This window comes from Salminus brasiliensis, chromosome 14 (assembly GCF_030463535.1).
Source record: "Salminus brasiliensis chromosome 14, fSalBra1.hap2, whole genome shotgun sequence".
In the NCBI taxonomy this organism is placed as follows: Eukaryota; Metazoa; Chordata; class Actinopteri; order Characiformes; family Bryconidae; genus Salminus; species Salminus brasiliensis.
The window spans coordinates 13,690,533-13,817,268 of NC_132891.1; the positions used below are offsets into that span (position 1 = coordinate 13,690,533).

Genomic DNA, 126,736 nt, shown 5'->3' on the forward strand with positions numbered 1-126,736 from the left:
TCAGTGAAGTGAGAGGAGTTGCTCAGTGGAACAAAAATCATTACTCTTATTAAACTTCTGGCTCTCTGTCCTTCCTCTTTTCCTTAAGGGACATCAATCTTTATACACCAGGGAGAAGACTCTGAAAGTATGCACATGACAACAGACACAGATGACTTAATTTACACTCAGCACAGTGACATCTACCTACCTACCTAAATTCCTAAATGTTCTACGAGGAATCCTTGAATTGGTATAGAATCTTAACAGTATTCAGTATATGTCATCATGAACCTTTAAATGTACCCTTTAAATAAAGGGTTCATGATCTGAAGCAATACCACATAATCTGTCAAACATGGTGGAGGCACTGCTATTGCATGAGCATGTGCGGCTGACGATGGAGCTGAGTCACTGCTGTTTACTGATGATGTGACCGCTGATTGAAGTAGCAGGATAAATTTGAAGAGGATATAGCTTCACAGTACAGATAGATAATGACCCAAAACATAGAGTGAAAGCAACCCTAAGAGCTTTTTAAAGCAAAGAAATGGAATGTTCCTAAATGGCAGAATCAGTCACCTAACCACATCCCAGTTGAGCAGCTTTTCGGTTAATGAAGACGGAACTGAAGGCAGAAGGATGCACAAACAAGCAGCAACTGAAAGCAGCTGCAGTAAAGGTCTGGCAAGGAATCTCAAGGGAGGAAACTGGTTCTGTGGGTTCCAGACTTCAGGCAGTCACTGACTGCAAATGATTTGTGTTCCAACTATTAAAAATACTCATATTGTTATGATTATATGAATATATTAACATTAATAATGGATATAATTCCATCCAAAAAAAAGTTTTGTTCAAATCTCGATGTGGTTTGTTTGGCAAAATAAAAAAAATAAAAACATTATAGAAATTGTGTCACTATCCAAATACTTAGGCCCCGCCCATGTAAAAATGCTGTTTTGGTCACTGGAAACTAAGCTTTTTTAAAAATGCTCTCCTAGGTGAACATTTTTGAAAATGGAAACTTTATACTCCCTATATAGTGAACTATGTAAGTCAGGAGGCACTACATTTCATTTTAATTTTGACATATAAATAAATGTAATCACTGTTCCATTACAAATATTTAGTGCTCTACTTAGATTTAGGATCTGTACACTAAATAGGGGGTAGTGTGTAATGTGGGATGAAACCGCTGTGTTTTCTTCCTTCTTCTCACTGTTTTGCTATCTCTCTTTATGAGGTACTGTCACCCCACACAGGGCTAGCATGCTAATGCAAGCTTTCTCGCCTCTGTGTGGATGGAAATATTAAAAAAAAAAAAAACAGAGGGAGGGAAATCTCAATTTTGTACAAATAACTAGGGCCTTAAAGACTTGTAAGCCTTGTTGTTTTGGTTTTGGCCTTGGTCTAGGCCTCATCTTTTTTTTTTTTTTACTTGCACCAGCTGTTTTGATTCTGAATGTTGGATTGCCCCACAGAAAGTAACACACAACAGCAGCCTGCCTTATGTTATACTACTGTATAAAGTAAACTTACACAAACAGTATAAGTGGGCCTCAGGGATTAACATAAAAGACAAGAAAATGCAGCATACGGGCCAGACGAAAAGTGGCACAACTCAAATCCACACTCTCTATCCGTCTATCTAGCTACACACCTGTCAGTCCATCTGTCTGTGTTTCAGTTTATCTAAAGTGAGTTCAGTCAAACCAAGGTTAGAAGGTCCAGCAGTTGAACATGTATATAGTACATTAACAACTCATCTTTAGGTCTCTCTCTCGCCCCCTCTCTCTCCTCCTCGCAATTGACACTGCTGTGTTTTTTTTATTTGCCTCCTTGTCAGTTCGAAAGCTTTACTTCTTGCTGTTTGTCTCTCATGGTGAATTTACCTCCGCTGAAGGAACCTTATTTCCTCTGGGTGCTCTAACCGTCTCCTTAGTTCATTATCCCGGCCGCTGCTGGTCGACCTGCGTAAGACTAATGGCTCTGTGCACCTTTTATTGCTCGCCGCAGCGCTATGGCAGAGGGCTCCATTACGCCCGACCAGCCCGAATTTACCTCCTCCGCTCTGCGAAAGCCCGTCGCTGGCTGTAATGAGTGGAGAGCTTCGGTTAGGGCATAAATCGTTTTCGGGCTGGATGACAGAGCTTTCTGGTTGCAAGGAGACAGTTAAAGGCAGACTTTGCGGAGCCCTCTACATGGCTCCTGACCGCACGGCTGGCAATAACTTATTCCGCAGCTCTGTTATGGGCGAGAAGAATAAGAGGGGAGCAGGTGGCGCCTCAGAATGCATCCCAATGTCAATCTGGCCCCGGGATTCGTGGTGCGACACAAGTGGAAGTGAGACAAAGCTTTACTGACTTGGCCTAATTGTGATTTAATCAAAGCGCTCTTAATTGAAATCTCTCTTTGGTGCTACAGTTAAGTGAAATCTGGGTGTAAATATCCTTTGTCTGCACAAATTCTCAATTTGAATACTTACTTGACACCACAAATTACATTTCCCAACACTGCACAATGGATACTTCTTCAAAGGAACACGCCGACGGCCACATCTGTATGGTTCATTACCACAAACAATAATTTGGACATTTTCCTCTATACTTAGAAAAGAACAGAGAGCATGCTGCCAGTGGACAGGCCTGTTTTCCTAGATAACATGCCAATGTGGGGCCTGTATGGTTAGCCCAGCCTAGAAAGTTTCAAAGTATGGATGACCTCAGGGACCCCACAAGGGTCAGTAATGGAACTGGGGGTGGAGGGTGGGGGGGTGGTGTTAAACATAGGGCCTAATTGGGTTGTAGACTGCACATGGGGCCTAGATGGGTCCCATGTGAGATTATGGTGGGATCCCAGTAATGTACAAACCTACTCAGATCCCATGTCCAGCAGGTCCCCACCTAGACCATGTTCCACCCATGTGAGCCCCACATGAACATGTTGGCTGGGTTTGAGTCAATAAGTTTTGTGTTTTTCCTTTACATTAAGAATACAACCGCTAAGTTTGACAAGTGTTTGTTAAATGCAAATGGTTATGTTAAGTTTAGTCTACTAGGTTAGAATTAGGTTTAGGTGTAGTAGGCTAGGTTTAGGTGTAGGTTGAGCTGCAGGTTCAGGTAATAAAATCTTACTGGTTGCTTTGTAACATTCTCTGTCTAAATCATTTGATTTCTGTGTGTCTGGGTTGCGTCAGTAATTCAAGCTAGTCGGGGTGCTCAAAGCATGGTTTGTATTTACTACAGTGGTGTTAAAGTAAATTACACAGTAGCAAAAAATAACAATTCTCGTGTAACTTAACCTTTTATTTCGATGTATTTTCAAACTCTGACTGTATTATTCAGAATTTTGCCTATGCCCCCCATTTTGGTGTCTGAGTTTGTCCTAGATTTTAGTACCACTTTTGACGTTATTGTTGGATAAAAGCTTCGTTTGTCAGCTGAACTTCTCATTAAACTCTGCATTTGCATTCCAGCTCTGTGTCCAAGTGTCATAGACTACTTTGGCGTTAATGGATGCAGCAGAGAATCATTGGAGGTGGTAGCTGAGCAGGGCTGATTATTACAAATGACTCAGCAACAGTTAGCCCACCTTAGCTCTGTACTGGGATTCCAGCCTCTCCGCTCTCTGCTATTTCTCAACCACTGCAGACTGCTCAACCTTTGGAACCATCTCTGCGTGTGCTCCTGCCTGCTCAACCCACTCTTCGTATAGCATTTTTCTGTTAAGTATGATGGAAACCCCGAAGGATGTGAAGGCTTTTTGCTCCAATGTTCAGTTGATTTTTTGTAACGTCCTATCTCTAATCCATCTGATTCATCTAAAGTCATGTGTATTACTTGCTTACTCACTCTGAGGGTATAACAGAAGGTCACTGCCTCGTGGGATCACAAACCTAACATGGCACAGAATTACGATAGAGATAAAGTGGTGCTAGAGATAGATGAACAATTACTGAAGTTACATCAGAAGTGTTCTCACTTTTCACATTCTTTCCGGTCAGAGCTGCTGCAGTGATGCAGTTCTTATGCTGGTTTAAAGGAGGGATCTCAAGGTGAAATACAAACAGAGTTAGCTTGTAGAGATGACTTCCTGTCTCTCAGCAACCTTCTAAAAAGTGGACCATCTTACTAGAACACTGTCTGGGGGTCATGTGTTCCTACTTCCTTCACCCTCCACAATGTCAGCAGCATGAAGGAAGCAGCCCCTACACCTTTTACCTGTGCAACTTTTATTATCCTCTACCCTAATAAATCTCTTTCCTCAACTACTTTCCTTAGCTTGGGAGCAGCTGAGAACTTCCCAGACCAGAACCTAACTGCCCAGAAGAACCTTTCACTCCAACAACTACCAAGGCCCTGTTGGGTCGTGCCATTGATGAAAAGCCTGTAGGAACTGGATCCATAACACTTCTTAGGGGTCAGTATAATTCTGGACTCCTGCAGGAGAGGGAGTTACATTCAATTTTTGGTGGACTGGAGGGGTATGGCTTCCCCAGAATACTGGTCAACCATCCCTCTCATCTTACTTAGCTTTTACTGTTTCTGTTATTATGTAAACATATTTAAAAGCTGGACTGTTTCCTTGCTCTTTCAAAAGAATTGCCACACTGTGTGTTGGTTCAGAGCCTTATTCTAACTAACCCTGTTGTTTATATATTTTGATATATTTGTTTGTTTGTTTGTTTTTTTTTACCTTTGTGGTATTAATTTCATTTTTGCATGTGCCCTAGATTGTGGTGTTGGTGTTTGTCCCTGGCTTATTGTACTGGCCACTCTTAAACCACTCTTTTATTGGCTTTATTTGTCTCCTCATTAAATAAAAGTACAGTTACTGCACTTAAGTTCAAATCAGTTTGTAGAAACGAATGAGTCAATTTACCTTAAATAAGTGATGCAGTTATCCCATCTTTATCCCCATAAACATAAAGGGCTTGTTTCCCAGACAAGGATTAAGCCTAGTCCTAGACTACATTTTACTTTCAAAGAAAAATCACCATTCAGAATCAGCAGAATAAGTCACTATGAACAGATGATCGCTGGTTTGAGTCCCAGTCATGCTTCTAGCCACTGACAGTCAGGGATACGAGAGAGCACACTTGGCCTTGCTCTCTCCAGGGTGTGTAGATGGCACTTTCTCCCCACATCACTCCATTGCAATGCTGGTTGGCACTGGTGTCTGCTGGTTGATGCATCAGAGCTGGGTACACAGCGCTTCCCAGCGAGCGCGTTGGTTGCCCAGTGACGTTTAATTCATGGCAGTTCAGCAAAAAGAGGTGAAGGCTGGCTGCACACATGCTGAAGGAGGCGTGTGTCAGTCATCACTCTCCCAGTGTCAGGTTGGGTGGGTTGGGTAATTGACAATCAAAATTTGGGAGAAAATAAATCAGAGGACACTGAGTTAAAGGGTTCTCTTATATCATATTATACAGAATTCAGTTTGCTTAGAGAAGAGGTCACTAATAGGAGCTCCAGGTCCGGACCTGGAACCATAACTGATAAACCGCTGAAAATATTTAATGTTGACAGAGTGTCTATTTTAGTTACTGAAAGCGGTTGAATAAGAAAGTGAGTCAGAGGAAAGTAAATTCACATGGCAGCTCTAATAAGAGAAAAGTGGAGCACTAAAGCAGCACTGTTAATCAGGAACAAACTGGTACATGATTATTTTCCCATGGGCAGTTCTAAACCAGTATATGTCATATGCTCTGAGCACTACATTATTTTAAGATGCACATATAGTATTTGTGATTTAGAATTGGTCCAGTTCAGTGTGAAAACTGACAATAAATATTGCTGAAATACATACTGAATTGCAACTATATATTTTAATTTGAGATTTAATTGCTGTTTAATTCAATAATAAATTAATTCAAATTTACATGATTTTGTTTTTAGTATTTTTACCTTTCATTTAACTTTTTATATATTTTTATTATTTATTATTATTATGTAAATGTTTGCCTTTTGACTTTTTATCATACATTTTTCATGGTTTATATTTATTATTTTTTATGGTTTGCTTAAACTAGATTATTACAATTTATCTTATTTCATATGTATCTTGTCATACTATATAAATTCCTCGTTTTACATTGTCAGTCTATATTCTATGTATCAACATTATAAATAAGAGTCACCCTTAATGTACACCAAGGTTAAATAAGGGTTGATTGATTGATTGATTGATTGACTACATAAAGTGTTGATATATCTACTAGGCTACTTATATCCTTATAATATACAGGATATTGCACTGAATCATAATGCAAGTAAGAAATGAAGTTCCAGACCTTGGCTTGAGGAAATCTCCAACTGCACCTTATTAAAATTTAATTAAATATCCTTGGCTTAAAGCATGATTCGTAATCACAGTCAGTCCAGTTAAATAGAATTTACTCATCACATTAATGTGATGTTCTTGAATTCATTAAGTAGGCATTGCTCACTCAAGTACTTTAAAAGCTTCTTCACGTAGCTGTGTGGAACAGTGTGACATGACATTTTACAGAAAACTGAACATTTCATTTTTGTAAGGAATCAAAAGAGTTACTTCTATGGCATTGTTCCAGAGATCACTTTTGGCACTGTTATTATTGTGGGCATAGACTTGTTGATGGGGATCAAATGAAAGTCCCTGATATTGTGAGTTCTGAGTCATTTCTTGGCCAAAACTGGTTTAGAATAAAGACTGTGCCTCCATTGTTCCTCGGACAGTTTGATTTTCAATGGGTACAGAATGAGGACTTGTCCTGTGTGTGTGTATGTGTGTCTGGGTCTTGTGTCTTGGTTGGTTGAGTCACATCCCTGTTTATACTTCTCACTTCACACTACTTGTGTCCCTCACTGCCATCTCCCCCCAGTCATCATTTTGTCTCCCTTTATTCACATGGGCATCTCACTTGTCAGGGCCTTGACACCAGACCATTTATTTAACCTGTGATAAATTATTCATCCACTCGTGCGTGATGAAGGAGCATAGTCTCATTCACAAAAAGGGAGCAACAACTGAATATGCATCACAGATAAATATTTCATCCCCCATTTTCAGCAGGCCACTCTCCTTCATGCTCCGCTGTTGGACCTCTAGCTGTTGCCAGCAATGTCTTGGCGTGATTGCTGCAGTGTGAGGCAGAGACCCCCCCTCCAAAAAAAAAAAAAAAACGCACTGCAGAGAATATAGGATCAATGTGGTAATGTGCTGAAACGATAGCACCAAGCATCTCTGCTTCGGTCAATGAGAATCGTCTCAAGGAGAAACCAAACAAACTCACAGTGCTGGAACCCAACTGCAATCCCAGCAGAGATGCTGCTGACTGCCAGGCAGCCTTCAGAAACGGTTACAGCAGTGTGACGCAAGGCACAGAAAGCCGCACTTAAACTATAGTCTGGATGCTTATTATGAAAAGCAACTGTTGTGAATGACCTGGGGCTGAAACGGGAACAGCAGAGTTTACTGGAGTGGAGGACTTTTAGTGGAGCTGGAGGCTCCACAGATTGCCTTGTAAGAAGTTTCAACCCGTTCTGTACAACTGGAGCTACAAGCTCACAAATGAGATCCAAGGCATTACAAGGTTTTACTTACTGGTAATGGTCACCAACTCTGCTTCTGGAGATCTACCTTCAGCCGTAGTCCAAATCTAACACACTTGATCCATCTAACCCCTTTTTCAACTACAAAACCCCCAATTATTCCGAATTCAGACAGCCAAAGGATGTGAGAGCAATGAGGCATGCAAAGGAATGAAGGACTGTTAGGGAGATGTGAGACAGAAGGAGTTATGATGTCTTGTAATAATCACTAATGATCATCACTGCCCTTACCAAGACATACCTACATTCTACATATTCTTAATAATAATATAACAAAAAATAACAAATAATAATATATGAAGTCATATCTGAAGTATTACAATGCAATATATTCTCAAAAGTAAGTGACTTGCCGCTAGCAGCCAAATAAGTCAAATAACAAAAGGGCATACTGTAAAAAAACATAAACCGCCTTAACCTCTTAACCTCTGATGATCCGAAAGCATTATTACAAACATCTGTTACCAAAGAATAGCCTCACCAGTTTGGACAGAAGTCCTAGAAGCTGCCTTCACATTTTACTTAAAACAATTACTATTTAAATGACTTTTTACTTCAACTCATGGCTGGCTGGCTTTGGATTCATCTCAGAATGTTACTTTGACTATAGTGCAAGTGTAAACTCAGCAATGCTAGTTTCAAGTACAGATGACATGAGCTTTAGTCACTTGTTCCAATTATTGGCTTCAACTTATTTGTTAAGGTTAAAGGAAGTGTTGACATTACTTTTCAAGTCAAAATAATGTATTGAATTCATTGTTGGTATCCCAGAAAAGGATTAAGCCAAGTCTCCACTGGAAGGAAAACACAGTCCAGAACTAGGTTTAACCCCTGTTTGGAAAACTGACATTAAGTGTTTTTAAGTATTAATTATATTTAAAACAATAAAGGCTAATTCTAAAGCAATGTCTCCTTTTTTTGGATGACATTATTCATATATTTTTCGATATGAATACACATAATTACACATAATATATTACACATAAGTAAAACGCTACCAAATTCAGCAGTAGAGCTAATGATGACTTGTTTTACACAGCCTTCAACACTGAAGCAAAGCAGTCAAGTTATATGCCTTATATAAAATAGAACTGAATAACTGAACTAAGAAGGTAGCCTGGGGGGAACAACTACATGTTGATGGTGACTCTGGGGGAAATAGACAGTGTGCAAATAGACAGTGCCAGATGTCAATGGGAAAGGTGCTAGTTTAACTCAAAGAGATTGCATTGCAAACTTTCCTGCAACCAACTAAAATCAATTATTATTATCAATTATAATAAACTTCAATAATTAAGTTGGTTCAAGTAAAAGATCTGGAAAATGATCACAAATATTCAGCCGAAATCCAAAATAATAATAATAATAATATTGAGTAATATGTGGTATATATTCAGTTTCACAGACATAGCCATAATCATTTTACTGTTCCAAATGTTTACTTCATTAAACTTAAAAACCAGAGTTGAAAGGCCAGAGCTGACAACTCAAAATCTAGCTAAAAACCCAAAACTTGATTTGATGAGTTAAGTTGAATTAAGAAAAGTATGTTATCAAAACATTTTGCTTAAATATTTGTGCAACTGCAGAGGTCATACAGAGTCCATGTTCCAGGGTTCTGGCTCATCAGTGTATAGAAATACAATATATTTTTAATACAATATGTTGTTTTTCCATATAAACTCCCCTAGCACTTTGTTAGGCACACTTGAACACCTACGTATTCATGCATTTATACAGTAAATAATGCTGATACAAGCCTGCAGCTTCAGATAATGTTCACATCAACCATCAAAATAGGGTGAAAATGGCCTCAGTAATTTTGAGTGTGGCATGATTGGTTTGCATATTTATATGACTGCTAATCTCCTGAGATTTTCAGCACAACAGTCCCTAGAGGTTACTTAGAATGGTAGAATAAAGATAAAGCATCCAGTGAGCAGCAGTTCTGCAGATGGCAACACATTGTTGATTCAAAGGTAAAGGTGCACATATTTGTCACTGTACAGTGTACACTGTATAGCAAAATGTGTCCTCCGCATTTAACCCATCTGGTAGTGAACACACCCACACACACACACACACCTGTGTGGTAGGGGCAGTGAGTACACACACACCCAGAGCAGTGGGCAGCCAACTCCAGCGTCCGGGGAGCAGAGAGGGTAAAGGGCCTTGCTCAAGGACCCAACAGTAGCAGCTTGCCGAGCCCGGGAATCGAACCCACAACCCTGTTATTGATATCCCGGTGCTCTAACCGCTGCAAGAAGTCAACTGAGAATTGCCAGACCTCAGAATGAACAACATGTTCAACCATGAGGTTGATGGGCTACAACAGCTGAAGACCACTTCAGGTATCGCGTTTGTCAGCCAAGAACAGAAAGTTCAGAAACATCTCAAATCCATGGTCCCAATCCACCTTGTGTCTACAGTCCAGACTGGTGGAGGTGGTGCAATGGTGTGGGGAATGATTTCTTGATATACTTTGGGCCTGTTAATACCCATCAAGCAATCATCGCCTGAATATTAAATATTGAATTGTTGCTTACCATGTGCAGCCCTTCATGGCCCTTCATCTCACTTCAGTGACCTTCCCAGTTATTGGATCTGAATCCAGTAAAACACTGTTCGGATGTGGTACAACAGGAGATCTGCAGGATGAAAATTGCCCTTGAAAAATTAGCAGGAACTGTAGGATGCAATATTGGACCAGAATCTTTAAGAAATGGAGTTCATACGATAAAGAACTGAGGCTAAGCAAAAGGAGGCCCCACCTGAAATGAATATGGTCTTCTAAAAGTGATCAGTAAGTGTAGCTGTAGATACCTCTGTAGGTTCTAAGTTTGTTCCTCTAGCATGGTGGATGAAACGCTTCAGACACACAGAATTATCTGATAATCTACAGAACAAAGGCTAAGTAAGATTGGTACGGTGTCCAAATGGACACCAATGTCTTTTAAACCAGTAAAGTCTAAAATGACTGTTGTAAACTGCAAGATGTGGAAGACATACACAGATCTAGTTTAAAATGCAGGATAAAAACTGCATCTGTAGGCCCTGTGGAGACTGCATCCCTGAAACCCAACCTCACCTTCAGTCCAGTGTGGATGTCTGGATAGTGCTCAGTTACGAAGCCTCTCATACAAAACTTCTTTCTTCGCCCTTTATTTTTCTCAGCAAGTTGTGATTGATCTCATATTTCTATAGAGCGGTCAACGTCTTGAGGCAAATTCATTCTCCTGAGAAGGCCTTCACCTGAACGTGTGTGTGTTTGTGTGTGTGTGAGTAAAATGAAATGTTTACTTTTCTAGTAAGGGGTTGGTATGGTCTTTTGTGTTGTTTGTTCACTGTTTGATTGATGTGATGGACAGCTTTTCAGAGGACAAACAATGCCACGATTAATAAACTCTCCAACTTTTCTTTTTCAGCAATGGTGCTCCACTTGTTTGGCACTGGGCTGCTGAAGACAGGCTGATGGCTAAATTGTTTCAAAGATATATATATATATATATATATATATATATATATATATATATGAAGCACTAAGTAATGTTACATTACTTGGGCCTGTTTGTATCTGATTCTGTTTACACATCATTACAATGCGTCCCAGGTGTGACCAGGTGAGATCAGATTTTACTTTCCCACAGAAAAAGCCTACATTATTTTCTTTGTACTTTTTTGTTTCTCATCAAAATTGTCCTGCTTTAGGAGACTGTGAACAGTTTAGAGGAATGATGGGGGTTCTTCAACGGGGTGGAACAATAGATGGTTCTTACATACCTGTAACGGCTCTATCAGAAAAACGTGGCAGGCTATTTAAACCGCAACTCTGTAATACTATAGCATGGTGTTAACGATGGGACGTAGGTTTGTCATGCAAAGTTCTTTAAACTGCTGTAAAACTAACAAATAGATCATATGAACTCACAACCTTGGTTCCGACTTTACATTTACATTTACGGCATTTAGCAGACGCTCTTATCCAGAGCAACTTACAAAAGTGCTTTGCTATTTACTTAAGAAGAACCTCAGCTAGTTTGTCAGGGTGACCAATAGGGTGACCACTCTGGGATGACCACTCTGACCACTTTCAAGAATTAAAACATCCTAAGACTAAGGTTAAGTCCACACTTATATATGATATTTCTAAGGTTTCTGTCAGCTTTTTGACACTCATCCACACAAAAACACTGTTTAAGGTCAGGCTAGATTTTAGATTTTGACATATGAATATATGTAAATACTGTTCTATCACAAATATATAATGCTCTATTCAGATTTGGAATCCATAACTTTGTGGCATATTATACTAAATAGGCAATGCAAGTTTTTTTTGTCTCTGTGTGGACAGAAATATATTCAAAAGCTGAGGGAGGGGATCTCAGTTTTATAAAATATCAGGATACATGTGAACAGGACTAAGACTAATATTTTGTATTTGTCAGGCTCTCAAATTCCAATGAAACTTACTAGTGTAGCATGTTGTTCTTTTTTAAATGATTATTTCTATTTATTTGTTTAAATTATTGATTTAAAAGCCATTTATGGGAGAGAGAAATGTGTTGGACGCAGTAATGTACTATTATAAGGTAATAAGGTATGGTAAGGTAATAGTTTAAACAGAACTGGATGTACCAATACAGTATTTTGTCATTATGAACATTCAAGGCTGGATTGAAACACCAGACGAGACGTTCCTTGATACAGACCAGCCCTCCCCAGCCTGTAACTGGATTTTCTGTTATCTTCAAGCCCATCATTTGTCTGCCTTTGCTCTGTGTTTGCATTAAATAACAGGAACAATGGTACAAGCTAAATTCTGCCTTTTAGAAATAGAAAAATAGATTATGAAGGCAGTGTACTACTACAAAAGGCAGTATATTGTATTGCAGGTTACATACATGCACACTTATAATTGGTGTCCTTGAGCATCTTTTTTTCCAAACCTGTCAACAGAAGGCAAGAAGAAGGACAGCAGCGTTTTTCTGCATGTTTCAAAGCCTATGTAGTTCATTTACCCATCCCCGAAGCCTGTTCCCTAGAGTTAGTCATGCCTTTCAGAACCCCAGTTATAGTAGATAACGGCTGACATCTCCTCATAACATCTTTAGAAGTCCATAAGACAATAACTTTGACCCAAAACACTGGAACCTAGCAACTGAAATCTCATATTTTATTTTCTCTTACAAATAAAAACAGCACAGCAAATCCATGAGGCATTATGGGAACCACTGTGCATACAGACACCACACAATTTCAAAAGAATTTCAAGAAATTGGCACCAATTCAGTCACTTAGTTTGATTCTAAAATGAGTGCAAGCATACCTAGTTAATCATTCAATTAACAGAAATGCCATTACCTAGTTAAAATCTCACCTGAAAACTAATGCTTGCATATTTTCTACAGTGAAATAAGCATACCAGCTAGTAATAAAATGGAGACTAAACCGGAGAAAGCTTCTCACAGTAAATGCTGTCAATAAGTGACAGCTAACTGCATTTTCTCCAAGCTTATCTGATTTTCTTAAGCACTCTGCAGCACGCTGCTCAAGAGCCTTTCCATTCTACAAGCCACCTTTGTTGTTCATCTTTATTTGATACATTTATGAAAGTAGCTACATCTGTAAGCAGTATAAAATTCTGAAAAACCCAGGCCCAGGTTCACACCTCCATGAAGCTCATTAACTGTATATCGTCGATGTCAAATAAAAAACAATTATCTCTAACATGGTGACTTTACAGGAGAAGGCAAAATTACTCTTAACTTTGAATGGAAGTTAATGTAAAATATTAGTTTACTCCAAGTAATTTAGAGTATTACTATTGGTCCACCAATCTAGACATATTTTCACAGTGTACAGAGCTGCTACAGGGTTCAATAGGTGGAGAAATAGATGGTTTTCATTGGACAGCAGCAATATCCACTTTTGAGAAACAGGACTGTCTCTTCTGGTGTCCCCAGACATTAGAATTATGGTGCTCCATCCAGACACACTCTGTATTTTAACTAATGCTTTCGCCTCAATGTTAGATTCTTGTCAAAATCAACCAGGTACGCTAATGTCAGCTCCTCTTGTCTAGACCTCTAATGATTAAGATGCTAGAATGATTATATGTAGATGCCACCAACTTCAGGCACACATAATAGTGATGATATTCACTGGATATTTAGACTGACCCGTCTGGTGTGTGAACCGATTTAACTGAAACTATCAACATTTGGCTTTTTGGAGCGACTTTAAGTGTCCCTGGACATTTGTTTTTGGCAACTATGTGTCCAGTGACCAATATGGTAGATCAGACCATGGATGTATTACTTGAGGACTTGTGGCCAGCAAAATGTTACTGGCTATTAATTCATTCATGTATTAATACATTCATTTATTCATCTCCAGACTTTGTCTCTAAGGACTCCAGGAGGCAGCGTTAACCAAAAGATGTTTCATCTTCTACACATGCTGGCGTCTCAGATGTTCAAACTGAGGTTATAAAGTAGTCAGATCTCTGTCAGTCACACTCCGTACCCTCCCTGTCTGCACTCTGCACACAAAGAGGACGTCCATTTGAAGTACTTACCCAAGGGCTGACACTAAAAGCTTTCTGACAGCAGCACCGAAAGGCCAGATATGATCATCAATAGCCTTTCTCGCTTTGTTTTGCCTCTTGCGTTGTTGGGATGCTAAAATCTCCCAGTGATTTTCTCCCAGCAAACATGCAAATAAGCTCCGCCTGCCCCTTTTATCTTCACTATCTTCATTAAACAGAAGCACTGCAGAAAATCTGCCGTCAAATCTGGCACGCTCTGCACAGATCGGCATCTATGAAACTCGGAGGAAGGTTGTTAGCCTATGGAATCCATAATGCACAAAGGGCTGTTTAATGGTAAGGCAAGATGAGATGTGAAGTTATGTTCACTGTGTGCTTAAGATGCACCGAGTATTCAGGCCCTGTTTGATAATGTGCGTTCGAGCATGTGGGCTGTTGTCAGTGAAGGTCGTTGAAGATGCATCTTGTGTTTACTGCAAAGAGCTATGAGAACCGCGGGGAAGTTGAGCTGTGAAAACTGTGGTAGCTGAATCACATAAGCACAGTGCAACATGCCTTTCACCCCACAGTTGGCCCATTTCAGATCTATTATGTATGTTGAAACCAAGGTATGGTATAGCAAGTGGAGGAACACTAAGGAGAAGGGCAGTTAAAAAAGAAAGGCCTTCTGTTTTGCCGGAAGAAACTCATAGTAGTGCGTGATTAATTTTTTTTACCAGAAAAATCAATGCCTCTTCTTCTGTCATTGCTTTTTTTCCTTCAGTAATAGGTAAAGAATTTCTCAAAGATAAAAGCTTTGTGTGAAGCGGAGGTTTCTGGATCCCCGCAGCCCCCGGCCTGTAATGACATCATGCAGCATCCTGTCTTGTTTCTACTGACACACTTATTTACAGAAGCTATGGGGAAATCAAATTTGACTAAATATGTTCCTCAGGAACAGTGCTAGTCTCTCAGAATCCAGTGTGACAATCTTAGGGCCTGATTGAAGTTCTTGGTGCAAACCTCTTTTTGATTTACTCTGGGTTGGAAAACATATCAGTGGCTAAACCTCTCTGCTGAAAATGAAGGCTGCAAATTTCCGTGCTCCGTAGATGATCATCGGAATATGGTGGGAATATGCAGTTGTCAAACATGTGCAGACAGTCAGTGGTCTAATTGTACCATTTTTTTTAAAGAGGACTGAATACTCAAATGATGGAGGGTGGGATGGGAAGTAATCTATGAAAAACAATAATAAAAAATCCCTTTCTAGATATCTCTTTATAGTTCTCTCATGCTATCTTCTTGTGTATTATTCATTTGTTTACAACAAACCAGTGCCAAACCAGACTATGAATATACAAATCAGGTGTCCATATCCTATCCTGGGACATTTTATGTACCAAGTCCTTATTAATTTTTACCTTACCACTCTGCAACCTTTCCTGATGGCTTAAACAGGCTGTTTTTTGTTACTGTGCCCTAGAATCCTCCCTGGCATAGTTAAAAAATGACTTTACAGTACAGAATTCAGGACATGGAGATAATGTATCGTAAACCTTTAACACTGTTACAGCCTCTTTTAAAAGAAAACCCTGCATAAACAAAACTGGGCTGAAAAACTGGCCAATTTCAAAAACCCCAAACTTTTTGGTAACAGTGTTACCCTAAAATTTACATTACAGTTCATTGACAAATTTACACTTTAGCAAAAGCTAGTGGTGTTACTTGTAGTCAGTTTTCTGCCATGATTGGGCATCAGTAACACCAGTCAACAGCATATCTCTGCCAGACTAACCCTAACCCTTTACCATCTGGCTAACTTTTGCACATTGCAGGACAGGATATTAGCACTATCTGGTAAGAACTGCAGCAAATAAATACCAATAAATAGTTAATCAAATTATTCATAAGCAGCACAGATTATTATCCAGCAGAACAGGAAAGATCAATTTGACCAATACTGAATAAATGCATTTGAGCCCCCTTTAAGACCAATGCATGCCTTTGAGATCTGTTCAGATTGGTTGTCTAATATTCTGCTTCTTTCAACATTCTTCTTTTAATATAAGGATTAGTGTGCAGAGCTAAAAATGTATGTTTTGTGAAAAAACATATAGTTTGAGGACTGTATGGATGTATTCCATTATTAGACTGCAACGAGTGAGGAGTGAACTGTACATTGAGAAACTTTAGCAATATTTACACATTACATTAAACTACATGGAGAAAGGAAAATATGAGAATATGAGAAAATGAGAGTTTCCATGAGAAGGGCCCTTTAAATTAATAAGGTACATAATGGGGACATTTTAACAAGAGCAGTGCTTTTTGGTTTTTATTGACTTGGGCAGTCTGATCTACTGGTGAAAATGTCCATGTTGGTCGCTTGTTATCAGTGCTACCAGTGCTACCAGTGGTCAGGTGAAAAAATGACCAAAATCGGAACCAGCAACCTGTATGGACATTTCTATGTGAGGTCATGTTGGATGGCATCCTCTTACATGCCTCTCAAATCAGGCCCTGCAGACAGGAGTCGACAGCACCAGGTTGCAATATATGTAGCCCTGATATTTGCGAACTTCACAGAAGGTAAATGCCACGTGTCCAGGCTTAGACTCGACAGGCTCTACATTGTTCTGTAGAGGTGTGACAGTGACACTACCATTCTGCAACACTCTCACGTTCCCACGCCTTTCTGTCTTCCATACACTGGAAACAGAGATCTCCACGTGTCATGGCAGACTAGCAATAGCCTTTAGCTTATTTTGAGACAAAGAAATTGATGCTGGCCGTTTAGACGGGGTAGAAGTCTTCAGCTTTAATTATTCAGCTCAATGTATAATGTATCTGCCTTTCACTGGATTCTTCTGGGTTGCAGAGTTTGGTCTGAACCCTAAGGTAACGTAACTTAGTCTAAATTCAGAAGTGCCACAGTGTTTTAATGAGCTGATATAGAGCGTCTGTGTGGAGCTGACCCAAAGGCCCCCACACCCTGTGGCATCCTAGGAAGAGCGCAGCTTACACCTTGGACTACATGGCCATGTGGTCATTATATAAATCTTGTGGATTGGCTAGACTTAGCACAAAGCCCACCTCCTAGTAAACACCTAATTAGGCTTATCAGTAATTAGCAACAGTGTTGGAGGTGGTGCGCTGCTCAGCAGAGGGAAGCAGGGAAGAGGCAGATTAGAGACTTCTCTCCTAGATCTGGCTTTTGTCTCCTTTGCGCGTAATAAGGTTTTGTATCTGATCTTAAAACACGTCAGTGCCTTTCACGAGGAGCTGACACAGGAGCCTGGGCACTCGTCCTGCATCATGTGAATATTCATTTCCTGTATTTGCATTGTTCATGAATAATTAACTCCTAAATCCTTCATTATGCTAGTTATTAAATCAGACCCACTCGTCTGGCTATATGTTTCTGCTCTCTCTTCAGCAGGATGCAGTGTTTCTGAATGCACAGCTGGGTTGTCAGACTTGAATGAGCACATTTACACCCTTTGTAGTTATTTTGTAGGCAAACGGTTTCCAATGATTAATTTCTGGAAAGCAGAATCCAGCATCTTTCACTCCCTGAAAGTGATTCTTCCTGCTGGCAAAAGATAGATATTAAATCATACGGCCAAATGAAAGATAATGAGGGGGCATAAGCTGGCCTTAGGGGGCGATCCTAGCAATAAAAAAGGGGTCAAAATTTCATCTGCTTCTAATTGTTGGATTTGCTGTAGCTTGAAATGGAGCAGAAAGCAGTGAAAAACAAACAGTGATATGATGGGCCTGTAGTCTGTATATTTTCATGAAATCTGGACAATATTTTTTTTCTCACACACTGTCATTCCTGCACTCCCTGAACCTTCTGAACCGTTTCCAGGAGCGGCCTTGATGTACGGCAGTAGAATAACGCACCTGTATATTTCAATATCAGTGCAGGGTCCAGAAGCACGTCTTGCAGACAGCAGTCGATTCCTCACACCCAGTATTCCACCTGTTCCAAAACCTGTTTCCCCCTGGAAAATGGTTCAAGTTCATTAAATTCACAGCCAGCAGGCAGCTGATCAGCCTCTTTCCCAGTGTAGTTTCTCTGGCAAACAAGCTGTCTAGATCAACCATGCCCACTCTGTACTCTCCTCTATCGAGGTGGAAAATACACTCTCCATCTAATTTATTAGAAACACCTTCCTTGTACTGCCGCTCATTGGCCACTTTATTGGAAACACTTATTTGGCTTACCTTGTACTGCCACTCACTGGTAACTTTATTAGAAACTGCCAAGCTTGCACTTGATGAGACCTTGTACTGCTCTACTTCCATTCACTGGCCAATTTAATGAAAACACCAACCTTGTACTTCCATTCACTGTTCACTTTATTGGAACACCTACCTAGTTCTGGCACTCACTGGTCACTTTATTAGAAACATCTTTTTTTGTACTGCCATTTACAAGCCACTTTATTAGAAACACTTACTTAGTTTACCTAGTACTTTCACTCACTGGCCACTTTATAAGAAACACCAACCTGTTCTTTTATGTAATTCTGTTAAGTCAGCTGACAGATGCCGGTGTTGACTAACTTTACACCCCGGAGTCTGGTTAGGCTCTCTTCTCCTGCCTACAGATGGAAGTGGAATTATGATGACAGAGCCAACCCTTAGACAGTTGCACCACTCGGGGCCCCATATACTCATTTCTAACACAGGAAACAGCTGCCTTTTGCGTTTCATTATGAAAGGAGCAAAAGAAAGTGTCTAAATTTCTTGGGATAAAATCTCGGTACATCAATCTACTTTTTATCCAAAAGTTAAGACTAATAATGCTTATCTTGTAAAGTGACCTTTTAAGAGATAATGGTATGTAATTAAACATTCACTATAAGGGCAAAGTATTGGGACACCTACACCTTACATCCACAGAAGATTCTATGACATCCTGTTCTAAATCCATAAGCATTAATACACAGTTGCCCCCCGCTTTGCAGCTCTGACAGCAGGTTTGGAGTCAGATTGTTGGGCTGACTTTTATGCACTATGCGCCTCAGCACTGTAACTGTACGTGGTCTGCCGCCTCGTGGCTAAATTGCTATGGCTCCCATTTTTCAGTAATACCACTCACAGTTGATGGTGGAATATCTAGGAGGGAAGAAATTTTACTGACTGACGCTGGAATTCAGTGAGCTCTTTAGAACCACCCATTCTTTCACTAATGTCTCTAAAGGCAGACTGCATGGCTAGGCGCTTGATTTTATACCTGTGGCAGAGGAACTGAATGAAACCTGAACCTGAATTCAATGATTAACAGATGTGTCCCAATATGTTTGTCTATAAAGTGTACAATTGGACCTATCATGCTGTATTCTGCAGACACACTTATTTCATTATTTCAGTTTAAGTCTCTTACATATCAGGCGTCCATAGAAAGCCATACTGCACTGATGGGAATCCACTTTCTCTGTCTCATTCCCTGTTTGTGTAAGGGTAAAAGGCTTTGCAGAGCTCTCATCTTCTTCACATTCACATTTAAGTCTGCACTGCACAACTTAATTCCCCCAGAGCAGTGAAAAACAAGGATGCCTCTCTTTACAGAAATGAAAGCATGAGGTCGCCCTCTAAAGGATGTAAGGCAGTATCACAGTGTGTGTAGCAAGAATACTAATGCAGTACTATTTCATCTGTGACATATTAAAAACTTATATTTTCATTTTTAAAGAAAATTTTAACCTGGTAATTTGTGTCCATTTGTGAAGAATGGACAACTAGAGATGGTTTAAATGACTTCTTACACTGACTTCTATTAAAAGTCAAGAATGATTTCTATTTATTATTAATTCGATTTATACAGTTCAGTTTATCTGGGTTACATATTGCTGCTGTCCAATAAAAACATGTCTCTACATCTGTTTTTAGTTTTCTCAGTTGTTTGAACCCTGTAAACTAAATAAGATCAAATAAAAAAACCCTGAATTTCAGGAGAAAAGGCACCCACACAGATAAAAATCTATTAATCTTTGCTATTCACTGAGCCAAAACTAATGACTTGACATCATTAATGCTAACATTAGTTGGAAACAAGATGCTGGGCAGCAAAAAATGTTTTGCAAACCTTTTATTGATTTTTATTTTTATTGTAATTTGAGCAAAGAATACATATCTAATGTACCAATTGCAGTGTCTATAACCTGTGCCCATTAAATAGGCATGTAAAGAAGACAGCAGCAATGGTAGTAATGCATGTAAGTCAAAGTGTAAGCGACAGAAAGACTAAGTCGATAGCTGTAACATGGAATCATTTGCAGACAGTGGTAGACAGTGGTAGTTGGAGAATGAACCACTGCTTGTTCTGTAGTCTAGCAGTCTGTGACTAGGAACCATTCTTTAGCTTGTTTCAGCACTTTCAGACTCGACCAAAGAGACTTTGGTTTGTGTGGAGGGAGGACTGGGGAGACGGATAGCTGGCGAAACATCTGCTGTGTTTTGGAAGGCGCACAAAACCTTTTGATGAAAAAAGTAAATGGAGTGGATGGAGGTCATACAGGTCATACAGGGTCTAAGGGGTGAGGAAAGTAGCTGACAGACCCTTTTAAAAAATGTCTTCCTTGAATACAATAAATACTGTAGAGGTCAAAGGAGGGGCAACATGCTCTCTACTTCACAAGCATCTATATATATATATATATATATATATATATATATATATATATATATATAGTGTGAGAGAGAGAGAGAGAGAGCGACACAGCCTACTCCCGTTTGAGGCCGAACTCCAGCACTCAGACAGTGGCGACAGTGCCCGTATCTTTAATGAGAGCAGGAGAAGTGCTGGCAACCCTCCTCAAGCTCAGTGGGGTTTCTGCTCTCACGTTGCTAGTGGCGATCTCTCTGGACTGAGAGACCCTTTTATAACAGACACCTCCTGCAGAGAGCAAGCGGGAAGTGGCTGACATACTAACGTCAAACACTGCATATGGGATGCGTCTGAGCCTAAGAGCTCAAGATGCGGAGCTGTTGTGTAGGCTGTATGTTTCTATGGTCTTCCTCTCATCCACAGCAGATGGCAGTACCACACAACCGAGGCAGTGGTGCAGAACTCAGATTTCTGCACAGTCTGATGATGTTCCTGATACATGGGAGAACACAAATCAGCAAACTGCACTGGAGTCTGGCCCCTAGTTTACAACTTGAAGGTGTGGATGGACAACGTGATTACAAAATAACTGAGGAGTCAGGTCTAGTCTTTTTTTTTTTTTTATCATGCAACAAATGAACTATGAATAGCTACACAAGCAGAAAGTGTTATTACAAGCTTCTATTAGCCAAGAATAGCCACACCAGTTTGTACTGAAGTCCCTTTAGTTGCTGATTAATAAGCCTTCCTTCACTAAGGGGTTGAGGGCATGCAATCTGCAAGATCATTAACATCAATACAACAAGATTTACTGTGTTTACTGTAAGTGAAATTGTGTACTACATGTTTCTTCCATTAAAAATCTTATATATGCACTATATAGACAGAAGTATTGGGACTGCTCATTCATTGTTTCTTCTGAGGTCAAGCTTTTAAAAAAGAGTTTATCCTGCTTTTATTGGCATAACTGACTAACTGACTTAGGATGTTGGATGATCACCACCCAACCTCATCCCAAACTCACAACTCATCCCAGAAGAACTGGATGGAGGACCATCATTCCAGAGAACACAGTCCCACTGCTCCACAGCCCAATGCTGGGGTCTTAATACTGCTCTACCCCCTGCCTGGCATTAGGCATGATGTCAGTAGGTTAATGTTTATCTGCTCTAGAGTATCCTATTCTTTTTGGAGTACTTCTGTACAAGGACTAGACAAGCTGCATGTGTGCATTTGCACATCTGTGTCAGCTATGAGTTCAACTTTGGTAATATGTTTCGTAACAATATACATTTAAAAAGATGATGCCTTTCTGGCAATCCTTTGAGCAGTCATCTCTGAACGTTTTCTTTTGTCTTCCAGACCTTAACTTGACCTCCATTATTTCCATTAACTGCTATTTTCCTTATTAAGCACATTACTAACTGAGTAACAACTAAGTGTGGGCATGAATTATTTTTATTTAGGAGTGCTAGGCAGCTGCTTATAGGAGACCAAGCTGCTGTAGGCTAAATAGGCAGATATATGTAAATGCATTGGTTTTTGTGATCATAAAAAAATAACTAAAAAAGGGCTGGTTTGCATCCTAGTTTCACAAGTGGATTGTATGGACTAATGAGTGAAGGATACATTTTCAGACATTTCCCAGTTTTTACATGCTATGTGTAATTTATATTCTTTTAAATAATTCAGTTTCCTTGACACAGACCCTTTAAGTTGGCCAAATATTGGTTTTAGCACACACCAGCGCCTCTTCAGTTTCTATGTTAGTGCTAAAGAGAAGCTAAACGTAAAGGTTTAAGGTCACACAAACACAATTCCTTACAGACTTCCCCTTGCCAGCAGGGAGGGCGGGCTGGATTCAGTCTGGTTAAACGTGCTGTGAAGTTTATCGTTCAAAAGCTTAGAAAGAAGCCATTGTTTTAATTACTCCTGTCCCAATTTGTCTGGATGTCAGATTAAAAAACACACCAGGCGTGCAGCACAGCACTGAACAACATGCACAGCCTGGCCTGTTAATTGACTTCCTGTGTTTAAAAAGAAGCACTTCCATGACAACTACTAAGGTATTTCTTGAACAATAATGGGGGCAGTGAACACTGTTCCAAAACATCCAGAGCAAAGACTCCATCTTTCTAATGCAAAACCACTGGCAACAAAAACAGCCGAAGGGGACAAAACATGAGGACTTTTTGTCTTGGAGGAACAAAGTGTAATATTTGTGGTGGGCCAAGGGCCAAATGATAGAAAAGTAAAAAAAAAAAAAAAAAAAAAAAAAAAAAAAAAAAAAAAAAAAAAAAATATATATATATATATATATATATATATATATATATATATATATATATTGTTAGACTTTCATGTTAGACTTTCATGCATATTATAAAAATGTGTTGGGTCTGTAAATAGTTGAAGTAGTGCTCACAGCCACACTTGGGGCAGCCCTGCATTAATTATATTATAAATGACTGTATTACTATGAAACTAATCTGCAAGTCATTTAATGTAGTTATGAGAGAGAGAACATTGGAGACCACATACAGACCACTGAATGTTACTAATGTGTCATGTTGAGCTCATGATAAAAAAAAGATAAGCTCTGCTTTTTTGGCTGATTTATGGCACTGGGATGGATCTCAAGAGCCACATACTATAATATAGCTTTTAACACTGTAATAAAAACATGGCCAGCATTTTTGGAAATTATTTCAGAGTCTTACAAAATAGTGTTGCTGTTCTCTCTGTGATCCCTTGGTGCAGTGTGCTGTTAGCTAGCTGAACAGATAGCCGAGGGAGCCAAGTTAACCTGGGTTTGGCTTCCTTTTGTCTTACTGAGGAACAAAAAAATATTAGTAGTCCAGTTTAGTTTTGAGGGAGTGAACGTTTATTAAAAGCCTGGATACATGCTTTTTCAGAGTAACTGACTAACTACTGTCCAGGGAGGGATTTTTACTACATTTTTGAGCACTGCTGTAAGGATCTGTTTGCATTCAAGAGACAAGAGCGTTAGTGAGGTCAGGATGTTGGATGATCACCACCCAACCTCATCCCAAACTCACAACACATCCCAGAAGAACTGGATGGAGGACCATCATTACAGAGAACACAGTCCCACCGCTCCACAGCTCAATGCTGGGCTAGTGTTAACTTTTAGCATGGATACACGCTTTTTTTTTCAGCTGGAATACCCCAAATTTCCTACTCTGAAGGATGGGAGAGCCTCACCAATCACAAGTTCAAAAATCCAAGATGGCTACACTGCACATCAACAGTATTAAAAGTGTAGTAGTAGTATTAAACCATTTATTTGCACTTCTGTCTATTTGTCTCTCATTAAATCAGGACACTTTTACATACACTTTTTTTACATACACGTGTTTCCATGGTGTTTGGATGCGCAAAATACCATATAAAGCGCTGTTATTAACCGATATTGCTAACTATGCCGACCTGGGACAATGCTATCAATGCTAGCTAACTAAACAACCTGACACCTGACAAGTGGGACATGTTAGGTCTGATTTCATATAAAACACTGGTAAAGGATTGTGAAACCAGTGAAACCAGTTAGATAAACGCCAACATCTTCCACTTGGCCTGACTTAGCTTCGTCTTTTTGGAAATGTTTTAAACCTCAGGTGTGACGTCATTCCTAGCTCTGACATCTGACCTCCGAGGTAACGTCCCAGCCTGATTTCCTTCAGCTTGCAGATTCTGATACTAATGTCCTGCTCTAGTATTAGTAACACCTTATTCTCTAAAGTGGCCATTGCGTTTGAGTGTGACACAGCTTTAGGGCTCGAAAAGTTTGGGTGTGTCTGGTTTCTGTAAATTTTGGGGTTGTACATAAAGTGAGTCAAGACTGTCCGGTAACAGTTTTGGGGTTTCTGAATTGGGCTGTTTAGCAGCCCTGTTTTGCCAATGCTGGATTTTCTTTTAAAGGAGGAGACACCGGTGTTAGAGGGTTACAGTCTGCTGAAGGAAATAGGGTTACATTCTAGGGCACCTTTAACAGCGACGTCCTCTTGTGCGGTTTTTGGGGCGGTTTTCTCTATGTGTCTAAGAGTACCTGATCATAACCTGATCGTGACTGAGGATTGAGGGGAGACTTAACAACCTGAAAACAGGGCAATGGCATATTCATCACATGAAAAGTGGCAATTTCCATACAATAGTTATGTAATATAGATAGTCCAGACTGCAGAGTGATTTTTCATCCTGTAATTGTACATTTGTAATCACTGCAACATATGTCCAGATTAAAACAGAGGCACTCAACCAGGGCATGTAATGACTAAGAGTGAACCAATTACTTGCATGGTTGGGCAGGACTGTCGTCCTGTACTCCGATTAAAAAGCAATCAAAGCGCAATTTGTGCAGCCCGTTCAAACTCGGGGAGTCCTAGGACAACTTCACATCAGCTCTGGATATTTCAGCAGAATGGGCACACCTCAGCAGCCAGGTGTGGGATGTGAATTTCACCTCAGCTGCGATTCCTCTGTGATAAAAAAAAAGAAAAAGCAACGGGTGCCAAATTGCACCTCCTCTCCAGCGAGCGTGAAATCCCTCCGTACAAAAGCCTAAGAGATGTAAGAGACGTCAGGATCAGGATAAGCACTTTGCTCTGGCTGATGTCTTGTGTTGCATGCTATGCAAGACGTCTGGTGAAAACTGACTGGGCACTGGTGGTCTGACAGAAGAAAAACAGGCAGGGTCTGCATTAAATAAACGTTATGAAAACGACCCTGACTCAGGGCTTTCCTTTCTAAAAATGTGTTAAACGTCTTACAGACGAACGGCTGAAAAACCACCGAGCAGGAAAGTTTCTGTCACGCCTTCACTGCGTGATTTCTATTAACCACCCGTATTCCGAAAAGACCCGCCCTCCTCAAACCCTGCTCTGTGGTTGGCGGTTTTATTATCACAAGCCAGTAGATTTCTTATTGACATAAAGGATTAGCCAATCCTAGCACCGGGGGGCGGGGCTTGTAGGAATACGGGCGAAAAAAGAAACGACAGCCAACCTGCTACGACTTCACAAACTCCAGAGAAAACTCAAGGGACCTCCAGCTCAGAAGATTAAAACACGAAATCAGGTAAGAAATGATGTTCCAATTTGAAAAAAGGTTTGATATAATTTAAATATTTTTTTGGTTTATATCTAAGCTATAAATATACATGTGAAGCGAATCCTTAAATTATTTTATCCCTTATTTTCTTATTGCTGATAATAACTCGCAAAATAAAAGCATGAAAAACGTAAAATGTAGTGTTAAATGTGGACAATTAATTAAAAATACAAAATGAGATAAATTAGTTAAATAAAGCTAGTGAAAAATACAAGAAATCTTAAAACAAATTAATTATTAAGTTTAAAGGTATTTTTTTATTTTGTCGTATTATTTTACTTATACATGCAGGATAAATGTCACGCACTTTTCTTGTTAAATATACACTTAAATGTTGTGGACGTTTGTCACGTGATACCGTTTTGTTTTGCTCGCTGAATTGGCAGATACTACTCAGAATACTGGGTAGGTCCTCCTTTTCTCTCAAAAAGCATGGATTCGTCATGGTACGAATTCCACATGATGTTGGAACTATTTATTTGAGATTCTGGTCCATGCTGAAATGCTTGCATCCTGCATACCCTGCAGATTTTTCAGGAAACCTTTAGGCTGCAACTCTCTTTTTCTACCACAGCCCCAAAGTGTTTTATTGGATTCTGATCCAGTGACTTGGAAAGGCCACTGAAGAACACCAAACCGAGGCCAGTTTGAGAGGACTTTTGCTTTGTGACATGGTGTGTTATCATGTTGGAAGTAGCAATTAGAAGATTGGTAAATTATGGCCATGAAGGCATGCAAAACTACTAGTCTGGTCATTCTCTGTTGATCTCTAAAAGCAACAAGGTGTTTTCATCTACAGAACTGCCACTCATTAGTTGTATTTTCTTTATTATACCTTTTTAAATAAACTCTAGAGACCAGTGTGCTGAAACTCCCAGTAGATTAGCAGTTCTAGAAATATGTAAATTAGCCTATCATGCCACCCTCAAAATCACTGAGATTACAGTGTTTTCCAATTTTGATGGCTCATGTGAACATTATCTAAAATTACGGGCTTAAATCTGCATCACTTTATGCATTGCACTGCTGCCACATGATTGGTTGAACAGATCGTTTCATGACTGAATAGGTGTGCATTTCTAGTTTGTATGTAAATGCTTTGATTTCAGGCTGATTTTGTAGTTCATTTCCCATCTGTAGGCCCTATGAACTGGGTATTATAGAGGTTTATTATAAAGGTTTATATACTACACCTTTTTATTTAAAAAATGAGTTTGCTATGTTGACATGTTTAACGTTGTCTGTGTGTTAACCTAGCTCTGGTAGCAGAGCGAAGCAGTAGCAGCATTGTGAAGAGCCTCGGCCAATCAGCCCAGTTGGCCGTGGTTTGTCTTCTAAAGCTGGTCTATTCAGGCTGCTACAGCATTGAAGAAATGGGTCAGGCCTGGTTCATTGTGACCCACCTTGACTGGAAATGTGTAATTGGCAAATCCAGAAATCCTCCGACATCCTGCTGAGAGCCAGCTTTCTACAGCTTTGGACATAGACAGCAGACACTGGTGTGTTACGCTGGTGTAATTTTGATGTGGTTTGCAAACCACTCTCCTTTGATATGTTGTTCTCATCGCCCTGGAAGTTTCATCCCGCGGACGGCAACCGCACACGAAGACGAGGGCATGATGGATGAGAGCATAAAGAAGAAAAAAGAGAGAGGATAAATGTTACTGGGTTACACTTCACTTAAGGGTGATTTTCTATAAGGCTACATGATTCCTACGTAATGCACTCATGGTTTAACTGACGTATACCTACATTAGGATTCACTGGTGTGCGATTGGTGTCAGCTGTCTATCATAAAGAATGCATTTTTCAGTTTTGATGTCAAGCTCACATAACGTCTAGATCAACTGACAGACTTAAGATTATATTAAGACTCTCATTGCATGAGTGTCGTATAGACGAATATCATATAGTGAGCACTTCAAGGAGAAGATCTGCAAGAGCTACCTGAAGGACCAGGGAAGACATTTTACAATTGGTGCTTAGACTTGGTGAGACTTCTTTACACTTCCTACGGTCTGCTCTTGGGTTGAACTTGCTGGGACAGCCTGACCTGGCCATGTTGGCAGTTGTTTCACTTGTAAATTATTTATTGGGCATTGGAATGGCTGATTTACAGTTGTTCTTTGTAAATCCCTTTTTAGGCTCATGTGCATGTATAACCTTTTTTTCTGACGGATCTCGCCGAGGTGATATCACTCAATTCAACAACGAAGAGCAGACCAAAATAAATGTCTGAGGTTTAAATAAGACAGACCACTCCAGAATCCTCTTTAACCATGTTCTAGTGCTCTAAAGTGACGATAAAGGTTTCCATTGGGATGTCTTATTTTTTTCAGTGACTGTAAACATGCACAAAGTACCTAGCTAGCTGTGATCAACACAAACATTAGGCACAAAACACCCATTATTCTGCAGTCTATCCAGCTCTATAGCAACACTGTGGATGGTCAGAGAAAGCTACAGTAAAACATGCAGGGCTTTACCTTGGAAAACATTTTAAAAGCTTTGTGCAGCACATGCCTTACTTTTAAGTAAGTCTCACCTGAATCTGTTAACACAAGGAATCTTTGCCTCAGGTGAAGAGAATCTAACCATTAAGGCATCAGGCAGGGGTCATCAGTTTTATCCCCGAAGGGCTGTTGTAGCTGCAAGTTTTCATTCCAACCCAGTAGGAGCACACCTGTGTATAAAGACTGAGACCAAGACTTTTGGCCAAGTGGTCCCTTTGTGGATCATCGTCTTAAGGAAACAGGTTGTAAGTAACTGCACATGTTTTTGAAATTGTTTCTGTCTAAAAAAAGAGTTGCCACTATTATGTTGGATTGACAAATGTGGTTGTATTGGATGAAACAAAAAAGTAAAAACATCATAAGTAATGCTAATATGAGAAAATGGATGGTTTCTGGGACATTTTGAGTCCAGGAATGGACAGCCAACCAAAATATATGATGGGTGGCAGCTCTAGATTTGAATGCCATAGGATTTGTTTATATTTTCAAGCCCTAACCTCTAGCTAAGACTCCCCCATCACTCAAAACAATCAGACCTGGATGGATGAAAGTGAGGCAACTGCTTCTTTTCTATCTACCGCCAGAGCAACGTCATTAGACAGTTGAACACACTTGACGGACACTAACAGTTCTGCTATGTCAGCTAACAGACACACACGGTGGCTAGCACTGCTTTGAGTAATGCGGGAAGAAAGGCGGACCATCATACCCACTTAGAGACAACAAGGCCAATTATGCTGTCTGCTCTCCTGGTTACAGATGGCTGTGGCATCACCTAGGATTAAATCTGTGATCGACCGATTATTGGCCCAACACTTAGAGAGCTGCACCATCCATTAAAAACACACACACATCTTTTAAACACATTTAGAGACAGTAGGGAACAGTTTATTAGCATTCTGTCATGTTTCACACATAGGCTAATTAGCGCATATCCCATTTTCTTAGCATTATCTTTATAGGAGGCCTCATCTAGTCCACACTAGTTAATTCCGCCACCCACAGCATTTGTCAGGATTTACCCCTAAGTGATATCTGCATTCGGATTACTTGGACGGATTCAGGGCAAAACCCTTTGTGATGATAAGGGATTAAGAGAATTTTCAGAAAAGTCAGTGTGTACTCAGCAAACCCAGCGTTAAGCAGTCTCCACAGTCTCCACCCAGGCCAGAGGCTATGCTCACTTGCATGAACAGATTGCATGAACTGAGGAGTAAGGGCAGGAGCGGTTTAAGCTTTAAACACCTAAACTTTGTCAATTTTGCAGTGACATATTCCTGCAAAGAGTGGAGGGAATGTCCTGAATGTTTAGTTTCTGGGAATCATTTGAAGAAGAAGATTCAGATTTCACATTCAAATGTGGAAGAAAACTGTCACAACATTTTCTGTATTGAATTAAAGAGAAGGAGGCATGTGTTTAAGGAAGGAAATTTAGTAAATGAAGTAAAAGGATAGTAAAGGAAGAATAGTAAATGAAAACACCCCACCCCCCAAAGGTAATGAGCTTATATGACAGCATCACAGCCATCGATTGCTGGTGTTGATAGTGTTTGCCCATAGCAGAGGTGTCAAATGAGCTTCACTGGAGTTTTAAATGCAGTAATTTTGGGTTGCATTTGTAACAGTTTTGCTCAACCAAAAACCTCCTGTACCAGTGGTAGCTATATGAGACTGTTACATTAGATTAGAAGCATGTTTTGTTGATATGTTGAACCTGAAGCTGCCCATGTTTTGAGAGGACTGCAAAAAAAGAAAAGATTGTTTTGGGGATTTCACAGTGAAAGGCTTGCCTATGCATGCATGTCTCTTTCACACTGGTCTAGGCTGTGGTACTGACAGCATCATGCTGTGGAGATCACAGCGAGAGTTCAGTATCCTCGGGGGCCGCTTTGGGAATTCCACACTGCAGGGCAGTTTTCAGCCACAATAATGACTCACAGGCAAGGCATTAAAAATACCATGAAGCGTTTAGGCTCTTTGACCAAAGCAGTTATTGCTTTTGAGATGTAGATCTGAATGATCATATTTTATGTGTATATTGTACTATATGTAGGTTCCCTATTGCTGCTTGATTGAACACCAGTAATGTCTACTGTCAGGCATTTTTGGCCATCTGATTTTATCAACAGAGCCTCCATCAGTAGACTGTTCAATGTATTTTACTTAGAAAATACATAGAGTTCGACCAGGGGTGCCAAAATATTTGCATACGACTGTATGTAAATGAAATGTGTTCTAACTGGCTGGCCTGCACTGTGCCTTTTCCAAAAAAGTAGCCCAGGGTTAAACATCTCTTATAACGTGTTTTAGCATTGAGTGGGCGGGGCTAAATTGCTGTAGATGGAAGCCCATTTTCAAATAACTATTTGGTCACAAAAATCAACATATTTCTATATATCCACCTTTTCCACCTACAGCAGTTTAGCCCCTCCCACTCAATGCTAAAATATGCCTTATAAATAGGCCACCTACAGCAGTTTAGCCCCTCCCACTCATTGCTAAAACATGCCTTATAACATTAGAATTGAGTGAGCTGCGCTAAAGAGGTCTAGACGATTTAGGTGGATATATGGAAATGTTGTTTTTTGTGACATCACCGAAATGGATATTTGAGAATGAACTGCTTTTAAACTCTAATCATTTCTACAAAGTAAGGATATTTCAGTTTTGATTTCAAATCCTAGAATATGCAGAATATTTTTCATTAGCATTTTTCATTAATTTTGTTAAGGCCTATAGTGCTATACGTGTTCCCCTGATCTGCTGTCACCTGACTGGGAAGAAGTAAGGGGGCCATGACTGCTCCCGCTGACCGTAGCTAATGTAGTTACCATTTCCCATGTTTCTATAGCACTCCTGACAAAAGAAAACAATATTATATATGGACGCCGCCTGTGGAGGAAGAGGAACTGGGCTTCAGTGACCTTTACAGGCATGCTAATGTGCACACACATGGGAACACGCATACGTGCGCTAAGGGTGAGCAATATGGCCAAAAATGTAACATCATATATATAAATATAACTTCTCATTGATATGCATCATAATGTTTTATTTTATGGACAGCACGCAACAGCAGTACTGCCATAGCTACAGATGTCAAATACAAAATTAGGATTTTGTTTAAAAAAAAAAAATCGTACAGTGGCATACAAAACTGAAAATACATTTCTCTGAATAGCTTTGTGAGTACAAGATAAGTTAAAGGTGATACATTTCTTTTATGTTTTATGTTCTTTTATCTATTATGTTTTTATGCAAGATTACTTTTTTTTCAGTCTGTTATAGTTTCAAAGTGACAACAACGGAAAGAGGCCTGAAGCTAAAATGTAGGCTCCCTGCATGGTCAGCACTGAATTGAGTCTTATAGTTCTTATGTGGGAGATTTTTCATCCATTCGTCCTTGCAAAGGGCTGCTAGTTTAGTGAGATTTTTAAGCCATCGTGCAGGCATTGCTCTTTTGTTTTGTTTTTGGTCTATATACAGATATTTATTGTTATTTATGTGAAGGGACTTTCAGGGCCATGGCAAAACCATCAGCTGGTGCCGCTTGAGGTAGTCCATTGTGGATTTTGAGATGTGTTTAGGATCAGCATATTAGACTTTTTGTGCAGCTGTCACCACTGTTATGTCCGGCCCGTAGAAGACTGCAACATATAAAAGTGAAAACCACACATGGAAATATATAGATGCAATTAGCTTTTTTGAGGGCTGTCAATTGAGTTTTAAAAGTCAGATGTCCAGGGGAAAAGGGTGGGTCTACCAAGTTTGGCTCCGACTCTGGTTGCACAAATTTCCAAAATGTCGGACAATTAAATTCTGTAGACTGAACCACATCGGAACCACATCGTCCATGTGTTTTTCATAGTCATTGCACTAGACTCAACAACATGGCAACGAACAAACCAATAGGAATGAAGTCAAGTAAGAAACGGTGTGTGTGTGCAATGATAGAAACAGCTTCTAAAGATCTCTGATTGGCTGGAGTTATTTTCACAAACGTTCCAGTATTTTACATCTAGCAGATCTGAGATTTGGGAGAGTTTTGCAGAACTGAGAGCTGATAGCTCATAAGCATGCATGAGTTTCGGCTGGGGAGAGCGCTGTCGTATCATTAGTATCATCCTAAATGTGCCCAAACAAATCCCTCACAAAAATGAGTAGTTAATTCAAGTATGCCAGTAGTATACTTCACATTGTTAAAAACAAGCAAGGATGCTTTCGGTTTACTTTTTATGTACTTATAAGATAAGATAAGATAAGATAAGATAGTCCTTTATTAGTCCCGCAGTGGGGAAATTCCCAGTGTAACAGCAGAAAGGGATAGCAAGACACTCAGTTACAAAAATTTGGATAAATATCAGAGATAAAACTAAACTAAGTTTACACAAGTATACCTGGCTTATGGTACAACAAGTATATTTTGCCTATACTTGACTATACTTGCTCTAGATATGCTTTTAAAAAGTATAGCTAAGTTTCTGCCAATTTACATTTTGTTAGTATACTTGTGGTTTGGGGAGGGACTAACTTTGGAGAGGCTTCATGAGACAAAGTCTAACATCAACTCCTCCTAAAGACTGTGTATATGTGGTGTTTTGGTCTCATATTGCTGTTAGAATGTTTATACTAGTGTACTACAGTTTAAGTACACACACACACACACACATATGTATATATATATATATATATATATATATATATATATATATATATATATATATACCTAAATGAGTAAACTAGTGGTACACTAATAGTACTTTAAAGTGTAAAAAAAGAAATAAAGAAAAAAAAGTTATTATTACAACTTCTTTACAGTATAAAAACTATTAAACTAATAGTTTACAATGAGTATTTTTATAAACTAAAAAGAGTCGGATTGAAGTTGAAGTGAAAATAAAACTTGTAATGTAATGTAACATGTAAATTAGTTGTGTACTCAAAAAACAACAACGTATACTTAAAGTATACTTTCATAAACTAAATAAAGTGGGCCACATTACTCCTAAAAAGTACTAAAATAGTACACTTACAAGTATACTACTAGTACATTGATACTAGTATACTTACTACATAAAGTATACCTGGAAAAAAATATATAATCTTCCTGTAGGCTATCCTCCTGTAGTCTCTCTGCCACCTACTTGGCCTGGCCCTTCGCCATTGACAGAACCAATTGTCCACATTCCTCCCATTGAACATGGACATGGTTTGCTGGCACTTGGAGTGCACTTCACTCCATTCACTCGCACTCTCTCCGCTCAACAGAGCTCTCACTGTGTCTCCCGATATAGAGTAATGCCTCTGTTTCACTTTTTCTCTGTGGGCCCACATCGGAGACCCAAAATACCCCCAGTTGACAATGTTCTTCCGAAGCTGGGACATGATGTAAACAAGTTTTCCATTTATGACTGACTCATCCTCCTCACTTGCTATCTCCTCTTTTGGCACAGCCCCTCTGACTTGGTGCACTCCTCTTAGAGCATGCTGGGGATAATTTAGCAGTCATGCACTGTTTCAGCTGAAAACATGACGACCTACGTGGTGGTTATCTGACACACAGCCAATGTGAGGCGACAATGGGTTGCACTTATCACAGTGCATGGAAGCATGAACAACATGCCAGAAATTGTGAGAGCCTTTTCTGATGGGTTAATACATGACTTTTAGTCAACAAAAACCTGAACTATGCAAACATCTAAGCTGAGTGTGGTCCCGAGAGCCTATTTACTACTTTTGCATTAGGGTTAATGCACTGAAAGAGTAAAGCAGTGGCTAGATTCACATTTAAACAGAAGTTTGGTGAAACTTTTGTGAAATTAAATCCTTTGTCTTTTTTTTTTTTTTTAAACAAAACAAGCATCTTCATTTTAATAATATAAGAGATGGAGGTAGTATGTATATAATATAAATTAGATATAAATTTAAATATAGATACATCTATACAACTGGAGAAATATCTTTTGTAAAATGCATTATGTGATGTAGTAATGTAAAATGCAATCAGGTGCACCACATCAAATGATTAGACCATTGTTAAAGAGGATTTTGGAGGAGTCTGTCTTATTTAAACCTGAAGATATTTAGGCTGTGTCCGACTAATCAGACAGTGCTGCCTAATCAGGCAGTATTCAAATGCAGGAAGGTAACGAGCATGTCCACATTGAATGTTATCCAAAATGCTGCCTTCTAAGCTACATTTATCTTGCCAATTTGTGAAGGCAGCGTAGATACACTGCTCAAAAAAATAAAGGGAACACTTAAACAACACAATATAACTCCAAGTAAATCAAACTTCTGTGAAAATAAACTGTCCACTTAGGAAGCAACACTGATTGACAATCAATTTCACATGCTGTTGTGCAAATGGAACAGGTGGAAATTGGCAATTAGCAAGACACACTCAATAAAGGAGTGGTTCTGCAGGTGGGGACCACAGACCACTTCTCAGTACCTATGCTTTCTGGCTGATGTTTTGATCACTTTTGAATGTTGGTGGTGCTTTCACACTCGTGGTAGCATGAGACGGACTCTACAACCCACACAAGTGGCTCAGGTAATGCAGCTCATCCAGGACAGCACATCAATGCGAGCTGTGGCAAGAAGGTTTGCTGTGTCTGTCAGCGTAGTGTCCAGAGGCTGGAGGCGCTACCAGGAGACAGGCGAGTACACCAGGAGACGTGGAGGAGGCCGTAGGAGGGCAACAACCCAGCAGCAGGATCGCTACCTCCGCCTTTGTGCAAGGAGGAACAGAAGGAGCACTGCCAGAGCCCTGCAAAATGACCTCCAGAAGGCCACAAATGTGCATGTGTCTGCACAAACGGTTAGAAAAAGACTCCATGAGGATGGTATGAGTCCACAATTGGGGGTTGCGCTCACAGCCCAACACCGTGCAGGACGCTTGGCATTTGCCAAGAGAACACCAGGATTGGCAAATTCGCCACTGTCGCCCTGTGCTCTTCACAGATGAAATCAGGTTCACACTGAGCACATGTGAGAGACGTGACAGTCTGACGACGCCGTGGAGAGAGATCTGCTGCCTGCAACATCCCTCAGTATGACCGGTTTGGCAGTGGGTCAGTAATGGTGTGGGGTGGCATGTACTCGCCAGAGGTAGCCTAACTGCTATTAGGTACCGAGATGAGATCCTCAGACCCCTTGTGAGACCATATGCTGGTGCGTTGACCCTGGGTTCCTCCTAATACAGGACAATGCTAGACCTCGTGGCTGGAGTGTGTCAGCAGTTCCTGCAAGATGAAGGCATTGAAGCTATGGACTTTGCCCGCCCGTTCCCTAGACCTGAATCCGATTGAGCACATCTGGGACATCATGTCTCGCTCCATCCACCAACGTCACGTTGCACCACAGACTGTCCAGGAGTTGGCGGATGCTTTAGTCCAGGTCTGGGAAAAGACTCCTCAGGAGACCATCCGCCACCTCATCAGGAGCATGCCCAGGCGTTGTACAGGCACGTGGAGGCCACACACAATACTGAGCCTCATTTTGACTTGTCTCAAGGACATTACATCAAAGTTGGATCAGCCGGTAGTGTGTTTTTCCACTTTAATTTTGTGTGTGACTCCAAATCCAGGCCTCCATTGGTTAATAAATTTGATTTCCATTGATGATTTTTGTGTGATTTTGTTGTCAGCACATTCAACTTTGTACAGAACAAAGTATTCAATGAGAATATTTCATTCATTCAGATCTAGGATGTGTTATTTGAGTGTTCCCTTTATTGTTTTGAGCAGTGTATATCCTTCTATTCCTTCTATTGAATAAAGTAAATTCAATGTATATATGGTGTAATGTATAGCTTCAGTGATCTTCAAAGGGAAAAAACTGGGCATCTTTATTTGCTGCTGATTTGTTTAATTTTTAATTCATCAGTATCTTTCCACCCCAATTCATTAGAAGTATGCCTTTTCCACTCATTTTGAACTTCATTCATCCCTCCCATGGGCTATCTCTCTTTCGTGTACAACCTTGGTATACCTCAGAAAACAAACTCTCGCTTCTTGCCTCCCTTTCACAAACCTCCAGCACCTTTGGCTCTGTTTGCCATCAGACAGCAGAGTGAACCACATTTTACAATGCAACAGTTACTCCCAGTCACACTCTTGAGGACATATGAAGCCTGATGCCTTATAGTGGGCAGTGAATGCAGATGAGTTAGTCATTGGCTGGAGAGAGATAAAAATAGCTTTATCAGCATACTTGTCATATAATGGAACAAACTGGGGGACTTTCTCAGCTCAAAAACGGATTGGACATAGGGCCTACAGAATGGACACTTAGAGCATGCATAAGCGGTGTGTTCTTGTGGCTAGCCTTGACTCAAGGCTTCTCAGATTCGTCACATCAAAACATGTTTTTCTCAACAGTGTCTTGTTGCGATGCTCAATGAATGATTAAATGAATGACTGAATAAATAAATAGAGCAGGTGATAATAAGTATCACAAATAACACATCACCAGTTTTCTAAGTAAATATATTTGTAAAGGTGCTATTGGCAAGAAATTGTCATCAGATGTCGGCTACAACCCCTTCAATCCACCCATGAATAGAAATCCAATCACAAATAGACATAAATTAAGTCAATTAATTAATAATTAACTAATTAATCCTGAAGGTTCCCGTGGGCTCCTTCAATGAACTCTGAGCTTTAGTTCCTTTCAAAGATTTTCAATTGGTTTTAGGTCAGGTGATTGGCTGGACCATTCTAGCAGCTTTATTTTCTTTCTCTGAAAAGAGTTTCCTTGGCTGTGTGTTTGGGATCATTGTCTTGCTGAAATGTCCACCCTGGTTTCATCTTTGTCTACCTGGTAGATGGCAGCAGATTTTAATCTAGAATGTCTCAGTAAATTTGTCCATTCTTCCTTCCTTCAATTATATGACTCATACCCTTGCTGTATGCCGAAAGAAACATTCCCACCTTCAAACTTCACTGTTGGTATGGTGTTTTGGGGGTGATATGGAGTAGCTTTTGCCCTCCAGACATGGTGGGTATTATGGTATTCAACGAGTTTTTTGAATGTCAGTTTTGGTCTCATCTGACCAGACTATATTCTCCCAGTATTTCACAAGTAGCAAGTAGTGGAGTTTTGTGTGGTGAGCCTGCATACAGGCCATTGCGGGAGCACCTGGTCGTGACCAGATTATGGTGAAATGATTAGATTATGGCCTCAACAGTGCTCACTGAAACCTTCAGTAGTTCTAAAGAAATTCTTCTATAAACAAGGCCATCAGCATGTTTTGCAATAATAAGGTTGCAAAGGTCTTGAGAGACCTCACTGGTTTTACCCATCATGAGATGTTTTGTGTGGCACCTTGGTAATGAGACGCCTTTTTATAGACCATTAGTTGAAGCCGCTGATATTAATTTGCAAGTGGCAGAATTGCTTTCTAATTACTGATAGATTTCAGCTGGTGTCATGACTTTCCATGGCTTTTTGCACCTCTTTTCTTCAGGTGTTCAAAACTTTTTACCTGTGTCTTTTCTCATTATTACACATAACCTAATTTATGGACATATTTGGTTTGAATTTCATGTCAATAGCACCTTTAGAAATATATTTACATTGAAAATGAGTGAGGTGTTCATTACTTATTTCACCCGCTTTAAATAAATAAATGGGGAATTAAGTCACCCAGCACTGAGGAATTGTGTTCTCTCGAGGGTGATCCGTTCAATACTTTTGGGATGAGTTGGGGTGGTGATCATCCAACATCCTGACCTCACTAACGCTGTTCTCACTGAATGCAATCGAATCAGCACAACAATGCTCCAAAATCTAGTAGAAAGCCTTCCCTGAACAGTAAAGTCCGTCGTAATAAACTCTTTTGTAATACTCTTTATTTCAGAAGAAACAGTGAATGAGCAGGTGTTGCAATACGTTTGTGCGTATGGTGTAGTTAGAACACCTCTAGGAGATAGCAAATGTGACAACGACTTTTTATGTAGTTGAACAGTTTGGGCCAGTCTTTTCGTAACAGCCTCACATGTACATTGTGAAAGTAATCAAAGAGATATTTCTGCAGATTCAACCTGAAGACTTTTTGTACCTAAACTTGATTTATTAGGTTATTTTAATTGTGTGTTTTTCGATCGCTGGGACTTCAGTCAAGCATCATTTGTACTCACACTCTTGGTGTCTGTGATTACAACCAAGCCTTCCATATCCCCCTATATAAGTCCAAAATCATATATTTAAAAGCTTTTCCATTAAATTCATATTATAGATACCATATAATTCATAGATAGTATGGATAGTTTGTAGCTGTAGGAGAGGGGGGGGAGGGTGAACAGGCTTCTGACATGTGTAGGAAGCCAGTATTTCCTTTCCTGATAAGTGGAGCCAGGTAGATGATAGATGACAGGGTTGAAAGGGAGGAGACAGGGTGGTGCAGCTTACGAGGACTTTGTCATAGACACGCAAACAAGGTAGAGATGGAATTTATAGAACATTAGATACAAACAGATACAATAGTGTAATTTAGTGGTGTTATGAAATATCTCAATTTTGGGAGAAGGAACACGCCTGAAGCCCCTCCTCCCAACATTCAGTTATTTCATAACACCACGAAATTCAGATGTCCGCTCTGCAATTTCTCTTAGGGATGAATATGATCTTTTCATTATTTCTTGTTTCTTCTTTCAACAAAAATGAAAGCATGGACAGGCGGGCGGAGCATGGACATGTCAAGTCTACAATTACGCTTTAAAGGATGTGAAAGTTTGAAAATAATTGTAGGTTGATGTGTTTACAGTCTCTGTCATTTCCTCTTTGCTCTCTGCACGTAATGTTTTTTTTGGGGAAAGCTGTGACTGTATTTGTGTTGCTTTAAAATGCCAGTTTTGCTCAACAAGTTATTACAGGTAGCAAAGGTGAATAAAGGTTTTCGGCATAGCTTGTGTTGGCATTTATGATGATTTTCCCTGAAAGCCCTGAGGGGTTTTCAAGTACTGCAGTAATTGCTCTTACTCTCTCACAAACATAAGCACCACCCCCACCCCCTACCTGCACACCTGTGTGCAAACACACAAACACACACATTCACTTCTTTAGTTTTTTTTTTGTTTTTTTACAGTGTCAGAATATGTTACCCATACCCATATCTCCAAAATGGCAACCTAACAGGAGAAGAAAAAAACTTCTTAACTTTTAATGGAAGTCAATGTAAAAAGGTTTTTATAAGTGATTTTAGAGCATTTATATTGGTTCATCAATCATGTAATTTGGACGCAATGTAACAAACAACTGCCAGATTTGAATTATTTCAAAATGTGAAAAAAAAGATTTTTCGAAACAGCTGCGATATTTATTGTAGATTTTTAAACAAAGAAATCTAAGCGTAATTATAAATGCAACCCTAATTTTCTCCTCAACAACAATTTTTTTTTACCATTACAGATATAAGAAAAATGACCTTGGTCAGAACATGTACAATAACAAGTACACTCACACACACAAGCATTCAGAGTGACAAAAGTAAAGTAGCAGTCTTTGAAGTCTTATGGTTTCGCTACCCCCCTGTTTCACGTAGGCTGGGTGTAAACATTCATTGCCATTCAGTAAATGCTGCTGCTCCAGGCAGTGTCGTTCTACTGCTCTGTTATTAGTGAGTCATGAGCTGCTCTGTAGCAAACTAGCTGCTTTGTGTTGAATAAGAGACCTAGGCTTGGCCTAACCTAATGTTTAATTTCTGGTTTTGTTAAAAAACATTCATTTATCTACACCTCCCTGTCTTTCTTTCTGTCTCACTTTGTCTCGCACCATGACCCCACACTCTGCAATCCCCTAGACCTGCTGTTAATAGTGTCTTTCAGCGAGACACACAGACTAGAACAAACACAGTCATTCATGCATCTCCAAAATGCTAATGTGGCTGGACCACAGCACTTTTTTCAAGGGGTTCCCATGTCGCGGCACAGTGTAATTTTCCTCACAGGCGGCCATTAGTTCAGTCAGAGTTGACGCCAACAGTGGGCATCAAGCCCCTAACATTATTTGGTACCTCTGACCAATAGAGAATGTGCTGCTAAACCCAGCTGGCACTTGAGAGACTGCAGATGACTGGTTCTTAAGCTTTTGTAGGCTTTGGGGAGGTTGGCCACTTTTGTGGAACACCTGATAATCTTGGTAGGTGTGTGGTGTTGGAAAGCTTGGAAAAGCTTGGAAAATGGTTGGCTAGATAGGTAGGCATTATGGACATGGTTGGTAGAAGGTCAGGAGACGGGAAACTAGAGTATATGAGTATCATATCACACTCCAGTGGGCTATACTTTTAAAACAAAGAATTTAGTGGAGTGATTTCAGAGAGGAGTTTTGGTTCTCAAATGCCTAGGCGTTAGGGTGATACTATCAGAGACCATTGATGGTTGACAAGTAACGTAAAAGTTTAAGGAACCTCTACACAATGTATGTGGTTAGTGTAGCCTAGTGCAGGTCATCAGTTCGGTCCTGGAGGGCAAGTGTCCAGCACAGTTTGGTGACTTTGGTGCACAGACACACCCACTAAACCTACATACAAACGAAGCAGGAAAATAACCAGAATAGCGTAGTGGATAGCACTGCTACCTTCCACACCACTAAGGTCAAGCCATAGCAATAAGAGTCCTTAGGCAAGACTGCTAATGCTACATCCAGCTACCTCCATGGCATGATTTAAATATAAGTCCCTCTAGCTAAAACTGTCTACCAAATGCCCTGAATGTACAGGTTTAATACTAATTAAAGCTTTTCTGAAAACTATATGTCCAAGCCATTAACTATTTTAGCACCCTTTATTCATAAAGTGAACCCAGGCTGTTAAGACGTCACTGTCTATATGAGGTAGTGTAACCATATCTGTGAAGTTCACCAGAATCTGTATTGACACTTTTTAGAGACATGTTGAAATGTTAAAATGATGTTAAAATGCATTAAATAGATAATATCTCATTCAGGAATATTTAGCTAATTTAAATAGTTTTGTAATTTTAAAGATATACATCTTTAGCAGAAATTTCTGACTGAGCTTAATGGATACATTTTGTACCTTTTAAGCACACCTCTTTTCCAGATAAGCTCACAGTAGCACCTTTGTTGTGGTAGCAATTAAATATTGTGGTTGTTCATTAAAAAAATAAATAAATAGATGTCAGTGAAATTTTATTTGATGTTAAGTGGCCAATAACAAGTGCCAAACCACTAAAATGTGGCACCAGAGCCATCAGAATAGATGTGTTAGCATAGTCATTCAAAATACTTGCGTCACATAGTATTAACTAGATGGATTGGCTATGAACCTTTAAGTTCATTGTGTCTGAGTTTGTGTGTTTTTAAAAGTGTTTTCGTTTCATGAAACATCAAATCATTTGTATAGTTACTGGGGTTTCCTACCTTTTCACTGAATTGTATTTCATTTAATGGGGAAATTGGTGGTTTTACCCCACTGTACCCACTGTGTGTAGTAAGCTAATTATGTAACTTTTATATCTTATTATTAAATGGATTGATTTATTGTGTCTTAGATTTTGTCATCTCAAGGCTGCGAAAATATTTTATTTGACATAAGATTCTTTTAAAATAACAACCATCAGTGAATGTTTAAAGACTGATTATGAAATATTTACTTAGACATTCAAAGTAGGTGAGCATAAAGGGTGCACACTAGTCTAACTGGAACGGCAGCAGATTTTGATAAAAATTATAATATGAAATGTTAAGTACAATATTATGTAACACATTTATCACATTTTACATTGTCACAATGTACAAACAATATTGAAAATGTCAATTAAATTATACTTTTTGTTGATATCACACAGATTTTTTCTAGTTCTAGTACTATACCCTACTGTAAGGTCACCTTACAATAATATGAACTCTGGTATAAGTATGGTATTATGGATTTAAAAAAACAAGCCAGTAATATCTGGTAACATATTGGTATATATTTGTGTAGCACAAAATATTTTGTTGTTGTTTTTACAAAACATAGTGTAATCTTACTTAATCTAATAAACAAAGATTATATTTGTTTGATATGTCATATTTTGATAGTATAGGATATGTACACAATCTTTAATCACATGCTTTAACAGCCAAGGTGCCTTCTAATAGTGTACTGTGAACAGATCTGAGACCTGCTACTGTGGAGCTTATTTGCACAAGCAAACAAAATACACAGTGGTTCCTTATCATTCAGTCAATAAGCACCTGTGTGAGACCTCTATGCATAGTTCATGAACCCTCTGTGAAACTGACTTCATGTGTTTTAGTGTGTTTTCTTCCAGTTTGCGTGAGGGCCCTTGTTACAGCATGCTCAAGAGATAACGATATTTGGAAAATGTCACAGATGAATCTGTCAACAAGTCAGGACCTGATTGAAGCCTTACACAACACTCAGATTCTGCACATTCTGCTCTCCTCAGTGCTTTGTACTATAATTTTCTTTATTGTACTGTTCTCTGTAGACTTCATAGCCATTGTTCTCTGGTACAGATCCTATTGAATTCAGAAGAAATGGCTCCAGGTGCGGCCTTCAAATGCTGCCTCTTTGCATGTGGTGGAATCTCTATTCAGAGCTTCTCACTGAGGATGTGTATTTTTCAGCCTTGTACTACTGAATAGAAAACAGACCATTGGCTTAATTTGTGGGTTGGTATCTGCTCTGTTAAATGTAGCATGACTAACTGTGTATTTTCCTCTTTGATGTACAGTCTATTTGTATCGGACACTGGGTGTCACCTTGACCCAACCTAAAATATACCCTGAGCACTTTGTTAGGGACACTATATTTATACTGGGTAGGGCCTCCCTTTATTTCAAATAAAATCAAATCAGCCTCAATTTATTCACGCCATTCCCTTAAGTTTCTGGTCAATGTGAACATGAATGCATCATGCAGTTCCTGTAGATTTTTCCTGTAGAGTATTGCCGGCAAGTGATCCTATCTGATTTAGATCTGGGGGACTGGGAAAGCTCATTGTAATGTTCGTGAAACCTGTTTGAGATAACACACAATGTTTGTGACTAAAAATATACAGTACACAGTCCTCTTCTACTTACTTTAATTACAGCAGTATGGGCTGAGCTTGCTTATTTAGACACAAAACTCTTTCATGTTTGATATAACGATTGTAACATTGTAACACTGTAGGCCTACAGGAAGTAGTAAAAATACTATGATTAGTGTAATGATATCTGAATTCTAAAAGCACTCCTCTTCGTAAACAAAGGGGAGGCCTGTCACATAAAACAAAACGGTGATTGGTCGCTAGCGTATTGTGCTAGGAGGTGAGTGAATGCTAGAGAAAAACAATCATTTATTTGATCTTTTGTCTACCAATCCTCTGTGAGAAAACATGTCAAGCTGTGGTTGAGATTTTACAGAAGCTTCCAGAATGGGAGTAAGGAGGGCATGTTCAAGTGGCAATTTCCTTATCTGACTCCCAGGCTGACTGAGCTAAAGCAAGACCCCCTCAGTCTGAAACTGCTGATATACAGCGATGTTTGTTGAATGACAGAGTGCAAGATGCTGTCGCTCGCTCTTTCTATCTGTGCCAAGTACAGCTGCAATCCATAGAAAGGCAGCAGAGGCCTGATTTCACTCTCTCCCCATCCCCCCTCTCTCCACCCTCATCTGCTGCAACCTGATAGGGAATGACTACGAATATTTATATGAGATTGCAAAGAACTGTGCAAAACTCATGGAATATGCTGTGTCAAAAATATTTGGCATATGCTACTCAAGCAAATGCACCCCTGGCTACAGTGGGCCATGTTTGCTCCAAATGCAGCGATATTTGTGCATGATTGACACCAATAGGGCGTTTAGGAAATCAAACACGTTGACTGTGGTGAAGAGGTGAAGAATGTAAAAGCGGAGCTCATTATCCACTGTGTCCATTTGCGGTTGTTACACTGGTATGCAGGAGAGGAGGATGACACGGTGGCTCAGCCAGGATTACTGTGTCACTGCATGTTGAGAGCTTAATTTGACTACACTTAACATTGTTCGCTGATGTGCTGTGCACTTTATTTCCTGGCGCCTGTAGAGATGTTCATGAAATATCAACACCAAATATCTACTAAACTTAGCTTGTCATTGTATTCAGTATGTAAAGATCATGACATTCAGAGGTAAAAAAGTGAGGCTCTTTGTTTTGTATTTACTACAAGTGACCATTCTGAGCAAGCGAGCATAAACCCTGTTTACACCTGGTCACTTTAAGCATCTTGAGTAACAGGATTATTTTAGGAGAAGGCCAGGCCACATAAACATGCAAGTGTAAACACACCCAAGATGCATTTAAAACAGATACAAATCTGATCACTCAGACCACTTGGTCTGAGATGCATGGTCTCCAAAACGCATATAACATCCAAAATCCCTCCCAGTACAACCAAAGCACCAGTAATAATTACCAATTGCTATCTGATTTTAGTTTGACTACCTGGAGATGCATTTGACAACCAAGTGTAAATGTATGTGGCTAAAATCTTATCAGGGTAAGATTAGGATACAATCCAGACCCTAGTCACTTCATAGTGATGATAGTGACCAGGTGTAATTGGGGTCATACAGTGCCTATAAAAAAGTATTCAAGGCCAATATAATGATTCCAATACAGTCATTTCCCCCCCCCCCCAAAAAAAACCTTTTTATTGTTGAGGTGAAAATAGACTTCTACAAAGTAATGACCAATACGAAAACCATATAATGTAAAATAAGTAATTGCATCCATGTGATGCATTCACCCCCTTCAGGTCAGTATTTAGTAAATGCACCTTTGGCCTCAAGCACAGCACTGAGTCTGTGTGGATAGGTCTCAATCAGGCTTGTACATCTGGACACTGCAATTTTACACCAGTTACTCCTTGCAGAACTGTTCAAGCTCTGTCAGGTTGCACAGGGATCAGGTGTGAACGCCCCTTTTCAAATCTCTATTGGAGAATTTTCTCCTGGTTTTCTTTAAACCATTTCTGTGTAGCTTCAGGTCAGTGTCTTGCTGGAAGATAAATCTTCTCCAAAGTTGTAATTCTATTGCAGACTGAATCAGATTGTCTTTCAGGATTTGCTCTATATTTTGCTGTGCTCACTTGGCCCTGTATCTAAACAAGTCCTGCCGCATGATGCTTCGAGGTAGGGATGGTGTGTTTGTGGTAATGAGCAGTGGTTGGTGTCTACCTTAAGTGTGCTACTGCAGCCATTTTATTGTCATGGTTAAGTGTTCCTTCTCATGACTTGCCAATGAAAATAATGTTTGTACAAGCAACACTTCTCAGTGTAACTGTGCACCACCCTCTTGACTCAGCTAAATGTTCATGCAGGTCCCTGCCAGTCAAGTCATTTGATTTGCCTGTCTAACTGAGAGGTTTCTTAATTGTCTAGATCCCATCTTGACCACTGCAGTTCACCATAACTGCCATTTCTTACTAACATTATACATTGTGGAAACCCACAAGCTGACAGTGCTTGGGTTTATTCTTGTATCTGCCTTGTGGGCATTGATAACCTTTGCTTTACCTCCTCCCAGCTAAAAAGCGTATACTTTTATTCTGGAGAAAGGAGTTCCCACAGTTAATCTATGACTCGTTAAGCAATAGATTAAAACAAGATGAGTCAGAATTTGGCAGCTTCTAGACTCCAAGCAAAAAGGGTTCTATATAGTACTTCTTGTAACAATAGAGGAAGCATTTTTGGTGCTTTGTAAACACAATTTTATAACCATTAACCTTTCGACCTTAAACAGAAAAATAACAATGTATCCATCCACATATTCCTGTAGTTGTCATGGTTTTATATTGAAGAACCATGTAACACTGTCACTAGTTTTTGGATTGCTGAATTATCTTAAGCATTTTTTTTTTTGGAACTTTATGGAACTGCTCTTCCATCCAGACATAGACGAACACTATTATCACTACCATTATCACTAAATAGGGGGAATCCATAGTTAGAATGGGCCCACACCTCAGGAGGGGAGAAGTGACTACAATCTAAAACATTTTGCTGAATAACTGCAAACTCAATAGCTGAAAACAAAGGGAGTGCAAATGTTTTAATAGGCAGGGTTACTTTTAACAGACTAGTGAGGATAGTTGTAACTGTAACTAAAATGTGTCTGGTAAATCAGTGGAAAACCTGATTCATTTAAAGCTATTAAATATTGTTTAAAAAATAATTCCTACATAAATATGTTAAGATATAATTTATCACGGGAAATTGTCCAACCCCTATTGCAAATTAGGTATATTGGCAAAATTCACAAATATGTAGCTTTTTGTTATAAATCAATCAAACAGTACAATTTAAATAACTCAACTAAAATAATAAAACAAGTGGTTTCCACAATCAACACAAAATACCAATTAAATTAAAAAATTAAAAGTTGAAAGTGAAATTACTGCAGTCTGAGAATTATTTCATTTACCATTTGATTGCATGTTAGAAATATGGCCAAGTCAAGAGAGTTGCCCAAAAAGTTCAGAGATGAGATCATTGCCTTGCACAAACAAGGAAAATGATACAAACAGAGTATAACCCTGAATGTTCATAGAGATCCAGCTGGAAGCAGAGTTCACAAGTTCAGAGTTAAAGGCTACACTGGCTACACTACCTGGACGTTGCAGAAAGAGGAAGCCATCACTAGCTGCAACCAGAGTCCTGAGGAGCAGGTGTTGAAAACTCTTCGAGTAACTGCAAAAGATCTGCAGCAAAACTTGGACATTCTAAGTGCTGAAGGTCTCCATGCCCGTACACCTCCAAAAGCACAATCTGTTCAAACCCAAATAAATAACCCACAGATGTTTTGGATTCTGTTCTGTGGAGCGATGGAACTTTTAGAGCCTATAGGTCAGCGGTATGTGAGGAGGAGTACAAATGAAGTATACACTGAAAGGAACACCCTGTCTACAGTGAAGCATGGGGGCGGCTTGGTAAAACTGAAGCTTGGCCTTGAACCTCATACAGAAAATTATTGAACTTAGAGGCCATTCCCATGAAGAATGGGCTAGGACTCCTCAGGAACACTGCCAAAAGCTGGTGTCTAGCTATGCATCACGCTTGCAGCAGGTCATAATAGCAAAAGGGTTTTAACTAAGTACCAAAGACGCTTGTCATGAAGGGGTTGAATAATTCTGAGACTGCCGTAGTTATTAAAAGTGGCATTTTTGTGGAGTTTGGAGAAAGCACTTGTTTTATTTGTTGTGTTCAGCTATTTAAATTGGTCTACTTTGATTGGTTTATTGTAAACAGCTGAAAGTATATGCTACATTCTCAGGGCTCAGTGTTGAATCTGTGAATGGTCAGGATGTGGCTGCAAACCCAATCACTCCACACATGGTGCAGCAGTCAAGGTGTTTAGCTAGAGGTGTTTTTCTCCACGTAAATTCACAGCATTATCTGACACACTGCAACAATTTGTAGCATCCACAGCAGCTCCTTTGAAGATCTTTTACTGAAACGCACACTGTCCCTCTGCCTAACATGTTTTTGCAGCTCTTGTGTTGCCTCTCCTGACCACTGGTAGTACAGGTTCTGGCTGTCAGTAGGCTGTCAAAAGCATGATAAATTGTGGCTGTGTTTGGATTCCAGGCGTTTTCACAGTTGTGTTCATGCTTGTCCATAGTTGCTGAAGGACTTTATGTGACTAAGACTGAGTGAATTATACTGAGTCAGTGAGCCCAGGAGCTACTTAAGGTAAGAATGTTTGTTTTTAGATGCGATATTCTTCTAATGGGCATTTTTTATATATTCTAGAAGCAGCAGTTATTACATGAGAGTAGTGTGATTAGGACTGGTGAGGACAGTGTTCACTTGCTGTAACACAACTCTCTGACTGAGATTTGTTTGAGGGTGTCAGCTGTGGAACTAGGATGAATGTGTTTTTTTTTTTACTGATTTAAGGTGCACTATATGGACAGCAATATTGGGACAGATCACTTAATCACTGAATTCTGGTGTTTCATTCAGTCCCATTGCCACAAATGTAAAGAAAATCAGCATGTAGCCTTATTGTGAATTAATTGGTCATTTTCTTAAGGGGTCACTGAACGTGAGTGTGGTTCTGTAATACGATGCCACTGTTGCAACAAGTCAGCTTGTGAAATTTCTTCCCTCCTAGATATTCCACCATTAACGATATTATTTAAAAAGTGGAAGCATTTAGGAATCACAGTAACTCCCCCCACAAAGTGACAACGGGGTCGCCAAGTGCTGTAGGCACACACAGCTCCTATAGGTATAATGTGTCCCAATAAAATATAGTGTATATGTCATTATTAATTATTCTAATAGACATTACAGGAGCCAGCACCTGTATTGCTTAGCATTATTATGTTTCATATTTTCCGTTATTCAGATTCTATTATAATGTAGTTTATACAGTCATTAACACATCCGTTCTCATGCTGTACTTATTTGACTTCTTGATGTTTTTGAGGTTGCTGTTAAATAGTTAACATCAAATAGTACATCACAGGCTCTTACACATATTTTTGTCTTGTGTAAATGTTTGAGCACCCTATGTTGTGTTGGTTTTCGTGTGATAGTAAGTAAGAAATCCTCTACACCCAAGAGATTTACATTCGGGTATTTTCTGAGCACAGATTCTGTTTAGATTTGCTGGATTTAACATATTGGAAAAAATTAAAAAGCAACATATAAAGTGTTATGTTATGTGCCCATAAATAAGACTGTTAGAACCATGCCACATTTTGTGTTTCATGTTTTGAGCAGAAGTGTGTCCTGTGTATGTGTTATTTTCACATAGAAAATTAACAGTATAGTACATGTAATGTAATAAAGGGCTTTCCAAACTTTTTTGCTGTTCATTACCAGCTTATCCAATTTTTCATTCATTTTCTTATCTCGTTTTCTTCAGTGCGTTTTCACTGCAAATCAGCTCAAACAACTTGAATCCCTTGTATTTTACGGACATCCGTTTTGGAGAGCAGACAGGCTTGTCGCAGGTTCTTCCTGGCGAAAGATCTTGTAAATTTTGATCAGTTGTCTGTCTGATCAGTGGTGTAATTTGTAAACCACAATGACTAAGAGATTCCAGATTACAAGACAACAAGTTGTGTAGTGTGATGGGTACAATGAACTTTGAGAGTGTATTTGTGTGTTTTGGGCTGCATGATATGGCAACATAACGTCTTTCAGTGTATTTGAAACATGCTAATGTAACAAAGTAAAAGATAGACCAGCTTGATTTAGACCATAACTGTTGAACATTAGTTCAACACTCACGACACACAATGCAAATTGTGCTTTATTTGCGGGATCATTTGCATATAGCAGCTTTCTCTGACATCATCATTGCAAATGTAAGTATTGCGTTTGATGTAACTGCTGAAACATACTTTGGGTAGGGAAGGTGTGGCAGCGTTGTTGGCAAGCAGATGGCGTCAAGTTAAACTGCAGACTACTCAGAGATTTATTTTATGCTGTTTGTAGGAGCAGCTAAGATAAGAATCACATGTATAAAGTTTCAAAAACCTGTCTAGCCACATTTCTCAAATCATCTCAAATTAAATATTTAACGGTTATATCATTTGTTTCATTTGTAGACTTTTGTTCAAAAATGATTTTCCGTGTTAAAAGGGTGCACTACAGGCCCTCCAGCATCCCATCATCCCACAGTTACAGTGGTTCACATGATTAACAAACATAATAAACTAGCCCTGCCGACCTACTATCTATCCGTGAAACTATGAGCAATGATTTCATAATGACATTGACATCTACAAACACAGAGTCTACAAAACATGCCACAAGACTGGTCTCAAAGGCGGCATGCACGTTATTAGGCCTGTAACATTTACATTGTGTGACTCAGGACTCCGCTTAAACAGCTAGGCTGTCTGTAGTGCATCCTAACTTGTAATTATGGCGTGGTATGCCTGTAAGTCCTTTCTAGTTTTAAGGGTGCTCATTAATGTCGGGTATATCCAGCTTGTTAGGATTTTTGTTCAGGTTTGCTTATGGCTTTTGAAAGCTTTATCTCAATCTGACTAAAGAAGTCTGACGTCAAAAGCGCGTCAATCGAGCGAGCGATATATAGATTCTTGTAAAACACAGTCTGTTAGACGCCAGAAGCCTTTTATTTAGTAGCTTTTGTTGAACTGGTGAACCTGAGACTCTGCTGCTGTTTCCTGAATTTATGACTCACACAGACCTACAGTTTTTAACCTTAAATAGCATCTACAAAAGCCAAGAAACATCAAGCAGGGTTTGTTTTTACTGAAAGGTTAGTCAAAGAGCTTCACGAACTGAAAGCGTGTCTGGTTTTGGATGTTCTTTGTTTTTTCTTGCTTTGACTCAGCATGATATACTTTCCTCATCCGCTTAATTAGAAACATCTAACTTTCGTGCAGTTTATCAGCTGTCCTTCATCCCATTCATCATTCGTATACAACACGACTGTCTGTCAGATATTGTTTTATAGTTTGGGAGGTGGGCCATTTTTTTAACCTAGCAGTAAAAATGCCTTGGTAGACCAGTGTTACTGAATGTTGCACTGGTAGGAGTGTATTCCTGGAGTTTTCACATAGATCAGTATCACTTCCAGGTTCAGAATCGTCTGTCACCTAAAAATTCCCAACCAAGAATCTCTATGGTCAGAAACGTTAGAAGAGTTAGGGTAGCTTATGACTAATGCAAATCATCACGTCAAGCAAAGCATTGACAGATGAGTGACAGTCTTAGACAGAGCACTGGCAAAGTGGATCTCCAAGGAAGAGGATTCCAATAAAGCAGGCAGGCAGTGAGCATATTTATAAGCTTTGTTAGTAGGTTTACAATGACTGACTGTAGTCCATCTGTAGACCATTTACAATTACTGGCTGTAGTCTGTTGGCACCAAGACTTTAGCAGCAGATACTTTCAGTCATGTAAATTGTGAGGTGGGGCCTTTGTGGGTTGCATCAGTGAGCCTTGGGCGATTATGATCCTGTCATTGGCCTTTCTGGTTCATCAGTTGCCCTTCCTTGGACCACAGGCACTGAACAATGCATACTATGAACACCCCACAAGACCTGCCTGTTGTTTTGGAGATGCTAAGACCCAATCATCTAGCTGTTAATTTGGCTCTTGTCAAAATTCTTCCAACACATCAACTTTAAGGACTCACTGTTTGCTTGCTGCCCAATGTATCCAACTCCCTGACAGGTGCCACCATAAGTAATTTTAAACATAACATGGTCCAATGTATACAAATATCTAAATTCCATTCATATTTGCATCTCAAGTTCATATAGACATATTTAAGTAGCCTAGAATTTCTTGAAAATTACAGGCATGCGTGAATGTCTCTTATAAATTCTTTGTCATTTTTAGGCGAATAAAGTTAAATCAAGCTATTAAAAAATCATGCACTTGATTTTTGGCCTAGGGGTCTAAGGGTTAAGAGAGGGAATAATGTATGGGATTACTAACTGCATTGGCAGATACTCAATGTTGCAGCATCAGTATTGGTATCAGACATGAAAAAGTAGTATCGTCCCTAGTTTTTTAGGAAAGGTAATGACTCTATATAGAATGATGACAAATTAAGAAACTGCAGGGTTTCACTGTCATTAGGAATGGACTTTATCCAGAACCTTTTACATTCTAGAGCTTTTCCTTTACCTCAACTGAATTCTGAGGTGCCATAAATCTAGGATGTATTGGCAGTGATTATGGAACTTAGTCAGCAAATCCTAGAGAAACTGCAGTACTACGAGTGCTGTATGAAAAAGCCTAGGTTCATAGCACCTTCTTTGACATTTATTCTCACTTTGGAGTAGTGGATCCACATTCTCACATTAATCCCAAGCCCTTATTGGCAGGCATGTTAGGACACCTCCCATTAGTGAGAACAATTACATTTTCAGTCTTCTTTTGAAATGGACTCTCCTCAAGCCTGTTTGTTATTCTAAGGAGCAGTTTGTCATTATGGATAGGCCCAAGTTCTTGTGCTCTCTATTATTTCTGGAAATATTACATTTGATATGCAACTACAGTTCTGTTTACAGTCTGATGAAAGTCTTTGCATATATATATATATATATATATATATATATATATATATATATATATATATATATATATATACAGTCATGCCCGAAAGTATTCATACCCCTGGCAAAGTTTGACTTAAATTTACTTTTATTTAACCAGAAGTTATATTTTTGCCTTGAAACGACACGGGCATCTCCCAGGAGATAACACGATGATGTACAAGAGGCATCATTGTGGGAAAAAGTATTTCTCAGCTTTTATACACATTTGAACAAAAAGTGGCATGTCCAAAATTATTCATACCCTTTGAAAACTGTCACAGTATATGGGAAAATCCAAAGTTCTATACCATTCCAAATAGTCCAAGCTGTTTTAAAGCATCCTAATTACCCTGATTCATTGGGAACAGCTGTTTTAATCAACTCAACAGGAGAAAAACAGCAGCTCTCTGCAGTTGGTTTGTGGACAGTCATGGCTAAGACAAAGGAGCTCACTAAGGACCTGCGGCTGTGCATTGTGGCCGCTCACAAGTCAGGAAAGGGCTATAAAGCCATATCAAAATGTTTTCAAGTTCCAGTGGCTACAGTGCAAAGTATTATTAAAAAATACAAGAAGTTCCGCACTGTGGAAAATCTCAGAAGCCAAAAGTGGTCGGAAGCCAAAAGTGACACCTGTGCTGGCCAGGAGAATAGTGAGAGAGGTGAAGAAAAATCCAAGGATCACCACCAAGGCCATCCTGGTGAATCTGGACTCTGCTGGTGGCGACATCTCAAGGCAGACAGTTCAACAGACACTGCACACTGCTGGGTTCCACGGACGCAGGCCAAGGAGGACACCACTTCTCCAGAAAAGGCACACAAAAGCCCGCTTGACCTTTGCAAATGCTCATCTGGACAAAGAAGAAGACTTCTGGTGTTCTGTTTTATGGTCAGATGAAACAAAAATTGAATTGTTTGGCCACAATGATGTGTGCACCATTTGGCGTAAAAAAGGAGAAGCCTTCAACCCTAAGAACACCATCCCCACTGTCAAACATGGTGGTGGGAACCTAATGTTTTGGGGGTGTTTTTCAGCCAATGGACCAGGGAACTTGATCGCAGTAAATGGCACCATGAAAAAAGAGCAATACATCAAGATTCTCAACAACAACATCAGGCAGTCTGCAGAGAAACTTGGCCTTGGGAACCGGTGGACATTTCAGCACGACAACGACCCAAAACACACAGCCAAAGTGGTGAAGAAATGGTTAGCAGACAAAAACATTAATGTTTTGCAGTGGCCCAGCCAGAGTCCTGACTTGAATCCAATTGAGAATCTGTGGAGGGAGCTAAAGATCAGGGTGATGGCAAGGAGACCCTCGAACCTCAAAGAGTTGGAGCTCATCACTAAAGATGAATGGGCAAAAATACCAGTGGAGACATGCAAAAAGCTGGTCAGCAATTACAGGAAGCGTTTGATTGCTGTAATAGCCAATAAAGGCTTTTCTATTAATTATTGAGAAGGGTATGAATAATTTTGGACATGCCACTTTTTGTTCAAATGTGTATAAAAGCTGAGAAATATTTTTTCCCACAATGATGCCTCTTGTACATCATCGTGTTATCTCCTGGGAGATGCCTGTGTCATTTCCAGGCAAAAATATAATTTCTGGTTAAATAAAAGTAAATTGAAGTCAAACTTTGACAGGGGTATGAATACTTTTGGGCATGACTATATATATATATATATATGTTTTGCAGTAAAAAAGCAGTTGCATCTTTATGGGTCAGGAGTTCCTTCAGTTTGTTGTGAAGGTTATGCTTGTAATTCCGCATGCCATATGGTCTCAGAAGAGCAACACACATGCTTGTTTGGCCACCAACAGTGAGGGAAAATGGTTGAAAACATAAGAAAATGACTGATAAGAATTCATAAGAAATACCCTTGACCCTGAGAACCTGGGTGTGTGGTGAAATCCATCAAACGTTGGTTGCACTTTTCAAAAAAGCAGTTCTTTCGCATGTAAAATAAAAACAATAAAAGTGCGCATCTGCCAAGCCTTTAAGGAAGCATTACAGATTAAGTTGATAGGCTTTATTGGGCTAAGAGGATTTCCGTTGTTGACACTGCATAGTACTATCACTAATCAAACCAGTACAGCTCCAACATTTGCAGAACTGTAGCCATCTGCTAATCGATATGCAGCTGTAAAAATGAGTAGGATCTTTAGCATATGTGGTTGAATCTGAATGTTGAAAAGTTTTTCTATGGGTGCCGTTGCCTCTAAACAAAGCCAGTCTTATGCTGCACTTTGGATGGCCAGGAATTCCAGCACTTCCTGGTCCATTCTTTAATGGTTTGTGAATAGCTCTCTGGATCAGGCTTTGTTAGAATCTTTGTCCAAGGCTTAGTGCGTCTCCTAGCCTGGTGAGAGGCTTTGCTGACATATGTCTTCTCAGTGAATCTCCTTTAGTGCTTTGCTGGAGTAGTGGGGCGTGTTTGAGGTGTGTATGTGTGCGTATGGGTGTGTGTGTGTGTGTGAGAGGGAGAATGTGTGCCTTAGTGGAGCATGCCGAGAGCTTGGACAGTCGGGCTGAATCTGTTTAATATTGTAGCCGCTCCCCTCCTGTGCTCCTCTGTACTGGGGTGGTATTGTGCGGATGTGTTGTGGATACCTACTGGACTTTTTCAAGTAAGTGAAGAAGTTCCTTGTGTTTCATTGAGAGAATTGAAAAGTTTAACAGTGGGTGTGCAGTTACATATAATGCGTCTGTGTCTACAGCATGTGGGTAGAGGGTTATCACACCTTAAAAATAGGTTCTTTGATGAATTCTATATAGAACCATAACAACTCACAGAACCATTCGAGTGCTTCAATCTCTTTTTCTTTCTTCAGATGACCTTTTTTTTTAAAAAGCTTTTTTATAGAACCAGCAATGGTTGCGCTACTGTTAGAAGTCAAAGTATTGTGTAGAACTGTTTTGTACTTATATGTAATATTATAAATAATACAGTGGACTTTGATCTAAAGATCAGCTTTTGGACTAAAGATCCAAACATGTCCTGGCACATGAACCTCTCAAATGACAGCTTCAGAGAATTAATCTGAAGATAATACGACAAATTCCATATGTCTCTATGATTTTACAAATGCAGGTTTCTAGAGGGTTCTTTCTTGATTTGAATGTACTGTAGGAAACAGTTCTAGGAAAAATGACACAGAGCTGGTGTTCTCTATAAAAGGGTTTGAGATGATTTAGATGGTAAGAAGCGGAAAATGCTCCAACTTCTTAGACTGAACTTTGGAAGTGTGGATAAATCTCCCTCTAGAAAAAATAAGAGGGAGTCTTCTCAAAAGACTAGTAGTTATAATAAAGGTAAATTATAAGCACAGTAAATACTCTGATATTATGTTATATAATATTATATATACATTACATAATAGCATATATGATTATATTTAGTTGCTGAGGCTTCTCTACAGGATGGACATGTGACTAAAGGACAATTTCAGAATTCCTACAATATGTACTAAATATGGGTTAACTGTCATGCATACGCATGTTTTAGTGATGCAACTCAGCCATACTGAAATCAGACAAATGTTACAAAGCAACCAGTGAAATGTTATTGCCCGAATCTGCAGTGCAATCTAACCCTAATTCTAACCTAAATGTTAGCTAAACTTAACCTAACCCTTAACCCAGCCCTAACCCTTACCCTAGTCCTAAACGTAACCATAGTAGAATGTGAAATTTGTACCATTTTGCAGGTGTTTAGTTCCTTTTTTAGAAGGTCCATAACAGAGAAAAACTGTATGAACACAGCTGAAGCAACTGTCACTATCAAATTCAGATTGGCTTACTTTATCTAGCCTGCAAGACACCTACTCCACAACATATTGTTTCTTATCTCTGGTCCTGGAGGCACCCTGCCAGGACCAGGGTTGAAAAACACTGATGTGAAGATAAGGAGGAGACCTGGCACAATAATGTGAGGGATATTTTAGCAGGCCAACTTTGTCTTAATCAAGGCTGCCATCTATCTTTAAGTTAAGCAGAAAAGCCCAGGAGGTCTTAACACTGGTTGGTGCCGCTGGCTCTTGTTTTGAGGCAAGCTACCCAAAGATTTTCCAAGAACCATCTTTTGTAAGGTTTTTTTAAAGGGAACTACAGGTGCTTCCTCTTTGGCACTGCTTCAAAAGAAAACTTTTGTTGCACCTGAATGTATGGGTCTGAGGTTTACATGCGTGTATTATGGACATAAATGTCAAGGCAATATTGATATTTTAATATATCTTTGAACTGTTCTTTTTCTCTGGCAGAATGAGTTACAATGCAAATCCTGAATAGAAAAAAAAACAATAATTTGATGCACAAGTTTTATTTTATGGGGTCAAAAATATACATACACCCACTTAGATTATTCATTTAGTGTTGCTGAAAGTTCTGCTATGCCTTTTAATTTACCTAGCCTGTTAACTTACTGTTAGTTAAGATCTCTTAACTGTTAGTGATCATAATTGACTACAGCTGATATCTTCACTGTGCCCACATAAAAAGGTTTAGTTTGACAGCACTATTGAATTGAACAAACATACAGTAAAATGGGAAAGTCCAAGGAGCTCTGAGATCATTAGTTCAAACTATTGTACTCAGGTATTTAGTTATTGAGAAGTGTAGCCACTCTGGCAGTGTCTGTAGAAAGGACCAAACTGCCATCCTCAGCTGGGAGGAAATTCGAGAGTCAGAAACAACCCAAGAACCGACAAGACACAGGCCTGTCATGTATTGGAAGCTGCTGGACACCAGCATGACTGTACGATAGTATTACCATACCAGTTAAAGGAATTTTACATCACCATGGCTGCCATCCAAGAAAGAAACCCCTGCTCCAAAATCAACACCTTCAGGCTCGACTAAACAATGCAGCTGAACACAATGACAAAAAAGGCCTTCTTGAGGAAAGTTTTTTGGTTAGATGAGACAAAGATTGAGTTGTTTGGCCACAACGACCAGAGACATATTAGGAGGAGTAAAGGTGAGATAGTCAACCCCAAGAGCAAACTTGGACTTGGACGAAATTGGATGTTCCATCAAAACAATGATGGAATGCCCTTCTCAGTGCTGACCTCCATCCTGTTAAAAATATATGGACAGTGCTGAAAAGTCAGGCTTCTAAATGAACTCTACCAGTTCTGCCAAGAAGAGTGAGTGGTCAAATATCCAACCAGAAATCTGTCAGAAACTTGTTGATGGCTACCAAAAGCGTCTGGTCAATATACAACTTGCTAAAGGATATGTAACAACATATTATCGGTATCGCAGGTCCTTCCTTCCTGCTGCTGTCAGACTTTGTGTATATAGTGGTAATTTATCTACATTTTTCCTTCTGAGTGTCTTGCTATCCCTTTTCTGCTGTGACGCTGAGAATTTCCCCACTGTGGGACTAATAAAGGATTATCTTATCTTATCTTATCTTATTGGTTGTGCTGTAGTGTGTGATTTTGACCCTGTGTTGATTTCAGAAATCCCCAAAATATTATTATATTATATTTTTGCATGTTGACACACTTTCTGAAAGTTCAATATTGACAGAACACTCATGTCCTTGACGAGTGCATGTAAACGTTCAACAGTAGCTGTGAAATGAAACACCATAATTTCTCGTTTTTACCATCACCAACACCATCTATTAAATGCCAGTCAGCATTTTTTTGTAAGAAAGCTTAGTAATGTACTGTACATCCAGCAGTGTGGTCAAACATTTATACTGTGTTGTCATCACAACACAGATAAGCCAGTCACATGTGGGTCACCTGAGTCTTAACTTTGGCAGAAGCTTCTACAACTCAAACCTTCAGAGCATCTCCAAAACATCGGGCAGGCTTTGTTAGGTGCTCCCAATATGCAGTGGATAGTACCTACCAAATGTGTCTGGCGACAGAGTCGTGGGCACTCTGAATCTGATGTGATCCAAGTAGGCCCCACCTCACAACTTACAGGACGAAAAGGATCTGCTGCTAACGTCTTGGCGTCAGATACCCCAGGACACTTTCAGAAGTCTTGTGCAGTCCATACCTCAAATGCTTACATGTGTTGTGGCGGCACAAGGGGGACGCACCTACTTAATGTTAGGCAGGTGGTGTTAAAGTTATGGCTGATCTGAGTATATTTTAGGCAGTACTGCTGAAAAGAACTTTGAGAATTTGATGGGTTCCATTAATAGCTTGCCAAGTTCCAGTTCAGTAAACTCACAGCAGCTTTTGCAGTGAGATCTGAGAAAATTAACCAAAATGCGTAACATGCGTAGCCAAAAGTACCCTCACACCTTCAGCTTCTAGTTCCTATTTCACTCGCTCTACTGCAGCGTTTCCTCTTTAGACCGGGCTAAGTAAAGCCTTTTTCCATTTCACCGTGTCAGCAGTTCTCAATGCGATTATTTGCTGTCACATACAGCAGCCAGTCATCCTGTATACACACCTAGGTTGAGGCACTTCTGGTTTTAGTTATTTATTTATTTACTGTTAGGTTAAACATCTTCAAAGCATTTCTGAAGTTTATTCCTGGTCAAATGATCTTTAAACCCTAATTCCAACGTGAAATCTTTCAAGCCATATAGTTTAACCTGACAAAATATTAAAAAGTTATTATAAAGTTATTCAAAGTTGAAAATACATTAACACCTAAAAATACAGTCTGCTGCTGTTTTAAGAAAACCTTTGAAACAAGGTAATAGAAAGAAGAAATAATATTCTTGCGCTAATATTCTATAATTTTCTCATATTTTATTTTTAGGCTGCCTCATGACATTTGTGTTTTTTTCTTCTTTTTCTTATTACAAAAAACAGTATGTTCATTTTTACACCTTTTATAAAAGCTCTATGTGGAGTTATTGACATGACTTAATTTTGGGAGATTATTGCCTGGAACTTCATCCCCAACTCCAACTCAGCCCAATATAAACCCTAATATTCATTTCGTCGAATAACTTTGCGCACTCCACCTCCCTGTCTCCTCCCTTCTTTGGCTTTTTCTCACCTCCCGCAGGGGGCTGGGCGGAGGTAGGGGCATCGGCTTCACGCACCTACCTAGAAGCGGCTCTGAACTCCAGCCCAAAAACTCCTCTGACTAGCAAAATATACCTTAGAACTGAACGTTCCACTTTTGTTACTGATCTTAAAAGCTCATCTGTTCTGATTGGCTGACCTATATCATTTGTTCTTCAGAAAGCAGTCTTGGTTCAAACATTCCTTAGAGCTTCAGCCTAAGTGGGTGGGGCTAAACTGCTCTAGGCAAAACAGGCGGATAAATGCGAACAAATTGGTTATTGTGACTTCTCAAAATCAGTGAATTCAAACTGGGGTGTTTCAGGTTTTCAAGTTTGGTCTGTAGGAGTAGGAGGCAGCGGTATGAAAAGTGTAAAACATAAAGGAGGTTGAACTTATAAAGCAGTTATATTGTACTGCTTGGTTCAGTTCTACTAACTGTTCATTCTAAAGCCTACCCTTTGGATTCATGCAAGGAGAATTGTTTTCTTAACTGTAAATCTTTATAAATGTAAATGTAGCTATAAATTATAGCTACCTCCTTGGCACCTCATCAAAAATAGCATTTTTAGCATTCTTTTTTTTATTTAAAAGAAAAACACTGTGCTTCTTAGCTTCTGCTCAACACTGAGCTGTGAGATGAACGTTTACTCACTGGCTTCATAGTTCAAGGATTCAAATTGGAATCCATTTCCAAGATAAGCGATCTATGAGAAGCATTAAATGTTGCCTCTGGCTATTGATTGGACCCTGAGCATTAGTGAGAGTTGGTTGTTGTTAATTTGCAGTGGCAGGTAGCTGAAGAATTTAGCCTTGTGTCGTGAGTTTGGGAGATTATGTGTGGAATGAGCCTTTGGCGTGTGGACCAGGCCTTTGACATGTTCACTTTGGCTGGATCACTGTAGGTAAATTAGAGCCTGTGAAGCCAAGAAACTGATGAGTGTTTATTTAAGAAATTTAAGAGAGTAACTGAACTAAAATGAAAAATGTCACTCTACTCCGTCTATCACGCAGTACAGGAAGTTGCATGTTGTTTTTATGAACACATTCTTCAGTTGTGGCCGTTAATAAAGGAGAATGCTGTCACGAATCAGTGAAAGGATGAGAGATTTTTTTTCTTTTTTCTAGCCTGAGGTGAAAAGGTTTTAAAGAGCACATATGCTGCATTTTCTTGCCTTTTTATTTCCCCCTAAGGCCAATTTATAGTGTTTATGGTGTCTTATGAATAACATGTAGTCATAATTAATTAACTTGGCCACTTTTCCACCTCGCTTTATCTCTTTATCTCTCTTTATAATATTAAGCCATGCTTTGTTGTTACTGTACATTTAAAAAAATCTACATAAATTTGCATTGCATAAGGTTTTCATTGGCTGCCTTACATTGGGTCTTGTTAAAAAAACAGTACAGTCATTGCACTTTTGGAATTTCTTCATTTAAATTAACTTCTTAATTAGGTGGCATGTCATTTACCTCTTCACTGCCTTGTCTGCAATGTTTTGAGGTAAGGCTAGGTTCTACATAGCTACACAAAAAACACGCCCATCAACAAAGTGTGCCTTGTCACTCACATATGCATAGTTTGAAACAGGTGCGGCCTTCATTTCAGGGATGTATAGTTCAGTTACTGTAACCAGTAATGAACTTAATGTAGTTGAATAGAAGTTTAATATTTGAGGTAGATTGAACTGAATTGCGAGAGTCTCTGCTACAACAAAACCAAGGATCTAAAGTGTATCGGGCTTTGAAAACCCATACCCAAATGACTGGATTGACCCCCAGACCACAAGTCACTGGATCCAATCGGGACATCCCTACTTTCTAGTGCTTAAGGCCATGGTAGGCTTGGTTTACTCTAAATCCAGATGGCAAAAAGTACCTGAAATTGTAGTGAGAGCAAATCCTACCTGGATTCTTTATAACCCTAGAGGATAACTCCCTGTTTTCTCAGCTTTTTTGTGTAATCCCATGCACATGTAGAAAGACTTCTAAAATGCAATCTCTGTTCTGCATTCATAAATCTCTTCATAGACCTCTTCCAGTGAAGTGTGTTGGCTAAGAAGTTGGTGGGAGCCAGGGTCGTCATCAGGTTGATGGGATGAGGGGGCTCGGGGGCCTTGCTGTTGGGCTCCTGTTGGCCTTCTTATCTGCTGCCTTTGGTGTTCATATTCCTCCACAGTGTAAGTAACCTGCCAGTAAAATCTCTCACAGGACTAGCTCTCTTTAATAAAAGAGAATTTCTCCTTTGCTGTTGTATCACATCTCGAAAGTAGTAGCTACAGATTTGTGTTTATATTGGAAGTAACTTTGGAGGGTTCCCATTGGTTCATCTGTTACAAAATATTCACACAATGTCACACAAAGGACAGCTGGCCATTTGAAAAGTTAAAATGGACAAAAAAGAACTAGCAGGCATTTATAGGTTCATTAAGTACTGACCATATTCAGCATGTTGTGATTATCATGTAATTTCTCTAAATAACAACAAATATTGTCATATTGGCCAGTTTTATTGGATCATAATATTGCGTAATGGACTGCATGGCAAACGATAGTACTCACTTAAAATCAGGATACAACTGAACCATTTGTGTCCGTCACATCAATATACAGTAGAAATGTATGCAAAATGTGGGCACTCCTCTTTACACTGCACGTTCAGTTGATTTTCTAAGTAAAAATAATTTGTGTCATGCATATTTTCTGCAGTGGAGCAGTTGCCTACAATCACAGTCCATCCTCCAACATCTCTCATTGCCTTACCATTTGATGATAGTTTCACTCTGACCTGTGAAGCCAAAGGCAACCCTAAACCAGTGTAAGTAAAACCAATTCTGCACTCCGTGATGAGTCCTTGAGTGAAACTCTTTAGCATCTGAAGCTCATTTTGTGCTTTTCATAATGACAGGTATCATTTACTGGTTATAATGAATGATAATCTGTGTTCCTTCTTCATTTCAAATACATGTTTTAGACATTGGCAAATATTTATATTTATATTTATGCATTTAAACAGGTTTCACTGGACTAGGAATGGACAAGATTTCAATCCATATAATGACTCCAAGCTGATAAAATATGAGAGCAGTGGAACTTTTATGATACCAAAAAACAAACACCTTGTGAAATATCAGGGCAAATACAGATGCTATGCCTCCAACAAACTGGGAACAGCAGTATCAGAGGAAATTAATTTCATTGTGCCTAGTAAGTCATATTTCTTGAATACCCTTCTTCAACTTAATCTTCATTAGCTCATGTTCAGTTGAAAAAAATAAGTGAACCATCAGGAACACTGTTAAGACAAGATCCTTAAGGCACTTTTGGAGGTTCTTCATTTTGGAACTGTAGAGGAAACTCTTTAGATGCTGTAAGTAAGATTTAAGCAACCTTTTTCTCCTAGAAACATTTTCTTGAAGGTTCCATAAAGCACCTTATGAGGATAAAAAAAACCCCAGAAATTCCTCAGGGATCTGGTCTTTTGAACAGTGAAGTAAATTCCTGTGTTATTAAAAAGTGGAATCTGGTCATTTTCAGATTTATTGACAACACAGTCTAACTAATGTAACACAAACAGTGCTGTGTATGTGTTTTATTGAGCACATTAAACACACATCCACGGTGCAGGAGAACAAAGTGAAGATCAAAGGTTATTAAATTCAGGTGTTCACCTTTTCTAGCCTGCACTGTGGATGTTTCACCTGTGGATGCAGTCACAGCCAATCCAATCTAATCTCTTTACTTGAAACACCTTTTGCCAGTTAGCACTTTTTCACTTACTTTTTCTAGCCTGCACTGTAAGGGTTCTTTCCATATTAGTGTGTGGTATTAGTTTAGTGAGATTGTGCTTGTCTGCAATTGTGATAGGTTCATTTACTTTTTCCTTGTTGATATCAACTGTATATTGATCATTTGATTTAAAAAACATTGCTTTTGTGTTGGTTTTGTACTTGTCGAAAAGCTCCACCAAAATTTCCAAAAGAAAAGATAGAGCCAGTGGTGGTGAATGAGGGAGAGTCAGTGATTCTGGAGTGTAACCCCCCTAAAGGAATTCCACCTGTACAGCTCTACTGGATGACTGTTGGTAAGTTTTTCCTATTTCAGAGGCCACATTCTCACACAGCAATCCAGTGTGGGTACCTCTCACACTGGACATGTTTACCATAGTGCTCCACTCTGCACTACTCTTGTGAGACTCTGCATGCTCATGTAAGGATATCACATGTATGCTTTCTAGTACCCTAAACACCATTGAATCAACCAGAACCACTGTTCTGAAAAAAGGACAGAGTGAGCTATAGATTACACCCATCTCAATAAACTCATCTTATAGGAGAAGCACATACAAAAAATGGCACTGTCCAATTGTCAAGTTTGGTATCAAACATGAGATATTCATACAAAGACGCAGGAACTGTCACATTCATGCATAATAAATAAACTATTTCTATTCATCCAGGATTATTTAAACAGTCTACAGCTGTAGGGTTCAAACCATGGAGAAAACTAAAAATGGACATAATTTGCTTTTTATTTAACGGCAGCGATATGCAGTCTGATAAGAGTTCTGTGTACCTTTGCTGACACTGATGTGCAAATGCATGGGCAGGTATTCTGGTCACTGTAGAGAAGTTTTTCCAGTCGAATCGGACTCTCTGGCGCCGATGAACATGAACCTATCAGCACCATGCATAATGCCAGGGCATGTCTGAAGCGGCAAGGCTTGTGGGATTATCCCGGTTAGCAGTGGTGAATACTTACTGTGGCTAGGGATGGACAAACCAATAGGTGTGTCAGGGTGTTGGGCCCTGCTGCCTCAGTGAAAACTATCCCATCTGAGCCAAACCGACAGAACTGCTACAGTTGCCGTGGAGAAAGATCACCTGGTCTGATGAGTCCTGTTTTCTTTTATATCTTGTGGACGAATACATGTGGGCTGTTTATCTGTGGGATGCACTGGAACAAGAGGTCCTGCCATGGTGGCTTCAGCTTTCAACTTCTAAGACTTAAAGGATCTGCTGCCAACTGCTTGATGCCAGATACTACAAGGCATCTTCAGAGGCTTTGTATAGTGTATAGTGTTTTGATGGCACTTGTCGCACCAACGGCGTATTAGTTATAATATTTTGGCTAATCTGTGTATTTCCATCTGTCTATCCAGACTTAGACTTGTTAATTAGAGGATTAGACAGATCATGTGTGAAATACACCAGAAAACTCAAAAGAGCCAAAAGACGTCTTATCAGTGCATTCTGCTTATTAATATTTGACTAATAACCGTAGCAGAGCCACGCATTGATTTTAGAGAGTTTGCTTTGACTTTAGCATACTACCTTATACAGTAGTGTTTAGTTCTGGTCTAGAAATGTAGTGTGTTCCTTGCTCTACCACACCCAGTTCAACCCAGAAAAAGTAATTACTAGGTACTCTATAGTTTTGGCAAGCACTGTGGAATTAATATGTGCGGTATGTACCTGAGAGTGTGAGGAATAGAAGTTCTGAGAGTTAAGTAGCTGATGAGTCAGAAGATCAGGTGCATCAGATTAAGTGGTGGGGTACTATCTGATGCAGGGAAAAATGTAACAGATGCATTCACATTTTCATTCGTGAAGATTTATCTCAAGACAAGATTTATCTGTGGGATGTGCTGGAACAACAAGTCTCCATCGGTGGCCATCCTTCAGACGCCTTGTAGAGTGAGCTGTTTGGGTGGCTGTTTTGAGCTGTTTTGGCGGTCCTTTGGAAGCTTAATCACTCTTTCTTAAAGGCCCTATTCTGTGTTCTGAAGCTACTTTTACTTTAGTTTTTATTTTATTTTATTTTTTTATTTATATATATATATATATATCTGTGATATATTTATATATATATATATATATATATATATATATATATATATATATATATATATATATATATAAATAAAATCACAGATCCTCAGACAAGTTCTCTACTTGTCTAGAACATGACTGTAATACTTGACTTTGATAATTACAATCAAATAAGTAATGAATTATGGTAGTATTGTGTAGTTTTATATTTATCAGTTGACCCTTTATACGAATGTTCTACACATTATGACAGATTTAGATCAATATATTGTAAGGCTTCCATATTTTATGAAAGGCAACAGGTATTTCTATGCATTTAAGTGATTTGCTTTTTTTAGTGACATTTGCATTCAAACTTTTTCTATGTTTTATTAATAGTTGGTGCTTAAAACAAAGTTTAATTTTTGTTTGTAGAGACATAAACATTTCTTAAACAAAAAAAAAAAAATCTTTTGCTAAAATATAGGTCATATAGGTAAAATATAGGATTCAACTAAGCCTCCCCAAGAAAAACTGTTAATTTTGTGAAATTTACTCAAAGTTACTCAAAACCATATTATAGATGCAATGTAAACAAAATCTATGTAAACATTATTGCTCTGATATTTGTTGTTGTACATCGCAGTCTCTGTCTGTTGGATGAGTTGAATATTGAGTATTGAATGAACTGTCTTTGTATCAATTTACTACAGTTTTAGTGACTGGAACAGTTCACTCTGTCTGTAAACTTACCACCTCAGGAAGGGGTCAATTGTAACTTTGTGTTCACAACTTATCAACAGATAATTGGTGCGCAAAAGTTTTTTTTTTTGTTTATTAGAGGCATTAAAAAAATATAAATCTCACAAAAATATGTTAATAAAAAATTGCAGTGTTTACTAATAGTAAAATTAATAACTAATTACTAAAAGCTAATAGTGTTTGTTTGTGCCCCAACTCTACCATATAGCTTTATTAAGGCTTTATCTAGGCTTTATTTAGATGGAAACACAAACATATAACTGTTCAAAGATGTAAAACTCCACAAGGCCGTAACTCCAAGGGCTGGGAAGCATAACGGTGGACATTCACTAGGTTTCATTGACTTGAATTTTCCAGCTCCACACAATAGTTATGAGCTTTTTGAAAGATCACCTTATTAGTGGCTCTGGGTGCTCATGCGAAGCTAACTGGCCTCTTGGTATTGTTCCCAGGTCTTCAGCACATTGAGCAGGATGAAAGAGTTTCCATGGGCCTTAATGGAAACCTCTACTTCTCCAACACTCTGGAGAAAGACAGCCGCAGTGACTACTGCTGTTTCGCCTCCTTCAGTAGGATTCGCACCATTGTGCAGAAAACCTCCATGGCTATCGTGGTCATGCCCTGTATGTGTTCATTGCTCACTGACATATAGTCACCAATACTTTTTTTTGTTTGGTGTTGTAATATAGTACTTACTTTTTGTGATGCCTTCTTCCCCTCTAGTAAACACTAGCAGCAAGGCAGATGTTGGTGAGTGAATCAAGTTTTTATATATATATATATATTGACTATAGTTAGTGCTCTGAAAATATGTGAATGTAAAGTAAAGGAACTTGGATTTGTCATCTCAGGTTTAGAGAGAAAACCAAACCTTCTGGTGCCCTCTGGTGATCAATCTCAACTACACCTAGTGAAAGGAGAAGAGCTTGAGCTTGAGTGTATTGCAGAAGGATTGTAAGTGTACAGTGTTGTTTCAGCTGATATTGCATTCTCACTCATGTGGTATTATGTCTCTTTAACATACAGTGATGGTATACCACATGCATAAACAGTAGCATGTTATTAAAGTAATTAAGACAAGTGTTGTGTCATAAGAGTGTAATTTTGCAGTGCTCTCTCTGTGTGTTAGCCCCACGCCAGTGATAGAATGGAGCAAGCTGGGAGAGCAGTTGCCAAAACGCTCAAACATCAAGAATTATGGAAAACTGTTGACTATATCGAAAGTCAGTGAAGAAGACAGTGGGAAGTACATGTGCAAGATCATGAATGATTTTGGTGAAGCTGTCCACCACTTCCATGTCGAAGTAGAAGGTTTGCAGTCAATTGTTGTTTACAGCATTTTGTAGCATTATAGCTTAAACTAACAGGTTTAAAATCATTGTGATGCTCCACTGAATTGTAAAAGGGAGAATAGCATCTCTATCATTGCCTCTCTGGGCTTGGCATTCTGCTAACTACACTATGTAACTATGAGCATACAGGCAGGACAACGCTCATTCACACTGTGTAACGCTATGTCATATTTGTGTTTGATCCTGTAATATTACTCTGTCCACACACTTCTTTCACTTTCAGTGTCAATTCTGTATCTTTCCTGTAGCTTGTCCAGAAATGCATGTGTAAAATGTGTTTTTAGGGGTGGCTAAAAGCGCAAATGAACACTTCCCAACTGTTGGGGTAGCTCAGGAGCAAGAAATTCCAACTCTTGCATAATGCTGCTTTAATGAACACAATGAAGTTGCACACAGTGCGTAAAAATGTGTAACATAATTTATGAGCTCAGAAGCATTTGTGCACCCGTAGTGTTCTAGACACTCAGAACCTGCAAAGATGAGAACAAAATGTTTAACAGGGATACAATGGAATATTATTGATTTCTGCTTGTGAACTCCTGAAGCAATTACCATCTTTATAGATTTTTAAAAATCGCTCTTTAAAGACCGTTTATCAGACTGAACCTGAAGGAAAACGAAAGAGCTACAAAGCTCAGTGTCTCAAAGTGGAGTAGAAATGCAGGGATTCACAATTTTACAAGCTCTGAGTAAAACTGGCTTTTATGGGAGAATGATACAAAAACAAGGCTAGAGATTACCAAAGACAGTAGCGCCTATTCAAGCGGTAAAATAAGATAGTAATCCTTTCTTTATTATGTTACCACAACACATTTTTCACACACTAGCTTCAGCAATCTCAATACCACAAATGTACTTACTGTGAAATATGGTGGTTGCAGTATAATGCTATAGGCAAAACTGTTTGTTAGCAGGGAGGGTGGAGTTTGGAATCCTGTATGAGCACCTGGTTTAGTTTGCTAAGGCAGCTTGCAAGAAAGTTCATCTTTCTGTATGACCGTGATCTCTAGCATAAAGCAAGAGCAACATTGGAGAGCCTTAAAAACAAAAGAAAAATCAATATCCTACAGTGGCCCTGACTTCAGTCCTATTTGGAATCTGCAGCACTATCTGAACATTACTCCAAGATCTGTTATTGTAGCAAAAATATCTATCTCTACCAAATATTATTGGGTGGAATATAAATATGCACAGTGTTTAAGCAGCATGTTTAAGAAAACCTTTAATGCAAATGTTTTATTTCATGTCATGTAGGAGCATTTCTATTGATCCATTCATCACCACATCAGCCACCACAGAAAGGACATCTGTCACGTTCAGTTGACATCAGAAAGTGAAAATCGGTTAAATAAAATTAGTGATTAGAAGAAATGTGAATATCCAAGAGGCTCAACAGTGTGCCAAGGCACTGTGTATAATCCCATGCCTGTTCTATTAAAAGTGGATCATGTTTAGCATTCTCCTTTATTACCCACCCAGTTATATATAAACAGTTTCATTGACATACACAGGATGGCAGTGTTGCTCTAGTCGGCACAGTGTCATAAACAGTACTCCTCACACAATCCTCCTTTCTCAGAGCCTCCACGCTGGGTCAAAGAGCCGGTGAAGAGTCAGGTGGTGACGATTGGATCTGATGTGCACATCAAATGCCCTGTTGCTGGAAAACCACAACCCACCATAAACTGGATGAGGAATGGCAAACCTCTCCTTGGTGAGTGTAACCCCACACAAAACTCTTAAGGTCTACATTTTATGGACTTTGGCAGACGTTTTTAATCACGTTGCAGAGGTGCTATAAGTGAGTATAACTTTAGGAGTCTTGCTCAAATATGGGCTATATTGCTTGTCTAGGCAGGAAACTAAACCTTAGTCTTGTGGGTAGGGGGCGGAGGTGTTAAACATTAGACTAGATGGAATAGAATGTAACACTCTCCCCTTATCTTTCCCCTTTTTCTAGTTGTACAGGTTACTAAAATGCATTCCTTGAATATTTACAAATAAAAGGGTTTATTAACATCTGTAAATGCTGGATAGTATGAAATTCAGTGTAGTTTCTAAGCATAGTTTTAACCCTCTAGTCTATACAGTGCACACATGGAAAGTTACAGAAACAGCCCATTCTGAATCCATGTTTTGGAGGGGAATGTCACAAAACCAACAGACAAGAGCAGTTTAGCCCTGCCTGCGCACATTAATGTTGTTAAAAGAGTTTTTTTGCAGAGTATTAAATATATTCTATATTATATGCTCAAGGGGTTAAACTATTGGGCTTAAAGAGCTGTCTCCCCCTTATAGGTGTTTTTTTAAATCCCTGATTGAAAATTCAAAGGTTACAGGATTGATTATGTCAGGCTTCTGAGATATAAGACTGTAAAGCAATAAATTCATGATATGGCCTGTGGATTTTTGTAATAATCATGTTTTGTGCTTTACACCGTTATGCTATTGTGCTATTATCAGTAATAACTAGTTGTTATTAATAATAATAATAATAATAATAATAATAATAATAGCAGTTGTTGTTCTGTTGATTTATGGGCAACATATCCGTGGGGTTCTCTGCATATATTATCTTAAATATCATCATAGTAAAGCTGGAATCTAAATGCTTAAGATCCTTAAAAACAACAATGTCGGTTGTATTTGTTTTGTATAAACAACCTACAGTAAAGAATGTCCAAACTTAACCAACATCAACTTTTCTTTCCTTCCAGATCAGTCCTCATCCCATAGCATAGTGCAGGATGACACCATTATCCTTCTGCGGGCGCTACCGAATGACAGTGCAGTGTACCAGTGTGAAGCCTCCAACCCACACGGCACCTTGTTGGCCACTGCTAATGTCATGGTGATGAGTGAGTAACTGTGGTCTGTACTGCAGCAGTTGGGTTTAGTATTACACTCATGAATTACAAATTAAGCCCTACAGCGCTCAAAAAGTTACAAGTACATGTACTGGATGAAAAATGTATTTATTGAAATTAAATTAAACAAATGAATTGAATTGATATAAAATAAAATCAAGTTTAATTCATTCGTAACTACTGACATTGTCTATTCTAGTTTTTGGCATCATGCCAGAAGTTTCTAAACTGGTCTTTTCATCAAGTTATCTCTACTACTATTACAATGTATTGTAGATGCTGACGTGTAATTGCATATGGTTCTGAGCAGCATTTGCGGTTGACATGAAAGCAGGAGTGTGTGTGTGTGTGTGTGTGTGTGTGTGTGTAAATAAGTGCCCCTGCTACAGACTGTTTTGTTGCTTTTCATCTCGTTCATTTTGGCAGCACATTCTTTTATATGTTAATAGCTTTCTCAGCACTTAATTGTGGAACTGATTGCGTCTTACGTGGCCTGCTTTCAAACCGCTTCCATATGCTGCCTCTGCTGTTTGATGTTCATCCACTTGCAAAAATGACTAATGGTGTCTGCTTCATCCTAGATCATCCTCCTTTGATTCTGACGCAAGATTATCAAGAGTATGCCACTGTCCGCGGGAAGAGTGTCGTGATGGACTGCAAAGTCTTTAGCTCTCCATTAGCTGCAATCCAGTGGTCAGTGTGATGCTCATGAGAAAATATTCACCAGTTCATCGTTTTATCCTTTCTCGCCCTGCCTTTAGAGTCTCGAGTTCTTTAGAGTGTTGGGCTCCTTTGTCTATAGCTACTAACAAGCCGCAAGGGATGTTTCATTTGCATATCAAACTCGACTAATTACTAATTCTTCGCTTGTAAGCACCACTATTTGAACTTCCTAATGGAATTTTCATGTGAACTTATTGACAAGTGATGTTGCACCAACATTGGCCTAACAGTTTTCATCCAGAGAATTTCAAATGATTAGATCAGTCACCTCAGACTCATTCATTTATCATCCCTGACAGTAATTTACAGCTTACATCATGATTCTAGGGTCTGTTTTACAGGTTATGTTAAAGCTAATGTTAATTTCATTCAAAGTTCATATTACCTTCATATAATTACTCCAAACCATTTGTACAAACAAAGTCACAAGAGGCCATGCATTACAGTGATTTTACAAGGGTAAAAGGGTGTTTTAGGCACATCATAATGTGAAATAAATATTCAATAAATCATTTTATTATTACTAACACTTAAATGCCAAGCAATGCAGCTTATAGTAGGCATTGGTTGCCAAGCAACCAATGAAGTGTGTTACAACAGCTTCAAACATGTCCCAGCCAATCAGATTTTATAGCTTGAATGATCAGTTTTGTAATAACCATTAGAGCTTCCTCTGCTATCAGTGTACATCCTAATGGCTATTCCCCCTCTCAAACCTCTACTTTCAGATGATTAGTAATTCTAATTAAAGCCATGCTATTCTGTACAATTTACAAGACCGTGTCTGAAACTGTTAAAAAATTGACATTGACATTTCATCATGCTCTCTTAAGTTTCACTTGCATTAACCCATCTCACTAGTTTCGCTTCAGCTTTACAAAGTATTCTTGACAGAGATGCTGATGTGAAGTGCAAAATTAGCTTAGTACAAAATTAAGAACTTAGTTATAGTGCTGGGAAAACACAGCAATAGTGGTGACAAGTGAAGGTTAAAGACATGAAGAAATGACAGAAACGTTTGCAACATTTAAACGTAAACAGGGAGAGAAAACTGAATCGTGCAACATTGCCATAAGTTTCAGGTCATAAAAAGAAAATGGAAAAAGCTCATTTAAGATTTCAATCCCACTGAAGAAAATAAAGGACAAATGCCCATTTTGTAGAAATAAATGCAACAATCCCAAAAGCTTAGCAACAAATGAATGAAGAATTAATGACTGATGAAATGATTTCAGTGTTTTCTATAATAGGAACACTGAAAACATGGATCAATTTAAGCTATCCTTTCATAAAACAGATGCTGTGGTTTCTTTTCCAAAGAATCTAATCTCAAGATGCTCATTATCTTGTTACTTTAATCCACTGTCCGTGATCATATTAGTAGAAAAGCAATGTAGATAAAACCTTTTGGGGCTCTGTACTGTTTATTGTAAATAGTACTTTGTTGTCTGGATGTGTCCATTCCACCTCAAATAAATTAAACATGGCAATGATAAAACCATTATTAAAAGATTTGCAAATTGTCCCCATTTTCTCTTGTCTGTTTATCTCTTATGCAGTTCAAAGTACTGAAAAAGCTTTTATGCTTTAGCTTCGGTACATTTAACCAGCATTTACCACCTGATTCACCTGTCCAAGCTCTGCATATGTGGGAAGGCTTTATAGGTACCTTCGGGATTTGACAGAAAGCAGCAAGGGGCACATTTTTGTCCCGAGGGCCAAACGCTAAGGCATTTTTCGAATTCTATTGGTTTGACCAAAATGCACCTCAAACTCCAATAACCTAAAACTTTAAAACTAGGTTATTCCCCAAGGCCACGGTTTTAGTAAAACAGTGAGCAGTTGAGTATTTGTTTTGTAGGAAAAGAGAAGACCCAGAGGGCTCAGTGGAAAAAGAGAGATTCTCTATCCATGAAAATGGCTCGCTTCAGATTCACGCAGCTGAGGCAGAGGACATGGGAAAATATATGTGTTTTGCTACAAACTCAGAGGGTACCTCAAGTATCAGCGCAGAACTTTTTATAAAAGGTAAGAAAGATTCTTTTAATAACAACTTTTCTTTACTCTCCTTGCTGAAACACTGGACTTGACTCAGACATGTCAAATTCAGTTTAAAAAAACACTGCCGTTCTCTGACAGAACCGACCAGAATTGTGGTCCCTCCTCAAGACATGGAGGTCAGAAGGGGGTCTACAGCAGGGATTGAGTGCCAGGCTACGTTTGACCAGTCACTCCGTGGAGAGTTGGAAGTTTTCTGGCAGAAGAATGGGGAAGACATGTACTCTAACCTCACTGATGATTCAGGGTGAGTAGCAAAGCTTACCTGAAGATCGTAGGACACCTGGTGACCTGTCCCAAAAGCCACTGAACAGTTTTGTGCATTTTTGTGTGCATTTATGTGCTTTCCAGTGGGTGTTCAAGTATGTCCGTTCATGCAAAAGCACAGTGTTTAAGCCCTCGAACATCGCTTTGAAGCAGCATTAGGCTCAGTTTACTGTACAGCCCATAAGCACTTTAGTGATGTTGTAACACATTTGTGAGAACTTCCTATTTGCCACAAGTGTTGGCGTACTTTTGCTACTTTTTCCAGAAATACGTGTGCCGGCACTAATCACGTGTTAATCTTGGATGGCGTAAGTTTGTCAACTTAAAGTAGTGAAGCTGCAACTGTTGCAATTATGACTGCGTAATCTAAGCACCTTATGAACAGGGCCATATCTATCTAAGGATCCCTGCCACATCCATATTAATACAATTATAATAAAACAAAGCTACATAAATAGTCAACATTGGAGTAGATATAAAAGCTAGGCAGTGTGTTGTTGCTAAGGAGTGTGTGTGTGTGTGTGTGTGATTGTAAGTATACGTATATTCTGTCAGGGGTTATACTGGGATTTAGGGTGGAGGAGTGCCTCACCATTACAATGTTTTTAAGAATGATCTGTATTAATATCTCCAGATATTTGTGGACTGCTTACGTAAGAAAACAAATCATTTCATTTCCATCATGACATTTAGATTGGGCTTGGCTTCCTATGCTATAAGTCGCCTCATTAGAATTAAACTGGCCCTCATTTGAGTAGCTCCACCCACCACCTTGGCAAAGGCTAACTTGAAAATGTACCACGGCTGCCAAAAATGTACGCTGGTGTATGTTGATCCTGATTTTAAGTAGCTGTAAATAGAAGTACAGAAAGAGAGAGAGAAAGAGAGATGTGAACTCAAGGTGAAGTAAACATTAGATTTGGACCTAAATTATTCACAGATTCTTCATTGATGGAGGACTACTGCAAATCTTCAATGTCAGTCACAACGATAAAGGACTGTACACATGTATCGCTAGAACACCTCTGGATGAAGATACAGCAACTGCACGTGTAACTGTGCTAGGTAGGAAAACTCCCAAATGATTATTCATTGTGACAGCATCTTCACACCTTCATCATACGGTTACCCACCTTCAGCTCTACTGCAGACCATCTAAAATGTACAGAGGTTTAAACACTGCATAGCATGCTAGATCTGTATTTGTTGGGTGGGCTGCACTGCAAAAATCTTAAAAGGAAAATATATATGTAATATTTCTCTCGTTTGTGATTGTTTAAGAATGTCATTGTTAAAGGATCGTTCAATATATTTGCATTCAAAATTATTTTAAGTAATTTCATTAGTGAAATTGATTGTATGCACAAGCAGATAATTTAGCTTGTTTTATAATACCCATATCTTAAAAAAATGTCAACAAAAGATTACCATTCCCTTACCATGCCATACCATTTGCTTATCAGTTCTTGTGCTATCACAAAAAGCAGTGCATTTACCTTTATCCACCTACTTAAACTACAGCATTTAAAGCTATAATGAGCATTTTAAGATATGAGAGTTGAAGCTTTTAGGTGTGTTTTAGCCTGGACCGATTTTTGCATTTAAGGCAGTTGCAGCCAATCTCAACAGAGTTAATTTACCGTACATATAGACGTCTTGAAGAATGCCATAATAAAAACAGTATTGTAAGTACTTATGACTTTATGTTTTGGCACCATCACTATCAGTACAAAATCTTGAACCTGAAAATTGTAACATTTCCAGAGAATAAAAAATGGTGCTTTATTTTTAAGTTTATTTAATGCTATTTTGTTGGGATTGGGATTGCTGTTGGTTTACTAGTGGTGCAGTGTTTCCACAATTTAAAAAAAAGGAAACCTTGCATTATCAATAGTTTGCCTGCATTTATGCTGTCCTGTTTTGAGTGTAAATTCAATTTTTTTTTATTTTTTAAAGGCTGTTGGTTATTGGTTAGTCTCCTAATTAGTTCCATTTTTATTGTAATTTGAAATGTGCTTTAGACATCCCTGACGCTCCAGTAGAGTTGACATTATCTGATCACAGAGATCGTAGTGTGAGGCTTCACTGGGTGCCCACCAAGGACCACAACAGCCCTGTAACAGGTAACATATCGACTCCTTCTTACACTAAATTATTTATCCAAGGCACAAATCTACAATGATAATCCTTCTCCTAGCATACTCTTTCTAGTCTAGCTATTTGTATTTTCAAACCTCATTCAGTGTTCAACAGCACTCCAGCCTCCTCCCACAGGGACTGGCCTACAGTATATATGGAGTGTGTCTGGCGCATACTGAATGACTATGGTGTTTTGCATTTATGAGCAGAATTCATCATCGAGTATGAGGAGAACCACTGGGAGCCAGGGAAGTGGAGGCCACTTTTACGGGTATCTGGCAACCAGAACTCCGCCCCGCTGTCGTTATATGGCCACATTAACTACCAGTTTAGAGTCAGCGCTGTCAACGGCATTGGGATCGGCCGTCCCAGCAAAGCCTCTGAGAGATATAAAACTCCTCCTGCTGGTAGGAAGAATACTTTTCATTCTTTCTCAGTGTTCATATGCTATGTGTCGGTGATAAGCTACCTTGTTTGGTTTCTCCTTGATCTGCTTTGACCTTTGCCGAAGCTGATGCCTCAGTACCATTGTATTTAATATCAATGCCTTGATGTTTTAACAGATGTCTAATAAAGTGACGCGTATTTTAATGCTTCACAAATGCCCAGTGGACTTGAAATTGACTTTTATTGAGAACTGATATATTGGAGTATCTTTGTTTGTTGTATTCCTGACTCAAAACAGACTGAACTAATAATACTAATAATTTTGTTTCTTTAATCAGCCCCTGATAGGAATCCTGAAAATATAAAGATTGAGGGTCATTTACCTCATCAGATGGACATCACTTGGGAGGTAAACAAATAAATTAATTTTCCAACAAAAATGATTAGGATTATGCAAATTAGTATTTCTTGCTTGTGGGCTCCCCCTACAGTCAGGAAGTGTAATTCACACCATACCCAACCCTTAAAGGAAACACTTTACACGTGCATTTACATTTCTAAACAAGCTGAAAGATTCAGAACCCTCATCTACAGTGAGAGCCATTTGGACTGTTTTGGTAGAGTAGTATTACAGGATTTTACACAACTATGACTAGTTATGCTGTGTTATGCTGCTCTTTGCAAGTGTTGTCATGCCTGCTTGGTGCAATTAGCAATGACGCTGTTTTCTCTATTACGAGGCAGCGGCACATCCACATGATTTTAAGCTGTTATTTTAATGTAAAAATGCTACCTAGTATTGCTTTAAGTATGCTTTCTGTTTTTTGTACTTGTACTTAACTTGTAATGAAAGACTGTTTTGATCAGAAATAACATAAATTGTATAATGGTTTGTCTCTGACCTTTGCATAGTTCTGAACATGTTCTTGTAGTCCACACATAATGTATGTACCTCTGCAGATGGCAATACACATACATTTTATTACCAAGCACTTTATGAGAGGCACTAATACTGGGTAGATCTTAACCTTTAAAACAGCTCCAATTCTTCATGTAATGCATCATGTAATATTCATATGAAACCAGGTTCAGGTGATTTTTGCTATGCGACATGATGCATTATCATGCTGGAAGTAGCCATTATAAGATGGTTCAAATGTGGCCATGAAGGGATGCCATAGGAAGGAGATTAGCAGTTATTGAAATACTCACACCAGCCTGTTTGGCTCTAATAATCTTGCTGCGTTTCCACCCATTCTGGTATTTAATGTGAGCATTTATGCTGCACTGCTTCAACATAGTTGACTGATTAGAAAATTGCATGAACGAGTAGGTGGACAGTTCTTACTTAGCTTGGTAAGAGTATATATCTACATGTGAAATAGTGTCTTCCTACTTTATACACTGTATTTTATTATCTAGACTTAACACATGCTGACAAAATATTTCTTTGAGGAAGAGAAGGGATCTTCTCTGTATCTCTCTGTATTTTCCAACCTCTCACTTAGATACTATTTCAGAACTGTCAAAGTACCTGTCAAGCTAGCAGACACTTAAGCTTTCAGAGAGAACCTGAAACAAATTCACAGAAAGTGTTAATAATTAAGGAAAATTCTTCTAAAAGTTGACAAGTTATGAACATTGACCTTTTACATATCCCCAACCCCTGTCTTAGCCCTTGCTGCCAATAGAGCACAATGGACCTGGTCTAGAGTACAAGCTAAGCTACAGGCAGCTGGGTGTCGACGATATGTGGACAGAGCAGATGATGCAGAGACACTCTTTGGTTGTGAAAGACACCCCGACATTTGTTCCTTATGAGATCAAGATCCAGGCCCGCAACCACCATGGCTGGGCACCGGAACCCAGAGTGGTGACTGGATATTCTGGGGAAGACTGTGAGTGAAACATTTCTCTATGCCCTTTTCTCCAATATAGTTTTTATTTGAATGTTTTAATGCACTTAGAAAACCTACAGTACCAGAAAAGGGTACTTAACAGGTACATTATATTCCCTAAGGGATAAACTGCATAAGCTGTATATTAGAACCTAGCCTTTTTATTTGATATGTAAAACAACCAGTAAACCAAAATTTGCTTTCAGAATTTTAATATTATTGACAGTGGAAGCTTTCTATGAGGCGTGTTTACCCCACAAATCCTAAAATATATTCTAGGCCTAAAACTCTTCTCAAAACCATCATATAACAATAACTCAGGCGTCAGGCAACTTCATTTTACCCATTTGTAGTAGTTTTATGTGAAGTAGCATTTAGAGGCAAGGTTTGCATGTCTGGTTCCAATCACCAATGCCAATTAACTGACTAACTTGGTTAATTTCTCTGCAAAGCACCATTTACGATCAAGCCACCTTGGGTGACATTGTTTACATCTTAATTAATAATAAAACTTCAATAATCATTTTTTGTTTTTATGATGAGACTTGGGCATTTTCACACTAGTATATTTTCCGGACTCAGAGTTGGTACATTTGGTCAAGTGTGAAAGCCGTTTTCTAGCCCGAAAGCAGTACGGAGCACTAATCTCCTTCTAAAGTCTGTGGTTTAGGGTTCACTTTAAGCGGACTCTGGTGGGGTCTTCCACAGGCGTAGAAGCAATTGCTCCTGGCCCATGATTGTTTTATTGGAGAACAGCTACTTGTTTGCAGGTGTTCCTGCATGGTGAAATGCCATGACTTCAGGAAAGCGCTGTTCTTGGAGTGGAGTATATCCAAGGACAATAGTTAAAATAAAAATGGTTGAACATAGGCCCAAGTATTTTTTAACTTGACGCTCAAAATTGTGCAATTGATTCATGGTTCGTATGGAATTCTTGTATGATAACAAACCAGTAATAATGAGTCCTTCCCTCAAATGAGCCTAGAATCAGCCCTTGGAATGGACTAATGCATTTCTGCACAAGGGTAAAAACGCCCCTAGAACCTTTAAGAAAAGGTGCCACTTATAGGAGGAACAGAATATGCCACAGTTATGTTCTCTAACCACCTCAGTGACAATAGACCTCATTCATCAATATGTTCAATATGAATATGGATCAATATGAATTTTCTCATTTATTTTTAGTCCTAACAAAACGTTGACATCAGCTTCATAATGTTTTTTTAAACTGAAGAATTGTTTACAGCAGTTTTATTTTGGGGTGGATCCCATTGCTCTGATAAACTGAACAAATCCCAAATACATTGCTGAATGTTAGAATCTTTGTGAAGACTGTGTGAGTGGGTTTTAAGAAGTATGTATGTACATAATTTAAATATTACAAAATATCTTTTTTGTTGTTGTCAAACGTAAGTTCCTCTGAGATAAAAGATACATTTATATGGCAATGTGACACACGTTGAAGTAAATGTAGTACATTGCATTCAGTGAAGAATCAATGCTGGTGCCTCTTCTATTGAACAATTAAGAGTGTGTACTATTGTACACACACCACCAACAGTGACGTTGGTGCTGATTCGAAATGTAGAAGCAGGAATGACAGCTGGTGCACACATTTTGGCAAAAAGAATGAACATTTGTGGTGAGAGGAGAGATGCTTAATCTGTGACAGTTCTAAGACAAGACACTGCTGTTATTCATCCATCAAAGAATATCCCTTGTACTGTTGAACTCACCTTCATCTGAAATGAGATCTTATTCATCGTCTGCTTAATTCTTTTTCTTTGTGTGTAATTATTTTTGCCTCATCTTTAGTTGCCTTTTGGCATTGCCTTGAGGATAATACAACAGGTTGGGCGTTTTCTATGGACCTATGAAGCTCAGAGCACACCAAGACAACGTTCTACAACAAACACTGACAGATGTCTGATTGGTTTATCAACTGCCAACAAGGGGTGCATGATATTTAACGTTTATATTTAGGCATTAGGCAGACATTTTAATCCAGAGTAATTTATAAAAGCATGCAAACAACGGAAATCAACACAAAGAACCTGACGATATTGCAAAAGACAGTAACCAGGCATAACAGTCCATAATAGGCTTTATCTAGTTAAAATGTAAAAATTGCCTGAAGAGATAAGTCTCCAAACCACTGAGTGACTGTGCGGTGTGAAGTTCAAGGTGGAGGTTTGTTCCACCACTGTACAAAGACATTGAAGCAGCCGGATTTAATCTTAAAAACCAAGCAGAAAAAGTTCTACATACAACTGAAACTTGACTCGTAACAATTGTCCAATGCTTTGTGTTGCTATAAAGGAGTAAAAGACCAAAGCCGACATAGTTCTGAAGCAAGTTGCAGAGGTAGCGAGGAGCTGAGTCTTCTGAGGCCATGAATTTGAGAACCAGAGCCTTGTATCTGATTTCTGCTTTCACAGGAAGCCACTGAGCTGGGCTCAGTTGAGGCGTAAAAGAGGAGAACTTTGGGAGGTTGTTGGCTGCAGCTTTCTGAATTCTCTTTAAAGGAAAAATAGCATTTGATGGAAGGCCAGATTGGAAGGAATTGCAGTAGACAAGTCTAAAGATAACTAGAACTGGTAAAAGACATTGAGCAGCCACTGCGGGAAGGATTGAGATGTAGGAATCTGCAGTATCTGGCGGAAGATGTTATATGATCAGAAAAGTTAAGTTGATGATGTAAGATCAATGCAAGGTTTGTGCATAGTGAGAAGTCTAGTGTAGGTGAGTAGAGGAGTTTGGTCTGGTCAAGATTTATACTGCTTGTCCTTGGACAAGATTCCTAATGTTTAATACACTTAATACTATAAATAACTCATACTATATACATACTATATACTATAAATAACTATTTTACTTACAAGTAAAATAAACATTTAGTGCTGTCAGAGTTGAAGAAGCATCAATAATTTGTTAAATGGCTTTAATATGTTTTCCAAGTTGCACCCTTCATGCTGTCTGTACTATGAAGCTCCACTGTTCAAACGCTGTAAATTGGCAGTTGTAGCTCTCTTTTTTAAGCATATAATCTGCACGCAACATTGACTTTTAAGAGCTTTTAGGTAAGGTTTTCATCTTATAAATCTCCATTAAGATTATGTTAGTTCTAGCAACAGTCTTGACTCAGATAAACCTCTGTGCAGGTTCTTCATCGTCACATTTGATCACTAGCTCACAAACATTGCGAGCAGTTCTTCCTTAGAGTTTTCTTGATCTTTCAGATTTCAGATTGACCTCCACGATTCCCTTAAACAGCCATCATTTTGCAAACCACTTGGTGCAAAACCACATCTCCTTTTAGCCTTCTCCTGCCTTTTGGGCATTGATTACTTCCATTTTCAGATCTTGAGACAGTTTATAAAGTCAATTTAAATATTTAACTCTGCAAGGTTTTTTTTAATAAAGCTTGGAGATTTGATTTGACTGGCGGTTGCTAAGTATAGTTGATGACATGTCTCAGGTCTGATTTGCTGCTAATCAATTATCAAGGTTTGAGACCTTGTCAAAACAGTCTGAGCCTTTGCAACACTTAAGGCTTAGGGACGCAAATGGAGCTGAAGCGGCTTGGTGTGGATCACTTGAAAATTGATCAGCCAGTTAGCGTGGTGATATATATGTGCCTCAATCTTTCCATGGCTAAATTTGCTTGAATGTTGGATTAAATTAGCTTAAATGTGTTTGATTATCTACAGAGGATGTGTTTACTTTTTTCATGCAGGCATTTGTTGTTGGTGCTGAAAGTCCAGTATGTGTTCACTCTGAAATCATGTGATTTTTTTCTGTTCAGGCTTATGTGAATAATACTATGTAATTTCTGAAAGTAATAAAGACATTCCGATTATGCTGTACTTTGTACACTCTTATAAAAAAGAGCTTCTATTTAAATTAAAATTATTTTAGTAGAAAGGGCATTTCTTTAGGCTCAAAACAGAGCAACAAAGACTAATGTAATTAATCGCATTTTAAAAATCACAAAAAAATAATTATTAAAATTGTCTGAGAGACCTAATACTTAGTAGATGTTTACAATACCTAACATGGCTGTGTAAAATGGGATATGTACCATGGCTATGTTAAAAATATTAATCATTTATTCTACGTCAGTGCATCCCTACTGTGAAGATGTTTGTTGAATAAGGTTGGATTGATGTTCTCTGAGCATCACAGTGTGCTGTGTTCTTATATAAGAAATACTGTGGTGTTATTTGTTCTCCAGTATATAGCACCTCTGCCCAGTAATCTCTATAGCGTCTGTCATGTAGGCTATTTGTACGTGTATGAGTTTTTGTGGTGTCTAGTTATTGCTATAGCTGAATTCTACACTTTTTCACCCCTCACACTGACCTTTCTCTTCCTGCTGTCAGTTTACATGTTAGTGTGTGTATGTCAACACTGCTCCATTTCCCCTTCAGTAGTTACCTTTATGGAAGCACCAGTGTGTATTTCTGTAATGCCTGCAAAGCCGACATTTGTTGTGTATGTTGAACTCAGACCTGTGTTCTAACTGTCCTCTCCAGTGCCATTGGCAGCTCCTGAGGATGTGTCTGTGGAGGTGTTGAACTCTACGCTGCTCAGGGTCAGCTGGTCCCCCATCCCCCAGGCCCTCCTGAGGGGCCATCTTGGCGGCTACAATGTGAGTGTCTGACCTGCAGGTCTCTGATGTCCTTTGCACCACTCGACACTGTCTGGGTTACGGCCCTGTGGTTCTTTAGCTAGGTCAAAGGGGAAAGTCATTTAGCCGCAACCGAGCCATTTGTAGCTATTAATGGACCAACTCCTCCTCCTCCTCCTTTCATCTCTTTCTCCTTATCTTCTCATTACTCTTCTCTTTTTTCATTTCTGCTCTCTAATCCCAAGAGTAGCTACTTTTGTTTCTCAGTATTTGCTTATATATAAGTATAATATATAATGCTTATAATCATAATTGTGCAATTATGTGTATACATAAACTTTTTAGTGGTGAACCATGACTATTAGAGCTAGGCCTTCAGGTCACCATAAAGGTCAAAGCTATATGAAGAAAGCGAGAAAGAGACAATGAAAAAAACTACCACAACAATAATGTTAATGTCAATGTTAATAAATTCTGCAAGCACCTTCGTATGAATTCTGCTTCTAGCATTAAACAAATGCTTGGCTGTTCTACATTAAACACAGACCTATGAAACTTTTAACAGACATTAACATATATTTTACACTGTACACAACAGTTTTACAGCGAGTTACAGATTCGTTCATCAATTTTCCCAACGTTTGCCATTGACTGCAGCAGTTGAATAAACCTGATGCTGATTCTGGTTTTCTGAAAAACAGGTGCTAAATGCTTGAAGCTTGAATTTCAGGGGCATGTGGTTATATTTACAAGCTAAATGGAAATTCACAGTTAGAGGCATTAGCATGTTTTTGAAACACTTTTCAAATAAAATAATGACAATGCCATCACCTCACACAGTCAGCCATGCCACAGTAGCATACTCCTTTATTTCCAATGCCAAAATAAAGGGCTTAACTTAGAGTTGAGCTCTGAAGGGCTTTTACCACTTTGTAAATCAGGGTTGGGGTATTCAAAACAAATAAATACATTTTTTAGCACTTCATATTTAAATAAACTTCATAAAAAAAAGTGCTTCATAGTGGTTTTGATGGTGAGCAATAATATACAAGAACTGATCTTTGGTTTTATAAAGAACCATGTTTGTAATAGAAATGAGTGTGTGAGTGTGAAAAACACTGATAAAGACCATTCCTCCTTTAAAATGTTCTTCACACTAACATATACATGGTTATTTATGGAACCAAAAGTGGTTCTTCTATGGATCACCCAAAGAATCATTTAAAGCTCCTGTATTTTTGACAGTATACATGTGAGCAGATTATTAAAATATTGGAATTTACTTGGCACTATGTGATCATTTTCTGTAGAGCACTCTGTAGATTAGGGTCTACCATTAGGCTCTACCAATGTGTAGGTCACATTAGATGATTACAACTGAACATAAATGGTGAAAACTGGTCGAGTACTATGAGAGTTCCATCCAGTTTAAATATTAAATAATTCCACATCTCCATACATGTATTTATTTACAATAAACTTGGTTGTTCTAATATGGCGGCAACATAGACACATTATGGTGACTAACTACTGTTAGTGCTAGCTACTACAATCACAGACGTAGCAATACTACTGTTAGTTGTTAACAGTACTAGTGTACTACTAATTCTGTTGATAATAAAACGTAAAACTCAATGAGACAAATTAGCGACTGTTAGTACTACTAGTACTATTGTTAGTTGTTAACAGTACTAGTGTTACAGTAGCTAATTTGTCTCATTGAGTATCCTTATTTTATTATTATTATCAACCCTCATCCCACTGGAAATAATGCACATGGCCGCTGTGTAAACACAGCATAAGAGTAAATGGACTGTCTCCTTCTCTTGTCTCTCTTTCCCTTATCTTTCTTCCTTCCTCTTTGCCATTTCTCTCTGTTTGACTCATCCTCTAACCTTTCCTTTGTATCTCTCAATCGTTTGTTTCTCCCTTATCCCCATCTTCCTGTCTCTAAACTCTCCATCCATTTTATCTGTCTCTCTTATTCAGGTGCACTGGTGGAGAACACAGAGCCTGTTGACCTCTAAGGAAGTTCCTGCTGAGAAGCAGCTTCTCACTCTCGTGGGGAACAGGAGTCACGCCATGGTTCCTGGGCTGAAGCCTTCCTCTGAATACCGTCTCACCGTCAATGTCTTCAACAGGAGGGGCAATGGCCCCAGCAGCAGCCCGCTCACCTTCAGAACACCACAGGGAGGCAAGCACTGCAGTTATGCATCGCTTACATTACAAACAGGGCTTTCTGAAAGGGTTGCAAAGTTTTATTTAAGCTATTCCATTTTTATGTCCTTTGTGAGTCCTTTGGTACTAAAAGTAAGTGGCAGCTAACCCTTAAAAAGGTTTTCCTGCAGCAGAACTGGAGAAAATGAAAAAATAAATGAAATAGTGGAAAAGGAATCAAACACAGGACAGATGCCAGTCTAATACAAGTATGATTTATTGTATTACTCACTGTGAAATTAATGGGGATGTAATGATACAGTGGAGTGTGTTGTATCAGAGTGTATGGTATTGTACTGTATCATTGTATCATGACTACCATGTTAGCTTGTGGCCTGTGTGTTAGCTTGAGGCTAACATTTTAGGTTCTAGCTAAAGTATTAGAATGAAAGACTAAAAAATACATGCCTTCTAAAATTGCACTTTTATAAAGTTGAATGCTTTAATAATCTGAAAAGGAAAACTTTAGCATTTTAATGTAAGGCACATTTTCTGCCACTTATACATTTTGTGAATCACTATATTCCTATTACTAAAGCAGTGAATAAATTCTATTATAATGATAATTCTATAATAAATCAAAAATATATTAATGTATTAAAAACTGGTATAAAAATCAACAGTGTATGTTAATCATTACACCACAGTACTTATATAAAAATAGACTACTATAGATCCAAGGATCCCTTGTTTAAATCCCGGGTCATTCTGCTTGCCATCAGCAGCTGGAGAAAGAGCACAATTGGCATTGCTCTCTCGAAGTTGGGTTGATGGCACTTCCTCCCCACCTTCTAGTGTGATGTTCGTCAGAACAGGTGTCTGTTAGCTGTTGTATCAGTGCTGGAGGGCCATGCTGTCCTCTCAGTGCGCTGCCTACCTAGTAATGCTGAATTAACGACAGTTAACAGAAAATAGGTGGCTGTTGGGGGCATTGCTAGTGATAAGGGAAGTTCTCATGGATGTGTATTGGGTAATTGGCTTTCCAAATAATGTAGCAATTGGGTAAAATTAGAAATACATTTCAAACCAGAATTGCAGTGGTGGGGAAGTATAGTGACAACACTGGCTGGGATTTAAGTCTGCCTCTGTTACATGGCCAAATTGTAAGTTGCTCTAGATACGAGCATCTGCAGAATGCTAAATTCATAAATTGGGCAATGGTGGCTCACTTAGTAGAGGACTGGGTTATCGATAACAGAGTTGTGGGTTTCATATCCAGGTCAGGCAAGTCCCTTAACTCTGTCTGCTCCAGGAGTGCTATAGCATTAACCAGAGGACTGGATAATTGATGACAGGGTTGTGGGTTCAAAACCTGGGTTTGCTGACTGCCACTGCAGTGGCACTATTGGCAAGGTTTTTAAACCACAGCAATGGCTGCCCACTGCTGATGGCACATGTGCTCACTGTATCACTGTGTGTGTTTGCTCACTGGTGTGTATTTGTGTGTGTTCACTGCACTGTATTTTATTCTATCCTATGATTAAGACTGTTGATGTTCGTTCCAGAAAGTTTGGCATGGCAGTTGGAAGATTACTGAAGCTAGGCCAGGGATTAAATATGTGTTGATTTGTGTGCAGTTCCTGAAAGACCTCCTGTACTGAAAGCCACAAACTCTCAAGGCGACTCCATCACTCTGGTGTGGGCTCCACCGCTTGAGGCCAATGGCATCCTCACAGGCTACAGGCTGCAGTACCAGATATGTATGTGAACATGATAAATTTTAGTTACATATTAAACATATTTGTGGCTTTGGCTGCATGATGGTTCATTATATAAGCCGTGCTTAATAAATAGGACCAATGCCTGTATGTCAATCCTTGGCTACCGCTGCTTAGTCAGGAAGAAAAAAAGCCTGGACATTACAATACCTCCAATATGTCATACACACTGTATAATTATTCAGCAGTCAAAGCCATTAAACAGTTGGCAGTTGACTAATCACAGCTCCACCCAACATGCAAAAATAACTATTTTGGAAATACAAGGCTTTGTTTTGAAAGTAACAATATGAATTATTTTGTAGCCACTGTTGATTGTGTGATTGGATAAGCTTTCCACAACATTAGCAAACATAGAATCTGTCTTAATGAATTTACCTATGTATGACTCTTGGTACTGAGCTGGACTATGGTGTTTAAGCTACCATGTTAACAGTGACTCGAGTAAATCCACACTTGCTCTTTCCTAAGGGTGTAATCTTGTACAAAAACATATTGCTGCTGTCCAATGAAAACCATGTATCTCCATTTTTGTCCATTGTTACTTTCCCCATTGCTTAATCCTTGTAGCTGCTCTGTGCATTGTGTAAATAATTCTAGATAAATGGACCAATAGAAATACCTTCTGCCTTCTCCTGTAAAGTCTCCATTTTGGAGATATGTGTCTTTCATTCAGTGATGATGTACACACACACACATACACACCCATTATCTGTCATTTAAATGAAATAGTGCACTACAAATATCTGTATTTTGCCAACAACTGCCAACCACAGATTTCCCTTTCTGTTCTGTAAAGCGTGTCTAACTCTGTCCAACCATTACTACAAAAGCATGCATGGATAGATCAATTATGATGTCAATTTGCTTCAATTGATAAAACATATAACAGTACGATGTGTAGGTGAGCTGTTGCTGTGTGTTGTGTTACAGTCAATGAAACGCTGGATGTGGATGAAGCTTACACAGTTAACATCAGTGGACGAGACACAACACAGTGGGTTGTACGTAACCTGGAGTCAAACAGCCAATACAAGTTCTATCTGAGTGCTTGCACTGTGGTGGGCTGTGGACCAGCCATCAGCGAAGAAGGAGGCACTGAACGCTTTGCACGTGAGTGTGCAGCATTCCAGGAACTACATTTGGTTATAGGGCTGCCTGATTATGGTTCTTGGCTTATTTTCATGTATATACTATTTATCAGTCAATCCAGTATTTTGCTTGTTTTTGTGAAAGATTAGCTTGCTAATATAGTGATTTTTCCATGAAGAACCATTTTATGAAGAATCTACATCATCAGTGCCCACATCGATCAGTATGTATTGTTATGGGTAATATGTAGCTGATTTAGTCTGTAGTTACTTAGATAATAACACACATTTCTAAACACATCACTTTCTAACAGGCCTGTACGGAGTAAACAATAGTTTCCCCACTTGTGAACATAATTGAACATATTGGGGATCTAGAATCCTACATTAATAGCATTTTAAAAGACCTAGCATAGATGCAATTGTTTTAAAAACCTAAAAGCTTAGCTGTTGAACTGCACTGGTTGAACATGCTTGAGGGCAGGGAGTGTGGGACCTTATGCTCTCCTGCAGCAGGTGGATATCATGCCTACACTAAAAGCTACCTATGTTGTGGTGTATGCTTTAGGACGTACTCAGACCACAACAGCTTCAAACTAAAGGCATCACAGAAGCTAAGCAGCCATAGCCTCAGATGGATCAGAGTTTGTTTGACATTTCATGACATGTCTATTCTTGTCTAATAGATAACTCCAGTTTTGTAATAATGTAGTATATTAATGATGAAAGTGTACTGAAACCAAGTTCTACTGAACTTTTAGCTTGTTTGCTCACTGGAGTGCTCCAGAGTTACTGAGTTATTGAGTTATTTGCTGGTGCAAATTCCGTTTTCATTTTTTATTTTTTCTCATGGTTAAGGGGTAAAAGAGGATTCCTTTTATGGGTTGAATCCCTGATGGTGCCACAGCCATCCTTCATCAGACGTGCAAGAGAGCATGATTGTGCCCACTCTTTTTGGTCTCTCTGGCATTCTCTCCCTGATCAATCAATGCAGTTTTAGCCAATGTAGGTATCTGTGAGCTAAAGTATAAAGTCACAGAATCAGCCATTAGCGTTGTCCTCCAAGCGTCACATGTCTTAAAAGAAGCATGTACTAACCTTCACCTTCCCAGCATTAGTGCCGTTGTATAATAGGATATGATATAGTCTTAGCTAGTGGGTGGGAATTGGCATTGATAAATAAAGTGGGTTTTGTTGTCAATGCAGACCTACTTTCTGAACATGCTGAACAGTTCAGTCTGTTCCTACTCTATGTTTTCTGACACTGTCATTCTTTTTATGAAGATTCATTACTTGAAGAGTCTACAACATTGTTCGTCACGGCGACAGAGATCAGTATGTATAGTATTGTATGCGGTTTAATGTAGCTGAGTAGAAGCTAATAGCTCCCTGTCCTTACCACAACAACCTTCTAAATATGCTGTTCAATTATCTCATTGATCTCTTATTTCTAAGCATCATTATTCTGGAGTGTAACACATTACAGAAAGCTCATAAGATCTCCCCCTAATCCATTTTCTCTCACATAGTCAGCCATTTTTTTCATTTATATTTTTAAATTGAATGTGGGAAGTAGAGATTTAATCAATAATGAGCAGTTAGAAGTCTATCTAATATTCAGTACTATCCAGTTAAATGCTATTTAACAATGATCTGTCTTCTCTCTAAGCTGATTCTTCTACATCACAGCTCGTGACCTCCTCTGAGATGAGTATGTAGTAGCAGCAGTTGTTAGTAGCTTTCTTTTTGTGTTGTGTACTGTTGTGTACAGCTATTGGGCTGTCAAAACCACTGAAGTGTACTACAATTAATACTGGTCACTGGTAAACTCAGCGCTTGTCCTAGATCACATATGGCAGCAACTTCACAAACCCTAAAATAGAACCCTGTGGGACTCAAAATAGACTAAACTAATTGGTTCCCAAATACTTCAAAATAATGGGGTTAAAACTGAATAATAAACGTGAGGTTTGGGAGGTTAAACCTCCTGTGCTAAAACAGAACAGTAGTTTTGCTATTTTCTGTTATAAAGTGACAAGTATTGATTGTCTTAGGATTAAATGAGTATTAGAAGCATAGAGGCTGTAGGACTTGTGTATAGAGTAGTAGTTGTATTAGTACCACTAGTTGGACACTGTAAAAATGAATTCTTAGAATTGTTGATAGAACAGGGGTCAGAAACTCACATCCTAGAGGTTCAGCTTTCTATATCGTTGATGATGATTTTCATGCCAAACATTTTTCTCACACCTGATTCAATTGAGTAGTTATTTACAAGGTTTAATTGTTGTGTCAGAGAAAGGAAATCAGCAGACAGTGCTGAATTCTAGTCTTTAATTCCCCACTTCTGACACATTTGGTTCCATAAGAACTTTTCAACGTATGCCTTTGTAAAGTCTGGAGTCAAACAGCCAATACAAGTTCTATCTGAGTGCTTGCACTGTGGTGGGCTGTGGACCAGCCATCAGCGAAGAAGGAGGCACTGAACGCTTTGCACGTGAGTGTGCAGCATTCCAGGAACTACATTTGGTTATAGGGCTGCCTGATTATGGTTCTTGGCTTATTTTCATGTATATACTATTTATCAGTCAATCCAGTATTTTGCTTGTTTTTGTGAAAGATTAGCTTGCTAATATAGTGATTTTTCCATGAAGAACCATTTTATGAAGAATCTACATCATCAGTGCCCACATCGATCAGTATGTATTGTTATGGGTAATATGTAGCTGATTTAGTCTGTAGTTACTTAGATAATAACACACATTTCTAAACACATCACTTTCTAACAGGCCTGTACGGAGTAAACAATAGTTTCCCCACTTGTGAACATAATTGAACATATTGGGGATCTAGAATCCTACATTAATAGCATTTTAAAAGACCTAGCATAGATGCAATTGTTCTAAAAACCTAAAAGCTTAGCTGTTGAACTGCACTGGTTGAACATGCTTGAGGGCAGGGAGTGTGGGACCTTATGCTCTCCTGCAGCAGGTGGATATCATGCCTACACTAAAAGCTACCTATGTTGTGGTGTATGCTTTAGGACGTACTCAGACCACAACAGCTTCAAACTAAAGGCATCACAGAAGCTAAGCAGCCATAGCCTCAGATGGATCAGAGTTTGTTTGACATTTCATGACATGTCTATTCTTGTCTAATAGATAACTCCAGTTTTGTAATAATGTAGTATATTAATGATGAAAGTGTACTGAAACCAAGTTCTACTGAACTTTTAGCTTGTTTGCTCACTGGAGTGCTCCAGAGTTACTGAGTTATTGAGTTATTTGCTGGTGCAAATTCCGTTTTCATTTTTTATTTTTTCTCATGGTTAAGGGGTAAAAGAGGATTCCTTTTATGGGTTGAATCCCTGATGGTGCCACAGCCATCCTTCATCAGACGTGCAAGAGAGCATGATTGTGCCCACTCTTTTTGGTCTCTCTGGCATTCTCTCCCTGATCAATCAATGCAGTTTTAGCCAATGTAGGTATCTGTGAGCTAAAGTATAAAGTCACAGAATCAGCCATTAGCGTTGTCCTCCAAGCGTCACATGTCTTAAAAGAAGCATGTACTAACCTTCACCTTCCCAGCATTAGTGCCGTTGTATAATAGGATATGATATAGTCTTAGCTAGTGGGTGGGAATTGGCATTGATAAATAAAGTGGGTTTTGTTGTCAATGCAGACCTACTTTCTGAACATGCTGAACAGTTCAGTCTGTTCCTACTCTATGTTTTCTGACACTGTCATTCTTTTTATGAAGATTCATTACTTGAAGAGTCTACAACATTGTTCGTCACGGCGACAGAGATCAGTATGTATAGTATTGTATGCGGTTTAATGTAGCTGAGTAGAAGCTAATAGCTCCCTGTCCTTACCACAACAACCTTCTAAATATGCTGTTCAATTATCTCATTGATCTCTTATTTCTAAGCATCATTATTCTGGAGTGTAACACATTACAGAAAGCTCATAAGATCTCCCCCTAATCCATTTTCTCTCACATAGTCAGCCATGTTTTTCATTTATATTTTTAAATTGAATGTGGGAAGTAGAGATTTAATCAATAATGAGCAGTTAGAAGTCTATCTAATATTCAGTACTATCCAGTTAAATGCTATTTAACAATGATCTGTCTTCTCTCTAAGCTGATTCTTCTACATCACAGCTCGTGACCTCCTCTGAGATGAGTATGTAGTAGCAGCAGTTGTTAGTAGCTTTCTTTTTGTGTTGTGTACTGTTGTGTACAGCTATTGGGCTGTCAAAACCACTGAAGTGTACTACAATTAATACTGGTCACTGGTAAACTCAGCGCTTGTCCTAGATCACATATGGCAGCAACTTCACAAACCCTAAAATAGAACCCTGTGGGACTCAAAATAGACTAAACTAATTGGTTCCCAAATACTTCAAAATAATGGGGTTAAAACTGAATAATAAACGTGAGGTTTGGGAGGTTAAACCTCCTGTGCTAAAACAGAACAGTAGTTTTGCTATTTTCTGTTATAAAGTGACAAGTATTGATTGTCTTAGGATTAAATGAGTATTAGAAGCATAGAGGCTGTAGGACTTGTGTATAGAGTAGTAGTTGTATTAGTACCACTAGTTGGACACTGTAAAAATGAATTCTTAGAATTGTTGATAGAACAGGGGTCAGAAACTCACATCCTAGAGGTTCAGCTTTCTATATCGTTGATGATGATTTTCATGCCAAACATTTTTCTCACACCTGATTCAATTGAGTAGTTATTTACAAGGTTTAATTGTTGTGTCAGAGAAAGGAAATCAGCAGACAGTGCTGAATTCTAGTCTTTAATTCCCCACTTCTGACACATTTGGTTCCATAAGAACTTTTCAACGTATGCCTTTGTAAAGTCTGGAGTCAAACAGCCAATACAAGTTCTATCTGAGTGCTTGCACTGTGGTGGGCTGTGGACCAGCCATCAGCGAAGAAGGAGGCACTGAACGCTTTGCACGTGAGTGTGCAGCATTCCAGGAACTACATTTGGTTATAGGGCTGCCTGATTATGGTTCTTGGCTTATTTTCATGTATATACTATTTATCAGTCAATCCAGTATTTTGCTTGTTTTTGTGAAAGATTAGCTTGCTAATATAGTGATTTTTCCATGAAGAACCATTTTATGAAGAATCTACATCATCAGTGCCCACATCGATCAGTATGTATTGTTATGGGTAATATGTAGCTGATTTAGTCTGTAGTTACTTAGATAATAACACACATTTCTAAACACATCACTTTCTAACAGGCCTGTACGGAGTAAACAATAGTTTCCCCACTTGTGAACATAATTGAACATATTGGGGATCTAGAATCCTACATTAATAGCATTTTAAAAGACCTAGCATAGATGCAATTGTTCTAAAAACCTAAAAGCTTAGCTGTTGAACTGCACTGGTTGAACATGCTTGAGGGCAGGGAGTGTGGGACCTTATGCTCTCCTGCAGCAGGTGGATATCATGCCTACACAAAAAGCTACCTATGTTGTGGTGTATGCTTTAGGACGTACTCAGACCACAACAGCTTCAAACTAAAGGCATCACAGAAGCTAAGCAGCCATAGCCTCAGATGGATCAGAGTTTGTTTGACATTTCATGACATGTCTATTCTTGTCTAATAGATAACTCCAGTTTTGTAATAATATAGTATATTAATGATGAAAGTGTACTGAAACCAAGTTCTACTAAACTTTTAGCTTGTTTGCTCACTGGAGTGCTCCAGAGTTACTGAGTTATTGAGTTATTTGCTGGTGCAAATTCCGTTTTTTTATTTTTTATTTTTCTCATGGTTAAGGGGTAAAAGAGGATTCCTTTATAGGTTGAATCCCTGATGGTGCCACAGCCATCCTTCATCAGACGTGCAAGAGAGCATGATTGTGCCCACTCTTTTTGGTCTCTCTGGCATTCTCTCCCTGATCAATCAATGCAGTTTTAGCCAATGTAGGTATCTGTGAGCTAAAGTATAAAGTCACAGAATCAGCCATTAGCGTTGTCCTCCAAGTGTCACATGTCTTAAAAGAAGCATGTACTAACCTTCACCTTCCCAGCATTAGTGCCGTTGTATAATAGGATAGGATATAGTCTTAGCTAGTGGGTGGGAATTGGCATTGATAAATAAAGTGGGTTTTGTTGTCAATGCAGACCTACTTTCTGAACATGCTGAACAGTTCAGTCTGTTCCTACTCTATGTTTTCTGACACTGTCATTCTTTTTATGAAGATTCATTACTTGAAGAGTCTACAACATTGTTCGTCACGGCGACAGAGATCAGTATGTATAGTATTGTATGCGGTTTAATGTAGCTGAGTAGAAGCTAATAGCTCCCTGTCCTTACCACAACAACCTTCTAAATATGCTGTTCAATTATCTCATTGATCTCTTATTTCTAAGCATCATTATTCTGGAGTGTAACACATTACAGAAAGCTCATAAGATCTCCCCTTAATCCATTTTCTCTCACATAGTCAGCCATTTTTTTCATTTATATTTTTAAATTGAATGTGGGAAGTAGAGATTTAATCAATAATGAGCAGTTAGGAAGTCTACCTAATATTCAGTACTATCCAGTTAAATGCTATTTAACAATGATCTGTCTTCTCTCTAAGCTGATTCTTCTACATCGCAGCTCGTGACCTCCTCTGAGATGAGTATGTAGTAGCAGCAGTTGTTAGTAGCTTTCTTTTTGTGTTGTGTACTGTTGTGTACAGCTATTGGGCTGTCAAAACCACTGAAGTGTACTACAATTAATACTGGTCACTGGTAAACTCAGCGCTTGTCCTAGATCACATATGGCAGCAACTTCACAAACCCTAAAATAGAACCCTGTGGGACTCAAAATAGACTAAACTAATAACTAAAAACTGAATAATAAACGTGAGGTTTGGGAGGTTAAACCTCCTGTGCTAAAACAGAACAGTAGTTTTGCTATTTTCTGTTATAAAGTGACAAGTATTGATTGTCTTAGGATTATATGAGTATTAGAAGCATAGAGGCTGTAGGACTTGTGTATAGAGTAGTAGTTGTGGTTGGTGTGGTTGGTGTGGCACAACAGATAACACCACTACCTGCGGTCTGGGTGACTGCTGCGCTACACCAATAAGAGTCCTTGGGCAAGACTCCTAACACTACGTTGGCCCACCTCTGTAATACGAGTAACCTTGCAAGTTGCTCTGGATAAGAGCGTCAGCTAAATGCCATAAATGTAAATGTAGTTGTATTAGTACCACTAGTTGGACACTGTTAAAAATGAATTCTTAAAATTGTTGATAGAACGGGGGTCAGCTTTCTATATCGTTGATGATGATTTTCATGCCAAACATTTTTCACACACCTGATTCAATTGAGTAGTTATTTACAAGGTTTAATTGTTGTGTCAGAGAAAGGAAATCAGCAGACAGTGCTGAATTCTAGTCTTTAATTCCCCACTTCCGACACATTTGGTTCCATAAGAACTTTTCAACGTATGACTTTGTAAAGTCTATTTCACAATCTAATGTAATCTTTATATGCACTTCTAATGTCCATGTGGAGTTAAGCATCATAATTTCTGTCTACACATTCATTTTTTTAACACTTTGCCCACCGGCAGGCCAAAGGTAACAAACTTCCAAAGAATAACCCCACCAGTTTGTACAGAAGTCCCTATAGTTACTGAGTAATACACTATAGTGTGTAATAAGCCTTTCTGGGTTAAGGGGTTAATGGGTTAATGTATGTCAGTCACTTCTGTTCTGTAAATAATTGCCCCCCCTTCTTTGAACCTCATTCAAAAAGCAATCCAGCCTGAAACAATGCTTACTAATTTAGTGTGAGTCGGGGTTAAACTTCTGTAGGCTAAATAGGCAGTTATATGTAAATATACTCACAAAGCAATTCATTAAAAATGGGCTTGTTTTACATATGGACTGCAAAGAGAGCAGTGTGTTTTGACATGATTGGGTAATAATGTGTACAAATGACGTTACACTGCTTCATTTTTTTCCCAGAACCGCGTTTCCATGCCAAGAATCAGCTAGGAACCTTATTTTTAAGAGTGCTGAAGTGGAAGTGGCTGTAATAGTGGTGGTGCTAAGATAATTTTTGTTGTATCATTTACTCTGAGAACTGGAACAGGCCTTTTCTATATAATTCAAAAAGGAAGAAATTGACCAGTGATGTTGGAGTTAGCTGATACTGTCAGCATTTAAAGATAATAAAAGCATTGTCCCTGGGCTCCTTTTTAAGAGCACACAAAAATACCAGCATGCTTGAAGGCGCAGTCAGGATCTGGCAGGCCAGTTTTTGGCACTACAGCAACTTGCTTTGTTGGCTTTTAAATAACAACAGCACACCCACTAAAATACCCGGTAATATTGTTGGCTGCTGACAGAAACACATTGTTTAAGGCTCATGCTTGTTGAAAAGAGGAGTTGCCGAGGCATAGTTGAGCAAAGGCAAACAAAGCATTGTGCGTGATGATTTGAGACCGACGGCTCATGGTTTCTTGAATCCGGATGACACACATGGATATTACATTTTGGATGCTGACAAGATGTCAGCTCACCAGGCAATGTTAAGACGACTGACAAATCCTCCTCTACTGTAGTCTAACCTACTGTGATCTGCATGTGGTATGAAATCCTTTCTCTCTGTCTTGCAGGGCAGCCTTTCTCTTTTACTTCATCCCGTACTGTCATTGCTACTGACATTCCAACCATTTCCAATATAGGTATCTATCATGGTGTGCTGTCATTTTCTAAGGCTTCATTATCATCATGTTTCCTGTGATACTTTTAAATAACTGCTATTGCACGTAATCTCATGCAGCTTAAAGGGGTATGCCGGGTGTTTCTTGCCTTAACTAAACTAGTCTTGCTGCTGGCTGGTCTCTCTTTCTGTCTTTCTGTTGGTCTGTCCCTCTCTCAGCGCTGTTCAACATAAGCACCACTGTTAGCACCAGCTTTGCAAAAATCAGCTGGGCAGCAAGAGGGAGACAGTCAGATACAGAAATCTACGTTGCAGTTATGGATCACCGTAAGAAACACCTGCTCTGCTCAACACACTAACACTAGAATTACAGTAGAAGGGTTTAACTGAGTAGACCTAGGCCTGGGTAATGTCAATGGACAATTTATTAATATTAGTGATATTTAACATTAGAAAAACCTTTCTAATAAGGATGCAGTTTGGTTCCTTCTCTTGTTTCTCTTGTTTCATCATTAGCATCTTTATCATATTATATTGAGATAAAAATTGACCATCTCAATAAGACAAATAAGATCTTGATGAAGAGGTTATGATAGTTTCATATTTGAACTATGGATGTGTTGGAGTATGGAGTATGCACTATATGCCCAACACAGATGTGCACATGCACACACACACAGCTTGTCTAGTCCCAGCCTGTCTAGTCAAGTATTGCCAGTCAAATAGGACTCTCTGGAGCGATGAACATGAACCTACTGGCACCATGCCTAATGCCCGGCATCAGCTAGAGAGATATAAAGTCGCCCTAGCATTGAGCTGTGGAGCAGTGGAAGTCTGTTATCTGGAATGATGGTACTCCATCCATGCATTCATTCATCCATACTGTTAGGATGAGTTGTGGAGTTAAGGATGAGGTGGGGTGGTGATCATTCAACACCCTGACCTCACTAACCCCTTTGCTGCTGAATCCAATCAAATCATTACAGCAATGCTACAAAATCCTATTGGAAGCATTACCTACACTGTAGAGACTGTAGAGCTACTCCAACAAAAACAGAATAAACTATTTCTAATACCCTCGAAACAATGGATGAGCAGGTGTCCCAATACTTTTGTCCATATAGTGTAACATTACACTTCTTTTATTAATTTCTACTTCTAAGCGCTATGATAACACTGGTGTCATTTTGACTACAAGTAATCTCTAGTTAGTTTTACCAGTCAGTGTTGGTCCAAGCCTAGTAACAGCTAACAACTAAACTCACACTACAGTTCAAAAGTTTGGAATCACTTGTAAAGATAATAATGTTTGGATAAAGTTGAGATGTTTTTATTCAATATTTTAAATATTTAAGAAACAACAGTTAATTATTTAATGCTAAGAACCCATCAAACATATTGCTATTATCTGTTTACAGTCAATTTTGGTCTGAGATTTTACTACTACTTTCTCCATATGTGTTATCATATATAGTGATTCCAAACTTGCACACAGTAGAATAGTTTCTGCACTTTTGGGTAAAGGTATAACTGCATGTATATTCACTCAGCCTTGCATGGTAATAGGTTCTGCACTGTGCTTTTGGGTGAAGGGCTAACACTTTCCGGTTGCGCAACTCCTATAGGTGATGGTATCTGGAGGATTTCTGAAGCTGTAAACACATCTAAGACTTTCCATGTCATTGAGGGACTCCAGCCAGACACTGTGTACACAGTCCGCCTGCTGGCTACCCACTGGGCTGATAACTCTAGTCTTTTTGAGGAGGTTTTCCAGACCAAGGGAAAAGGTGAGAGACCAGAGGGTCCATTTGGTAAAACAACACCAGACATATAGCCATCTGCTGTGTTCACAGCTGTAAATTAGCTCCTATTTTTAAGTTTGCACACATGAACAAGAGGCACTGACAGAATTCAGTCATACCTTATTTTAAAGGAATGCTTCATCTCATTTGAAAAAGCTACCTGGTGAATTCTCAGCAATGTTCTTTACACTCTCACAACTCAAAGGGCGAGGGTTCATACTTCATACTGACAAATCTCACTTACGGAAATAGTTATCTAAAGAACCATCCAATGAAATGTGGATTTTTTAGGGTCTGTTCTGTGTTATTTTGCAAAGAAACATTCTTATGACCTTTATTTGTTGGAGAAATGATTTCATTAGGTATAGGTATATAACCTTTACATTATGAGGAGCTTTTTAAAACTATAAACCTTTTCACGCTCTCACAACTCTAACAAAAAATATTATCGGAAGAACTGTCCTTTGAATGGTTTGTAGGGAACAAATGGTGAGCATTGTGCTGCCACTATGGTGTTCCAATGCCGCTTTGCCATTAGTGGCTGGAGTCAGTGGATGGGTAGATGGTGCTCTTTCCCCTTCATTCTAAAAGCGATGCTGGCTGGCACAAGCCTGTGGTGGGACAGAGCTGAGGCTCTGACTATTTCCTCTGAGCATGTCGGCTGCCTGGTGATGCTGCATGGGTGGCAGTTAGAAAGAAGACTTTGCATGTATCAGAGGAGACGTGTTAAGGCTCTACCCTCCCAGTATGGAGAGCATTGCTGGTGCTAGGGGAAGTTACAAACTGGCAGTACCAAATTGGGAAAGAAAAGGAAAATTTTAATGGACCACCCAAATCAAGTGTTACAAAAAAAAAACCCTAAAAAAAACCCTTAGGCTTTGTTCAGGTTTATTATTCATTCACTATAAGTAAACAGTCACTACATGCAAAATGATTAAGTTATTAAAAAATTACAGGAATCAGGTCCTCAAAGTTTAAGAGGTTAATCCTTTAGCCTGACCAGCAATCCTGAAAACCTTGAGGTACGCACTTGAAGCTTGTCTCTAACCACGAGATGAATTCTGACAGCAACTATTGTTTTTTTTTTTTTTTTTGTGTGTGTGTGTGTGTGTGTGTGTGTGTGTGTGTTTTCTTGCGGGTGTGGCAGGTGTGTATGGAAACGTTTCATCCAGAGGCTGGTTCGTGGGTATGCTGTGCGCTGTGGCCTTCCTCACTCTGGCAGCTCTGATCGCATGCTTTGTGACGAGGAACAAAGGCGGAAAGTATGCAGGTACGGCACACGCTGATTGCAGAGGTCACTTTGGCCTCCCTGGAGGCTGAATCACAGTGCTCTGTGTGGCTGGGGTGAATGAATGTCACTCATCTCTTCAGTGGTGAGGCATCAAGGCCTCCGTGACTTTTTCTCTGGCTAGTGCTCCACCCGCTGAGCGTGTTACCATGAGTGTCAAACTGTCCAAATTAGATCACTCAGCTTTGTTCTTGTGTACAGCTGCACAGCCTGCCTTAGATACTTCCTGGGCTTTTAGTGAACATGTAACTAACAAACACACATGATCACATGCACACAAAAAGGGTTTTTTACAACAGTGTCAGGGCATGGGGTCATATATGAGCAAGAGAGAGAGAGACATCTTAAAGGTTGATGAAGTTTCCATGTTTGTTTTTCCTGCATATCCCCAGCCAGTGCATGGATTTGTTCATTTCCATCAATAGTTTACCTGATTTACCATCATGAAGCACGGATTTATCAAACCAGGTGTTGGATGACAACTCTACAAACACTTACTGATAAACACTTACTGCCCAGATATGCAGCGTTTTCAGTCTGATTTCCACAGGTGCCTAATACTTTTGCATAGAACTGATATTTATGTCCAAATATTTGCAAACACCCATTCTAATTAATGCATTCAGCTATTGTATTAGCAATACAATAGGACCCTCTGGAATAGATAAACATGAACCTGTGTCCACCATGCCTAATGCCAGGCATGGGCTAGAGGGGTATAAAGCCCCCCAGCATTAGGAAGAAACAAAAGAGCAGATGTCTCAAGATCTTGTTCATATAGTGTATACAATATAAAAAAAATAAAAAGTGTCTTCTTTACAGAAATAGAGATAAATGATTCAAACACTGAAGTGTGTAGAATCACTATTTCTAATCACTAGTTCTGTATTAATATTATTTGGGTTTATGTTGTGTTTATTCTGTGTTTTTCTGAGCAAATGAATGCTTACTGCCCAGGGCTAAAACTGTGTAAATTGTACTGTATGACTAAGACATTTACAGAGTACTGTGCAGTACTGTAAAAAGGAGCTTGCCCTCTCCCAGAATTTAAAAATTTGTGTACATTTTTTAGTTTGTCTTGTCAGGAGCAGTAATTAGCAACCAGCGTGAGTGCTTCAGTTAACAGCCAGCCTTAATTTGGGCGAGCCCTGTCCAATCTAAATCTAATTTTGGCCCTCAAAATCAGAATGAACTCTATAGTTCACGGGTTGTTCAGTCAGGCACATCTTGCAACCGGAACCAGAGATTCTTGACAGGCTTAGGTAAAAGGTTATGGACATCATTTCTAACGAGTGGATGCCTTCTCTCCATGAAAAAGGTGGGCAATCAGCCAGGAAGTGCCAAAGAACCCAATAATAACATCTGACAGAACTGCAACGCATCTTTTGCCTCAGCTAAGGTCAGTGTTTATGACTCAACCATCACTGAGTCCATGACAAATTAGTACAGCGGGAATCATTGGTAACTAAGAAGAATGTGAATGCTTGGCTTAGGTTCGCCAAGAAACACTTAGATGAAGCTATGAATCAATGTTTTATGTACAGAGAAATCTAAAGTAGAGCTATTTGGCCAACATGGGACGTAATGTCTGCAAAAAATCCAACACTGTTTTAGAAGTAGTGACTTCATCCCACCCGTCAAGCATGGTGGTGGTAGTGAGATGGTTTAGGGGGTCATTTCTGCATTAGGACCCGGACATCATGCTACCATTGAGGTTAATATGAATGTTGCACAGTGTCAAAGATCTTTTTGACAAGAATGATGTCAGGTCATCTGTCCATGAGATGATGCTGAAGCACAGTTGACAGTCTAAAGCATACAAGCAAGTCTATCTCACAAAGTCAAAGTTGCGACCTAAAACCTATTGAAATATTCTGTCGGGACCTGAATTGTGCAGTTCATGCTCAAATGCTTACAAATGAGCTGAAACAGTTCAGCGACGCGAAGTGGGACACAATTCCTCCACTGTGGGACACTAATTAACAACAAGAGAAAGCTAGTGAAAGGAAGGGAGCTACGACTTTCTCACACAAAAGGATTGGGTGTTGAATAACTATATTAAAAGAAAACGATTTTGCTCTTTCAGTTGGAAAAAAGAAGCATTCAGCTTTTTTCCCAAGCCATTTTCTTGGCCCTGACATTGTAGTTTAGCCCCCCTTTTCTCAGCTTTTTCTACAAAGCTGAGAATGTATGAAAGCAAACAAACTTACGCACATGGCACCCACAGACACCGCCCAGTCGCTTGACTGCCTGCAGGAGCTGTTGACACAAAACACTGAATATTTCATCACCTCTGCATTTCTCTTTCCTACCCATCTGTGACTTTTCATGAAACTCATCTTTTGTCTCATTTGAAGCTCGTTACTTTTTAATCATATTTACCCGGGCTGTTTGAAAAAGGAAAATATGCACAGGGGCGTAAATCAAATGTTTGAAGTGCAGAGGATTAGCACTCTGCCTTTGTGATATTATTAGCTCTAAATGCTCCAGAGTAAGGAACAGTATACCATACAAACTTACTTATTATAAAACACTAGAACATGAGAATCATATCTCGTACATTTATTTTGATAACCATGTAAATAATTATGTCTAAAAACATCCCATATCTGTGACTGTGACTGATATTCTTTGAACAGTTTACATACAAACACTACTGATGTTTATTAGGGTATTAGAATACCTAGTACTCTAATACCCTGCTATTTTTTAATGCTATATCATGTTATATGCAATTGTCTATCCTGTAAACAGTACTGTGGACACATACATACATATACGTACATAAAAACACGTGGCAAAATTACACACTCGTCTTTTTTTTTATTTTTATTTTTTTTGGAGAAGTAGTAAACACAGCCATTGTAGGTAATCAACCATAAAAGCAGATGGTTTGTCAACTGCATCTAGGATTTGCTGGTATTTCACAGAATTCCTTCCTACCGCCACCCATGCAATATTGGAAATGCCACTGACTGCAACACAATCCCTAATCACAATAGATCCACCACCATGCTTCAGTTGGCATGATGTTATTTTCCTTAAATGCAGTTTAAATGCATATCTCTGCTGAATTGCCTACTCACATATATCACAGTTTTCTGTGACAGTTTTCTTGGTCTTCTAGATCTTAACAAGACCTCCACGGTTCCCCTGAACGACCATTTTTTAAAAACAGTCTGTAGAAACTGTAGAAAACCCAAGCTGAAAATGTTAGACTATTTTCTTACACTCTTTCCCTGCCTCTTGGGCATTGATTACTTTTATTTTCTGACCTTTAGACAGTTTAAAAAGTTTATGAATGTGTACATTTTCACTCTAGAAGGTTTGGAGATTTTATTCATTTGGCAGTTACGGATAAAACTGGCAACATACATGTCTATCAAGACTACATAAAAACAATGGAGCTTTTGCTCTATCTAAATCTAAGGTGGCCAAACTTTTCCACAGGCAAAATATATATATATATCAATATATATATATATATATATATATATATATATCCTGTTCAAGGGTGAGCATCTTCTTTTCTCTGAATTACTTTCTGGGAAAGTCAGACCCTGCTTACTTCAAAGTTTGTACACAAAACACAGCTTATCTTCAAGGCAGTCAGTGTCCTTGAAATGCACTCACAAAAGCAAAGAAGAAAGGACACTCAGAAATCTTCTCTGCCTCTTTCATTCAGCCCTTGAAACTGGCAGATTTCTTTTTACCCAGCTGCTCCATTTCCAGTGTGACACTGTATGAATATAAATCAAAGCATAACTCCATCTCAATTGTCAGCTAATATCAAGGTGAAATTTTTAAGAGCCAAGTTCTCCCTCCACTGAATACAGCAGACCATTTCAAGAAATGAGTAATATTGTGAAAGCCATTTTTATTGATTCCTTGGGGTCTTTCTTTGACAGTGAAAGAAAAGGAAGCGGTTCGGGCGGATCTGGAGGCTCATTGTGATCATGAAGAGACTTCCTGTGAATACAGGTAAGAGATCCTCATGGCTACTGATTGACGCTAACCAATGATGTTATTGCTGGCAGTGCGATTGTGTGGCCTTTGGACCTCCCACCCAAGCTTTAGTAGACTCTTATGTGCATCCATATACCATTGTACACCTATAGCTCTGATAAGAACTCCAAAACTTATGGCTAAGATAACTTACTAATATATGCTTTCACACCAGCATTATAAACCGCAAATCAGAAGTTTGGAATCACTGTTTTCAATAATATGGGATCTATTTTGTTACAGGTATATGTATAAAATAATCCTAATATGATATCACAATGTCATAGCTATCGACTAATTTTTCATTTGGAAGCTATGATCAGACATGTCCAGAATTAAAAACAGAGCTGAAATGATATACTGAGAATGTTATGAATTATGAACATTTTGATCAAAATAGCATCCACAGTGCTTTGCTTTTAAACAAGGGTGATAAACTCGGTGTATAATCAAAGACGTTGTAAAGGAGGAGACCATTTACAGGTTGAAATATGAAAGAAAGTTCTTGTAACACACAAAATGCCTTCTGTTTCTAGATTAAAGTCCCGCCTCTCAACAAAAATAGCAAGCATCTTGCTAGTTATGCCGTGAGCAGAGGAGGATCTAAGATATTGCGGTGCTAGTGTGATGTGGAGATCTGTACAAGTACAGTAGCCAAAACAAGCCGGAAAATAAATTGTTCATTATTGAGCCAAACTGTTCATTTTTGAAACAATCATTTGACCTAGCTTCAGGTATGTTGGTCTTTCATCTCATAGAGATAGGAGCCTGGTCTTGTGTGACTGGAAGTGAACAGACTTGCTTATAAGATCTTATAATATATAATTTTATTACTTCTTAATGTTTGCAAAAAATAATAAAGATAAACCATCATATAAAAGAAATGTTGTCCAGCTTACAATATTTTAAATGACTTGATTTCAATTATTTATGAATAAGTTTAAGAAATATGGTCAATATGAAATAAGTGATTCCAAACTTTTAAACAGTAGTAGTATTTTATCTCAACCCTTAGCTTACAATAGAGCAGTTGGTTGTGACATTGGAGAAGTACCATGTAAACAAGCGGATTACATTGCTGTTTTTTTGTTTTTGCTCATTAAAGGTCATTTATATAAGTTGGGTAATATTAGGTTTTTTTTTTTTGCACTGGGCTGATAAGAATTGTGTTATGACACTGATGAGTCTGCTTACATGAGTTTTTTTTTTAATTTAGTGATGATAACACCATATCTCTCCCTTTTAAACCTTACATGCATGACGTTTGTTCGGATCCAAACAGAGAGCATTGCTCACAGCCCTTTCTGAGCTGACTAACCAGCTCATGCAGGTAGTAGAGTGGAGTAACATGTGTGAATCCATGGATGTGTTTGCATATGTTTGTGTGTGTGTGAGTGAGTATAGATACATTTTTACACTCATTTGCAGTGCATCTGTATAATGAGAGTAATGCTGTGGATTTAGATGGTACACATTTGCTTGAAGCTCAATAGGTTATGAGTCAAAACCATTCAAAACTAATACCTGCTCTAGATATCTGTATTGAGGTAGGTACTCAAAAGGTAATGCATGGTTTATGACTGATTACTTTTTTTTCAATCTGTAATTGGGTTATTTGCTTAAAAAAGGGAATTGCAAAAGAATTTAAAACAACTGTCTTTCTGTGAATGAGACATAGTCATGCCACCAGTAGTCTTAAATCAAAACATCACTGCTACAAATAAAGCTTTTTTATTATACAAAAATATTCACAGTGAATCCTAGCACTTCATTGTACAGTACACTTAAGGTGTGCAATTCTTTACTAAAGGGGTATCCCTTTATGGACAAAACCCTTTCCCCAAACTGTTTTCTCAAAAGTTGGAAGCATACCATTGTCCCAAATATTTGGCACTCCACAGAACCCGTTTCCACTGCTCCAGAGTCCAGTGGTGGTGTGTTTTACACCACTCCATCCAACACTAGGTAATGTAAGGCCTCGCATGCAGCTGCTTGGTCATTGAAACCCATGCCATGAAGCTCCCAGCACACAGTTTCTGTGCTGATGTTAATGCCAGAGGAGGTTTGGAACTCTGCAGTTACTGAGTCAGCAAAGCGTTGGTGACTTTTAAGCACCTATTTGCCTCAGAACTCTGTGAACTCCACTCTTTTACCTAATACATGGCAATGCGGCACTTAAAGTGAATGATTAAGATGTGTGTCGCAATAATTTTGTCCATATACTGTACATGTTAGTAATCCAAGTAACATAATACTAACACAACTTTACTACACGAAGAAAGTTATTGAATTATTGTAATATGTTGCTTTGTACCCAGTTATCCCCAAGACTGCTGGATGTTCTATATGTATGCCAAACATGACGATTCAACTTCCATTAGTTCCTAACAATCATGGTGAATTTCTACTCAGGCTGTAGAACCAGCTGTAGACCATTACGACAGCACTGTAATAAGGATTGTGTTCACAGACTTCAAGCAAAATGTACCAGGGGTCCCTTAGCTGAACCATTTCACTTTTTCCCCCTTTCCTTTTAAAGTGAGTTAAAAATCAAGGAGGAAGGCTGTCAGAGCTGCAGAGAAAGGGGCACACACAGTTAGCTCCTATAATTGCACACAATGCCGCTCAGATCAGTAATATGTTTCCATCTCATTACACTTAGACACAGAGATCCCTATTTCATCCCTCCCTTAGGAGATGAATGGTGCTGGTGCAGATGCTCAGGGTCTGCTCAGCACACCACTCCTGCTTTAGAGGCTTCTCTCCACTAGCTCATTTGAACATCTGCTAGTGGAGGAAACTAGATATGGGGAAAACGACTTCTGCACCAAACGTGCTTCATAGCAGTCAGCCTCAGCAGCATCTCCAAAGTGCATTTACTCAGGCTCGCACAAGAACACTCTTCTGATTCACAATGCTTTGGGGAGAAGAGGGGAGAGTGGAGTTTGTTTTCCCAATCGCTACATGGTTGGAGAGCAGACGCTTATCCAGCTGGTCTATATTATTTATTCAATACCTAGTATAACACGCTGAAAAGGAAGAAAAGAATATTAGCAACTGGATAGGCCTCGCAGTATCACTCCATTTCTCCAGTACGGCCAGGGCAGTACAGAACACACGTCTTTATTAACACTAGTTGAAAAATGCAGCTGCGCTTTACATTGCCTAAACATGCCCAGATAAATGGACCAAAAGAAAATCCAAAATGACTTTGGAATAAAGTCCTGTTACACTGAAATGACAGGTGCTATGCACTGTGCATTGTGTGAATGTTCCAGGACGAATAGACAGTGCCAGTTCTTCCTATAGATAAGTCAATTTTATGAGAGAGCATGACAGAGTGGTGTAAAATGTCTGAGAGTATTCCTTCACTTCACTGCTTCTGATGAAGTCTGACGTCATGAGGAATCTTTAAGGGTTCTTCAGTACAGGCAGTGGTGCTACGTAATAATAAAGCTTCTTCAAATGCTTCTTTGAGCGATGCCATAGAAGAACTTTGTTTGTTTACATTTTAGTAATAGTATGTAGGTGTGTGAGTATGAAGAACCTTTATATTGTAAGGTTATTAGGTTTATCACACATCTCGCACATCTCTGTTACAAACATGTTTTGTATGGAATCAATGGTGAGTCTACTGTGACACCAATTCAAAGAACCATTCGTAGCACCCTTATGTTTAAGGGTGTACATAGAACCATTACAACGCAAAGAACCATTTGTAGCACTTTTATGTTTAAGAGTGTATTAACACTTAATTTTAACTGATTAACCTGTTATTTGCCTGGTTCTTCAGATTGATGGGAACGATGTAAATGTTTTTGTAGAAAAAAATATCCAATATGGCACCAAAAGGTGTACCACAGTTGTTACAAGTCAAAGAACCTGTTCTCAGTACTGTATAGAATCCTTTTTGGATGCTTAGAGTGTATGTAGTGCATTACATAGGACACTAAAACATTAATTTCTACACCCCTAATCATGGGGGTGTAGAAATCTACACAAATCTACACAAAACGTAGAGCCACTGGTGTTTCATCATCTAGGTACACATCCAATAGACCTATAATGCATTATTTGTGTGTAGATGTCATTTGTGACCTAATTACTTCTGCTTTAGTAGTGTGGGGTGCTCAAGTCCAGTCTGGATGAGTCTGCAAATGATTGGTCTTAGTCTTGTCTCTGTCTCAGCATTGTTTTGAATTGGTCTTGTATTGGTCTGAAGGTAATAAGGTTGAAATGGGGTTGATTAGTCAAGTGCTACCTCTCTTTTCATTACATTTTTGTTTTTGCAGGGCAGGGGTGCTTATATGTTAATTAGTGTTGTCTGGCTTTTAAACCAGCTACACACTATTGTGGCATTTTCTGTGCCACCTGCCTCTAGACTTGTGCAGAACAAACACTCTCACTTCACTCACAAGCAACTGCTGCAAAAAAGCAAAGCAGGTGGGTTTATCTGATATGTAGTGTTAATATCACATGTTCAGTGATTGTGGAGAAACTCTTCAAAGTTTAAGTGTAATTAGTCAACTGAAAAAAAAACTTCAAGCTTTATCGTGGCTCCTATCGTTGAATTTTCCTTGCAAAAATAGTTTTAAATGCGAGTTTGTAGAGTTTCAAAAAGTACCATTCAGTCCCCTGTACATATCTCCACAGACATCAGAAATCCAAATGTCCAGTCAATCCACAATGGAAGTTGTGGATTGACTGAAAGGGATTTCTTTCCAGAGGACACTGAAAGGGATTGGAAACCTGAAGCTGTGTCCCATACCACACACACACACACTAAATAGTATGTAAATTGTGTGCACCAACATTAGAAGTGCATTTATTGGCATAGGTGTGTGGCTTGGTATGTTGTATGAGACTAGACAATATGTACATACACGACAAATGAAAAATAAGTTATTTATTTATTTATTTATTTATAAATACAGAACCAACGATTGACCTTTTCATACTCTGTGTTCTTTCACTGGAGTCAGTTGTGTGGGATATTACGGTAAACAGCCCTAAAGCAGAGAGAACTCAATAGGTGACGTATTTAATTCATATATTTTAATCCATTCACACAGGCACTGTACGACCCAGATTCGCCCCTTTATAGCCATGTCTTTAAATGGCTTTATTGGCACTCTGTAGACTTTACTACAGTATAATTTTTCAGTAGACTGGTGCTTATAGATGTGTCTAAAACAGTCCACTCATTTATTCATTAACTAATCACTGTTTAGATCATTCTACATATAACACTACATAGGGTATAGTGAGAAAGACTATTGCAGTTTCTGAAGTTGCATTGGTTTTTTGCATCTGTGAATTTGTCACATACTCCATAAAGGGGGTGCATGTGTTCCTTCAAACCCACTTACACAGTTTTCACAAAGACTTTTTTACACGGACAGTGTGAGCCATCATTATAAGAGCAGAGCTGTGAAAAGTTCTGCAGTTTAAAATTGCATCATGAATCAGATGTTGACTTTTTGTTTGGACTTTTCCCAAGAACATTTTTTTTCATTCTTAGAAATATATTGGTGAATGAGGCCCACTGTCTGCATGTAGAACCATAACAAATGCAAGAATTTGAATGCTTAAATGGTGCTTCACATACCAGGAAAGACCTCCTGTGATGGCTCTTTTATAGAACCTTTTAAAAATGGTTCTGTATAGTACCAAAAAAGTTCCACTGTTGTTAGAAGTTAAACAACCCATTTTGTGTAGAGTGCACTACAAAGTCTTTGATCTTGACTTGGTCTCGCCTGTAATGGTCTTGATTACATCACTACAATATAGGGAGTTAAGATGATATCATTGAGAAATTTGCCTCAAGAAAATTAACTTCAGGACTACTGGGTATACATCATTAACAGCAGATGTTTGGATGTTTGGATGTTGTTTGCGAAGGTTTAACTTTGCTTTGGTATAGGATGTGCTATATTAGGGCAGAATTTGCTTAGGGCTCTGGGAAGGCTCGGACCAGTACAGCAAAAGCATCAATACAGATCTACATCTAAAATGACATGGTATAAAATCTTGATACATGACCATGCATTCCAATCAGCAATTTATTTTTTTGCTTCTTGTATAAATTTGATGACTTCGAAGGTTTTGTCACAACGGTACCTAAATGTGCTCCTAAAAACTAAACAATGTTTAAGCTGCCTTGTTAAAGATCCCTTTTGGCTCAGCTTAATTTGTATCCAGCCTTTAATAGAGTTTCATTGAAATGGTGGGGCGTCGAGGTGACCCTCTGTCTTCTCTGACACACCTGCTAGCTGGCTGTGTGCCTGTTCACAAATTGGCATCTAATCTTGGTTTGTTCCTGTGCACTCCTCAGGGACTAAAGTGGCCTGACAGGCTGTTTGTCTACACACTCGCACACACACACACACACACACACACACACACACACACACACACACACACACACACACACTGCCTCCCAACTCTGCCCCTCTCATTGGCTAGCATTACCACAGCACTCTGCAATTTCCCTCCATACTGTCTCTAAGGACACCTTAAATTGCCATCGCCCCTTGAAGCTTTTGCAATTTGCGATCTACAATTTGCAATTAGAAATTAGCAAAAAGACGTGATTCCACCCTCCCCCTAGTTGCCCTTTTCTTCGTTACTTGCATTGTCTAGAAGACTCCCTTAGTCAGAAACCTTTCCCCTGAACTGCCTTGAGGTGAGGTGAATCATTTTTCGCTTTGTTTTTGACAGCGACAGTGACGAGAAGCCTCTTAAGCGCAGCCAGCAATCACTAGAGGGAGACATCAAAGGGGACGACAGCAGCATGGACAGCTCGGGTGACTATGAGGACGAAGACTGCGAGTTCAACGAGGACGGGTCATTCATCGGTGAATACGCGGGTCATAAGCGGAAGCTGTCCACTGAGGTGAACGGACACACCACAATAACGACTTGAGAAGCTGTTTCTTCTTTTGCACTTTTGGACTATTTCATATGTTCCAGAGAACGTCAGCCTGTTTGTAATATACAATGACTGTGGCTGCGTATTAAGGGTCTGTCTGTATGCAACTGGGCAATAATTTGCAGTGTAAACTGTGAGGTCCATGCTAGACTAATGTTTCACAACTGAGTAGTGAAACTACTCCTACACTTTTTAAAGTACAGTCTCAAAATTGTTCTTTGGAGAGATGCCATAGAAAAAAGTTGATTTCCAAAAGATCTTTTATGGGGAAGGTTTTATAAAGTAGCAAAGTTTTTTTTTTCAACTTAAGCTCCATCTACAGTACAGCTGACCATAGTGCATATAGTAAATACAATTTCTATATAATTTCAGCTTTGTTTGAAGTAGTAATGCATGTCAAATGCATTTTTAACACAGAATAACTAAATAAATCGGCACTTTTATTCATCAGCAATAAATCATTTTCACAAATGAAACAAAGCAAAGCAAAATAAATAGGTTAGATAAACAGAAACTAGGAGGCCCAAATCTTGGGAAATGCTTGACGCGTTTGTTCGGCCCACACAGTAAACCTAAGCATTCCCCACCTTTCCCTTCTCTACAGAAAATTGCGAAAGCTGACTGGTAAAAAAAAAAGCTGACTAGTAAACTCAAGCTTACCCAACCGGCATAATCGAAAGTTAGCTAATCTGTCTGTCTGTCATCAATCTGTTGTTTGTTTCCTTGTCCATCTTTCTATCCACATGGCTGTATCAGCATTTCATATATGTGTTCCATGGATGCACACCCAGCAGTACACTTTTAAGTGAAGTCTGCTACACCACCTGCAACATATATAGAGCCTGTTTCGCTCATTTTCTCCCCACTTGTGCTGCTGTGTTTACATTTTTTATACTTTACAGTTAATTTCTTGGGACTTTCAGTAAAAGTTTCTTTAGGGAACCAAACATTCTTCCATGGCATTGCTCCAAAAAAACTTTTAGGTCTTTTAGACATTATGCTTCAGTGTTCCAAAATTGGATGGGTCCTGAGACATTTTTTCCAGTATGCAGTGGGTTTTACTAATGGAAAAAAAAGATAAATTGGCTGTGGCCAGTCACACATTGCTTTGTGTGGGCAAGTACAAGTCCTCTCAGTAAGTTCATAATGAGGTATGGCTTCCAGGTGGCAAAAGGTTTGCTTTGATTCTTACACAATGCCACAAACAGTTTCCTTCCACTAACTACAGAACATGACATTTCTCTATTTATTATGTGTTTGATTAAAACAACGACATTGAGATGGAATGGAATGAGCAACATTCATGTTTTCATCTTTGCAAAAGAATTGGGTTGATTTTACTGGACTTGACTCTAGTCTCACCATGGACAAAATATCCTTTCCCATGTAGCTTACAGAGATACACACTGGAGCTTTGCTCCTAGCTGACCAAGTAATTAATCTTTGCAGGAGTGGACATGACTGGATTTTAGCCTCAATTAAACCAAGTCTTGGTCAGACTGAGGTCATGCTTCTAATAGAAAGCAGGACTTTCCAAGAGGGCCCAGTCCAGGAGAGGATCATGACATTGTTTAAAGTGAGATGTTTACTTTTTGGTTTAAAAAAAAATAAAAAAAATCTGCAATTGATACAAGACATCACTTACTTATATATTATATATTATGTTCTGTGCCTACCCTTATACCTTAACTCTGAAAATATGTTTCCTGCAATGTACATAGTGTAGGTCAGTGACTATCATTTTTCTTTTTTCATTTTTGCAGATATTTTGTTATGTTTTGTACATTCCTTTTTACTTGTAAATACTATTGTTTATACTAAAGCCTCAGGATGTTTTTAGCATATTATTGAAAGTATAGTGTAGAATTTATATGATTACAGTTAGTACAATCTCTCTGAAACTGGAAATTACAATATCTGAAAGGTATAACTTATGCTTATGAACTTCATCCAACACAGTTTATATGTCCATATGTTCTGACTGTTGATAATATAACCATACACGATCATGTACCCAGGATAAAACGTAATCTTCCATACCCTGTACAACAATTCAGCTATTTTTAATGTATGCCAAGTTGCCGGTAATAAAGTCATAATGGGTTGTAATTGGGTCCAATTACAAATAACTGCAAATGAAAATAGCTACAGTATACATATATTATAAACTACACTGAATATAATATAATTTGTATTCGAAATTATATATATATTAAAATAATTAGTTACATTTTCAAAGAATTTACAAAGAATTTTACAGAGAGGGACTTGAGCCAACACTGAAGCATATGGCAGGAAATGCAATTTCAAATCATGTGCAATATACCATACATGACTAATAACATCTGTCTATTAACTTAAATGCTTAATTATAGAATGGATGCTAGCACATGCTCTGTTCAGGGAGTCCAGTGTTATTTGTGTGTGTGTGTGTGTGTGTGTGTGTATGTGCATGAGATATGGGTTCTTTCTCATTAAAATGTCTCTCATAAATTGAGATTGTGGCTGGAGAATCACTGGGGAGTAGTGAAACATCACTTCAAGCATGTATAATGCACCCTCACCAGTCCTTATTCTCTATTAGTGGGAAATATGCATTTTAGCCTTACAGCAGTGGAGCATCCTGTCAGGGATTATGCACTATACTAAAATGACATGAGTTCTGAATAAATGTTCCAATGCTGTAAAGCCTTGCTTTGTTTAATTGCATACTATGCACTTTTTTAAAAAGAGTCTCATGTAGATTTTAATCTATCATTAAAAAAAAAAAAAATGTCGGGTTCCATTTTTGTAAAAGAGATGTGAGTGTAAACAGGCTTTACTTTGGTAAGGAACCTTTAAAGCAACATTGTCATATCTCTAAAAAGTTCTTCACACACAAATCCTCCATAAATGGTTCTTCATGGAACCAAAATACATCACTCAAAGAAGCTCTTGTAGCACTTTTATTTATAAGAGAGTAGAAACTGAGCTTCATTTTGAATTCATTATATTTGTGATATAGAAAAAGCATCACATTTACATAAAATTATATAAAATACTTATTAGCCTACACTAGTTTAGCTTCATGTTTAGTCTCAGGGGTCAGCTGTGACCTGAAGGTTAGAGAAGTACACTTAGGACCTGAAGGTTGAAGTTTCTGTCCCCTGGACTCAACATTCACAAGCTGAGATGCCCTTGAGCATGAAAGGCACCTAACAATCAATCGCTCCCTGGGTGCTGAGGTGTTTTTACTGCCCCAGTTCACTACTGTATGTGTGCTCACTGCCATGGAAGGGTTACATGCAGAGGTTACATTCTGTTGTACTGGTGTGCAATGGCTGTAAAGGTTTTTTTTTTCTAATTTAAGGCACAATGCGAGACAGCCACTCATGTCAGAGGCTGTTTGTAGATATCTGCAACTTTTCAGAAATTGAACTGAAATTACACTTTTCAGATGTTCTAACCTAAAATGTTGGTCCACCTTTCAGCTTGTTGTGCTTTTTGAAGGAAGCACAATACAGTGCAGCCAATCAGAATATAATGTATATATAACATTTTTATTATATTATATCATATATTAAAGGAATTTGTATGATATGGTACCTGCTATGCAATGTGATTACTAATGTATTGGCTGATCAAATGAAAATCTAATGATTGCTGTATTCCTACTACGTGTTCAACTGGTTTACTTTGGTTTGATTTTTGACAGATTGTCATGTTGGACCTAGTTCCTTCTGTTGTAGGTGGATCATTGAAGTGTACACTTTTGTGAGATACATACAAAAGTGTGTATCTCAGGGAAAAAGTTTTTCTCTCTCCACAGTCTACAACACACACACCACATGCAGCAGTTGCCAAGCTGTAGGCCATTACCGAAGAGCCAGCGTCAAGATTTAAAACCTTTCTGCTACAGCAAATACTCTATTTAGCCTTTGAGGTTGTCATGGTAACATTTTTCTGAAGAGATTTATTTTTTTAAAAACACTATTAACATGTGACATCTCAAACAAAGCAAGCTGTCCATACTGAGTTAACCCTTTCACCTGGAAGTCAAGCGCTAGAGTTATTAATGTGTATTTAGATAGAGATGGTGCTGCAAATAAAAAACGCTGTGAACAGAGGCCAAAATGACAGTTAAACATGGGGCGGCTGTGAGATTTGAGCTGAGCTGAGACACGTGTCTGGAGATCCAGTGAAATCTGGAGATCATATGTTTATGTGGGGTTTTTTTATTCATGGTGGGTTTTTGGTATATTACCTTTCCTCTACCCAAAGCTCCTCATGATTAAATAGGCATCCAGCTATAATCGGAGGATTGCACAGGCAAAGCACTTGAAACCCACTCCATGCCTTACACTGAAATAAAGGTCATTCGCTGCGATAATCCCTGAATTGCAGCGGATTATTCCTTTATCCATTCTCAAATTGCTTTCTCCGTAGAGCAGTAAACCCTGCGAAACGACAACAAAAGATTACCCCTCTCTGCTCACCCGACAGCAGGTCTCGGCCTCTGCAACTGCTCCGGGTGTTGCCAAAGGCCTACGCCCGTATTAGATTCTATCCAAAGCCAGGCTTCAATCAGCAACTATGCATATCAGAGAGCTGTATAAAAGTATATTCTCAGCCCAGAAACTCTTAGCTGGTCTATTTTAACATCCGCTGTAAGAAGTTTGATGTGTCCTGTAAGTGAACGTCCCCGGTTACTAAGCTTAGACTGACGCAATCACTGAGGCAAGGTGTTTTTTTAGGATGAGGACAGTGTGATAAATCAACTGTCAGGGCACATTATGCTGCGGGAGACGCCCCATGGCTTCATCTTCATCATTGGTGACTGCCCCACTCTGCCCCAGCTCTTTGGCAGGATTGGAGGATGTGAATGTAACAAGCCTATGCCCTGTTCAGCTAAAGAGAGAACACTAAATACAAGGAAAATGTAGGACGTAGTTGCTGTAACGTAATGTGATGGCAAATCTAGTAACTGGCTATGTCAAACACTACTGAGTGCTGGATTCAGTTCATAGCCTTGCCACAGCCCTGTCCAGCTGAAGGGGTGGCAAACACAGTACTAAAGTTAAGGCCAACTATTTCAGTGTCATATTCAGTTGCTTAAAGGATTCACGTCATAGATAAACACATATTCTTTTGCTTTTTACATAGAAGAGTTTAATGTACTATGGAAACATTATTAAGGTTTGAAAACGTACTGGATCTTATTCACCAGCCGTTCCCTTGAAAAACATTATTTTTAAAAACCCACTTTTTTTTATTTAGGATCTGTTCAAAGTCAATAGGATCCACCATTATAAGAGCATAGCTGCAAACAATTATATGGTTTAAAATCTGACCTGAGATTTGGTTAGGACTTTTTTCAGGAACAAATTTAAGAAGATTCTTATGAAGATATTGATACATGAAATTCTCTGTCAACACTACCTAGTTCACACAGTTCATATATGTATATAGAGAAATGTTGTATGTGGAAGCTGGGGAAAACCAGCCTCTTTTGAATTATGGTCGTAATGTCACAAACATGATACATTTACAAATGACTACACTGCCCTATCGAAAAATAAGCAGCCTGGCCAGCTGGTTAAGCTGGTGAACAATGATAAAGCTTGACCAAGCTGGTTGATCAGCATCACTATCATTACCAAGCTGATTGACCAGCAAGACCAAGCTGGTCAACCAGCATGACCAGCATCATCAAGCTGGTGGGCCAGCACAGGGACACCCTCAGGGTCTTTAGGCCCTATGAAAAGATATTACACTGGACCCCACAACTTTCATAATTCTGCCACAATACTAAATGAATACATTTTAGGACTGCTTTCCCAAATCGACATGCTTTATCTGGATTGTCCCGCTTTCACATGATTGGCAGTAGCATGAATGAGTAGGCATACAGTGCTGCTAATAATTGGCTAGGTGTGTGTATATTATGTGTAAATAATGGAACTTGAAAAATACTGAGCATTGGTGCACAACATAAAGGGAAATCACTGAGGGAAATCATTGTTGATGTTCCCCATTGACTCTGTTAGTGTAGCTATATATTTTATTGTGTAAAAAAGCATTTAAGTGAGAGAGTACCTAGGAAATCCATGCCAGGTGACCCAGAATTAAATTGCAATGACCCAGACTACAGGCAGCACATAGACAATCCTCATTTAGCTACAATGAAAAGTTATTTTCCTCATCAGTCTGACAGCAATGTTGAATTTGATTCAGTATATTTCAAATCTTTAAGGAACAGTAACTCTAATGGGTAACGTAAGACTGGAAAATGGTTGTGTTGGAAGAATTATGACTTCTGCTACAGAAACCCACACAACTATTTCATGTGTATGTCAGGGGGGAAAAAGATACAAAGGAAAATGTAGAGAATGGGCTCTTTAAGTAAATGGATCACAGCATTTGTCGACTTAGAATTTCCTTTTTGTGTCAGGAAAAGAAAACTAGAACTACAAAAATATTCATATATTCATGAAGAATATTGTTGCTGTCCAATGAAAAACGTGTGAAAAAAGGTTGATTTTACAGAAGAAGGTTAAAATGTTCTTAACTTTGAACAGAAGTTATTGTAAAAGAAAGGTTTATTCAAGGTAATTTAGAGCATTTTTATTGGTCCATTCATCCAGAATTACTTACAGAACAATTTTACAGAACAGACATAGAGAAACCATAGAGAACACTATAAACAGACAAAAATGGTGATATGTTTTTTTACTGGACAGCAGTAATAAAGTCAAGACAAGTGAAGTCAAATTTATTTGTATAGCGCTTTTACAACTGTTGTTGTCACAAAGCAGCTTTATATAATTAGTAATTAGTAAAAGACAGAAAAAAAGAAATAATGTAAGAAGACATGAAGGCATGTTGATATGATGACATAAACACCCTGGGTTCCTGGTTTATGAAGAATCCACATGGCAGGTGCAGGATAAAGACCTGGTATGTTTATCATTAAAGATCAGGGGCTGTTCTCTACAGGCTATAAAAACAACAGCTGAGGACTAAATTAATTAAAAAAGGAAATATCCTGAAACATTGTGTACTCCTTATTATTTCAGGTGGCAATTTTCATGGCAAAGTATACTATTCATATGTGCAATAATAATTGTAATGTAATTTAATTTAAAATGTGTGCACTAACTTGGGTGCCCTAATTCTCCATATTTATTATCACAGTTCCACTGGTACCGCTATGCCACTTTAAGGTATATAAAGATGTACATATTTATTTTTTTTCTCTCTTTGTTTTAAATTTTCCTGAAAGTTTATTCTTACTTGAACGGTTGCAACTGTAACAACTGCAATTTCATCCCTGGGATAGTAAAAAAAAAAATTATTAATTCTGATTCTGATTCTAATTTTCACACAAAGCAAGATGACATGCTGGCTAGCAGAGTAAGCAACAGCTCCTACTGCATACATTATCATTAAAGTGTCAACTCTACTGACTCTAATTCTTAAATAGAAATTTTGACATACAGAATCTGTGCTAAAAAGAAAACATAGGAGCTGTTTACATCTTGTAATAACATGCATATTCACCAGCCGTTCCCATGACAAATATTATTGTACGCCATTTTTATGAAGATTCTGACGTTCCAATGTTTTGTTTTATTTAGGATGTGTTCAAGGACAATGGCTGCATAGCTGCAAACAATTATGGTTTATAAACACATCATAAATCTGACCTGAGATTTGGGTGGGACTTTTTTCAGGAACAAATTTAAGAAGATTCTTAGGAAGATATTCACTGAAAAATATAAAATGACAGGGGAAAAGTTTGGAAAAAACAAAAATACGGGTACCAAAATAAAATTATTCTCATGATTGCCATGAAACACTCCAGTCCCACAATGCATTGGGATAAAGCAATAATGTGGAGGTCCCATATGTCGGTCTCTGAAGAGCAGTTTGAGAACCACTGCTTTAACAATCAAATTAAAAGTCTTCTCTGTTTGGTGGTGTGTAACGTGTTGGTGTGTGATGCAGTGTTAATAATATGATGACTAATTGGCAGTACCAGTCCTGAAAACAAATCAGCATATTTATAGACAGTTTAATTTTACACTGTAAAATTAACACATTCACATGCACAGCAACTCAACTAATTGGCACAAGAAAAAAAGAGAAAAATCCTTGAAGGTTAAAATGAAAACATAAGGAGTAAAACATTTTTTGCTCTCTCTTGGAAATGTAATGAAGTGGTGGTACATATTCAGCTTCAATAATACTGAAGGAGAATAAAATCAATATTTCAATACAAAAGTGCAACTACTAAACTGGAAAGTACTATACATTGTTTTTTGTTGTTTTTTGCTCATCTGTGTGTTCACCTGTTTCTCTCACTGATGTTGCTGCCTTTTATTTTATATGTAATAAATGTAGTCCTACAGATCTGCAAATTTTTATTTATTTTTTTATTATTTTAATGTTACTATTAAGAGGGAAAAAACATGAACCAAATATTCTGTATCTTTCTGGCCATTTCATGTGATTATGTAATGTTGATATTGTTTAAAATGCTCTCTTTTGTGTTGAGTATTTTCAAGTGATTGTGACTTCTGTGTCACATTTGCTGAAAAAGATTTGGGCCACTTTGGCTGTGTTTAGATTGCAGGCAAATCAGATTTGTTTCTTAAATCAGATTCGGATGAGATGACCATCTGCACTGTTTTTTTGCAAGTACTCAGATCGGATTTGTGTGTCCGGACATCACAAACCTATGTGCATGGGTTGCTGTGGTAACGATGTATGTGCTAACGAGCTGCTTACATACACAGAAACAGGAGAGATGAAGGTCGCTCTGGATTTGATGTGGTCACTGTCTGGAGTGGTGCGTTGGTTGGAACAGCCAGATCAGCCAGACTGAGATACATCTGTACAAATCCAATTGTAACCGCATTTCAAACCACCTTCAAATATGGTTTGGCTGCCCAGGTTATGAAAAATCAATCTGGATACAATCTTGATATGCCGGATTTGGGCTGGTAGTCTGAACCTGGCCTTTTACATGATGTGCATTCCATAATGTTTAACAAAGACACATTTGTTCTTGATATGCCCCTCTTTTACACAGTTTACAATACCAAATCAAGCCAGTCAGACCTGATTCAAATACACTTTCCATATTTAAAAGAATTTTCCATACAGCGGCTGGTCCATGGTAAACAACACACAGTATGAATTTTTAGAAAGGTATTAGTAGAATTTGCTGAATGATTACAGCTTTTAAATTAGATGACTAGATGAAACAAGACAAGGTCAAATTTGATTTCAGACTGTACACTCTCAAAAATGAAGATGCTACAAATGGTTCCTTGAGTGATTCCATAGAAGAACCACTTTTGGTTCCATAAAGAACCATGTTTCTCATAGAGATGTGAGAGTGTGAAGAACCTCTAAAAGACCTAAAATGTTCTCTTGATGTAAATGTTCTTTATCAATTTAGTGGTCACATCTATAACAAAGATGGTTCATAATGGAACCAAAAGTGGTTCTTCTATGGCATCGCTCATAGAACCTAGAGTGGATCTCTGTTTTTAGAGCGGATCTCATTTAATTGAGGGCTTGTGGGCTTTAATTGAATTCTTTTTGAGAGTGCAATACAATGAAAACGTTTTACAATCTTTTATGGTGATGTGAGTGAGGTAGTAAATGCAAATTTGGCTTTTTTTAGTTGGTTTTCCTGTTTAAATAACTGTTCTGACTGAGAGACAGACAGGCAGATTTAAGCACATGCACAAGGACTGGTAGAATGTTTTATTGAATATTGGGGGCACTGAGGCCAAGGCTGCTGTAGTTTATTTCATGCTGAACTGCATTAAAGGCAAAGAAATGGAAACTGGAAAGCTTTTACTAATGACTGTGGTTGTTACACATTTACAATCTGAGGAAAAGACTTAGACGAACAGAACAGAACAGAATAAAACAAGGAACAAGCGGAATAATGGCAAGAGGCAAACAGCATGAAAGATGGCACTGAGGAAGAAACAAAAGATGGGGTTTAAATGAGAAATTCAAGCTTTTAAAAGTGACCACAATTTGTGGTCTGTTTGTGTCCAGACATCTTCCACAGCTAAAGCTGCGACCCAATAAAATGCAACAGCCACTTTGGGAAAATACACTGCTGTTGATACTTGTATTCATTTTTGCCATAATTGTTCACCAGTGATACTGGAGAGCAGCACATCATCAACAGGGAAGCTTAAAAGCAGTGTGAAAAAAAGGCTTTGGAAGCAAGCAGGTATCAACTAGGTTCACAAAAAGGTTTATTACAAAAATAATTATCAGGGTTATTATTACAGTGCTAAAAACAAAGCTATGCTATGCAGCTTCAGTGTCAGCTGTCACAGTACCATAGTTCAGCCAATCAGAGCAGAGCTCATGAAATTTGCCACCACATGACACCTTTAATACAACAGCTGAGCTCATTCATGGAATCTATGTGAAGAAATGGAACTTCTTCTTTCATACTGTTTTCATATTTTTTTGACAGTGGAGTAAGTTACTGTTTCATTTGACATGACACATGTTGATATTGCTTGGTTACCAAATATGTATTCATATATTTATTAGTTGTTTATTTGTTGCTTTCCATTAAAGGCATAATTTCTGATTTGTGGTTTTCTTTGATGCAACAGGTCTAGTTTCATGCATGAGTTTATTAACATGTCAATTTTGTCTGGCTTTAATGAGGATGCAAAAACACTGACACATTGATAATGAAGGAGTGGTACGCTTATGAATAGGCCCTAATTACCATGTCACACATTCTGCATAGCGTATCACCTGAGTGTTACACATCTGGCCCACACTGGGGTTTATTTATAGTTGAAGTTGTTTTAAGATTTCTTTATAAATTATTTGAAAATCTTTTAGATGCTCTGAATGCCTTGTTTTTGTTTAGTAAGTCATATTTTTTTGGCATCAATTAATCTCTAAACTGCCAAAATTAACAACAATGTATCTAGTTAAGTAACATTATTGATAATAACAGCAATAGCAAAAATGAAAAATAAAACTCATTTTAATGCAGTCACTTTTAATAAAACTTATTGAGAGTGGGCTGAGCAAATCCATAAGAACTGCTATACCTCAAATTACCCTAAAGAGTAATATAAAAGAGAAAAGAAAAGGTGTTTGTACGATATAAAAAAAAAGAAATGGAAATGCTCGCTAGGAATACATTTAAGCTTTCAGATATATTCCATGCAGTGGTTTCATGTAACACCAGTCATTAAATATGCATGAAGGCATCATTAATCACCAGAATTTGCATATGATGCAAAATGGTGCAGGGTACATCACAACGTCTGATCATTATTTATTTATGTAGTTGACAGGGTGCTGGTTAGCCAGTAAAGAGTGAAGAAGCAAGATCACATGTACCTCAGACAAATGAAAGTAAAGAATACAAAACAGTGCAAAGATAAATGAACTAAAACATCTCATGAGTTTCTGTTTAATGGAAGTACATTTAAAATGCTGGTAGGGGAGGGGGGAGGCAGGGGTTATGAAGAATTTCTGATTTTATTTATGCAGTTCTTCATCTTGAAATGTAAAGCTAGGCATACAGTGTATTGGCATATTTTATGTATCACAAGAACTGGCTTTCATTTTTCTGTTACGCTGAATTATAGATGACTTTTTCCAAGGTGGAGGAGATGCTCGGTGGGAGACTTTCTGCATGTTCCTGAAGTGATTAGACCCATGTTTCTGAGCTCTAGCACTTCAGGACCACCTGCTGGCGCAGTTTCGTGTTTTTCTTGCCTTAATTTACTCCGAGAAGAATTTGATGGCTTGATCATTAGCTAATAATAATATAAAAAAAAAAAAAAAAAAAAAAAAAATATATATATATATATATATATATATATATATATATATATATATATTAAACTGCATGTGAAATTGGACTACATGATTGGAGCCAGAAACAACAGATTAGAGAATGTGGGAGACCAAGGTTTAAAACCAGAAGACACATTTGTGCTTAATTTAACAGTGCTGTTACACATTTCATGGATATGTCTTTGTGTAATGTGTAGGGGGTTTTATCACTTAACATTTGCTCAGTAATTTATTAATGCATTTATTTCCTAAATGTTCTGGGAATCCGTTGTTTTGCATTCTTCTACACACTCCAAGGTCTCACTTTATATTCCCACCCCAATCTCACCACTCCTGGCTGCCCTGCTAAAAAAAAAAAAACATCAGCATAGACCAGCATTACTTATGTTGTAATGTTGACAGTTAATAAACCAGCTTAGTCCAGATGTAAACTTGCATTCATGCTGGTCTATTTTTCAGCAGCGTGGCGATCCTGGACATACTGTCAGGTTCCTGTAATTGATCCAAAATGCAACAGTATGACTCGTGTTCAGTCTTCACCGCTGCATGCCCTCTACTGGCTTACTGTAGCTTCCTGCATCAGATTTAAAACCCTGATGTTGTACAACAGTCTACACTGTTTCCACTGTGTTCCCATTTCCTTCAGCAATTGCTTTAGGGTGGCTATTGGTAAAGTGGGACAATGGGTAACCGGGGACACTTAAGTTTGATCCTCTGTATTTTCATGTTGTGATTTATTGATCAAAACCTATTGATTAGTTGACTGCCTGACGTCTGGAATCCATGGACATCACCAGATCGCCTTCAGCTGCTGCTTGTTTGTGGGTTCTTACTGATTTCAGTTTTGTATTCAGTAAGTGAAACGTGAAATCGGTTGGGTTGAGATCAGGTTGGGCCAGGTGAATGACTCTCACATTCTGATTTATATAAAAAGCACTTGCTTTTGCTGTATGTTTGTATGTTGTATGCACCTGATTCGAAATCTAGGTATTTAAAAGTAGTAAGAAATGTGGGGGTGTCCTAACCTCACAGGAACTAAATAGTGTTATTAATTTCATTTGAAATTTCTTCAGTTCCATGTGTTAGTTGTATTACCTCTATCTCCCAATACTGTTCAAGTGAAGATATATCCATATGTTTAAATATATTTAAAAATATATTTTCACTTGACTGCACATATAAACAAGTGGTCTCAGTCTCAACATCATTTGGATTCTGTCTTGTCTCGGTCTTGGGGTGAGGTGGACTCAGAAATTGTTATCGAGACCAGCTGTGTCTGTCTGGGGAAACGTCAATTAGAAAAAGAATGTTTTTTTCTAATGGTTAATGTTGAATAACTGTTACAATTAAGGGTTTACAAATCAATGTGAGTAACATCTCAACTCTCAACGGTACAATACACACCCGGTCTCGCCCTTGACTCAACTGCTAAAAGTCTTGGTCTTGCCTCAGATTCAATGTGTCTTGTTCTTAGTCTTGACTCAGACTCTGCTCTAGTGGTCTTGACTACAACACAGTTATCCATAGTCTATTAATGAAATTCATATACTAATCTGCATGATGCTGTAAATATTCTCACAACCCCTTCACATTAATTGCAAAAGTAAATAAAACCTAAATTGTCAGTTTTCATTATACTTGGGATGAAACAAAATCCACAAAAGATCATGATCATGAAATCTGTGCGTCTGTCATGGCGAGTGCGGCTAGACAGAGACAGGGTGAACACTTGGTTCTAAGCAAAATTTATTCAAACACAACGGGAACACAAAACAAGGTGTGGAGAAAACAAGGTGCAGCAATCTAATGGACAACACTGGAAATCAAACAGAATGTGACAAACCAAATGATGAACACAACAAATCTGTGACTGGGAGGAGTAGGGAGTGACAGGGGATGAGCTGAGATGAACTGGGGCAAGTATAAGGAACCACTTTGGATACAGAGAATAAAGGCGAAACTGAAACCCCAAGCCTAGCTTGGGACTACAAAAGGGGAGAACAGAAAGCAGAATGAGATACAGGGCAAGCCCAACCTGAGTATGCCATGATACTGCCTCGTGAGCTAGAGCTGTCAGGGAGCATGAACTGGACGCGTTGTAACGGAACTGCCTCGAGAACCAGACTTGAAGACAGCTTTAAAAAGACAACAGGAGATAAAGAAGATAACAGGATTACGCCACAAACATATAGAGGTACAATTCATGGCAACTACAGGCTGGAGGGAGGCTCCTTAAATGCTCACAGTCCCAGGTGCAGCACATGAACACAAAATGAACACAAACAAGGCAGAAGTCCTTATATGGGCCTGTAGGCGGCGACCCGGGATGGCCCCGGGGGAGGGCACGATAAGGAGGGCCTGACAGTATCCTTAAAGCCGTAGACTCCTAACTCTAGCCTGTTTGCACAACAATATATTTTCAGAGTACACAACATTGTCAAATCTCTCTAATTGATTAATTAACCAAATACCTTAAATGTAAATGTTATTGTAGGTGTCTATAACAATTCTTAATTCTCACAGACATTTGTATATTACCTTTGCACTGCCTGTACAGAGTACACTGGTGTGGCTCTGAGTGCTAGTAAGCTATATGTATTAACTCCTCCCTACTGTTTGAAACACTGTTCATAATACTGACAGAGTCAAAGGAATGCTTGTAAATGAATGAACACTCACCTCCTGAAATGCTGAAGAGCAAAGTTCAGTAGTTCTCAGACTAGTTCATATTCTCAGTAGGAAGGCTTTACCATTGAAAGCTACGTCCATCTTCTGCACCATTAAAACACAGGCTTAATATAGTGTTACAATATAGTCCATAAATGATTCAGTATACTGCGCTATATCTGCCTGTGTGCCACTGTTAGCAGAGTGCAGAGATTCCTATCTGAAATACAGCCACTATAAGCTTAATCCAAAGGGCACAGGCTGAGGTTTACCCTAATAAAATACACAATTTAGTATTTTAAAATAAAGTATTTTTTTCATATAATGTTGCAGCAGCATCTTTGTAGTCGATTCAACAGTCTAAATCTGTGGCTCTGTAATAATACCAAAATGAACCAGTTTTACTCATTTCATCTCTAGGAATAGAATGACAAATATTCTTCAGTCAGGAAGTTATAACATCTCTACCTAAGGGCTAATTAGACTAATTACAACAGGAAAAAAACGCAAGAATATAATTTGTCTTTGCCTTTGTTTCTTGTACTGTTTTCTGTGTTTTAAGAACAGAAACATCTATTTAAATGTAATTTCATCATGTACTTTTAAACAGTCAAATCAGTTCAGGCAGTGTTCAATTACCAAGGTCTCTGAAGGTATACAGCATCAACTGTCTGTACAGCATGTGCCTTATCAGAGTAGATAAATGTGCTTAAACTCTATTACCACCCTGTTCTTTCACATTTGCTCAGTCTTATGAGACTGAAAGGTTTTTCTAATTAAACTATGGTAGCTGTATAATGTATTGTACCTTGGAGCTGTTTGATTCAGAAATATCTCCAAGAATTATTCTAGTCATAACTTTAGATAGAACAGGATGGTTCCACATCCTGATTAAGCCAATAGTCCAATTGTATTTTGGTATAGCTTCAAAGAAAACTATTTCTTTATTTATTTTCAGAAATGTAGATTTAATTAATGTTTAGGAATATTCTTTAAATGTGTCCAATAAAATACAACAATACAGAATATAATGGAAATTGGGCAGTGTGTGTTGTGATGAAATGGAGAATCATCTTTTTTACATGACAGAATATTTATTTTTCATATGGATCGCGGTTTGCACTAGGAAACTAAATGATCTATCGATGGTTTTGAAAATAATTCAGTGCTTTCAGATTTTATTTTTCCAGTTTTTTCCAAAGAATTTATAAGTTTTAAATATTTAAATTTAGCTCTACATTCTCATTGTTGCATTTTGTTAAAACAAGTGATTTGTTCAACAATATCCCATTTTAAGCAGATAAATTACACTTTTGCTATTCCTGACTTGGCTAGTGCACCCCCAAGAGGTTAAAAATTGAGTTCTGCTGTGTCTGTATAACTGATGATAAAATGGAGGGGATTTTTGATACATATTACATGGTGAGTGGTGACCTTCCAAATGATTGCTGACTTCTATTACTAAACCATATTCATCTTTATCATATCTCGCTTTTCTACTGTGTCACACTACACTACATGTCCAAAGGTTTGTAGACACCTCCTCCTCCAAAGTTGCTTTTGAAATCAATGGTAAAACACAAATTTTCCTTTACTGCAGAAAGAATCTCTACTCTTCTGCAATTGCCTCACACTGAATCTGGAACACTGCTGTGAGGACCTGATGGCAGGTCATGTACTAATAATAGATGATTAGTGATAGATCAAAAATGCCACTTAAACTTATCCCAGAGGTATCGGCTGGATCTCCAGTACTCTAGAGAAGTGCTGCAGGACTTTATACCTCTCTATCTATCGGATTGCATTGGGCATGGTGAATTTAGACTTATGCATGGCTGTTCCAGAATGTCCTGTTATATTGGAAAAGCATTCATTCCCAAGCGCCAGTAGTGCTGCATTGCAGCCTGGTCTCAAGACTAATTTGTACATATATGACTTAAAGACCATTTCAGGATTCGTACAATGTGTACTAAATATAATTGAACCCTTGTACATATGCACAAGTACTGACGCAACCCCAACACTCAGAGATCAAACATTTTGAACAGTGAATGTTACAAAGCAACCAGTGAAATTGTATTACATGAACCTGCAGATCAAACTAAACTTAACCTTCTACTCCTAAACCTAATTTTAACCTAAATGTAGATTAAACTTTACCTAATCCTTACTCTAACCTTAACCCTAAACATA

At 38.6% G+C, this 126,736-nt stretch overlaps 1 protein-coding gene across 11 annotated transcripts; it reads left to right on the forward strand.

Moving 5' to 3' along the window:
• Positions 1 to 25,756: 25,756 nt before the first annotated feature.
• Positions 25,757 to 113,632, forward strand: chl1a (cell adhesion molecule L1-like a). 11 transcript variants are annotated; one of them, XM_072696177.1, is made up of 38 exons: positions 25,757 to 25,816; positions 61,416 to 61,564; positions 62,094 to 62,202; positions 62,401 to 62,591; positions 63,346 to 63,468; positions 66,409 to 66,579; positions 66,680 to 66,706; positions 66,808 to 66,910; positions 67,086 to 67,267; positions 68,888 to 69,022; positions 70,026 to 70,166; positions 70,757 to 70,868; positions 72,760 to 72,926; positions 73,038 to 73,203; positions 74,164 to 74,288; positions 75,245 to 75,346; positions 75,572 to 75,769; positions 76,088 to 76,158; positions 77,425 to 77,647; positions 82,183 to 82,298; positions 84,267 to 84,471; positions 86,072 to 86,194; positions 87,146 to 87,325; positions 87,483 to 87,527; positions 88,588 to 88,638; positions 88,973 to 89,014; positions 89,958 to 90,002; positions 91,063 to 91,113; positions 91,448 to 91,489; positions 92,433 to 92,477; positions 93,538 to 93,588; positions 93,924 to 93,965; positions 95,957 to 96,025; positions 96,223 to 96,330; positions 97,629 to 97,790; positions 98,953 to 99,075; positions 103,002 to 103,074; positions 109,819 to 113,632. In XM_072696177.1, the coding sequence occupies exons 2-38, from the start codon at positions 61,483 to 61,485 to the stop codon at positions 110,021 to 110,023; spliced, it is 4,206 nt and encodes a 1,401-aa protein (XP_072552278.1). In that variant the 5' UTR covers positions 25,757 to 25,816; positions 61,416 to 61,482; the 3' UTR covers positions 110,024 to 113,632. The 11 variants fall into 11 exon arrangements, 9 of the variants coding, with proteins under 9 accessions (XP_072552278.1, XP_072552277.1, XP_072552279.1 ...); XM_072696176.1 differs by lacking the exon at positions 25,757 to 25,816 and adding an exon at positions 54,918 to 55,028; XM_072696178.1 differs by lacking the exon at positions 25,757 to 25,816 and adding an exon at positions 54,918 to 55,028 and having other exon boundaries at positions 109,825 to 113,632.
• Positions 113,633 to 126,736: the final 13,104 nt, after the last annotated feature.

Excerpts from the sequence above, each read along its gene's own strand:
- chl1a (XM_072696177.1), top strand. The coding sequence starts at position 61,483 with ATGAGGGGGCTCGGGGGCCTTGCTGTTGGGCTCCTGTTGGCCTTCTTA. Across the intron at positions 76,159-77,424 it reads AGATGGACATCACTTGGGAG|CCCTTGCTGCCAATAGAGCA; the intron begins GTAAACAAATAA and ends CCCCTGTCTTAG. Across the intron at positions 87,528-88,587 it reads ATCAGTGCCCACATCGATCA|ATTCATTACTTGAAGAGTCT; the intron begins GTATGTATTGTT and ends CTTTTTATGAAG.